Here is a 144,179-nt window from a genome sequence, read left to right as displayed (position 1 = left end):
TAATTATTTTTAATAATAATAATAATAATAATAATAATATTTATAATAATTATAATAATAATAATAATTATAATAATAATAGTAATAAATCAAAAATGGGTAAAAAATTAGTATCTTCAGGAACCATTAAAAAATCCCACAAATAATAAATTAAAAGGAAAACCCTTTCTTCCTCTAACCTTATCTACAATCAGAAGTGTTTGCAAAATTACTGAAAGAGAATTAAGAGAACCCTCATAAAAAAAAGAATTTATACGTCAAATATGAGTTCAAAGCAAAAGAAACTAAATAACGCAGTACATGAATCTACAGAGAGATATGGAAGGTACCATGAAGAGGAGAGCAAGATTTCAATAAGAAGAACAAAGAGGAGTTACCGTTGTCGCAACAATGGGTGATAAAGGGAAGCTTCACAATATGCAGTGCCATTTTTGGCTTCGTTAAGCCTCCAGTAATCAGATATACCTCTTCTTGATACACAATTAGCAATTCACTATACCCAAAAGCTTAAAACGGCTTGTCGTTTCCTGAACGACGTGCGAAAAGCCCATGAAGTCTAAAAGGGCAGTGGGATATTGGGCATGAGCTTGGGTTGACAGCCCATCTTGTATTTGGGAAGCCAGCCCCAATACAATATCATGGGATTTTTTTGGCCCAATACAACATGAGGGTAAAATATTTAGGGTGTTGGGCCTACTCAAACTTTATTTATCAAAATACAGAAAATGCTACAGTCCACACTCCAAGACATATTATTTTTTAATAGTCTACGAGTAGTGGGTCCCACATGGATCATTATTCTAATGACATTATAATGCTCATCACACCGAGGTGACGAGTCCTTTAAAAATAGTTTTTTAAATTTAAAAAGTAAAATTTATAAAATCAAATAAAAAATATATTCGATGGAACTCATCATGCCGAGATAACGAGTTCCTTCGAATTAAAAAAAATTAGTCATCAGCTAGCTGTTGTTCAATAAGCAGACGGGTAGCAACGGTCACTTCGGGGATTTCAAAACACTAGTTGTTTATAGTTGTTTCGGGTTTGAGCTATAAATAGGGATTTGGGGTTTTGGTTTTTACCAAACCTTGAATCCAAAATTTTTGAAAAAAATATATGTTGTGCAAAAATCTCGAAAAATGGAAACCTAAGAATATATATTGCGCCTGGATAACATCCATGTTCTGTCGATCTAACGCGGTCCGGACGACGAATGGAATATTCGTAGTCGGTGGATGACAACTAGAGAGTTGCATCAGCCGATGATGACATGTTTGCATTAATCTTGTCTATTTTCGGCCATATTTTTAAGTGGCTTCAAGGTATACCCAGCATTGATCGAGGCTCTGGTCGAACGTTGATGCCTCGAGACGAACACATTTCATTTCCCGATTGGTGAAGTGACGATAACTTTGTAAGACATCGTTTACCAACTCGATGTTCTTGTGAATGGAGCTCATGTGGTGAGGCAAAACATGTACGACCCCTCGACATTAGTCTACCAAGTTCTGGGAAAATAGCCACCATCCGACGTCATGAGGGGCTATCGGGTAATGATAACATGACAAGAGTCTGAATTCGAAGTGATTGTCGAATCTACCGAGGCAGAGGTTGTTTTTGTGTCCCGAACATTTCTTCTCCAAGTGTTCGGAGGGGTATTATTATTGGATAAATCTGGTAATCTAGTACACACTCAGTATCTACAAATTTTGGAAAACTTCACTATGTGTCGTAATACCAGTTGGGGCTTTGTGATTCTAGCCTTTCTGTACCGGGAGCTTTGCAAGGCTGTAATTGTAACGCCAGGTCAAAAATTCGATGTACCAGGCTGTCTGATACTGCTATAATCCTAGACTTGGTAGTACGTCCCATTTTTTACGCCAATTATATAAGCCTCGGTCGAGTTTCTGGTGGCTGGAATGTAGTTGTTTAACTTCATTTATACAATCCTAGACTTGGTAGTACATCCCATTTTTTTAGTTTCCAGGCCAAATATTTTGATGGAGTCATAAAATATCAGAGACAAAGTTGTTGGGTGCCACTGCACGAGACATACGGATGAGGATCGACATCATCGTTCGATTCGCGGTATGACATATAATTTTTTTTATTTTTTTTAACTTTATATATATACTAACTTTGATGTTTACTATTTAAAGCTCTCTTGGCTTCCGTTTGTCGATGAGGAGATCAAGCATATATTGCGGGGCAATTTCTTGAGGGATCACACCTATGGTGTATCGTGACGTTGTTATTGCACCAAGCAATTATTGAGTGGCACACGATTGATAGAGTGATGCGCCAGTTTGCTGGGCACCAGCCGATTCCTACGCAAATGGAGGTTAATATGGACGCTCTCCATACAATCGATACGCATGGGAAACATAATAAAAATTGGCCGGTACAACATGCTTACTACATCGACCTATGGAATCAGCTTGAACTATCTCTCCCCCATCATTAGGGCATTACACAACTGGACTTAGATTTTGACCATTCTTCTTATCTCTGACTTTACAAAGAAAATGGCAAACCATATGTCACGACACCGAAAGAGAGGACATAATGACAACATCATCAGGCTACATGCACCAATTCCAAGTCCAAGTCCAAGAAGAGTACTATTATGCATCTCAACATCTGTGGCTGAAGAGTACTATTATACATCTCAAGCTAGTTTCGATTTCTATCCTCCATTTCATACTTCAGTCGAGACTCGACCGAATTTAATTAGAGGTTCATGGGATGCACCACAGTACACTCAAGCATCTTCGACAGAACATGCGGTTGCGGATGACTGGGACCATATCCTATATGGTCAACAAAGTAGAAGTCAAGTTGAAGTAGTTACGGCGATACTGGCGTCAAATGTCATAAATTTATCATCGTATTTCGAAGGTGGATCGCAGAGTGTATTGGGTACACCTCCTCGGTAAGACGACGATGACGATCAAGATATATAACCCCGACGTACTTGACGACTCCTGCGGCATTATCATTCGACTACTCTGCCACATGATCATGAACTTAGAAGACATAGATAAATTTTCTTTGTAATTTTCATGTAAAAGTTTATTTTTACAATTAATTTACTTTGTATTTCGTGAAATTTAAATAAATTATTTTTCTTTTAATTTTTTTTATCTATCTCCGACCTAACTCATCACCCTCGAGATGACGAGTTACAAGTGATCGTTACTGCTCGTTGAACAATGGGTAGTTTTTTTTAATTCGAAGGAACTCGTCACCTCGACGTGATGAGTTCCATCGAATATTTTTTATTTGATTTTATAAATTTGATTTTTTTATTTTTTATTTTTTTTAAAGGACTCATCACCTCGGCGCGACGAGTCATTATAATGCCAATAGAATAATGGCCCATGTGAAACCCACTACACGTGGATATTAAAAAATAATATCTCATGGAACCCGTCATCTCGAGGTGACTGTAGCATTTACCGTATTTACTAAATAAAGTTTGAGTAGGCCTAATACCCTAAATATTTTACCCGCCTAGGGTATTGTTAAAAAAAACTATATGTATGTTTAGCTAAATATCACCCTATAAACATTTAATTGTTCAAATTAACACAATTTTCATACCAAAAACTGTAGGAGAAAATTTCCACACATAATATCCCACGAATTATTCATCGATATAGGTAGGGGTGTTCATTCGGTTAAAACGGTGGTCGACCGAACCGAAATACCCTTAACCGAATTAACAAACTTTTTTTTCTTTAACCGTTAACCGAACCAAACTTTTTTTTGAAAGTATTAACCGAACCGAATAAATTTCGGTTAATTTTCGAATTAACCGAATTTTTTTTAGAATTTAATATTTTTTAATTAAAAAAACAATTTACAATTAATTTAAATAATATCTAATTATAAATAATATCTAATTAATTTGATTCAAACATTTGCATTTAGTTTTGATTCAAACATTTGCATTTAGTTTTGATTCACACATTCATTTATCCACTACCCTACAATTCTACAAGATACACAATGAAGAAAGACCTAATGCAACATAGGAATTTCTTTACTTAATCCTAACAAGCTACACTTCCCTGATATCCTATCTAGCGCCAGTAGTTAAGGTTCTTAAATATTCCTCCAGTAACAAAGTGGTGTATTAGGAATTGTAGATAAATAACCACGTAGAAAGTACGAAATACTAGTAATGGTAAGCACTTATTATTGAATATTCTATAAATTGGCATCATCAACCTGACCAGAAAGAAACAAATACTAGTTCATCAAACAACTCGAATCTGATAAATCATTCATCATCCTATGAACCACCACACCAACCCATGACTCGAGAGTCAACACTTGTTTACATCCCTCGTGCTCCTCACTATTTTCACCCTGATTGTATTGCTTAGAAAATTATAAGTATGATGAAACAATAAGAAATGGAAAAAAGGGAACCAATCCACTTATGCGGGCAAGCATTAGAATACAGAAGCAAGATGGGGTTTACGTTTATCACTAAAGCAGTCAGACAATCAGTTAACTTGTGATATATAATATAATACTATTGCCTCACCCATGCTCCACTCCACTATACACTCTTGCCCATGCTCCACATGCCCATCTCGTGCCCATACCTTACACAAATCAAGGCAGAAAATAATTGATAATCGAGGAGCACATAAAGGAAGTGGGGGGCAACATATTATGGGGGTAAAAACAATATTTAAGGGTTAATTCGTTAATTAACCGATTTCGAATCGAATTAACCGTTAACCGAATATCCAAAAAATCATTAACCGTTAACCGACTGAACTAATTCGGTGGTCAACCTAAATAACCGAACTAATTTGGTTCGGTCGGTTAACCGTATTAGTTTGAAAACTTGAACACCCCTAGATATAGGACTATTGTAACACCCCAACCCGTACCCGACCCGGATCCGAGTTTGAGGTGTCACATTGACTTTTCAAACTTTGACTCTTGACAAAATTCAAAGAAAATTTAAAACTTTAATTAAAGTAAAAGCAGTTTATTTACATAACTTGACCACAATAACTAAAATTAACCAGAGCATATTAACTCAATCCTTTAGTACATGCCAATTATATTCAAAATAACCAAAATCATTTAAACCATATATTTTCTGATCTGAAATTTGTAAGGGAGATGCTGACATGTCTTACTCTCTTAGCTTTTCTTCTAGCATTCCGGAACCTACGTGTGAAACACTCACACGCTAAGTTGATGACTTAGTGAGGCAAAAAACCTTATAATGCACTTAATAACATTTAACAATGCATGCATGTTCCATTCTATCATGCTATACTAAATCACCTTATTTCATCATAGCATACAAAATCATATCAGATTACTTAACAAAATATACCTACATACACATAAAACATCATTAACAGTTTATCTTTTAATCATATACTTTTATACTTAAACCCCTTAAGCAAACAATACACACACACAACATCATATCATTTCTACAACATTTATCATATCACAAACATATATTTGTTATTATCTCATGATTAGCCCATGAACATATGTGAGAACTATAGGTATGTGAGTCTATAGAGGTTATGCACTAATGCTGTCACCACAGCTCGTATAATTGCACCGAAGTGCCGCGTAGAATTTGCACCGTAGTGCCATATAAGATTGTCCATAAGGACCACTTATAAATTCCTTAAGAACCATATAGATATACCAAGGATCAAGTAAGTGTCTCAAAAAACCTCATACATGCTCCAAAGAATACATATACGTCCCGAAGGACCACGTAGAAAATTCCTTAAGAATCATATACATATGCTAAGGACCAAATATGTGTCTCAAAAGACCTCATAGATGTTCCATAGGATACCTATATGTCCCGAAGGACTGCGTAGACCATCGACTCTTGGCATGCCAACTATACCCCAAAGCTCTCAAGACACATAACACAGGCACTATCTTTTATATCCTTGCACATATTCATGTAAACATATCACATATTCATATAAGCTCGTAACTTCATTCACACATACATGTAATCACGTAGTTCATGTCAATTCTCATATGATTTCAAATTCATATAATCACGTAATTCACTTACACATAGCACATTTTCATGTAATTCACATATATCCCTTAGCTTATATTTGATCATTTAATCACAACTTCTTATCACATATCTCATAGTCATGTTTTCATATATTTATTTCATCACACAGGCTCATAGTTTCTAGTCATATCATTCACATTCTCTAACTTATCTCTTATGATCTGGTAATCACTACACTTATTTCATATAACTTATTACCGCATAATTCACATATAAACACCTAGATCACTTTCACATATCTTATATAAGTTTTCTGAATCCTTTCATATTACCTGATAACATATATCATATAGGTATATAATAACTTATCTCATTTCGTCTACTTTATGCTTTATTTCTTTGTATTCCCTTAGATTATATAACTTATGTCATTTTTCTAAACATATATATTACACTTAATAGTATTTTATTTATATACTACTTTAATCCATTTAATTAATTAAATTCATATATTCCTTATAACCTTTTCATATAACTTCATAGATCTTTAGCATATAATTTATCCTATATCTATACATATCATCGCTTTATATTCAAGTTCCCTAATTGATATATTATTCACATTTCATTCTATAATTCAATCTTATTTAGTTTCCCCAATTCTCATTAAATCAAATAACTCTATTTTACTAATTCTCATAACCATGTATTCACATAGTCTTATATTTCATTATCATATTACTTATATTTATTCTCCTATGATTCTTCATAAACCTCTATTTCCATTACCCTACATCTCTTGACTTATCTTCTATATTCATATAATTTCATAACTTATTTGATATTCTCTCATTAACACTTAATATTGTTTGTACATAAACCACATAGCACATACAAAACATATCAATTCATATAATCAAGCATGCATACACTCATATTCAACTCATGCCTTTAATCATGAATTCATATGTAACGCTTCAGGAAATAAACTCATCGCAAGTCTTCTTCCCATCACCTATCATATACTATTGAATATGCACTCACCTAGCCTCACTAGTCAATTCCAATCTCTTATCTTTCCCTTTGATCGATCTTACTTGACAATGATTCCGGAACTCGTTTAGGCTCTGAATCTACATAATTATACATTTTCAGGAAATTATTAGATACCTACACCTTGTAATTTGATACTAGAAACTTAACCGAACTCATTAAACCAATAATCACTTTTTCTTTTAGGGGGAATCAGTTCCCTACTGTGGGGGGAATCGGTTCCCTAAAGACATTCTGGAATTTCTTGTTCAGTTGAGGGGGTATCGATTCCCCTTTGAATGGGTACCGATTCCCTCTTGAATAGGTACCGATTCCCATTGAATGGGTACCGATTCCCCTAGCCCAGAAATCATGTTTTGAGCTCGAAAATCGCTTCATTTTCAGCTCCACACTTCCTATTTCACTTTCTTTAATATTCTTAACTCAAATATACATACTTAAACTAATTTATACCCATTAATTTCATCTTAAACCTCAAAATTAGATTCTCCATATAGAAATCAATAATCGTACCAAATTTTTCATGTTACCCAAACTTAATTCTAACACTTCTAGCTTCTTATTCTCATAGATGACAAGTCAAATTCATCCTCTAAATTCATATAAACCTTCTTATTCAAAATTTCACTTAAAAACTCCAATTCTTCAATCTCTTCTAACTCATTTATCTTTTGATTTTAAGATAACTTAAGCTTTCCTTAAGCTTAGTTATCATCTAATGATCAAAACTAACTCATAAAATCAACAATTAATTGATTAACCAGAAAACTCACCTTTACTTTGGAGCCTTCACGGGAGGAGAGGAAGAAGAAGAAAGAAGAAAGAGTTTTCAGATAACTCTTTTCCCCACCCCCACGTGATTCATATTTATTAAGGGGGAAAATATCTTTCTTGTATAATGATCATTTTACCCTTTAATTCCTTTAATAATTACTAACAACTTTAAGGAAATATCTACACATAAATCATTGAACTATTCAACTATCCTATTTTTATCCCCAAATTCTAAAATTTTACAATTTAATCACCAACCTGGTATTAAGGATGTTACAACTATTGTCACAATATCTCCTACAAGATATTGAGAATATAGTGTATGTTTTACAATATGTAACTATCACAACACATCTTCAGCTTTTTCGGAGAGTTGCTTTTATTTTTGTTTCAACCATATATCTTTTGCAGGAGCACTGATGGCATATTATAATCTCCTCGTTATTACTGAAGATGCATTGTACTTCTTGTGTTTTCTATGTCGTACTATAACAATCTTCTTATTTCAACAAATAAATTAGTGGGGGCATTATAGGAAGAATTTATCATATAAACTGATCCAAACAATTAATCTCATTAAAAAATCTTATTGTAGAAATAATTTGCCTAATTATTAGCATAATCACAATAATGTAAATGACATAATAGAAAGAAAAAAAATAAAATGAATAAATAATTTGAATCCGGTGATTTTTTTAGTGAAGGTAGTGTTTTTTTTAAATTAATCACTGGTATCCGATCTATTGATCGACTAATCCAGATCGGGTACTGCAAAGGCCTTCGAAGGCGACCCTCCAAACCCAGTTTACTCCATTCGCAAATTACAATATTCAAACCTCTAACTTTGCTTAAAATACCTAGTGCCTCATTCCACTAGACCAACTAATTGTTGGTGAATAAAATGCTTTTAAACTAAGTTAAAACGCCCTTAATCAAGGACTCAGTCCTAAACCCTCTTCATAGAGGATTAAGCGAATAACTTCTGAAGGTATCGGGAGGGTCCTACGCACAAAGTCTTTCTTTGGAGTCATCTTCACTATTCTATCTGCAAGCCTATTCGCTTTCTCGTCGAATCTGCAATATTGTTATTAACCAGTTTCTACCCAGCAGCTCGCGCATATGTTATAGGATAGAAGGCGTTGTCACTCCTTTTGTAGTATGAGACAATACCCGACATGCATCGACACTATCGATCTTAAGAATCACCTGCTTTGTCCCTAGTCGCCACGCATGCGACGGACCTTCGAACACCCCCTAAAGTTCAGCTTCAAACGCAGAGCAGATTCCCGCAACTTTAGAGAAACGGATAATTCATTTTCCATTACTGTCCCTAATCACTCCCCCACGTGCCACATATCCATCCCGTAATTCTTAAATCCCTTGCCCCATCCGTATTAACCTTTACCCATGCAATCGGTGGAGCCTCATATCGGGATGCTCTTTGCAAGTTCAAGGCTCCAGGGTTACTTGCTTTGGAAGTCGACTCCCAAGCTCGAATAGACGAATACCTTCCATTTGTAGCACTGCAGACTGCTGTAAGACTGCTCTAACTTATCTGAATCAAAGACACAGATTCCGATGTTTTCAGAGGGCCCAAAGGAGTGGACCAAACAGGCAAAGTAGCTCGAATGTTCAAGGTTAATCAATTTCCATTCCTTAGTGTTTATGCCAAGGAATTTCACAATCTTCTCCGGTCGAATCAGCCCCTTCCAAATTGTTAGAGTTGTCAGACACACTTAGAGCAAATGATCATTAGTCTCCTCATTCGAATCATAAACTCAACACTTGGCATATGTATTCATATATCGTCGCACTCGTTCACTATTTGTGAGAAGTTTGTCATTAACAACCAGCCATAAGAAAACTTTCACCATTTGCTAAACGTGATACTTAGCAATGGTTCTCCAAATTTTATCCTTTGATCCGGTCGGAGACTCTATCCGGATGTCGTACGCAGACCGTACGGTGAACATTCAATTCAGGTTTCATTTTCAACCTGGACCATCAACAACCTGCATCTATCTCGGGGTCATCGTGGACATTAATCTGTCAAAAATAGTTTGGGGTAGCACCGACTCAATTAATAGTGCTTTACGTGCTCATCCCCACCATTCCCGTAATGGTTTCAAAGGATAGAGTTGACGCCACATTCTGATCCATGCCTACATTATATATTAGAGGATTAGAGGATCGATGTCGCTCAGTCAAGGATCTTTTTAAAAATTTAAATTTCCGTGAATTCGATGAATTTTAACTTAATTTAAATATATTGAATTAGTTTTGTTAGAAATTAGATCTAATCCAATCTATGTCCATTCCCGACTAGAGTAAATTATGATCAATCTTTGTATCAAATTTCCCTTTTATATAAAAAATTCCAAGTAAATTTCCCAATAAGACGAGAGTTTTGGTCGTCAACGTTCATAGGTCACACCCTACGAAAACAGTTCATCTTTTAATCCCCACGCTCACCTCCATCATGTGTCTTTCACATGCACATTAACTCCCGACCATTCGCCCACGAAAGCGACCTTTCCACTTTTACCGTCGTCTCCTCATTGTTCGAATATTTCACGCGCCATGTAAAATCGGTTACGGTAGTGCACAGTGAAAGAGTTCTAATTTTGGCCTTGTACTTTTGTGCTTAATAATGTTTGTCAACATGGACACCGTTGGATCAAATCCACGCGCATCTTACCTTAGTAACCAGACAAAGAGGCGGATTTCGAAACGGTACCTTCAACATTATCACTTAATCTTTGTTCCTGTTTTCTTTCTCTCTTTTTTTAAGAGATTATCACTTAATCTTTGTTAGTGTCGTATATGTAATTATGCACAGTAGTTTTTTCGTGGGATTGGATTGAAACAATGTTAGAATCTCTTCTTTCTCTCTGAAGAAATTTGCACTCTTTTCACCAACAATTTGTTTTATTTTTTTATTACTATGCAGCCGTTAGTGGGGAAGTAGGCTACTTCCTGCTTCGTTTTAGTGTTTTAGTATGGATTTTGAATGTTTTCTTTCCTGGTTCAAGATTTGGGTTTTGGATCTGGGAATTAGGTTCATAGTTATATTATTCATAAATGCTTTCTGAACTTGTTCTTTTATTTTCTTTTATCTTCTCCTTGAATTGTAAGGTTAGGGTTTGTTTCTGCTCTAAAAGCTTTAGCATATTTTAAGCCCTTGTTTCTGCTTCTATATGTTGATACTCGTTCTAGTTTGGGCTAGGATCTTGGTTAAGAAACATGGAGAAAACGTAAAGACTAGTAAATTTTGGTTTATGTTCCATGTTGTTTTAGTTTTAACAGCAGTGGTAGTTGAATCAACCCTTGATTTGATTACCTTTGATTTATCTTCTTCAAGCTTTTTTATTTAGCAAATTCAGTTGTTCACTGTAGTCTCAATCCTGTAGATTTTTATCATTGGCCATTTCTATTTAGTTTTAAAAAATGGCAACCTTGAATGTTTGACAAATTCTTTGAAACACTTCTTCTTTAGTTCTTAAATTTGTTTATAGCTCATGCCAAGCCTTTATAATATGCTTTGATTACATATAAAAGTCCCCCTTCTAGATCTCGTCAGTGGAGAACCGGAAATTGGGGTGAGTTTTTGGTGAACAACTAGCTGCATTTATAATGAGAAATATAGATTTGATTGTAATTTGTAATGGGCTAAGGGTTTTACAAGAAAAATCTCTTGATCAGCTTATCATTGCTTTGTTTTGTGCTACTAAATTTTTTTTCCGTTTATGATTGCGTAAGAGATTATGTTTTATGGACACATACTATGTATCTTGTTATGAATTATAAGCTGTTGACTATATGTTTTTAATAATCCAATGTACAAATTAATGTGTGTTGAAAGGAACTTCCATCTTCATTCATCTTAGTAGACGATGCCCTTCTACGTCTGCAATACATTAGATCATTCCTTTGTCTTTGGTATTATATTCATATCAATCACAAGTGTTTGAAGAATGTTTTGCTTGGAATGTCGGTGTCATAGTGTATATGGAATTTAAAATATTGGAGACTTCAAAAGAAATCTTATCGGATCTCATATCTGTATGTATAGAGATTTTATGCATTAAGGAGAATGTATAGTGTATATGGAATTAAATATATTGGCATTTATGTTATAGTTCTTGGGATTGTTTCGATTACCATCGTTTTAGAGCATAAGTTTATTTTGCAATATATTACCTAATATGTTTGAATTTTATTTTGTAGATTTCAGTTTCGGGTTTTGCACAACATTTGACAATGAGAGAGAGCACGCCCGTTTCCATTCATGTGAGGCCGTGGATGTGTACAAGCGTGCTCTCTGTCATTGTCATATATATGATTTGTGCAAAGCTGTCATTTCTTGGTATCTATCTTTGTTGTTGCAGCAGATAGCAGGCGAGATTAGGGTACGGGTAAGCAACATCTTTCAGAAATATTTTTGCTTGCATCAAATGGAAAATTCAATACAAGATAAACATTTTCTTTTGTCTTTTCATTTCATTCAAAATTAAATGCAAGGCAAACCTTAAAATTATTTTCTGGTGCAAAGGAGACTGCAGATAGGGGAGGAGTTGCAAATGCTAGGACTCAAACCATAGATCTTCTGATGTCCCATATAAAGGGTGACTATATGAACTGAATTTAGGGTTTTGGGTTCATGATTAAAATCTTTGTTTCATAGGTTATTTAACCTAGACAACGCTATAAAAATTCCATTTCCAGAGTGTATTGAATTTGTCACAAAGAGAGATGGTTTCTATTCCTTTATGATTACCAGGTTGTTCAACATACACTTCTAAGATTGGCACACAAATATGGTAGGCGTGAAGACCAATCTTTTAAGGATATTTTAACATTATTAAATCCTAAAATTGATTTCTGAAATTGTTTTACTGGAATGCTTCAGCATCATAAGTGCATTGAGCAATGGATTGAAGCTGACACTTATTCTCCTATAAAATACTCTAATAAGAAAACCTCATTTGTATTTTATCTGATAAGAAACTTGTAATATTGCAACCAAAGTAACTCTCATCATAATTGGAACCATTGTTGCACCACAAACAACACTTGAATAATATTGTTGTTTTCGTGTCTAAATCAATAGGATGCAGAATGTTTCTGACATTTCATCGTAAAAGTGGAGGAAGAGGAGTAAGACAGTGAAGTGCCAATCCATCTTTTCTCAGGTTTGAACTATACATCTACTCCCTCGGCCCTTTTCAACTTTTCCCTTTTGATATCCGTGTTCGGAATACCCGAATTCTATTGAAACCATTAATCCTCTAGTTTATTTGAGTTGAAGTTGTGATAGTAATTAGAGAGGAAGATGGACAATCGATATGTGGTATAGGTTGAAAGTGGTGGCTAGGATGAAGATGACTGTTGTAGAAGGGTAATTATGACAAAAAGAATGAACTTTAAACAAAACATATTTAAATGTGAACAATTGTGAATGCTTTGTTTCATTTAGGCATGTATGGTGAAATTTGTTTTGTGCTTATTGCTGTCTTCCTCATCTTTTTCTCCGTTTATTCACTACAACATTCACAGATACTGTTTGCACCAAATAACCTTTAAATCTATTATGTTGAATCTTCATTTTTCTTTAAGTATCCATAGCCGAACATTTTCGGGCATGGTAGGGGGATATGGAACCACCAAAAAACTCAAAGGAAAAACATCTAACATACACCCATGATCGAACTTATCTAACATGAATTGATGGGTTGGTTGATTTTACTGTTTTCTCTTAGTTTCTAACATGTTTAAGAGGTTTTTCAAGTGGAGGTTGGTCATTTCACTTTGGTTGGTGTAGGACATGGATAAACTCAATTTTCGAACTCTTTGAAGCGTGTATATTTCGATAATCATACCTGAAACTGGTGTTCAAATATGTCTTGCTGACAGGAAATAGAGTCTGATTATCATAATTTCAACTAGAGAACAAATATGGGGTTTGAACTTGAGCAACTGTTGTGGTTTATTTGTATTTTTAATCTGCCACATTCTAACCAATTCCCACTTCAACGAAACCATCAGATTTAAACCCTAACCCTAATTTATTAATGTTTAAAGTCACCAAAATATGTTTTTCCAAACCTTGATATTGATTTTGTCATGGATTGTACTCGGATGAATTGCATGCACTAAACCTTCAAGTGTGTAAAACCCATTGTAAAAGTGAATGTATTATGAAAGCGGGATTTTGTTGTTGTGTGTTTTTTTATTTTATTTTATAGAAAGTCGTTAGTTTTACTAAAAATAAAAAATATTCAAAATTACAATGAAGATTTATAAGTATAATCGTAAACCTAAAATATAATTTTGATATTTTTCTATTACCATTGAGACAAAAATAAATCATCTAGATCACATAAAGATCAAAGAAGGAAAATGTTAAAAAGCTTGATCAAAAATTCGAATAAAATAAAGATACGAATAAATTTGATTGTATCGGTAAACGAACCACAAAAGAAGATGAAGTTATTGAAAGACTATTGATAAATCGTAAATCAGAGTCAAGCGATGTGAGAAAACTATCCAAGAACGTAAAACGCATATCTAAATCAACCTGAGAGTTCAAAGCATAGAATATCATCATGATAACAATAGCGTCATCTTGATCAGTCGTGGCTATGTTAAATTTAATCCTTAGAAAAAAGATAAATAAAAACGACAAAAAATCGTAAGCTACCAAAAGGCAGAGAAAAACATGTCACAAAAGTAGATAAACGTGTCATAAAAGCAAAGAACATGTCACAAAGACATAATTATTCTTATTAAATAAATTTTAAAAATAAAGAAAAAAGATAATTGGCGGGCATAAACTAACATTAAAATAGGTGATGCCATCGGTTAAACAAAATTAAAGAATAAAAGTTTGATTGATCAATAAAATTGACACGAGTTATTTGATGTATACAAAAAATGGGCGTTTATCCCGAAAAATCACCTTTTCCATTCAATATTCCCAATCAGGCACCGTTCAGACTATATTTCCCGATCTAACACCCTTTGCAGGAAGGCGCCCCCTGCAGCGCGCTTTACGCCACGTGGTCGAAGGCCTCCCCAAATGTGTAAAAAACCGAGAGTTAATTTTGCAAATATTTTTAAACGGGTGCCAAATACGTCATTAATTTTATTATGGTGACAATTGTGTAAAAACTTCAGCATTTTGAATTGTGCATACACTCTCACACGGCACGATTCCAGGTTGTGAACTGGCTGGGGTCTTGTCACAAGTTAATGAAGTGAGCAGTGTGTATAGTGGTTAAGTTTATTAGTATTTTAGTGTCACAATTTTATTTTTTATAATAATAATTTTTTTATAATTTTAAAAATTATAAATTTCATATATTTTGAAAAAAAATATTTTCTTTTAAAATTAATTGTTTAAAAATATAAAAATATTAAAATAAACTTTTAATTACAATTAAGGGATTAAATGAATTATTATTCATTAATTTTTATTTTTTAACAACAGTTAATAATGTTTATTCATTTTTAATAAAATTATTTTGATTTTATCATTAAAATTACACAATATGTATAATCTAGTATAGGAAAACTTTGAGGGTAAGTATTTTTAAAATATGAATACTTTTATAAAAGTTTTATAACTAGTATTTCTTTTATAAAATGATGATGATGATAATAATAATAAATATTTTATAATTTTAAAAATTATAAATTTCATATATTTTTGAAAAAAAAATATTACCTTTTAAAATTAATTGTTTAAAAATATAAAAAATATTAAAATAAACTTTTAATTACAACTGAATGATCAAATGAATTATTATTTATTAATTTTTAATTTTTAACAACAGTTAATAATGTTTATTCATTTTTAATAAATTTATTTAAATTTTTGCATTAAAATTACACAATACATATAATCTAGTATAAAAACTTTGAGGGTAAATATTTTAAAATATGAATACTTTTATAAAAGTTTTATAACTAGTATTTCTTTTACAAAATGATGATGATGATGATAAATATTTATAATTTAAAAAATTATAAATTTCATATATTTTTGAAAAAATTATTGCCTTTTAAAATTAATTGTTTAAAAATATAAAAAAAATATTAAAATAAACTTTTAATTACAATTGAGGGATCAAATGAAATATTATTTAATAATTTTTTCAAAATATATGAAATTTATAATTTTTAAAATTATAAAAAATTTATTATTATAAAAAATAAACTTGTGACACTAAAATAATAAACTCAACCACTACACACACTGCTCACTTCATTAAAACCCCAGCCAGTTCACAACCTGAAACCGTCCGGTGTGGGGTGTCTGCACAATTCAAATACTGATGTTTTTACACAAATGTCACAATAATAGGAATTAATGACGTATTTGTCACCCGTTTAAAAATATTTACAAAAACTAGTATCCGAATTTTTTACACATTTGGTAAGACGCGCCCCCGGGGGAGCGCCTTCGATCACGTCGCGTAAAGCGCGGTGCAGGGGAGCGCCTTCCTGCAAAGGGTGTTAGATCGGTAAATATAATCTGAACGGTATTTGATAGAAAAATATATATGATTAGGGTGATATTTCGAGAGAAACGCCCAAAAAAATGATTAATATGTATTACTTTTGTTTAAATTATATTATATGATTATGTTAGTTTCTACACGTAACTAAATAATACTACTTAACTTTAAAAATTGATTACGTAATATAATAACAATTATATATCAGGAAGAGAAAATCGCCTCAGTGACCAAAAAAAAGTTATAATATACGATTTTAACCAACTTTTTTTGGATTTGCCAAAATGACCAACAAAATCGCAACGCGAAATAAAAATCGCAACGCGATCCCCAGAATCGCAAATCAGTTTCCAAAATCGCAACGCGATTCTTGAAAATCGCAATGCGATAGTACAAATTCGCATTGCGATTTTCCAAAATCGCAACGCGAATATGAAAATCGCAACGCGAACACATAAATCGCAACGCGTATCCGTAAATCGCAACGTGTATCCGTAAATCGCAACGCGTATGGGTAAATCGCAATGCGTATCCGTATATCGCAACGCGTATCCGTAAATCGCAACGATAATACATAAAATCGCAACGCGTATCCGTAAATCGCAACGCGATATTTAAAGCGCCATTATAATCGCTACGCGTATTTTATTTTCAAATTACAAAAGAATATTAAGACAAAATCCCGTAATCGCAACTCATAACCTAAAACCTAAATCACAACTCAGTCCCATCTCCATCTCTCACTCTCTACGGCGAAGAAATCCGTCCCCATCTCCGAAGATTTCCGTCCCCATCTCCGGCGAAATCCCTCACAACCATTCACGGTCAGAAATCCCTCACAATATTCAGAAATGGAAAATCAACCTCCGAGGGTTAGTTTTTTTAATTATTTTTATTTTGAAATGTTTGCATTATTGTAGGTTTTTCATATTGAAACTGATGATAAGTTTACTGGTCATTTCAATAATAGATTAACCATTTCACTTAGATTTCATTTCGCGTTACGATTCTCTCGTTGCGATTTTCATTTCGCGTTGCTATTCTCTCGTTCCGATTTTCAAGTTAGTATTGTCTTTGTCTTTGTTCTGTCTTTTGGTTGAAGTAATGCAATCCATTCAAGTTTCAATTTGCAGAAGAGTCGCAACGAGATAAATGAAATCGCAACGAGAGAATGACTGTCGCAACGAGAGAAATGAAAAGCGCAACGAGAGAATCGCAACGCGAAATGAAAATCGCAACGCGAAACCAAAATCGCATTGCGATTTTCATTTCGCGTTGCGATTCTCTCGTTGCGATTTGCATTTCGCGTTGCGATTCTCTCGTTGCGATTGTCATCTCGCGTTGCGATTCTCTCGTTGCGATTTTCATTTCAACCAAAAGACAAAACAGTGTTGCAAATTTTAGTTTCAAGAATAAACTACTACTTTTTATGTTTATTGTTTTTGGTATATCTTCACAGTGTAGTTTTGGTATATCTAACTTGGTATGTTTATTGTTTTTGTAGAAATTTTTTCGGCTCATTGACCTTGAGAATAAGTCAGCCTGGCCACTACAATTGCAAAGAAGCTTCACCTGCTCAAAGACAATTGTTTGAAACCTGCTTCGGGCCATGGCTGAGAGTACAGCATCCGGGTGGAGATGCTAATTTGACCCATTTGTGGCTCAAAGACAATTGCGATTCTCTCGTTGCGATTGTAATTTCCGTGTTGCGATAGTCAAATGCATGCCTAATAGTGATAACAACTGAATAACAAGAGTTGGTTAAGTCAAAATGGTTGGCCTGAGTCATTAATTCAACTGAAAATGTTAAAAGTTCACACATAAAATCACATAATACAACGTTTGCATTTAAAATCACCTAAGTTAACAGTCCAAAAGGTTGAAGCCAATTGTGATTGGGATTTTGAAGATGGTTGCCTTTTGCTTGACACCATATGAGCTTTGGATTTTGATGAGGATCCATATTTTGGTAGAGGAAAAGATGATTTTGATGGCACTGGTGATCCACATGTCAACCTTGTATGACCACTTTCCTTGCACCGACTACATGTCGATCTCTTCTTCTCTTCACCCTTAGACGGTATACGATCGTGACTTTTTGGTCGGCCAGGTAGCCTTCTGTCCATGGCTGGTGGCAAAACTGTTTGTAATTCATCTGGTATGTCCCACTCAGAAGGATGTAGAATAGGGTAGACAATCTCGGCATAAGTCTGTCGATAAACTTCTATAGTGTAGCAATCCATAGCGTATGCGCTTGAATCATCTTGGTTTAAATGAAGAGCAACTTTTATAACATGGCCACACGGATAACCAGATGTTTGCCATTTCATACAACTACACGTCTTTGCATTTAGATCGACTAGCCCATTTAAGTTATTATCCAGTACTTGAAACAAAGTGTTTGAACATGGTTCAACTCTCCATGACGTTGACTTCACAACACGTTTCGTTATCTTTTTTCAGTCCATGGTGTAAACACGATGTTCCAATGTTCCTGTAAATTAAATAAACAAACTTAGTAAAATATAAAATATGATAAGTTACGAATTCAAAGAAATAATACCTGCATGGTTTCTTTTCTTGTAGTACCACTGTTGAATAGAGGCTCGAAAAAACTCCATTAACATAGTAATGGGTATTTCCGGGAATGACGACTTAGAGCGTTGATTGATTCTGCACTATTAGACGTCATGAAACCATATCTTGCTCCAAGTTGATGTACTCTTGACCATATTTCAAACCGACATCTTCTAGTGTTTGAGCACACTGAGGCAAAAACGTCTTAAACATTTATATGCTTATTGAATCACTTCCGATAAGCTTTTACAGCCTTCCAGTATGTCCATTTGTGCTTTTTTATACCAGCAGACCTGATTTTAGATTTCTATACAAATGAACACCACAAAGTCCATGAAAAGCACTGGAAACACCTTCTAACAGCGTTGTCAATTGAGTTTGCCCTATCGGATATGATTGTCAGGTGCTAATAGGACCTATGCAATCCCTAAGATGCCCATAAAACCATGTCCATGAATCAGAGGTTTCAGATTTGCCAACCCCGTAAGCTATTGGCAATATCCCATGTTAGCACCATGGCTACTGCTAATAAGTTACTCCAAGGTATCGACCTTTCAAATGTGCTCCGTCAACTATAATAACTGGGCGCATGCAAGTAATAAAACGAACGAATCTACAAATAATATACACAAGAAATATAATCATTTAAATGTGAAATGCATGTAACTAACAAAAATGAGTCAACAAAATTATATTGATTTACTAACCGTAGCACCAATGGCGATAAACAGCAACTCAAAGCGTCCATCTCTATCTGTTTTGATATGAGTTACCGACCAGGATTTTTCAGCTTAAATTGTGACAATAAGCCGGCAGTTGGGCAAACGATGCTTCTGGCGACCCCCTCAACAATTCCAAGGCATAACATTTGGCTCTCCAAGCTTGAGAATATGATATACTAATCTTGAACCGAGCATTCATGTCAGTCATAATTTCATGTCCCCGATATACCCTGCCATTCAAAAAACATTAACTCAGCCAAAACCACCAACACCTTTTTGTTTGCCTGTCTATGGTGAGGAAAAACTTGGGTTCTTGAACATGTATGTTTATCAATAAAAGTCCTAACTTGAACATTTTGCAATCTTTTATTCTCTTTGCAATCATACGCCACGTCAGTTTTTGTCAATCATACACCTTGTTTCGAAACGATCTTTGCTTTGTTAACTTTTAGTTGATAGCCATCTTCCACACATTTCGTATACAAAGCTATCTTCAAGTCTTCCTTTGTATCAAAACAATCATCTTTCTTGACACGAATAACTTTGTGTAACAATCTGCTTTCTTTGCCAACTCTCTTCTTCCGGTAACTGAAGTAATTCTGGCATATTCCAGTTATACTCCCGTGGCATTTTCTTTTCTTCGGGGACTTTTTCTTCTTTTTTTCTTCTTCAGGATTATATGAATTACAGAATGGATGTTCAACATGTTCACACAGTCGTAACTTCCTCCTCATTATCATCAACAACATCTTCCTCGGCAACGGGTGTTTCATCATCAAAATTCGGGTATTGACCAATATTAAAATCATTACACACATGTCTGTTTATTCTTCTGAAACATCATCAAAATCCGTGTATTGACATATCAAGCCCGGATATTGACCAAGACCAAATTTCGAATACTGACTAGTACTCACAATTTTTTCTGTTGGCTCATCATCGTCTAACTGGTCAATACGAAAACCGGAATTTGGTGCTGAAAGTTGATTGGGATTTGGATTAGAGAAAGGTTTGGGTTTTGAGAAAAACTTAGTTGATTACTACCCGCTACTGACCCAACAATACTACTTCTAGGTTCAACCAACATACAATGTAACATCATCTTGTGAAACACTAATGTAAGCAATGAATCGTTCAACATCTCATTGTCGGTTAACAATAAACTTTACCATTTCTCTGATAAGATAGCCTAAATCCACTTAGGGGCTCTAATTCAATTTATTGAAACACGTAGCATTAGAGTTTCATAAGTTAACTTTTGTAAAGACAATTTTAGTTGAAGATTCATGGGTAAGGCATATATTGTAAAACACCATGAACATTATCCCATGACCCTCCAAACACAAATCTATCCAAACATGATCAACATTAGATGATTTCATGGTTGTAAATTAATTACTAAACACGAGCTGCGAAACTAAAACCTGTTGCCGGATTGGGAAGGATGTCGTTGGATATAGGAACGGATGTCGCCGGAGAGAGTGATAGATGGAGATGGAATGAGTTGCGATTTAGGGATTTAGTTTATGATTTCAGTGTTATATACCCAAAATTTCAGTGTTGTGATTTATAGATTCTCGTTGCGATTACGGATTATCGTTGCGATTTACAGATTCTCGTTGCGATTTACGATACGCGTTGCGATATACGGATACACGTTGCGATTTATGTGTTCGCGTTGCGATTTTCATATTCGCGTTGCGATTTTGGAAAATCGCAATGCGAATTTGTACTATCGCATTGCGATTTCAAGAATCGCGTTGCGATTTTGGAAACTGATTTGCGATTCTGGGGATCGCGTTGCGATTTTTATTTCGCGTTGCGATTTTGTTGTCATTTTTTCAAGAATCGCGTTGCGATTTTGGAAACTGGATTTGCGATTCTGGGGATCGCGTTGCGATTTTTATTTCGCGTTGCGATTTTGTTGTCATTTTGGCAAATCCAAAAAAAGTTGGTTAAAATCGTATATAACTTTTTTTTGGTCACTGAGGCGATTTTCTCTATCAGGAATCATTTCTAATTCACGCATTGCTGCATCGGAAAATTCTACTGCATTTGACGAGCATCGATGAGCACCATTAATTTAATTTATAAAATTTAAAATTTTAAATGATTCAAAGTATAATTATAATTAGTTAAGAAATTTTTGATAAATTATTTAAAATAAAAGGTAAACTATAATAGGATCGCCATTATTTCACTTTTCACTTTGACCATTATTTTTGAAATTTTATAAATCAAGTCATTTAACTATTTAAATATATTCAATTAAGCCACTTTCTATTAATATTTAACGGAGAAGCTGATGTGACAGTTAAAATATTTGGTATAATTATACATTTGGTCTCTGTTATTTATATATTATCTCAATTTGATCATAATTTTAATAAATTATAATAAACTTAACCTTCAAAACTAGTAATAGCAAAACAAAACAACCAATTTGCAAAATATAATCTTCATCTTGATAATCATTAGATTTTTATTGTTCTAATCCATAACCTTCTAAAACCTAACTAACACATGCGAGAACAAAATCAATCCTGAGTTAAGTTAGGATTTGTTTGTTTCCTTGTATTGGTTTTTCGGAAAATGTTTTCCTCATTTTTCAGTGTTTGGTTGGCGGAAAACAGATAGTCAATGTAATTCATTTTCCTGTTCAACTGAATTTTATTTGCATTTTCTAAAAATGACTTACCATCTGATTTTCTGTAGTCATTTTACGAACTTGTCACTTCAAAGCATAAAAACTCAAAACATTATTATTTTATAAATTATTTAATACATTATTTAATATCATTTTAATAAAAATACCAATTATTAAATTATATTATTGATTTTATTGTTATAATTATTATTAAATATAATATAATATTTTTATTTTAATATATAATATAATAGTCATTAATAAAATTAATATTATTATTTTCATAAAAATATATTATGAATGTAGAATATTTAATATTTATTCCTTAAAATATAATTAATAAAATTTTAATTTTATTATTTATTTTAATAAATAATTAATATATTATTCTAATTTAATAAATAATAATAATTATATTTTTTAATAAAAATATAATAATCGAGATATTTTTATTTAAAAATTATAGATATAATATTCTTATAATAATATTGACATTAATAATGTTAAATAAATTATTTTAATATTTTAAAAATATTATTATTATTTTATTAATAAATAATATTATTTATAATAAAGAATTTAAAAAATATCAGCAAGTGAAAAATGAATTACACAATATCATCCAAACACCGTAAAATGATTTCCTGAAAAGGATTTCCAAAAAATATAATTCATTTTACAGAATTCATTTTTTATGAAACAAATGAACCCTTATTTAATATTTTAAAAGAAGTAGTCTTCTTTCCTAAAAAGAACCTTAATTTTCATATTCGTAACTACCGTAAAAAAGATGTTTTTTTTAAAGTAATTGCTAGTCAATTCTAACGATGATAAAAAATTTATTTAATTAAAAGATTAATATCGAGATTTGAGAAGATTAGAATAAATTAATAGTTTGAAGATCTTTTCAATTAAAGAAATCATTGAACGACAGTAGAAATAATAACGAATGGAAACGACAATCTAATAAAAATTAAAAACTCGGACTTTTTGATCTATCATTATCACTCGTTAGATCAATTTGAAATCAAATTGTGTTATATGTTAGATTCACCATTGTTAATATTGACCAATTATGGTTCCATTAATAGAAAAATCAACTTTTGAAACGACAATCGATTTGAATTTTTTTTTTGAAAATAAGACTTAAACGTAATGTTTTTAAAATTGGATCGGACATTGAACCGATAAAGGTACTAGTTCACTGGTTCACTGGTTTAACAGGATTCAACCGCGGTTGAACCGGATTTTATATAAAATATTTTTTTTAATTTTACATAATATTCAAAGCCATATTAATATATAACCACTTTTTTAAGTTGCAATATTAAAAGGTATAAAAATATCACAAGTCATAACAGTACAAATGAAAAACCATAAAATCAAGTGAAACAAAATTATTCAAATCAACTACAACATAATATTTAAGGTAAAACTTATTAAATAATAAATATAATTATATAACTATAATCAAAAAAATAAAATTGGGGCTTAAAAAAATCATAATAAATGATGTCATTTGGTTTAATTGTTTAAAAAAAAAACAATCCCACATGGTAAAGAAACATAGAAAAGTATCCCAAAAGTTTAAAGAGTAAAAAATGAGAACAAAACAATCCCACATAACTAAGAAACATAGAAGAGCATCCCAACTTATTTCTATAAATAATAGAGGTAATTTGACATTCAAAATCATGTAGTCTTTTGGTGAGCACAAAGCGAACTATTCTTTCGCTTCAATTGAGCTCAAATTTTAGGCTTCAATCAAGCTTTTAATTTTTTTTTGAGTTTGAGCCTTTTCGATTTCAAGTTTTAATATTATATTTCGAGTTGATAATTTTTAGCTCGTGAGTTTTTGAGTCGAGTTGAGCTTACTTTTAAAGTTTTCAAGTTCGAGTCGAGATCAGCAATACTCGAATTTGACTCGGCTCGTTGAACAAACGACGTCGTTTGGTTTAATTTTTTTTTAAAGAAAAAAAGTGAACCGGCGGTTCAAACCGATTTTGTCGGTTTTCAGCCGGTTCACCCCGGTTTTCCCGGTTTTCAGCCGGTTCTTCCGATTCTGTGCTAATCCGGTTTTGGGAGTTAACCGGATCGAACAGGCCACCGGTTCACGGTTCAACCGGTCGAACCGGTCGGTCCGATCCAATTTTAATAACATTGCTTAAACGTGTAAGATAACATTTTCTATTAAACAATAAATAATAATGATAATAATAAAAGTTTAAATATATAAGTAATAGTGATCAAATGTGTAATTACACCAAATATTTTAACTATCACATAAGCTTCTCTATTAAATATTAATGGTAAGTGACTTAATTAAATGCATTTAAATAGTTGAGTGACCTGATTGATAAAATTTTAAAAATAATAATCAAAATGAAAAGGGATAATAATTAGGTGGTCACTTGTATAATTTACCCTTTATTTTAAATAATTTACTTTTAATTTTTTTTAACTAATCTATAATTATACATTAAATCATTTAAAAATTAAACTTTTATAAATTAATTTATCAATATTCATCGTTAACAATGTTGATCATCACTCATGAATCATCCTTGCTGCATCTATACAACTTGGCTGAAGCGGCCAGAAAATATAAGTAATTTGCTTTAGGACAACATTTTAGGTACCCGAAATTAGGCCTTAACGAACGTAAAATTGACCTATGTCTCTGCTTACAACATGCAATAACATCGGGGGCTTTATTGTCATTCCACGTTACTCAAATGATTCATTTTTTTTAAAAAAAAAAGTTGAAACAAACTCACAAGCTTTTTCCCATGTCAAAGTTTCAATCTTTAATCGGAACAAACAATACAGAATCCTATATAAAAATGTGAACAAAACCCTACGATCAAATCGAAGCTGCTCTACTTTTTCCTCTTCTGTACCAGGAAGCATATACCTTGAAGAAACACGATCGAAGCTTGCAAGATTTCACTAATGGATGAGTAAAGTTTCTTTCTTTTTCCCTTTTCTTTAACTGGAAACTTCGGGTTTTTTTCTTTTAAGATCTCTCCCATTGGGAAAAAATATTTATTTCTTTCAGATCTGATCCGTACCCAAAGGACTATGGCACCGGCACCGGCGACCCCAGGAGACTGACATCAACTTTTCATCTTCTTCTTCATCCACAACAAGCGTCACGTGACCGCCTTGGACGGCCTCGTCAACGTGAACTCCCTTTCACCATCGCCGTCTTCGTGGGCCTTTCTTTGACCACTCCCGGCAGCGCAGCCTCGAAATCGAGCACCCTGCGACGCCGGCATCGACGTTGCTAAAAAAGCTCTTGTGTTCGAGGTCGTCTCCTTCAGCTTCTTCCTTTCTCCTCCCTGGTGGCGCAGGCTTGAAGCTGGCCATCAATCTGTGAACAGCAAAGACGTGGATGAAGCTTTCAGAGCACGTTACTCTGGTTTCTTCTGCTCTCTTGGTTTACATTTCCACTGCTGTTATGCTTTCTTGCATTGAATCGTCAAACAAATATTGTTTGGTTGCTTTGCCATGAAACAATATTGTAAATCAAGTCGTGGGTTGGTTGGCCTAAATTAAGAATCCAATATACATTTATTTTCAACATTTATTAGTTGCTTGTTGTTCCTAATGACTTTGGCTTTGATTATTTGATAAGTTCATCGGCTTTGCTGCTTTATAACTTGTTAATTGACGAGTTTATTAAGAATTGTGGTACCCCACTTTGAATCAGAGTGATAATGCATAAGGTGAGGGATGAAATCTGTGAAAAATGATTTAGGAATCAAGAAAATGATATATCTTGTAAGGAATGATTTACTTGCCTTATCAACTAGACTAGTTGCAACTTGCTAATTATTATATACAAGGCTTCCTTATATATATTTGTTCTGATAAATATGTATCAAGTATGAATATATGTCGACTTGTTTTGGTCATTCAAGTGACCACAAATTTGGATAGATATGCTAAAAAATTAGAGTTTATTATTGAAATTTGAATCCTAATATTTTAATAAATAAATAAATCTAAAAGCTTTTTTCGATTTCATTATATATTATCAAAAGTAATTTAAAGTCCAATAAACTGAAAAGTAATTCGCCTTAGTGTCGCAACCGTCTTTCGGTTGGGCCCCGGAATCGGGCTTCGACTTAGGAAAATGTGAATTGGAGTCGCCACCGATCATTTATTTAAAAATAAATGGGTTGACCGGGTACCTTATTTCTTACCTGATCTGCGTCTTACCAAAGATGTGTCGGATTCGGGAGTCGGTTACAGTCAAGGAAGGTTTGCACCCTTGAACTGCCCTTTCGGTACTGTGTAATCTCCAGTTGTCTTTAATTAAGAAAATCGTAATTTTAAATTGGAAGGTAAAATATCGATCCGATTACTTACAATTGATTGACTTGAAAATGAACCTTTTAGGAGCCGAACGTATATTAGAAAAGGTGATGAAAATGAATTAAAATTGAAAGAAAGAAAACGAAACAAAGAACAAAAATAACAATAGATGATACACCAAAAGTAACATAATCGTCATGGAGATATAGAACATGAAGGAAAAAAAATGAAGACAAGTATGACAACATGTGATAAGATAAAAAAATAAAGAAATAAGAAAATAAGACCCAATAAAACGGAAAGGAAAGGAATAAAATAAATAAAACATAAATAAGGTGAAATAAAAATATACAAATGTAAAGTGATAAGAATTAAATAAAATGTACATATGTATATAAAAAATGCAAAATAATAGCGTATAAAGTAAAATTAATAAAAAACATATAATAATATTAATTTCATATATATAATAGCTAAATATGAGAGAGAGGGAAAAATATATAAATAATAGAAAAATTAATAATAATATAGTATACAAAAGTAAGGAAATAATAAGATAAAATAAAACATATATATATATATAATAACGTTTAAACAAGATATTAGTATAAAAAAATACAAAATGAAATGAAATAAACGAAAGAAGTACGAACGATATACGTTTAAACAAGATATTAGTATATAAAAAAAATACAAAATGAAATGAAAATAAACGAAAAGAAGTACGAACGATAATATATCTACGTGTATATAGAAATAATGAAAAATTGTATATATAACATAAATAAATAAACACCAAAAAAAAAAATATATTTTAGTATGTATATATATATAATAAGGATTGAGATGAAACGAAAAGCAAATCAGTGTCCAATTTGAAAGTAAATAGGAATTTAAAATCGGATTAGGGACCAATATAACGAGCCTTTAAGGAAGGAGGGACCGAAAGAGTAGTTTACCCTAATTTAGCTAAACACGGTGTTTAAGCAAAAAATCAAAAAATTTTGGCAAAATAATCATTTCTCTCTTCTCCAAACCGAATCCTCCCCCCTTTCTTTTTCTTTCTCTGCTTGGTTCATGTGTTCTTGATGACACATGAACGCCGCCGTAGTTCCCAGACTCCGCCACCGTATGCCGCCTCGTCGGCCACCGCGAACGGCGCTGGCCGCGGTCCTCGGCGGCGAAAATGAAAAGCTTTTGTTTTTTTTGAAAGGTCTTCTTGCGTAGGTTACAAAAATCCAACTAATTTTTTTTAAACAGGCCTTGGGGTCGCGTAGATCTAGCAAAATAGCTTCGAAAGCAACCCCCTTTGGTCCTCGGCCAAAACGTTTTTTTGTTGTTATTTGTGTGGTTTTGAAGACAAATCTCAAGCAACACTCAACATGCAACAGTGAAAGAGATGAACAGAGGTAAAGATGCTACCTTCTTCTTATTTCCTTTTCGAAAGTGTTACAAAAGACTTCGAAACTGCTTGATATTTCTCTCAATATTTCATATGACTTTTTTCAAGTTCCCCCGTGATCCCCCCAAAAGCTTCTAATTACATGGCTTTATAGTGATAACCTAGGCTATTTTTAGAGTTTTAATCCGAGTAAAACTCGGTTTGTTTGTGGTCACAATCCATGACTCTGACTTGGTTGTTTGTTTTGGGTGTTCTATGTGGTCACGATGCCGAGAAAACCGGATGTGGGAGACGTGCTGCGCGAGGGAGCTTCGACCGGTATTGCGGCGCTGGGCGAGAGTCTTGCTAGGGTTTTCTGGGCAACCCTTGGATACCATTGCTGTGGACCGTTGGATCTCATCTAGATCCAACGGTCACCATGTTGGCGGCTGGATGAAAGGTTGAGAGATTAGGGTTTACACAAACCCTAATCCATACTGGTTTGGGCAGCTGGTCACTTGGGTCATGTGGGATTTGGGCCATTACTGTTGGGCCTGTAACCTGTAAATCAAGTGTAATTATAAAATAATAAATAAAAAAAAAAATAATATGATATGTATACACATAAACCATATATTATAAATAATAACACAAATGCGAATGTAAATGCCATAGAGACGAAAAATATGTGTCGACAGCTCCCCTCTTTGCCCATAGTCGTGTAACGGGTGTAGGACAAAGATTAAAAGACACATTTTTTGTCTAACTGAATATATCAAACACCATCCATAAAGGGGTCTGTCCCCATCGAATATCCTCTGTTGTAGAGTTGAAATCCGATGCTAAGACTGATTTGTCATTTTGAATTGAATCCTGAAGTGACTCCCTCGTCGTGAAGTTGAGTCAATCCGTTTGTGAAGTTGGAATTGTATATGGCTCCTCCGTCGTGAATTTGAGCCTGAGAATTGGAAGTCCTTCGTCGTGAAGTTGAAATCCAAGTATTGTTCAGAGTCCAATATCCTTCGTTGTGAAGTTGAAATTGGTTCTGGAACTGGGAAATTGTTTGTTGACAGTCAGCCGCCCCTTCGTCGTGAAGTTGAGCTTGTGCTGTCTTGAGTCCAATATCCTTCGCTGTGAAGTTGAAATTGGCTCCGAAATTGGGAAATTATTTGTTGACAACCAGCGGTCCCTTCGCCGTGAAGTTGAACTTACGTCGTCTGGAGTCCAATATCCTTCGCTGTGAAGTTGAAATTGGCTCCGAAATTGGGAAATTATTTGTTGACAACCAGCGGTCCCTTCGTCGTGAAGTTGAACTTACGTCGTCTGGAGTCCAATATCCTTCGTGTGAAGTTGAAATTGGCTCTGAAATTGAGAAATGTTCGTTGACAACCAGCGGTCCCTTCGTCGTGAAGTTGAACTTACGTTGTCTGGAGTCCAATATCCTTCGTTGTGAAGTTGAAATTGGCTCTGGGTAAAACGTCTGGAGTCCAATATCCTTCGTTGTGAAGTTGAAATTGGCTCTGAAATTGAGAAATGTTCGTTGACAACCACGGTCCCTTCGTCGTGAAGTTGAACTTACGTTGTCTGGAGTCCAATATCCTTCGTTGTGAAGTTGAAATTGGCTCTGGGTAAAACCTGCAAAGATATGCATATATGTGATGTTATGGATGTCATGCTCTTAGGTATGCCTAAAATGCATATGCAACATGTGTTATTCTGAGCTCTGGAGAGTAATCTCGATCTCCAGTGGCCTGTCGTTGTTGACTCTTGAGCTTGAAGTTCCGATCTCTGATCTTGAATTCTTCAAATATTTGATGATGATTTTTTTTTTTTTTTTTTGAAGATGCTCCTCCATCTCAAGCATGTGCATGAGCCTTGATCGGCTTCTGAGTACCTGTACTTTTCAATGAATCTTTGTACAACAATATGTGATTATCTTTCATAAAAATAAATAAACCATTAGGTTTAAATCTAATTCAAGATGCTCAAAAGGTATTGGAGGAAAGATGGTCTTTATTCATAAGGGAGGAGAAGAACAAATAATACATGGCAAACATTCTAGAAAACGAATACACAGTGATGTGTAAATGAATGTCTTAGATCTCGATAACGTGGGCACTTCTGAGTTGAAAAGCCGTTTGGTGACTTTGAATGCAGCCTTTGCCAAATGATCTTTGAAAATGCGACAATGTTTGGGAGGGTGCAACATTTCTCCGATTTGTTGAGTTCGTAGAAGATTCATGTGCCGGGATGTTTCCACCGTTGATATCCAAATCGCCCTTTCCGGGTTTTCAACTTGGACCCATCCTTAGTTGCAAGACGCCCTTTTGCGGGTTTTCATCTTGAACCCACCTTATCTTCTTTTTCCTCTTTTTCTTTTTTCAATTTAGGGCGCCCTTTCGGGTTTTCACCCCAAACGTTTTTTTTTTTTTTTTTCTTTTTTCAACTTAGGACGCCCTCGGGTTTTCATCCTAAGCGAAGTATTTCTTGACTGCATCCGAGTTAATGGGATGTGGCAGCTCAGGTCCGTCCATTTCAGCCAGGATAAGGGCTCCTCCGGAGAAAGCCTTCTTCACGACATAAGGTCCTTCCCAATTTGGCGTCCATTTCCTCGGAAATCTTTCTGGACTGGCCAAATTCTTTTTAGCACTAGATCCCCTTCACGGAATATTCTCGGGCGTACCTTTTTGTCGTGTGCTCGGATCATTCGTTTTGATAGATTTGACCATGATGAATGGCTTTCAGTCTTTTTTCATCTATCAGATTAAGCTGATCATATCTGGATTGTGCCCACTCTGCATCATCTATTTTGACTTCTGACAAGACCTGAGAGACGGAATCTCGACTTCAATGGGTAGCACTGCTTCCATCCCATAGGCTAGTGAAAATGGAGTTGCCCCAGTCGATGTACGTACCGAGGTTCGATAAGCGAACAAAGCAAAAGGCAACTTCTCATGCCAGTCTTTGTAGGTTTCAGTTGTTTTCTCCACTATCTTCTTAATTCTTATTTGCTGCTTCTACTGCTCCGTTCATCTTTGGTCTGTAAGCAGTGGAATTGTGATGTTTATGTTGAACTGTTCGCAAGCAGCACTCATCATCTTGTTGTTCAAGTTTGTTGCGTTATCGGTGATAATCCTTTCAGGTAGACCATACCGACATATAATTTCTTTCTTCAGAAACTTGCAAATAGTGGATTGAGTGACACTGGCGTATGACGCGGCCTCTACCCATTTCGTGAAATAATCAATTGCTACGAGAATGAAACGGTGACCATTCGAAGCCTTCGGATGGATTTGCCCGATAACGTCCATGCCCCACGCAGAAAAAGGCCATGGTGACGTCATTACATGAAGTGGATGGGGTGGAACATTTATCTTGTCTCCATAAATCTGACATTTATGACATCTCCTAGCATAATTGATGCAATCACTTTCCAGTGTGGACCAAAAATATCCGCATCTCATTATTTGTCTTGACATCATATGCCCATTTGCATGTGCTCCACAAACCCCATCATGTACTTCTTCTACTATCATTTTTGCCTCTTCAGCATCGACGCACCTTAACAGAACTTGATTATGGCTTTTCTTGTAAAACCTCTCTGTCAAGGACGTATCCAGCTGCCAACCTTCTAAGGGTTCTCTTATCGGTTTCGGTGGCTTTCTCTGGATAACTCCGATGCTTGATATACTGCAGAATGTCGAAGTACCAAGGCTTAGTATCTTTCACTTCTTCAATTTGGTAACAATGAGCTGGGTACTCATACGATTGCATGTTGATTGGCATCATTTCAGACTCCCCACCAACCCTGAATGCGGCTACCAATGTAGCTAAAGCGTCAGCCATCTGATTTTCTTCTCTAGGCACGTAGTGGAAAGTGACTTTGTCGAAATCTTCGAGCAGATCCAACACTAGTTTTCGGTACTCTAACAGCTTTATATCCTTAGTTTCCCACTCTCCTCGGAGCTGATAGATTACTAAGGCTGAGTCTCCATACACCCGTAAAGTCTTTATATTTTGCCCCAGTGCAGCCCGAATTCCCAAGACACAGGCTTCGTATTCTGCCATGTTATTGGTACAATCAAAGTTCAGTCTGCTCGTAAATGGGTAGTGACTCCCTTCTGGGGAGACTAGAATTGCCCCAATGCCATGTCCTAGTGCATTTGATACTCCATCGAAGTGCATTCTCCAGGAACCGTCCGTTGAAATGCTTGCTTCCTCTAAAGATATGGCCATTAAGTCCTCGTCGGGAAATCAAAGTCCAGCGGCTCATAGCTCTCATCAGTTCTGCTTGCCAAAAAATCGGATATGGCGCTGCCTTTTACCGCTTTCTGGCTCACGTATTCGATGTCAAATTCAGACAAAAGCATCTGCCATCGAGCTAACCTTCCGGATAGAGCAGGTACACCCATCATGTATTTTAATGGGTCTAACTTGGAAATCAGCCAAGTGGTGTGATACAACATGTATTGTCGAAGTCTTTTTGTAGCCCATATCAGGGCACAACAAACCTTCTCAATAGGAGGATATCGGACCTCGCTCGTCGGTGAACTTCTTGCTTAAGTAGTAGATTGCTCTTTCCTTCTTCCCCGACTCGTCGTGTTGACCCAGAACACACCCCATGGAGTTCTCGAATATGGAGAGATACAAAAACAGAGGTTTTCCTGGGATAGGGGACATCAGGACAGGAGTGTGAGACAAGTACTCTTTTACCTTCTCAAATGCAATCTGACAATTTTTATCCCATGCTCCAGGGTTATTTTTCCGGAGGAGACGAAAGATGGGGTCACATTTGTCGGTTAACTGAGAGATGAACCGAGCTATGTAGTTTAGTCTGCCCAGAAAACCTCGGACTTCTTTTTGGGTTCGTGGTGGAGGTAGATTCTGGATAGCCTTAACCTTATCTGGATCGACCTGTATGCTCTCCTGCTGACTATAAAGCCTAGTAGTTTTCCAGATGTTACCCCGAAGGTACACTTGCTAGGGTTTAGTCTCAGCTGGAACTTTCTCAATCTCTGGAAAAGCTTCCTTAGATTCTTGACATGTTCACTCTCGGTCTGTGCCTTGACAATCATGTCGTCAACATAAACCTCGATTTCTTTGTGCATCATGTCATGGAACAGGGTCACCATAGCTCTCTGATATGTTGCCCCAGCATTCTTTAATCCGAAAGGCATCACTTTGTAACAGAAAGTTCCCCACATTGTGACGAAAGTGGTCTTTTCCATGTCTTCGGGATGCATCTTGATCTGATTGTACCCCGAGAATCCATCCATGAATGAAAAGTAGGCGTTCCCGGCCGTATTGTCTACCAGAGTGTCTATGTGTGGCAGAGGAAAGTTGTCCTTGGGACTGGCCTTATTAAGGTCCCGGTAATCGACACACATGCGTACTTTCCCGTCCTTCTTCGGCACAGGCACTATGTTGGCCACCCATTCAGGGTATTTGGCTACTTGGAGAAAACCGGCATCAAATTGCTTCTTGACTTCCTCCTTGATCTTAAGGAGCATTTCTGGTCGCATTCTTCTCAGTTTTTGCTGCACTGGTTTGAATTCTGGTTTGATTGGCAGTTTGTGAACTACCATATCCGTGTCTAGTCCCGGCATGTCTTGATATGACCAAGCAAACACATCTTCGTACTCCTGAAGTAAGGCTATCAGGTTTTTTCTTGCTTCAGTCGAAAGAGTTGTGCCGATTTTAACCTCTTTTCGATCTTCCTCAGTGCCCAAATTTAAGATTTCGATCGCCTCCTCATGTGGCAATATTTGCTTTTCTTCTTTTCTATCATTCTCAACAATTCGGTAGGCAAGTTGTACTCTTCTTCATTATCGCATTCTTCAAATTCCCCAAGACAAATGGTTGATTCAAAATCCACCTCCGGATCAGGGTCATTAGTGCCCACATTATCGTTATCTGGGAACCTGGAGGAAGATGTGTATGTGAGAGGATAATATCCCACACGGAATGGTCAAGAACTAACTTTGAGAGTAATTGGAAATGAAGTACTGGAATGAGGGAGATAGATAATAAATAAAAGAAAAAATTTGTTTGCCATGGAAAAGAAAATGCATCCTTTATTAAACTTAAACAAAACATTTATTCACCCTTACAAAAGATCACCTATTGCCCGGGTATAGGCAAATAGGGATAGTTCGAATATTACTCTGAAAGATCTTGTAAACCACAGGTAGTTCTTCCACCAACCAACTGCTAGGCACGAACCCATGCGGCAGAGGGTATATCCTGGATCTATCTTCGTTGTCAACATCTTCCGTGGTCACGGCATTAACGTTCAGATCTTCCAGAGCTGTTTGTAACTCGGACATGGTGGTCTCAAACACATAACCACCTGATTTGAATGTTCTGAAGAGCGGCGGGAATGTCATAGGCTTCCATTGGAGTTCGTTTCCAGTCAATCTGGCTAACCTTCTCTCCCGGTTCTTTTGCAGTCAATCTGGCTAACCTTCTCTCCCGGTTCTTTGAATTTCCTTCTTTTCATGATAACCGGGCTGAAAAAACCGAGCCCAAATTGGTCTAATTTGGGATAGACGGACAGAGTTGATCATTCCTTGCAAATATTTCCCAAAACCTCTCCCGGTTCTTGCGCCTCGGCCTAGGGTTTGCTTGATCTCATCCTTGTACATTGGAGAGTCGAGGTCTTGGGATTCTCTTTCCTTCCGCCCGAATGTGGCATTCACAAACTCCAAGGAGCGGAATGAAACATTCTACCGCCTCTTCGTCTACTTCGATGTATGGAGCCTCCGTGGTCACGCTTGCCACGATCTTCCTCAGCTTGATAATTACTAAGGCTCCGTCAATAACAAATTAACCTTCTGGTGCAACGTGGAGGGTATTGCACCTGCTTGATGAATCCACGGCCTTCCAAAACAGCTATAGGACGGATGATATCCATCACAAGGAACTCAACATCATAGGTGGCTGGTCCGATGGTCAATGGTACCTCAATCTTTCCGATTACCTCTCTTTTGGTCCCATCAAATGCTCGGACCACATTCTGACAAGCTCTCATATGAGAGGTATCTATTGGTAGCCTTTTCAATGTAATCAAGGCATCACGTTCAAGGCTGAACCATTTCGATTAAGACACTTGGTAAAGCGTGCCCTTTACAGTAAGTAGTAATGTGTAACGCCTCGTTCGGCCTCTTCCTCCTGATGGAATCTCATCATCTGAAAACGAGATGAGATATCAGCTTGAATATTGTTCACCAGTCGATCCATCTTGCTGACTGGTATGTCTTGTGGTACGAACGTTTGATTAAGGACATTCAACAACGCTTCTCGGTGTGCTTCCGAGCTTAAAAATAGTGCTAGCATTGAAGTACGTGTAGGTAAGTTTGGAGCTGTTCTACAATGTTGTACTCGCTGTGCTTCAAGATCTTGAGGAACTCTTTAGCTTCTCCTCCTTTATGGTTCATTGACAACTAGCACATCTTGAACGGTTCCAGTGGTCTTTGCCCCACTTTACTATTACCTCCTCCGGAAGTACTCACTGACATTCGTACTCATGGCACTTGCCGATTGTCCTTATATTGAAAAGGCCCGCGGTGCGGAGATTACCACCTTGGCTGGTGTTGTCACTGTCTACTTGCCTTAGGGGTAATTATCAAAGGACTACCCCTACCAAATTTTCTATCTGATGATTCTCCGGTGGCACAAACATCTGCTTCCTGAGAATCTTGAATTTCTTCGTAAAATTCCAACTCCTTTCGATCCATCATGAGCTGACTAACAATCTGACTCTGGGCAATCTTGCACTTTATGCTCTTCTTTGTTGTGGTAAACAATGGTTTACCATCTTCGTTTTCTATCGTACTGAATATGGTGCAGAATCCTGCCTTTACCATTTGGCTCCATACCCAAGCCAAAGGAGATTTAACCTCTGAAACACTTAATTAACTTTCCTGCCCCCTTCGGTAGTAACGGCATTGATTCCTGTCTCTTGTGATTGGGCAAGGGATTCTGGGCGACATTTGGTGCTCCGGAGTTGAAAGTGATCCAATTCTTGTTTCTCATCCGTTGCACAAGTCTCTTGAATGCGAGACAACTTTCAATCGAATGCCCCTGCACACCGCCATGATATTCGCAGTGAGCGCTCTCGTCATACCATTTCGGTAAGGGGGATTTATTGGATTCATAGGATAAGGCGACACTGCATGGGTGTCGAAGAGTTGGTATAATTCTTTATACGTCATGGGAATGGGGTCAAACTGCTCCCTTTCCCTTTCTCTTCTCGGTTCTCTCTGGTTCTGTCTAGAAGTACCGGATGGTACAGCTGCTGTGGAATTTGAGCTTGAGATCGTAACCCCCTTGTTGACGTTGTAGGTGTTCACATTGTTGATCTCTCGCTCCTTGTTTTTCGTGGAAGGCTTTTTACTGGAGTCTCCTCCCTCAATCTTTCCTTGTTTAATGGCCAACTCGATCATTTCGCCGGCCATGACTAAATCTGAAAAACTCCCCGACGTGATTGCTACCAAATGCCCGAAGTAAGGTGCCTCAGGGTCTGTACAAACAGCTTTCTAGTTTCCTTTCATCCAAAGGTGGATGAACTTGCACAGATAAATCCTCCATCTCTGTGCGTATTGTCGGAAACTCTCATTGTGTTTCTTCTCCAGGCTTTGTAACATGACCCGGTTGTCTCATATCGTTGATATGTTATACTGCTAGGAAAGACTTGGCTAAGTCTTTCCACGTTTTGATGATGAGTTCGGCTAAGCTGGTTGTACCACCGAATAGCTGAACCGGACAGGCTCTCCTGAAAACAATGGATCAGGAGTTGATCATTCCCTCCATATCCTGTCATCTTTCGACAGAACATAGTGATATGGGCTGAAGGGCAGCTGTTCCCGTCGAACTCAAACTCAGGAATTTTAAACTTTGGTGGAAGCACCAAGTCTGGAACTAGGCTTAGCTCTAATGCGTCCACTCCTAAGAATCATGATCTCCCTGGACCATCTTTTTTTGATCTTTCTAATATTTTTATCTTTTCTTCCATCTTTTGGCTTTATCTTCCTCGTCAAAGTCTGGGACATTATAATCATCCGGATGATCATCAGGGATGATTGTAGAAGTTTGTATCTTCACAGCAGGTGCAACTTTCGCTTTGGTAGCGAATGAGTCCCCGGGTAGTGCTGCTTTCCCTTAGTAGCAGATGCGTCCCGGGTAACATTCCGGGTGAGAGAACCACTTGCGGGGTTGGTGGTATGGCCACCCCCTCGGAAGAGATGCCCCTGACGCACTAGCTTGCTGTAGACCTGACAACTTGGCTACAATTTGGTCGACCAAGGACTCCTGATTTTCTTGATGGACTCAAGAGTACTTTTCACTGTTCTGAGCCATCTTATCTTCTAGCTCCTTTTGAAGTCTTGCATGTGTCTTCGATCTTCTCTATTCTGGCTTCCATTTGTCTTTTTTGCTCGAGTATTGTGGGTGATGTGTATCTGATGCTTGCGGTGGTAAGCTCGGTGTCTGAGACATGTTCTGTTAGTTAATACGAATGTAAAAACATGGAAAGAATATGAAATAACAGACATGAAATATAAAATGCAAGAAATGCAATGCATGATGTATGCAATTGGAGGATTGATCCAGAAAAGTGTTCATTATTATAAATAACCCTTGTTCAGACAAAAATGTCTTATCTTTAAGAGACATAAAAACAGATTAAAGGTACATTGGACTAAGTCCTCTAGACCCCGAACAGCTTCCAGTAGGTTGACAAGTCTTCTGCCTTCCTCTGTCACTGGTAGGATGCCTTGTCGAACACACCAGCTTCCCTTGCTAGGCCGTGAAGATGATGGGCTGCTTTTTGCACTTGATCCAGGAAATCTCTGATGGTTGCGTCTCGGGCCCTCACCTTCGCTGTGCTTGTTCCCAACGGAAACGCCATTGTAATCCTCCGTCGAAAGGCACTATCTGAAGCTCGTTTGCTTGCCTCTTGAACCCATCTATAATAGCTTCTAACTCAGCTATTGTCTTGTCATCTTTCTCATGTCTTTTTCTAAGTCAGCTATCCGAACTCTCAAGCGCTGGTTCTGATATGAACTGCCAAGCGTCTTGGGCAGTCTTCATCTGTTCCTTCCAAGCTTTCATCAGGCCCCTCAAACTTCCTTTTCAGGCTATGAGCTTCGTCTTTCCAGTATTCAGAGGTTACCTTCAACTTGGAGTTATCCTTGACCTTATCTGATACCCCTTTCTCAAGTCTTCGAGCTCAAAACGGACTCTTTTTTGTTCTTTTTCTAGTTTTTTGCCCGATCTTTCTGAGAGTCAGCATCAAGCTTCCACTGATAACGTTCAGCTTCAAGTTCCTTTATTCTTTGCTTCAGCTCATTCACGGCTTCAAACTCGGTCTTGGCTCTCGAGTTCAGAAGGGACATGCCTGAGATGTTCTTCCATGGTCCGGGTGTCATCACAGTCTGGCACCGGGGATATTGTCATTCTTTCTCAATTTTCGCCACCATATAATCTGGAGTGAGCATGCTTCTGGCAGCTACAACATCCATTCGGAATACTTTCCTCCATGAATCGGCTGCTTCTTTGATATCTTCTTATAGCTGTCGCCGTGATACTCAAACTCTGACCTAGCTAAAACCGCATGTTGCTGGGACAAACTGACGTGCTCCATACTGTCTAAGTGCTAATAGCGGAGCTACCCGACTGCTCCCCAAAGTCCAAGTAAGGTCACATGTCGGAGTCACCACACCGAAAAGAACATCACTGAGGAATAACCAAGGGGCTCTCCAGACAATATCTCGGTCTTGAAGATGCGTAAAGACCTTCATCCATTTCTTTTGAAGCGCCTTCATGCCATTTTAAGGTAATAAATTCATAGAGGTGAATAGGTGGTGTGCTGAAACGGCGGTAGGCAACCCCGTCAGTCTTCCAGAAGTGGCTGTGAATCCAGACCTGAAGGAGCTGAATGCACCCGGTGAATCTTCCTCGCCAGTTCTTCGGCAATGGTTGAGCGATCGAAAGGTCTCAGCCAAGATGGCTGGTGCTGGGTTAACTCGTTTAGAAAGTTGCTCAAATAATTCCACCACGGCAGCGTCAATGCACCCCAAAGCCTTCGGAAATATGATTAAACCGTACAGACCCAGTGCAAAAGGTCTATAGTCTTCCACTCAGTGGTTTTCATTAGTTGCTTTATATGGATCCACTCGATTCCTTCCCCGCTACCTTGTGCCGGAGTCGATCAGTCACCCACTTTTCATCAACCCCTGCAATCTTGGCCAGTCCGTTCTTGAAGGGCTGACTCTTGATATGTTTAATATATGCCCTCTCTAGTTTGATGCTTCGCAGTGCAATAGAGTAGTATACTTTCGATAGTAGGCACCATGTCTTCCTGGTTAAAGGTGAAAAAACTATCCGGGTTCCAGAATTGAATTAATGCTCGGAGCAAGGGCTCATCAGTCTTGACATGGAGCAAGAGGGCGATATCACCATATCGTTGGCTGAACTTCTGCTTTCTGTCATTCTTCCAACTGTCCCAAATGTTTCGCAGCTCTTGGACATTATTCTGTTTCAGGCTGACAGCTGTATAACTAACCAGTTCTGACACATAGTTTCCCTGAAGACTGTCTCCCTTCTCCTTCTGAGCCTTCTCGGACCATAGTCGTGCCTCAGCGTTTTCAATCTCTTGTATTACAACACCTTTGTCCATTAATTCGAATTATTTTGTGTATAACAAACGCTTTTTAGGGATCAATAGCCTCTTGTAATGATGCAAATGCTAGAAACAAACACAAAGGCAAAAACGTTAGTAAAATAAGAATAAAATAAAAAATGACGGAAGGAAAAAAAAAAACGCAACAAAACATGGTTAGGGTAAAAAATCCTAAGTTTTGGAACGTGGTTTCGGGGTAGGCTCTAATTCTTCATGGTCTCCCGGTTTAGGTTTTAAAAAACGGTACCCGAGTTTTCCTTGTCGGTGCCCCTTGGGCTTGCCAGACCCTTAGTCCTAAACCCATCACAGGCTTGTATGGACTAAGTTAAACTCGAGGGGACACATTCCCTTATGCCCGCACGGTGAATAATTCACACGAAGACATAAGGTATATGAATCCCGAAGGCTACTTGCTAGGCCCACACGGTGAATAAATCACACGAAGGCGTCGCTTTCACCCCCACTTAAAATAGGGTTCGGAGCTCGGGTTTAGAGCCTTAGATGAAAATGTTTGGAAAGCTGAAATCATTAGAAAACGGTCAGTCCAATTACTCGAAAAAATATAATCAAAAATAAGTAATAAGGATCGAAATATTACCTTAAAATTTAAACTTACCTTTTCGTTAAAAAGACAACTGGAAATTACCTTAGCCTGACTCACTTACCTGTGTCCCCAGCGGAGTCGCCAAGCTGTCGCAACCGTCTTTCGGTTGGGCCCCGGAATCGGGCTTCGACTTAGGAAAATGTGAATTGGAGTCGCCACCGATCATTTATTAAAAATAAATGGGTTGACGGGTACCTTATTTCTTACCTGATCTGCGTCTTACCAAAGATGTGTCGGATTCGGGAGTCGGTTACAGTCAAGGAAGGGTTTGCACCCTTGAACTGCCCTTTCGGTACTGTGTAATCTCCAGTTGTCTTTAATTAAGAAAATCGTAATTTTAAATTGGAAGGTAAAATATCGATCCGATTACTTACAATTGATTGACTTGAAAATGAACCTTTTAGGAGCCGAACGTATATTAGAAAAGTGATGAAATGAATTAAAATTGAAAGATAAAGAAAACGAAACAAAGAAACAAAATAACAATAGATGATACACCAAAAGTAACATAATCGTCATGGAGATATAGAACATGAAGGAAAAAAAATGACAAGTATGACAACATGTGATAAGATAAAAAAAATAAAGAAATAAGAAAATAAGACCCAATAAAACGGAAAAGGAAAGGAATAAATAAATAAATAAACATAAATAAGGTGAAATAAAATAATATACAAATGTAAAGTGATAAGAATTAAATAAAATGTACATATGTATATAAAAAATGCAAATAATAGCGTATAAGTAAAATTAATAAAAAACATATAATAATATTAATTTCATATATAATAGCTAAATATGAGAGAGAGGGAAAAATATATAATAATAATAGAAAAATTAAATAATAATTATAGTAATACAAAAGTAAGGATAATAAGATAAAATATAAAACATATATATATATATAATAAGTTTAAACAAGATATTAGTATAAAAAAATACAAAATGAAATGAAAATAAACGAAAAGAAGTACGAACGATAATACGTTTAAACAAGATATTAGTATATAAAAAAATGAAATGAAATGAAATAAACGAAAAGAAGTACGAACGATAATATATCTACGTGTATATATAAGAAATAATGAAAAATTGTATATAACATAAATAAATAAAACACCAAAAAAAAAAATATTTTAGTATGTATATATATATATAATAAGGATTGAGATGAAACGAAAAGCAAATCAAGTGTCCAATTTGAAAGTAAATAGGAATTTAAAATCGGATTGGGACCAATAACGAGCCTTTAAGGAAGGAGGGACGAAAGAGTAGTTTACCCTAATTTAGCTAGAAACACGCGGATGTTTAAGCATAAAAATCAAAAAATTTTGGCAAATAATCATTTCTCTCTTCTCCAAACCGAATCCTCCCCCTTTCTTTTTTCTTTCTCTGCTTGGTTCATGTGTTCTTGATGAACACATGAACGCCGCCGTAGTTCCCAGACTCCGGCCACCGTATGCGCCTCGTCGGCCACGCGAACGGCGTGGCCGCGGTCCTCGGCGGCGAAAATGAAAAAGCTTTTGTTTTTTTGAAAGGTCTTCTTGCGTAGGTTACAAAAATCCAACTAATTTTTTTAAACAGGCCTTGGGGTCGCGTAGATCTAGCAAATAGCTTCGAAAGCAACCCCCTTTGGTCCTCGGCCAAAACGTTTTTTTGTTATTTGTGTGGTTTTGAAGACAAATCTCAAGCAACACTCAACATGCAACAGTGAAAGACGAATGAACAGAGGTAAAAGATGCACCTTCTTCTTATTTCCTTTTCGAAAGTGTTACAAAGACTTCGAAACTGCTTGATATTTCTCTCAATATTTCATATGACTTTTTTCAAGTCCCCGTGATCCCCCCAAAGCTTCTAATTACATGGCTTTATAGTGATAACCTAGGCTATTTTTAGAGTTTTAATCCGAGTAAAAATCGGTTTGTTGTGGTCACAATCCATGACTCTGACTTGGTTGTTTTGTTTTGGGGTTTCTATGTGGGTCACGATGCCGAGAAAACCGGATGTGGGAGACGTGCTGCGCGAGGGAGCTTCGACCGGTATTGCGGCACTGGGGCGAGAGTCTTGCTAGGGTTTTCTGGGCAACCCTTGGATACCATTTGCTGTGGACCGTTGGATCTCATCTAGATCCAACGGTCACCATTGTTGGCGGCTGGATGAAGGTTGAGAGATTAGGGTTTACACAAACCCTAATCCATACTGGTTTGGGCAGCTGGTCACTTGGGTCATGTGGGATTGGGCCATTACTGTTGGGCCTGTAACCTGTAAATCAAGTGTAATTATAAAATAATAATAAAAAAAAAATAATATGATATGTATACACATAAACCATATATTATAAATAATAACACAAATGCGAATGTAAATGCCATAGAGACGAAAAATATGTGTCGACACTTAGTACAATGTTTTAGATGAGACAACTAGCTATGTAGTAATGACAGAAGAGATGTTCTCAAGTGACTAATTTAATAGTGATGTTGTATAGTTAAACTATCTTGTTTGGTCTTGCTAGACAATGGTTAATATGTGTGGCCTATGGACATTTATGTATGTGACCATGATGTTATATAGCTAATATCCATAATGCTTAGTATGTTGGTATGGTGTCATCGGGTCATTTGTATATTATTGATGGAATTGTGTCGAGGTTTTGATGATATAAACTTTCCTCTCTATGGTCTATACTCGATTACTAAGATGAGATCAAACAACCATTTGTTGTGTTAATCGACTGGTGGGAATTATATCGAGGCGTGTGTGAGATTGGATTCTCCATGTTAATGTGACTGCTTTGTGACTTCGGGTGCTAATATTATATTTGTACATATGATTGATGTATACTGGGAGATCGAGGTTCTGTTTTTTTTTTATTCTCGCAAGGCCTAAAAATAGTATGATACATTGTACGATTCCTTTATGACCCTTGCTTGGATATACAATGGTGATTTCGCTGATGCATAAAAAGTTCATTAGGTCATTCTCTTGCATTTGGTTTAGAAATTGCAAGGCCTTTCTGGGAATTGTAGTGTTAAATGTAAAAAAGAGTGAACATTGGAACTAGTCTTCTGTTGAACCATTTCTCAGATAGCTTAACCGTTGCAATTGTAATCTTGAGTCTATCCATTGTACTTGGACACAAATGTCCCCTTGTTGGCTAGAACTATAGGCAAGCAAAGTGCCCATTAAGGCTCTTTTGGGAGTGTCAAGGGCTTAAACGCAAATCCGCTGAAGAAAGATATTGAGATTAATTTTGTCATACTTGCAATCTTTCAGAAGTATTGAAAACTATTGCAGTCAAGAGTCATAAGCAAGAAGAGGGGCCTATAATCTCCGGCATACAATTGCAGTCTAAAGAATATAGAAGCCAAAGGGTTTATGAAAGCCAGCATACAATCACTTCGGCCTATGAAAGCCAGCATACAGTTGCAGTCGGCAGACTTATAAGCAGCAAGTTAAAGAGCCTATAAAAGCCGGCTTACAGTTGCAGTCAAGCAAGAATGGCAGAATTTGCACGCAAATGTACCTAAAGCTCGTAAATTCATAAAACCCTTGAACGAAAGCATATCAGAGTAGCATTGGTACAATATTGTTGGATATGAGCTTTGACTGAACCCAGATAAGATTAATACACGGACACTTCGTAGGTATGCAATACCGAAGAGCAACTTGAGGTTGAGCAATTTTACATACTTTTACACCTTCTGTCTGCTAGAAAGATGTGTGCACATGGACGTTATATGGATACTTGATAGAGAAGTTACCGGAAACTTGAGCATCACTAAGATGATTCCCAGGAAGTACTGCAACTTACCCCATGCATAAGGGCTCTCTATGCAATCAAGCCTCAACGGAGGAAGTACGAGTAAATAAACATCTACCAAGCTATTTTGAGGATTACATTAATCACAAATCCACCTATCTCTCTTTTCTTTAGGAGTGAAGCAGCAAGAAATATCCGATCTACCTCATCAAAATTGAGTTATTTAACATCCTCAGATGATGTGGGAACTTTTGAGCCCATAGATATTTGGCGTAGGTGCTCCTTAAAATCTTAGGTTCCCCGTCACTTTATTTTGGAAATTTGTCAAATTCATCCAAGAAAAGCCTATGTTCATCTCTCTCCTCTGTCTCAGTGTCGGACTCGGTCTCGAAAATATCTGACAAGTGCTCAGAATCTGAAGCCATAAGCAAATCTGTTTTGGATTCATTTTCAGAAAGTTCCTTGCTCTCATCCAAATTGCCAAAAGCCGAGTTCTTTTCTATGATAAAAACTGCGTTTGCTCCACTGAATTAACACATTGGCTATTCAAACAGAATGAAACTGGAACATAGAGATAACTCTATCGCATTGGGGAAAACGGTGCCAGCAGGAACTCTCAAGGCACCGATCATAGCCAAAGAAAAACGAAGAGATTCATCTCCATCACCAAACAAAACATATAGAAGAACAAATAGAGAAAAAAGGTACCTGGTTTGAGAAGGGACTTATGGGATGGAAATTAATGAATTAACGAGAAGAATATTGAGTCTACGGGACTTTCCTGAAGCTGAAAATAAAACCCTACCCGCCATTTCAATATTTCTCTTCTCCACTCTCTGTCTAGTCTCAGATTTTGGGTTTGCCTTCATAAGCTATGAACGGTTTAATACCGGCCCACGCGCGGCGATTTAATCAAAGAGTCCAAAACCAACCAACCATCGTTGTCTAATAGTGTTATGTAAATTATTACTATTTTTTTAGATTGAATCTTGATAATTATAAGAGAATATATGTTTAAATATAATTTTCAATCATTCATTTAGCATCGCTCACATCTTATCATTCAGGATGCTCGAGTCTAGCACTTAGTGGTAGATTCAGAAATATTTTTTTGACTGTAGACACATATATATTAATAACATAAATTTCGCATAGGGTGGACACAAATAAAATTTAAAGGCGGACAACTTGAATATAATAACTACCAACATAATAAATTTAGATTTCAGAGTGCCACCTAGGCAAAACCTAAATCCGCCACTGCTAAAACTTCAAAGAACAACAATAATTTTTTTACCATCAAAGTTGTTGAGTTATGAAAATTCCTATAGATAAATATTGAAGATTAATGTTGGAAATCAAATTGTTTATGAAAATTCCTTTTGTTTTCTTTTATTTCAAACAGTAGCAAAAATTCTTTTTTTTATCGGTTATTTTTTCGAAAGAATATTGTACATAAAATTTCGATGCCTATTTTACGGTGTAACCACCATAATTATAATTAGATTTTAATAATATTATTTTGGTTTAGTTACATAATTTTAAAACTTAAATATGAATCAATCAAATTCAATTTAATAAAAGGTGAAAATAACTAATGGAATTGATTTATTTAATTTCAATTCAATTGGTTGAATTTATTCCCAAATCAAAATAACTACATACTTATACTGTGATCATATTTTTGTTACCCAAATTGGTTGGTTTAACCTGGTAATAAGAACAATAGAGAAGGTTGAATTGAGTCATGATTAGAAAAATTAGTTTCATGACCATTTAATTAAATAAATTGAATAGAAGAATTTGTGACCAAATTATAAAATGAAACCATTAATAATAATAATAATAATAATAATAATATATAGAGAAAACATAGCAAATTGTCATAATGAGATTTTAGAAGAGAATTCCTAGCAAACTCCTTTTTAACTTAGAATTTAGAAAACATTGTGAATTTGCCCTTAGAATTTTGCTTTCCCCCAACCTATCAACTTAAACTTAATGCTGCAAATCCACCACCTTTCATTTGCTTGAATTCCTTGAAATTAACCATTCCATCTCCATCCACGTCCACTTTCATTATCATTTTCCTGCAGTCTTCGATGGTTCTCCCTTGCTTCAACCCCAACGATGATAGAACCGATCTCAACTCCTCCACCGTGATGAATCCGTCTCCGTTTGATCGAACACGTTAAATGCCTCTTTCATGTCCTCTTCCTCGTCCCTCTCGTCCATTATCGTCTGATACAACGCTCCGAATTCTTCGATGTCTACGAAACCATCTCCGTTCACATCGATCTTATCCACCATCTGATTTAATTCTTTATCCTCGATAAAAATTCCCAAATTTACTAGCGAATCGTGAAGCTCTTTTTGTGATCTGGCCGTCTCCGTTCTTATCGAACATCTGAAACATGCGCCGAAGCTCTGTCGGGTCTGGTCCTTCTTCCATCGACTAATAAATTTTGATTTAACAGGGGAAAATGCAAGTTAAGAGTAAAAATAATTTACTAGCGAATCGTGAAGCTCTTTTTTGTGATCTGGCCGTCTCCGTTCTTATCGAACATCTGAAACATGCGCCGAAGCTCTGTCGGGTCTGGTCCTTCTTCCATCGACTAATAAATTTTGATTTAACAGGGGAAAATGCAAGTTAAGAGTAAAGAAATGAGAGATGGGAGAGTTAATTATTAACAAGGAAAAATCGAAGGGATTAAATGATTGAGAAATAATTCTATGAACAGAAAGAAAATAAGCTGGTAATAGAGGAAATGAAATGGGATTTTAAGCATCCAAATTACAAACTAAAGAATGAAAATCAATTAATGGTTATTAGTACATCTAAAATTAGATTCTTTGTGGAATAAATTCGGGTTATCGGTTAAAATTTAACGGAATATTCTTTAAAATAGGATAAAATAAATGTATTATATTACAACTTAAAAAATAAAATAATGATATAATTGATGATCCAAATTCTAAAATGAAATTATTCAACTTAAAAAACTACAAACATGTACTGTCTTATTTTTTAAATAATAAAATGATATGATTCTTAGAAACAATCCTCTTAATAGAATATTATTTTATCTGTATTCATATTTTATGTTACAAAATATTTAATATATTTACAGCATTAAAATAATATTCATGACAGTTAACTATTTACCATTTAGACGGTGTGATATCACCTGGTAAATAATTGTTAAGTTTATGATTGAAGCTCACATTTATTTAAACCTACTCATACTCATTGACGATTTATGTTGTTCACCCTATTTTTAATAAGTGTTAGATCAATCCATAAAATTCACAAGTACTATAATAATACAAAGAATGATAGTTCAATTACCACATTCAATACTTTGTCCTTATGGGTACTACATTACACATTTTAAAAGTACAAGTATCACATTAGACATTTTAAAAGTACATGCATTAATTATCATATTAAACATTTTATCAAAGTATGAGTACCAAATGTGACATTATACATAATAACAATAATAATAGTAACTGTTTCAAATGTCTCAAAGCCCAATCGAAGTTCTCATAAATTTTTTACAGTATACAAATTTCAATTCCAAACTCAAAACAAATAATATGTATAAGAAAATTAAGTTTATATTTTTACTGAAAAACAATGAAGATTCAAGAATCAAGACTAATCGAGTAAGGCTAGTTAAGTTTTGTCTCAATTAAACTCAAGCTACCGAACACTAAAAGTGACTCGACTGAACTTCTTATAACTAAGGCTCAGCAGGCACACAAGTACTAGTAAGAATATCAAGATTCAGAGCATCAACTAGTGTTGTACACATCAACCAACCCAGTATAAGTTGGGTGAAACAAGGTCAAGGTAACACTGTTCCATATTTTGAAGGAGAAAACAACTCGAAGACAATGTTGTAGGTTTATATCTTCTGTTAATGTAAATTTATCTCCAGCAGAATTAATGACCACAACATGAGAACAACAGAAATCATATGGGTTAACTTGTGGTGGGGTGGTATCACCCAGCCGACAATCTAAATGAGCAATATAGTTACAGAATATAAGAGACAACACGAGGTTATCATGTACAATGAGTGCATGTCAGTGATTTCGTTATTGTAATAAAGCTTTCTAGAACTGAATTATGCTGAGCTACAGAAGTATATGCAGAAATTTCACACTTTTTACTTCTCGTAAAATGCAGCAACCAAGTTATTGAATGAGTGAGAGGCATTCTAATTCCAAACCATTTTTGTCTAAGAAAACATTTTCTTTTCCTAAGAAAACATTTTCTTCTTCCTCCATTATTCTTATCTAGTATAAGATTGAACCATATTGTAGTCCAAGCTAGCACACAGATTATACATACTGAAGATTATGACTAACATGTAATGAAATGCATGTTAAGGTCCACTTGAGAAGAAAGGTACATTCGAAAACCTAAGTCTAATTTGGAGACAAAGTAGTAATAACGTTTAATGCACGTTTGGTTAGTAGGTAATAACATGGAAAACTTAATTATTACTATTAGCTTTAAAATAGTTTCCCATAACATAAAGAAGAACTAATACAAACTAAGCTTGAAATTAGAAAGATGAGTAAAACTCAAGTAAAAAATAATACCTATTCAAAATAAGCAATATTTATTCCTTCTCTTTGTTCAAAGTAAGTCATGTGGTTGGCTAAAATTACCAAATGAAAGTATGTTGCTAACTTATGTACTAAAACATGATGAATACACTCCTACCGAATGTAGCATAAAAGGTTTATTTAGGGACGAAGTATAACATTAAAAGGGAAAAGAATGACTCCCACTAAATGACAACAGAAATTTAACCAAAGCAACTCTAAAAAATCTTTCACTTTAACTGGAACGATCAAGCAATTCAACTTATGTAAGAACTTTGTTTGTTCTAAGCTATACTATCTGAACCCATCAGATAGTTTCATCTCTTCCCCGTATTTATATGGCCTAAATTAATTGCAAACGGCTTAGATCAAAGATAAGGTGAACTGCTTGATGGAGTAGATCATTCGTATGTTCCTCAGAAATCTGATACCCTACCAAGTGAATGACAATGCAATTACTTTGATGTGTTCATCGTGCTAGCTAAAGAAATTCATACCATTGATTGTTAAGCAGTACACGAAATCACTCCCTTCACCATAAATCATCGGACTATGTCAATTATGCATAAAAAAATTGGAAAAGAATTAAAGATCACGCAATGTTGATACCTCAAATTAACAATCAGACACCTTCAAAAGAAACAATCTGCTTTCTTTACTTGCTACAGCTCTAGAAATCTATAGGAGACCTAATATCAATACTTGAAAAAGAACATCTCACAATCATTTGAATCCGTTTTCAGTAATTACCTCGTAACTGGCTCATACGGTTCCAAATTTTCTAGCAATTTAATAAAGCACGACAATGAAGAAATCGCAAAATAGCATAAAAAACCATAAAATATCTTGAATTTAGATTCCAACACACCCTAATAACATTGGGTAGCAATGCACAAATCAGAAATAAATTTGTTTATTTCAAAGTAGCAAAATTATTATTACTTCCAAAAAACAACAGAAATGCACTAAAATTTCCCTCATTCATCTTGATTTTCCCTATAATAATTATGGGATATCCCAGGGCTTCTGCTCGGGACAGCGCGACCATACCTTGGAGCTGAGGCGTAAGCACGACTGACATCCAAGCTGGAATGCTTGTTCAAGATACGACCCCTCGAATTCCTCACCAACACATATTCCTCATCGTAAGTACGCGGCGGAAGCCTCTCGAGCCACTCCTGGGCGATGTTGACCTCACATTCGGCGGAGCAAGCGTCGATCTCCTCGAGGCGGTGAGAGGCGGGGTCGATCAGTCCGCAGTTAGTCAAGGCACGAAGTAAGGTCTGGCCCGCTAGTCCCACAACCTCACGCTTCTGGCCTTCAGGGTCGATGGCGAAGAGCTTGACGATCCGGTCAGCAACTTTCTTGGAGGAGGAAGGAGGGGGAGGTTAAGGTGGCGGAGGATCGGGTGAGGATTTGGGAGGAGAGTGAGGGAGACGGTGGATTTGGGAGGTGAGTTTTTGGAGCGTCGAAATCGCCATTTTTTGGGGGGGGGGGGAAGAGGAATAGAGATTTTGAGAAGAGGTTCAGTGTTCTGTTTTCAGCAATTTGGTTCACTTAATCCCACGGAAATTTGACCAAAAACTCACCCTATTAAAAAAAATAAATATCAAACACATTTTTCTAATTATTTTCTGATCTAGCACATTTTTTTCACTAGAGAGAAAGAGGCACATAACAAGAAAGTCGCCTTAGTCAAGTCCATGAGTTTTATGAATGGCGTATATTAGAGAATGTGTCTCCCTTGAATGACACGTCGTACGAAATATACTTTCTATGTCTGATTTAGGATTTTATGTTAAAACGATTTTAGGGTTTTTTTTTAATGATTTAGAGTGTTATATTTGTATGACTTAAGGGTTTTAAAGAAATTTAAGGTTAAAATTGATTGTTTGTTAGAATGTTTGTGTTTTAAAGTAGGGTAGGGTTAAAATTGATTGTATGTAGATTGTAAGAAAAAACGTTAAACATTTAATTGGAAAATTATATAGATAGTCGAAAGGGTCATCTTGTAAATATAAACAAGTTGAAATCACATTAATTAAAACTAAAAGAAAATCAAATAACATAAGTTAAAACATTAGAAAATATGATTACATGAGTGGTGATCAACGGTTACGTGATGATGAAAGAGATTGATAGTTTCTCCTATTGTGGTCGGGATTTCTGTAATAGCCACATCTTAAGTTTTGTCTTGACGTCTCTCGAATATCCATATCGCAATGAATTCGAGTGAATTTTGGACGATCTAGCTCATTTAATAAGTCTGGATCTGGCATAATTGGAAACCAAGTATAAACCTCATTTGGGTCTTTGACATTACCTATGGGGGAAACTCATATTAATATACCTCGAATACTTGTTAGAGTTGGTACACATGATTCACAAAACGCTTATAGTCTTGACGAGAAAATGAGCAAATTGCTATGACATGGGAGCATTGATACTTCAAAGCTTGAAAAAACTTACAATCACATCATGTATCTCGTAGATTAACTCTAAAAGAGTTAAATTCAATCCCTTGTAGAGGTTATGACATTTTTGTGACCCGAAATAATTTTGGGGTGAGAGAAAAACTTATTACGGACATGTTGTTTGATGCTACAACCTTGTGTTGCAGATCTGCTACTTATCGTGGGTGATAAACATGATTGTTGTACCTAGTAAGAGTTGTCCCCGAGCTTGACAAAATCTGACACAAACGAAATACGTCGTTTTAACCAAAACAGATACTGGTTAAATGACATACCCCTTTTAAGGTTGAATTGATTACCTCAACCAAGTTGGTTGTCATGTCCATATCGATATCCACCATCGTATGCATTGTCCTCTTTCTTTGTTGAATTCACTTATGTAATTGTATCCATGTTCATTTTTTCTCGTAATTCTTGAAGCAAACCTCAAACGTTTGAGGTGAGAGTTTGTAACCTAAGCGAAATGTAGTTAGTATAAAAAATGGCCATAGACAAATGGTCAGATACGCTTGGTGTTTCCATCTTCTTGTTGCGAATAATAACTTTAATATACGATCATTTTCCTAACAATAAATTCTAACCATTAAAATTCGAACTATATGTCAAAATTATTAAATAAATTTAAATAAATAAATTATATAATTTAAATATATAATCGATTTCATATATTCAAATTTACAAAGAATATAGTTTTGTATTCTTACTGTATCGGCAAAATGAATCGAAATATGATCATCATCCAATCGCAACAACACGCCTTCAATTTTAGCCGCAATTAATAAATATTAACTAAATAAGTTTACAATTAATAATCAAATAAAAAAATAAAAATAATAAAATAAAATAAAATAATTAATTACTTAATAATAAAAAAATTAATGAATAAAATAATAAATTATAAAACAATTATATCTTACTAGATTGAAAATAGATAGGAATGAGAGATATTTAGGTGTGATTTATGTGAGTTGAGAGAGGGGTTTATATAGGCAGCTGGTTGTGGAAATAGGAGGGAGAATTGTGCGGAAATTAGGGCGGGAGGGTAAGGCGGGAAATCGGGGCGGAGGGGAATTCACGCCCCATGGGATCGCCTTCCAGGGTTTCCCTGTGAATACACCTTCCAGTGGTATCTGTAATTTTATCGGGTGTCAACGGTTTTTGGCTATCATGCTACGTGATTTTTTTTGTTAGATCGAGCAATATTTTAAAAAAATAGTGACTGACATATAATATTTTATTTATACGGTGATTTTTTTGTCGATTTGCCTAATCCCAGCCCTCCTTTGCTATCATTCTACGTGAGCCCCCATTTCCCAGCCTGCCTTTGCATTTTTTCTGCCAAAAAGATAATAGGGTAAACTACGTGTCTAGTCACCATATTCTGCTTGTTTTGTTCCGGCCACTTAACTATTCTTTCTTAAAATTATATCTAACATTACGTTCTAGATTTATTTTGGTCATTCGTCGTTAAAAATAAACAGAATTGTTTAGGTGACAAAACTGATGAATTGTTCAATCTCTTTAGTTTAATTTCAAATACAATTGTATATCATAGTTTATATATGCTATAATACTATTGATATGTGTTCTCTTATTTGGTAAGGAGGGATGTTGATTACGTAGACACTATATCTTAATAAAAAGGAAGAATATTTATTGTTGTTGTTAATGATATTAATTAGGATTAAAAAAATCCGAGTATTTATAATTTTCTAATAAATTATTAGACTAAATAATAAATTAGCTATTTAAATTATCAAGTATATGAAACTATGCATCTTTATATTATTGAGAAATTATGTTATCAACGTACCTATATTTTGGTTACATTTTTTTTTTAATTTAATGACTCATTGAGTAATTTTGTTATATTTTAGTTTGTGCATCGATTTTTTTTTAATTTAATGATATTTAATGACTCATTGAGTAAGACATTACATTCGCTAAGGCACGAAGCTAAAAGAGGTATTAATCCTTTTCAATCACTCCATAATATAGAATTACAATATAAGGGTGTGTTTGATTCATGGAATGTAACATTACCTCCGGAAATAGGATTATCGGAGTGTAACATTACCTAATACATTACTGTTGCATTGTGTTTGGTTCGTTTAGCAGAATTAAGATTACAATGTTTGATTAAAGGAATAAAGATTATTAGAATGTATATTTTACCAATTGTCCTTATATATTTGATTTTTTTAACAAGTTGAATTGTAAATATTCAAATAAAAATATTTGTATAAAGATCATAGAAAATATATATTTTTACTATTTTTAATTTATATATTTTCTTTAAAAATTTTAAATCATAAAATTTATATATATTTTTACAAATTTAAAAGAAATAGTTTAATGAAAGGGTTTAATTTTGTTTTAACCTCTGAACTTCATATAAATTCTAATTATGATTTTTTTTAAATCTAAAATAGTTTAAGGATGAATTTGCAATTTAATCTTCGTAGAATTTTTTTTATTCAACGACAGAAGAAGGCTATTTTTGGGGGAAAAAATATGTTAAGGACATTTTAGTCCAAAACGCCGGGAATGTAACAATACCTAAGGGATTGGGGGGAATCACATTACCGGTAATAAGCCCCCAAAAATACCATTGTTAATGACTTATTACCGGGGGTTGAGAATCTTTGCAATCCAAACGGGAGAATCACATTTGGGAAAAAAAATTTCTCCCCGGTAATCTCACAACCCATCCAAACTTACCCTTAAAAGGTAAACTTCGACTATATCATAACAATATCCCCCCAAAAAAACTATATATTACCCTTTTCCAGTGCAGTTAGAGGTGTTCATTCGGTTAAAACAGTGGCCGACCGAACCGAAATACCCTTAACCGAATTAATCAAACTTTTTTTCTTTAACCGCTAACCGAACCAAATTTCGGTTAATTCAATTAATTTTTGAATTAACCGAATTTTTTTAGAATTTTCTAATTTAATATTTTTTAATTAAAAAAGTTTATAATTAATTTAATAATATCTAATTATAAATAATATCTAATTAATTTGATTCAAACATTATATTAAATTAGTTTAAAAAACCAACAAATTTGAAATTCTAAAAAATAAATGGGTTTTAAACCGAATTAACCGTTAGCCGAATTCCAAAAAAATCATTAACCGTTCCCGACCGAATTAATTGAACTAATTCGGTTCGGTCGGTTAATGTGGTTAAAACCGAATTTTGAACACCCCTAAGTGCAGTTCCATCTCTTGGTTGTTTCAGTATAAATTTCATCAATAGTCCCCGAGGTTTTGTTTTAATGCAATCATTTACGTAAAATTAATCACTTTAAAATCCAAATGAAATGGTTTATAGATTAAAATCAATGCATAACCAAGTGTTATATATATATATATTTGAAACTATGAACAAAAGGTATCCCGCTAATTATTGATGAATGTACACTGTCATTGTATAAGCGGGTGCGAGGGAACACATATATATGGAACTTTCCTTTCGTCCAACGTCGAACTTGGGAACATAGGTGTTCAGTTTCAAAGCTGAAGAAAAACTGGGTTTCCTCCCTCCAAAATTGTAACTTTCATTATCTAAGCCTCAAAAGAAAAACATGCATTTGATTTCAAATATGATACGTGTTAGCATAGCATACAAGGAAAACAATACCAAATATTGGACAATCTGGCTCCGGATATACCGCGGCAATCCAGGCTAGTGGTCTACAAGAAGAATTTGTCTTCTTCAAATAACGGCATCGCATACAATCAATGATCACGCCTTGAAGGTTCGCATCAGATTTGTAGCAAGGTTAATATCAACTCTAAGCCTACTACTCAGCTGCTGCAAATACAAATATCATCCCGAGCACTGAAACCTCATAAATCGTCCAAATTAATAATCAAGTCCTTGCACCAGAAAATCTCCGATGGCTTGTTTTGGACCACTCTGAGAAAAGTGATCAGGCATTGCGGAGGCTTTGTCTAAGGAACTTGCCAAATCTGTCTCCCATAAACCCAACCTACAGGTCCTCTTGTATGTCTCATAATCTGCTGCCCTTAAGCCTTCTGAGACCAATTCCCTTAACGATCCACTGATTCCTTCGCTGCTCATTACATCCAGGAAAGCTTGAGATAAATTAGGTTGCATGAAAACCAATACGGCACAGCTCTTATCAATTAAACAGACATCAAATTCTCCAGAGAAAACATCATGCGATCCTTGAAGCAGGCTCTTAAGCTTCGGGCAGACAACCTATCCCTAAATCCCCACAAGAAAACTAAATCCTTGCAGTCTACTTTTCTTGGACTATTTGTCTGAATTCTGATACCTCCATCAAGTGATTCTTCGCAGCTTCCAGAAGATGATCTGAAGTCGATCGCATACCCATCAAGGAGAGAAGTAACATTTCCATCACTAGCACCGGGAGTGACCTTCAGTACAGAGCACAATTTTGCAAACAAATAACATTCTCACGACAGTTTTCCCGTAAATCTTGCTTTCATCTGACAAAGCTAAAAAACACAACATGATGTACAAAAGACATAAATGTGAAGCATGGACAATAATATGGTGATACATAACCAAGTAGACAATAATGAAAGTAGAAATTTATGAAAATCAGCTTCATAACATAACTAGGGAGAAACTAACCTCCATGGGAAAGTTCCATTTCAATGGGAGCAAAGAAACGATTCTTGAGGTAAGATATGGCAGCAGGTATGCTGGTCACGTTTTCTAGAGGACCAATTTTCTTCATCATATGGTTAATATCAAATATATGGGGAAAAACTGATCGTAAAGAATGCAGAAACTCATCCATATTGAGAGGAAGTGGAGATATGAATTTTGAATGAATAACTGAAAAATCTGCAGGACCAAGTTATTGTTTAGGCCAACATTAATCTAAAACATAAATATGCATGAAATGATTTAAAAGTAGTGGAATTTTTACCATTAATGGTATTGTGAGAGACAACAGGTTTCTGCGAAGCGGATATCAATTCAATCACCTCTCGAAATCCTCTCATTTTCTTGTTTTGTTCCTCTTCAATGTTCTGAAGCTCTTTCTGTTAATCAAGATCCTCATTTACAGAGTTTAGAAAGAATCAAGCCACTCATTGTGATCAAGGATTAAGAGTTATTTGCTACCTCAAAAAGACTCTTGTCTTCTTTTGAACTTGTTAAAACAACACGAATTGCCTGGGTACCTCCACCCTTTGTTGGGATTTTTAAAGCAACAAGGTCATCGGAGAACTCTCTTAACATCTACTAAGTATTAAGAAATTCCAGGATTTTAATCACAAAAGAAAAGCCCAAAATTTGCAATTTCCCATAACTGCATAACATGAGATATTAGGCAAATCTACCTCTGATACAAGTTGAACTTGACGTTCACTGCAAACATCTATTGTCATGCTCGGCCTAGAGCCATATAGTTCACCCCTGAGACAAGTTTTCTCAGAGATTTTATAAGAGTATCTGCCATCAAAAAAGTAAACAATCTGAGCAAATAGGAAATGGTGAAAAAGATATTAAGTAAGCCAACATCTGATACAGCATCATTTACCATCTATCTTTATGTTTGAGGAGTCCTTGCAGGCTTTTTTCCAATGCTTAATACGAGATCTAACCCTTTCTACAAATACTGTATCAGCAACAGTTGGCGGGGAAGAAGAAGGTTCATGATTTACAGCAACCAATTCGAATTTTTGCTACCAACTCTTGTGCTATGGATAAGTATGATACACCTACAAAAAACGAAGAAACTCTTTTGTCTTAGCTCAAAATTCCACAGAGAATTTATATCCTAAATATAATTCCTTTGAAATTATGTGGTAATGCACAATTGCACATAATACACAAGTTCTTCACAGAGTTTTGTCAATTCTCACCATGTTCCAAATAACATATCAGTAATGGAAGTGTTCAAAAAGCAAAGAAAATAATATCTTACCATCATATATGCAGGCATTAAAATCGAAACCTTGCCCAGCCATAGCTGTCAAATAAGAAGTTTGACATGAAAAACTGTAGGAAGGCATCCCAATTTTTAATTCATCTCTTGGGAACAAATGGAAATTATATCTGCAATGACAATTAAAAAAAATAAGAGCTAAAATGGAAGGAACAAAAGCAAAAACTTAATAAAGATCAAGTAAAAGCTAATTCTTCGAACCTGAAATTTCACCCCGTAAGGTAATTCTGAAATTTCTCATAGCTAAAACTTCAACTTCTAGTTATCACCTTCAATTTACCGGAAACTTAAAAGGCATTTCTTTTCAAGAACAAAATGAATCATCATATAAATAAAAGAGAAAATAACCTCAGTGACCGAAAATGCCTTATAATATACGATTTTAACCAACTTTTTTTGGATTTACTAAAATGACCAACAAATTCACAACGCGAACTCCAATTTCGTAACCCAGTTTCCAATTTTACAACGCGAATATGTAAATCGCAACACAGAAGTCAAATTCGCAACGCGATAGTCAAATTCGCAACGCAAAATTTCAAATTCGCAACTGAATTTCAAATTCACAACTAGATTTTCGAATTCGCAACACGAATTTAATTTCGCAACAGGTTTTAGTTTCGCAACGCAAATGTTTTGGGTATATAACAACGCAGCAGCAGCAACTCATAACCTAAATCCCTAAATCGCAACTCATTCCATCTCCATCTATCACTCTCTCCGGCGACATCCGTTCCTATATCCAACGACATCCTTCCCCATCTCTAATTTTTTTTACATAATTTTATTTCTATATAATTTTTCAATGATTTCTCTCCCAAATTATCAACTATCAACTTAATAAAGGTATGTTTTTCTCTAAGTTAGTGATGATATCTAGTTTATAGCTCGTTTGTTTAGTAAATTAATTTACAATTTGTAGAATGAAATCATCTAATGTTGATGATGTTTGGATAGATTTGTGTTTTTGGAGGGTCATGGGAGAATGTTCATGGTGTTTTACAATATGTGCCTTTACCCATGAATCTTCAACTAAAACTGTCATTAAAAAAGTTAACTTATGAAACTCTAATGTTACGTGTTGCAAAGAAATTGAATTTAGAGCCTCTAAGTAGATTTAGGCTATCTTATCAGAGAAAATGTAAAGTTTATTTGTTAACCGACAATGGAGATGTTGAACGATTCATTGCTTATATTAGTGTTTCGCAAGAAGATGATGTTACATTGTATGTTGTTGAACCTAGAAGTAGTGAAGTTGGGTCAGTAGCGGGTAGTAATCAACTAAGTTCTTCAACCCCAGTTTATGGTGCTCACAATGTACAACGTTGTTATCAACTTCAAAATTTAATGGTTCCACCACAATTTCATCACCAAGAAAATTTTATTTCACCACATTTCCAATGCCAAACACAATGTCAAACACAATCTCAAAAACCCACAACCTTTTCCTAATCCAAATCCCAATCAACTTTCAGCACCAAATTCCGATTTTCTTATTGACCTGTTAGACGATTATGAGCCAACAGAAAAAATTGTGAGTACTAGTCAGTATTTGAAATTTGATCTTGGTCAATACCCAGACTTTGATCTTGGTCAATACTCAGATTTTGATGATGTGATGGAAGAAGAAACAGACCCTGCATGTAATGATTTTGATATTGGTCAATACCCAAATTTTGATGATGAAACAACCGCTGTCGAGGAAGATGTTGTTGATGATAATTAGGAGGAAGTTACGACTGTGAATGAACATGTTGAACATCCATTCTGTAATTCATATAACCCTGAAGAAGAAGAAAAAGAAGAAGAAGTCATTGAAGAAAAGAAAAAGAAGAAAAATGCCACGGGAGTATAACTGGAATATGCCAGAATTACTTCAGATACCGGAAGAAGAGTTGATAAAGATAGCAGATGATTGTTACACAAAAGTTATTCGTATCAAGAAAGATGATTGTTTTGATACAAAGGAAGACTTGAAGATAGCTTTGTATATGAAATGTGTGGAAGATGACTATCAACTAAAAGTTAACAAATCAAGCAAAGATCGTTTCGAAACAAGGCGTATGATTGACAAAAACTGTACGTGGCGTATGATTGCAAAGAGGATAAAAGATTGTGAAATGTTTCAAGTTAGGACTTTTATTGATAAACATACATGTTCAAGAACCCAAGTTTTTCCTTACCATAGACAGGTAAACAAAAAGGTGTTGGGTGGTTTTCTGGCTGAGTTAATGTGTTTGAATGGAAGGGTATATCTGGGACATGAAATTATGAGCGACATGAATGCTCGGTTCAAGATTAGTATCTCATATTCTCAAGCTTAGAGAGCCAAATGTTATGCCTTGGAATTGTTTATGGGGTCGCCAGAAGCATCGTTTTCCCAACTGTCGGCTTATTGTCACAATTTAAAGCTGAAAAATCCTGGGTCGGTAACTCATATCAAAACAGATAGAGATGAACACTTTGAGTTGCTGTTTATCGCCATTGGTGCTGCGGTTAGTAAATAATTATAATTTTGTTGACTCATTTTTGTTAGTTGCATGCATTTCACATTTAAATGATTATATTTCTTGTGTATATGATTTTGTAGATTCGTTCGTTTATTACTTGCATGCGCCCAGTTATTATAGTTGACAGAGCACATTTGAAAGGTCAATACCTTGAAGTAAACTTATTAGCAGTAGCCATGGATGCTAACAATGGGATACTGCCAATAGCTTACGGGGTTGGCAAATATGAAACATCTGATTCATGGACATGGTTTATAGGGCATCTTAGGGATTGTATAGGTCCTATTAGCAATCTGAAAATCATATCCGATAGGGCAAACTCAATTGACAACGGTGTTAGAAGGTGTTTCCCAAATGCTTTTCATGGACTTTGTGGTGTTCATTTGTACAGAAATCTAAAATCAAGGTCTGCTGGTATAAAAAATCACAAATGGACATACTGGAAGGCTGTAAAAGCTTATCGGGAAGTGGATTTTAATAAGCATATAAATTGTTTAAGACGTGTTTTGCCTCAATATGCTCAAACACTAGAAGATGTCGGGTTTGAAAAATGGTCAAGAATACATCAACTTGGAGCAAAATATGGTTTCATGACGCCTAATAGTGCATAATCAATCAACGCTCTAAGTCGTCATTCCCAGAAATTACCCATTACTATGTTAATGGAGTTTTTTCGAGCCTCTATTCAACAATGGTACTACAAGAAAAGAAACCATGCAAGTATTATTTTCTTTAAATTCGTAACTTATCATATATTTTACTAAGTATTATTTATTTAAATTTACAGGAACATTGGAACGTGGTGTTACACCATGGACTGAAAAAAAGATAACGAAACGTGTTGTGAACTCAACGTCATATAGAGTTGAACCATGTTCAAACACTTTGTTTGAAGTATTGGATAATAACTTAAATGGGCTTGTCGATCTAAATGCAAAGACGTGTAGTTGTAAGAAATGGTAAACATCTGGTTATCCGTGTGGCCATGCTATAAAAGTTGCTCTTCATCTAAACCAAGATGATTCAAGCGCATACGCTATGGATTGTTACACTATAGAAGTATATCGACAGACTTATGCCGAGATTGTCTACCCATGTCCACATCCTTCTGAGTGGGACATACCAGATGACTTACAAACAGTTTTTCCACCAGTCATGGACAGCAGGCTACCTGGCCGACCAAAAAATCATGATCGTATACCATCTAAGGGTGAAGAGAAGAGGATATCGACATGTAGTCGGTGCAAGGAAAGTGGTCATACAAGGTTGACTTGTGGATCACCAGAGCCATCACAATCATCTTTTCCTCTACCAAAAAATGGATCCTCATCAAAATCCAAAGCTCATATGGTGCCAAGCAAAAGGAAATCAAAATCGTAATCAAAATCAAAATCCCAATCACAACCGGCTTCACCTTTTGGGACTTATTAACTTAGGTGATTTTTAAATACAAACGTTGTATTATGTGTATTTTATGTGTGAATGCATACATTTTCAGTTAGACATTCATTAGTAACTTGAGTTTGAACATTGCTATGATCTGTTCAGTTGTTATCATGTTGGGATTTTCTCTTGTGTTTGATTGCTTGGATAGTTGTTCTCTTGCTTCTTCAAGTGTCCTTAGCTTGTATTTATAGCTTGGAATGTGTTTGATGTTGTATATAACTTGATGTTGTATGTTGCGATCAACGCGAAATAAGCATTGCGATAATCAAATTCGCAACGCGAAAGTCAAATTCACAACGTGAAATCGCAAACCGAAAATCGCAACGCGAATTTGACTTTCGCGTTGCGAATTTGTCTTTCGCGTTGCGAATTTGATTTTCGCGTTGCAAATTGTACATTCAACAGGTCTTTTTTGCCTTCAACATAATGCAGATTGAATTTAAAACAACAAATCAATTAAACAAGCAAAAAAATAATTCTTATTTACACATCAAATTAAACAAATCAACTTTTACAAATCAATTAAACAAGCAACAAATAATTCTTATTTCCTCATCAATAAAACAAATCAACTTTCATTGTAAAATTCAATTAAACAAGCAAAAAAAGTGTACCCCAGACTGTTGTTTATGCACAAATACATCAATTTCACGCAGCTCACGTCAGGAATAACATGCATAAACCAAACATTTGCTCAAATAACACTTTCTACACATCTAAAACCAACAAACAACAAATTATTGAATTCTAGGTACTTAACCAAACATTTTCAAACCAACAAAGAGTATATATGTTAACAACACTTGCTCAAACTTACCAATTGTTTATGCAAACTTTCAGCACACGGATGTAGGTATGCAAACTTTATGCACCTCTATCTCTATTTATGGGAGGTAGAAGGTGTTTACTTCCTGTCGTCAAACGCTCCAAGCACATGCATATAAGAGGACCACAATCCCCTTTGGCTCCCTCCGTTTGTTGTGGCGCGGTATCATCTCTGATCATTGTAACTTTGAACTTTTTTGGCTTCTTGTTTCCAGAATTAGTCCAATAATCAATCGCGTCCAAGTATTTCACCAAATTAGTGCTCCATCCCTTACAAATAATATCTCTCAAATCAGACAATGATATGTAATTCAACATGTTGTCATATACCATTATCTTCAGGGATGGGAGCTGAATCTCGAGGAAAAGCCAATGACAACGTTCCAAAACAGGGATAAACACCTGCAATCATAAATAAATACGCACATCAAATAAAATTTATGAAAACCTTTAAAATATTCAAAAAATAAATATTAACCTTATCGACCTCCCACCACGCAGGATCAAGTTTAGCTTTTCCATTACCCAACGTATATTAAGCATCTCTCGGATCCTTCAAGTGAGCTACGTGAAAAGACGTCGGCATAATAGTCCATCGAGTATTTCTTACTTTCCTCAATTTCCTTATTATTAGAAGACGTGACACTCATGCATCAATATGCTGTTTTATAAAAAAAATACATATATTAGTGAATTTATTAATAATTAAAAAAAATTAATCAAAATGCAATATAAGAAGAATATAAGACTTATCACCCCTTCGAGATAGCCATTATCTTCAACCCCTAATAAAATACCCCACCAAGACCGATCAAGAAACAAATGAATAACATCGTCGAGTTGGCGTAGGTCAGAATAACACTCCTTGCTCTGCTCATGTAGATAAAAATCAACTGCGGTCTTAGCCCAAAGGGTATTATCCGTAATTGTGTCTGGTAGTGTTTCCCTCTCCTGCTGAGGAATGGTACTGGCCGGTAACACATACGAAAGTCAACTCACATCTATCATATCGGGCACGGGAGGGGGTTTATCAATATGTCGATATATGACGCCATGTAAATCAGGCTCTTGAACGGCGAGCGGGACCTCTTGAACGATGATAGGGGCCTCTTGAATTGTGGGAGGGGCTTCTTCGATGATGAGAGGGGCCTCTTAAACGATAGGAGGCGCCTCTTGAATAATGATAGGTGCATCGGGCTTCTTCTTACGGAGTCTTGGCACTAGTGGGGTGAACGGAGACGTAATGGCACGTGCACGACGTCTGATGCGTGAACCCCGTCGTTTAAGAAAAACCCAACGTAAAGTATCTACCTTATCGGGCCGCTAAAAATAAATTAATACATAAATCAGTAAATAAATAAATAAATAAATAATGCCGAAAAAAAGGTTATTTGCATTTTTAGTATAGTATTAAACAAATTTGCCTTATTGTGTAGAGTATGAACATCATTCTGCAATGATGAAACAATCTCGCGTAGAGCGACAACCTCATCACGTAAAGTAGATACCTCACCACGTAGCTTACCATTGTCATCACGTAAAAAATCCACCTCACCACGTAAAGACCGAACCTCATCACGCCATGCACCATTATCTTCATGTAAAGTACCGACCTCATGACGCAAAGCACCGACCTCATCACGTAATTCCCCTAACTCATCCCATAGAGGTGGAGAACATGGAGATAAATGTCGTGGCCTCTTTGTCGGTCGTCTATCATGAGGTGATGGTGGAGAAGAGGCTCGATGATGTGATGGAATAGGTGATGGTGGAGGTGGAGAAGAGGCTCGATCAGGTGATGGCTCTCGAAGTGGGGGGGTGCTCATCATCCGTCCCATCAAAAAACCGCTTACTAGCTTGCCACCAATCAGTGGCAAGCTCAGCCTCTATGGGTGTCAGCCTCTGTAATGGATAGTTGGCCTCCTAACAATATAAAAGTTCAAACAAAGTTAAACTTGTACTAGTAATAACTTGTTTATATATGATATTATTTGTGTGTTAACTTACATCATTCATCGTCGTATATGGGAGTAACTCTTCCCAATCCAACATGCAGATCCTCTTCCAGGTAATAGCCCTAGGAATATCATTTGATCTTTTTATTGCATATGTCCTCATACTGGGGAAAGCCTCAAATATCCAAATCTACAAAACAATATATACACAAACATTAGTAATTGTTAAATAATTAATTATAATTTTGGAAACATTATATAGAAATTCTTACCTTAAAGGCCCAAGTAAAGCCTGTGTATTTAGAACCATCGCCCCACAAACTTTTTCGGTCCTCAAAGGCAGATGACAACTTCTTCCAAGTAGCTTTCCATAGATATGAACCCCACAAAAATAAGTTCCATGCATTTAGGTCCTCTACCAATAATATTAGGTCCTCAGAGATAGGTTGTCTACCCTCTTTGCCTAAAAAACTAGCATGCAAAAGTAATAAATTGCATACTCGGACAACATCAAGGTCATCCATCCGAGTAAAACCATCTTTAACAAATAATCTCTTCATGTCGTCGACGTGTAAACTCGGCTTTGACTTTGCCAGCTCAGGAAAAACCTAAGATAACCATGATGGGCGGGAGATATGACTAGTGTAGCGGGTTACTTCATCGTGTCCGAAGCGTAGACCAGTGATTAAGCAAAACTCCTCCCGCCCAAAACAAGTATATTCCGGTGCCGAAGGAAAATGAAACCATATCTCTTCATCACCACGTTGTATCCTCTCGGGTAAATCGTTAGTCATGGTCTGAAGAAACAAATGTGTCAACATAGCATCTCTACCCATATGTTGTACTTTCAGCCATGGCCCGAAGCAAGTATCCTCAAACAATTTTCTTTGTAGAGGTGTAAGCGTCGACGCAATTTTAGTGGCTAGGCTTAATTTATTCCTTAAGGTCAATGCAGCCGAAAAAAATTTCTACAAAAATAATAAACATACCAAATTAGATATACCAAAAACTACAAATTATACACTATAAACAGACATGATATTAAACAGTGAAAACAAAGCCAAATATGTTTCAAACTAGCACAGTATTCACATGCTGTCATTATTTCATCATAGTTCACAAAATGCATCAAATAACATTCCAGAAGTAAGCACTTATATAAACATTTAAAAAGACAACATATAGGTTTAGTGCAGGTTCAAGGACAACTTAAAGAGTAGTAGTTTATTCTTGAAACTTAAATTAGCAACACTGTGAAGTTAGTATTTGTCTTTGTTTTGTCTTTTTGTTGAAGTAATGCAATTCATTTAAGTTTCAATTTGCAGAATAAGAGCAGTTTCTGAAACTTAAATTCGCGACGCGAAAATGAAAATCACAACGCGAAACTAAAATCGCGTTGCGATTTTGGTGTTGCGATTTTCATTTTTGTGTTACGAATTTAAGTTTCAAAAACTGTTCTTCTGCAAATTGAAACTTGAATGAATTGCATTTCTTCAACAAAAAGACAAAATAAAGACAAATACTAACTTCACATGGTTAAAGACTAAACAATTTAGCAGTATTGGCAGCAACCGAATGAATTTACTAAGCAATCTCAGTAAAATGGTTAATCTTTATATATATTGAAATTACCAGTAAATTTATCATCAATATAAGAAAAATCTAATAATAATACAAAAATTTCAAAATAAAAATAAGAGATTAAAAAACTAACCCTCGGTGGTTGATTTTCCATTTCTGATCGTGAATGGTTGTGAGGGTTGCTCTGAGAGATGGAGATAGATGGATTTTGTCGGAGATGGGGACGAAAATCGCCGTAGAGAGTGAGAGATGGAGATGAGACTGAGTTATAATTTAGGGTTTTAGGTTATGATTTGCGATAATATTGTTTACATTTGTGTTGCAAAATTAATATTGTATTTCGCGTTACGAATTTGACTTTTGTGTTACAAATTTGACTATCGCGTTGCGAATTTGACTTCTGTGTTGCGATTTACAAATTCGCGTTGCGATTTATATATTCGCGTTGCGAAATTGGAGTTCGCGTTGCGAATTTGTTGGTCATTTTGGCAAATCCAAAAAAAGTTGGTTAAAATCGTATATTATAAGGCATTTTCGGTCACTGACTTTATTTTCTCTAAATAAAAAGGTGGAGAACTCACGGGTGGGCAGTGACTTTGGAGCTAGATATTGTAAAGGGGCAGATGGAGAACTGGAGGAGTTGGAAGCGTTCGCCGGCGCGTCGAGCCTTGAGGTAAGCAGTTTCGGCGTGTCATAGGAGGAAACTCGATTCTTGATTCCAAGAGGAGGAGAAAGAGCCGGTGTTCTGAAGGGAAACGGTGACGAAGTCGGAAGAGGAGAGATGGGATTTGAACTCCTGGAGTGAGTCGTTAAAGTTGGATTTTGTAACCTGCTTTACGCTCCATTGGCGATGGCTGTTTTGGGTCATCTTGGTGCAAAATAGGCGTCTCCGTATTAAAACCACCATTTTCCCCGTCAGTATTCGCTTTGATTCGTAGGGGTTTTGGAGCGGTTTTAGTTTCGAAGTTGTTGAATAGATTTTTCGTCGGGTCGGGTAACCAGTAACATAGCCCATATTGGAGTAGGTTTTTCTTTTGGGTTAATTACCCCATTCATACATAAACTATACCCGATTCTTATTTTCATCAAAAATTTTAAAAATTCTCGATTAACTACATAATGTTTTATGCCGTTAATGGGTATACCCATGTCTGTCACGGAATATGATATGGAACTCTATGACCTATTACAATATGATACGTGGAGAATTAAAAAATATTTTTTAAAGATTTTATTCTTTGGCTATGTACGACCGAAAAAAATTTGATTCAGTTAATGGTTAAAGAGAAAAAAATTCGGTTAATAAAAATTTGAAAATTCGGTTCGACCGGTTAATCAAACTGACCAATTGAACACCCTAGAGGAGAGTTTTGGGAGATAATTATTATTATTACTATTTTCAAATATTTGGTGCACTAACCTAAATATTTGGTGTACTAGGAATGGTAGGGTTATAAACGTTTAATATCAAATGATTAAGAATTTTATTTGAACGTATATTATTTTATATTTATCTCAGATTAATAAAAAAAATAGGGTAAACTACACCAATAGTCACTAATTTTATCGATTTGTAATAAAATGGTCACTAATGTTATCGACTTGTGATAAAATAATCACTCCACTCTCGTCCCATTAAATTAATGATGTGATAACATTAAAAAAGGTTAATATTTAGTTTTTATTTAGTTTTACCCCTGAACTAATGTTAAAACATCAAATAAATACTTGAACAGTGGTTTTGTATTTAATTTACCTTAAAAGTTTTCTAATTTCTTTTTTCCCGAACACCTCACCACCCCACCCCACCATATTCGAGTCACCTTCCTTACAAAATAAAAATCACACTTAAACAAACCCTCGCCATACATGTTCTAATGAAATTTTGAACTCCTATGTCCGCTTTAGGCCAAATTCAACTCACCCAGATGTCAACAACTTCGTTTGATAAAAAGTGTGCGATTATAGGATACTGTCAACATAATCATCATCTTTTTCTTACAACTTGGATCTTTGTTTGAATTTTGTAGATATTTGAAATTACATCGTTCGTTATTCTATTCTCTATCTGTTTGCTATCAGTTTTCTAGCATTGTAGACATTCTCATGGGCACGGATATTCAAGGTTAGTGATTCTTCTTCTCCTGTCTGACCTCTTCAAGATTTCATACAGTTATGGTGCGTTACATTTTATAGATTTTTTCCTCAGCAGTTATCGTTAATTCCTGATGCATGGAGGTGTGGCCCAAGTAAGATTCAAACCAAGACTTGGACATTTGCTGACAGCAGCATCAGATAAAATAGTGTCCATCTTTGATGTAGGAACTGATAAGAAAACATTAACATTTGAGGTATGGTTGTGTATTCTTATCACTCTAGTAATTAGCTTGATGACCACTCGCAGATGTAGGTTGAACTCAGGGTGGGCAATGCAACTTGGAACCTGAATTTCTATGTTAATTGTTCATTTTATTAAAGGTGTCCATCTTAGAATCTGAATTTCTTTATGTTAGTCTTCATTTTACTGAAGGTGACCACCCTGAAATTTTATTTGTGTCCACCCCATATAAAGAAATTTTGTTATTAATTCCTGTGTCCACCCCGAAAAACATTTATAGATTCACTGCTATTGATGACATATCTTCCGATCTTTGAAATGTCCCTAATATCGAAGACTAAACGCCAAGGTTCATCATAATTAATAGATTCACTAGTACATAAACATATTCGTATTTTTTTTGTTCTTTTTGAAAATCATAAAGTATTTACGTTGGGACGCAAATGGAGACTGCTTGGCATCTGTAATAACCATCAAAATTTCAGGAAGGAAAGAAAAGGTCTTAACAATTGTGGTGAGGGTTTGTTTAAGCGTGGTTTAACAGTAGTTTATGGATAAAATTAAATATTAACCTTTTTGTTAATGTTGTCACGTCATCGATTTAACAGAGATTGCGGTAAAATGACTATTTTGTTACAAGTCTATAACGTTAGTGATCATTTTGTTACAAGTCGATAACGTTAATAATTATTTTGTTACTTTTGAAATATTAGTGAGAAAAATAGAAACTTATTCAAACATTAGTGATCATTGATGTAGTTCATCCGAAAAATATTTGGTGTTATAATTAATTTATAATTGAATTACACGTTTCAGGTATGGATTTGAGTTTGGGGTTAAAAAGTGAAGATTGTGTGTGGGGCTGGACTGGCCGGCCAACTACCATATGAACGCACATCTATTATTCTCACTTGGACCGTGGGGTCTATTCTTCTTTGGGAAGGGATTCATTTTGTCTTTCCACTCTAATTGTGAGTGCGATTCGTTCACGGAATGTAAGATTATCAGTAGAAATATAAGATTATTAGGGAATAAGATTATTAGAAATGTTGTATTTTGTGTTTTGGTTGGTTTAGCAGAAATGTAAGATTATCGTATTTGATTAAAGGAATAAAAGATTATTGAAATATATATTTGACCAAATTATCCTTATTATATATTTGTTTTTTAACAAGTTGGAAAATATTTATATATTTTCTTTAAAAAATTTAAATTCATAAAATTTATAATTTTTTTACAAAATTGAAGATATAAAAAGGTTTAATGAAAGGGTAAATTTTATTTTAACCTCTGAACTTCATATAAAACTTTAATTATAGATTTTTTTTTGTAAATCTAAAATAATTTAAGGATAAATTTGTATTTTAGCCTTCGTAGAATTTTTATTATTCAATGACAGAAGAAGATATTTTTGAAAAAAAAATTAAGGGCATTTTAGTCCAAAACGTCGGTAATCCAAAAAATACCTAAGGAAAGGGAGGTAATGATATTCCCAGTAATATACCTCAAAAAATCTACTATTGATAATAAAAATTACCGGGAATGAGATTCCCGGCCAACCAAATATGGGAATGTGAATTCCATTTCCATTGGAATCCCACTGATCCAAACACCTCCTAAAAAATTCAATTAAAAGACGTCATCATAAAATATTATTATTTTTTATTAAATAATTATTTTAGATTTTTTTATTTTTAGGAGTATTTTAATTTGAACATTATATTTTTCAAGTAATATAAATTTTGATTAGATGAAAATTATTAGTTAACCATTAATATTGTTCATTAATGTAGCCGGACATATATGTCCAAAGTTTTAAAGTAGCACATGTCATATATATATATATATATATATATATATATGAGTGAAGATGTGACACATATTATGTATCTAAATAATGGTGTTACATATATTATGTGTACATAAATGATAATATGACATGTTTTTAAAGTGATGATATGACATATTTTTAAAAATGATGATAAATATATATATCATATGTACACGAGTGATACATAATATGTATCATATATTTAAAGTAATGATGTGATAAATATATTTAAAATGATGATGTGATATGTATTATATTTTAGAGAAAATAACCTCATTGACCAAAAATGCCTTATAATATACGATTTTAACCAATTTTTTTTGGATTTGCCAAAATGACCAACTAAATCGTAATGCGATCGATAATTCGCAACGCGATCTCCGGTATCGCAAATCAGTTTCCAGATTCGCAATGCGAACTTGGACTATCGCAATGCGAACTTGGACTATCGCAATGCGAATATGTAAATCGCAATGCGATAGTCGACTATCGCAATGCGAACTTGGACTATCGCAATGCGATCGATAATTCTCAACGCGATCTCCGGTATCGCAAATCAGTTTCCAGATTCGAAATGCGAACTTGGACTATCGCAATGCGAACTTGGACTATCGCATTGCGATTTACATATTCGCATTGCGATAGTCCAAGTTCGCATTGCGATAGTCCAAAATCGCAACGACTGGTGGTATTGCATTTGTTTCTTAAAAATTTTCTCTAAAAAGATAGTATTCGCGCGGACGTGTCGAAGACACGTATTACCACGACCACGACCACGACCCGACCACGACCCGACCCGAGACGAGACGGACAGCGGCGACGGCAGCGCGCGAGAGTCCCCCTTGTTCTCTATCACTCAATAAGGAAGTGGGAAAGCCAAGCCTTAAATACCATTCCCAATAGTGTTTCCAATACTATGTGGGATTGAGAATTACCAACACTTGTTTCCAATACAATGTGATTATTCAGGAAACAATTAACAATCATGCACCTTAAAACAACTGAATCAGCAACCAATTGCATTAGTATTATACGATTAAATATGTCATAATTAAATGTCAATCTACAATCAATCGCGATTATTGCAATTTTAAGCAAAACATTCAAAAATAATATCACTATTTAAGGCTCAATCCCACATAGTATTGGGAACAAGTGTTGGTAATGCTCAATCCCATATAGTATTGGAAACACTATTGGGAATGATATTTAAGGCTTGGCTTTCCCACTTCCTTGTTGAGTGATAGAGAACAAGGGAGACTCTCGCGCGCCGCCGCCGCCGTCCGTCATGTCTCGTCTCGTCTTGTCTCGGGTCGGGTCGTGGTCGTGGTCGTGGTAATACGTGTATTCGACACGTCCACGCGAATACTATCTTTTTAGAGAAAATTCTTAAGAAATAAATGCAATACCGTCGTTGCGATTTTGGACTATCGCAACGAACTTGGACTATCGCAACGCGAACTTGGACTAAATCGCAACGAATTTAAAATAAATCGCAACGCGAACTTGGAATAAATCGCAACGAATTTGGAATAAATCGCAACGCGAACTTCGACTATCGCAACGAACTTGGAATAAATCGCAACGCGAACTTCGACTATCGCAACGAATCTGGAAACTGATTTGCGATACCGGAGATCGCGTTACGAATTATCGATCGCATTGCGATTTAGTTTGTCATTTTGACAAATCAAAAAAACGTTGGTTAAAATCGTATATTATAAGGCATTTTGGTCACTGAGATTATTTTCTCTATATTTTTTTTGTTCATTAATTTTTTTTATTTATAGTTAGTTAAACAAAAAATCACAAGTCAATTTAGGATAGATTTATGAATCCTAAAATAAATAAAAATACACAATAAAAATAATAGAAAAATAATACATAGATATATTATGCATCGAAGGATTTTGACAATAAAATTTGAGAACGTCTCTTTAAAAATTCTTTAAAAAATTAAGTCTTTCAATAAAAATCGAGACATAATATTTTTTTTTTGAAAATTTGAAAAGAATACTTAATTAAAATTGTTAAAAAATGTAAAACATAATAAGAATTTGTAAACTTTTTGAAGGAAAAAATAAAATTTTAAAACTGAGTTTGGTGAAGGGAGTTGGTCTAGGTTTTAACTAACACTAGTTTTGATGTAGAATTATTAATTAAAATACTTGAAAGCGGAGCAATTTATCCACTTAATTTCATGCCGTACTTTTTGCCTTTATTTTTTCCTTCACAAATAAATTTCCAGGGAAGGGGACAGAATCATTAGGTTTGCCCATCGTTTCATTATATTATAAAACATTCTAGTTTTTATGATGCTAATTAAGATGGTATTTAAAACTTAGGGTAAAGAACGTAAATAGTCACTCGATTATAAGATATTATTTTATTAATTTTTGATTATTAAAAGTTATAAAATGATCTTTTAACTATGGAGTGTTGTTTTATTGAGTTTATTGACTATTAAAAGTTACATAATGGTCACCGACTATTCATTATATTCCAAACTTGTTATTTTTCGTCAAAAATATATGATATTCTGAGCTAAACGTTAACTTATTGATTATGATATGATAAATTTGATCGTAAAATCTCAAACGAATATCATATCCTAGTTATCATGTTAAAATTCAGCTTAAACAACTACCAATTTTTGACAAAAAAGGACCATTATGGAACATAACAAATAGTCGGGTGACCATTTTGTAGCTTTTAATAGTCGAGGGACTCAACAAAGCAAAACTCCATAGCCGAAGGACCATTTTATAACTTTTAATAGTCGAAGGACTTAAAAAGTAGTACACTATAGTCGAGAGACCATTTGCGTTCTTTACCCTAAAAATTAATCCTCTTTAATTTTATTTTTTTATTAATTTGAGTAAGTACAATTTAATATATGTTCAAAAAAAAATTTAACCGTTAATAATGTATATTCATCTTGCAAAAGTAATTGCTCGAATACAAGATCTCAAGAGAGAGCAATACTTCCTTTAATCACCGAGACTATTTAATTTAATTTTTAGATTATAATAAAAAAAATAAGTATAAATATCAACATAGGCAGAGCCAACATGATATGAAGAGTGTCAATTGACACCCTAAAAGTTTTTAAAATATTTCCCCCTAAATAAATTATATAAATATAAGATAATATAAAAGAATGACATCGCTTTTAAAAGAAATTCAAAAACTTCTAAAAAAAGAAGTTGACCTACTTTTTTTAAAAAAATATTTTTTTAAATATATATATATAAAATGTGGCTAAATTATATTTTTTTCTATAAAAAATTTTAATTTTTTTTCGATTAATATAGGTGTCTGACGTTATAAATATTATTATTATAAGTATCTCACATGTAACGATTGTAAAAAAAATATTAAACGACACATTGTATTTAATTTTTTTAAAATTAGTGTCTAATTTCTCTAAAATTACAAAAAAAAAACTTAAATCTCTAAAATCATGTTATCCATGTCTCTCTGTTTATATATATAAAGCTTTTTATTTTATAGGGTTTGGCTCACCTTCCCATCTAATAAAAACTCATCAAGAGACATCTTAAAAAATACATGTATTCGACACTAATCCAAATTTGGATAAACGTAGTCGGACAGAAAGGATAGAATATTGGGAGAAATAAGAAAGATGAAGGGAAGTATTTAAGACGGAAATGCTATTCACATATGCATTTGCTGTTGCAAAATTTGCTTGAAACTCCCCGATTCCTGCAATGTCATACAACAATCTTCAAAATCAAATACGATCCGAAACCTGAGAATTTATGTGGAGAAACACTTAAAAAGGAAAAAAGAGAATGAAACGAAGCTTCGGGTCTTACACTCTTACTTATAATTCTACTCTACTGATGACTCGGATGCCGAATCGTCGGTCGTTGAATTAGAGGAAGTTTCAGCTGGCGTCCATTTTCACTATCTGATGTTGCAGATGGTTTCCCCTCAACAGGTTATTTCAAAAACCAATACACGATGCTTGTCGTCAGTGTGAGGATCATCTTCTGGTTTACCTGAAATGGTGTCCCATCGTGTTAAAAATAAAAGGAAATAAATTATCGAATGTCGTGTTCCATTACAGGTGACGGTAGAAATCGGCTCATGTCAACTTCCATAGATATCTCATGAATGATTTTAGTTGCACATGTATGCAAGCAGTTTCACTATATAACTGGGAAATACAATGAACGATGTCTAATTTTTAACACCATGCAGAAAATCGAAATCCGTTCAAGTCTCATGGCAACATCATGTGTGTTTGCTGTAGAAAAATAAAAGAAGTTTGCACTGACAGGAAAAAGATACCTCGGTTATGTCTTCGAGAAGCAAAAATATTAAGCTTCTTTGCTTCTTTGCAATACTAATGATGTAGGTAGCATTCATCTTTTTCTGGTCATCCGCAATGCTCCCAGGCAGAAGGAAACATGAGAAAAATTGTAAGGGATAATGAGCTTCTATAGCATAGCTAGATTCATCAAACTTTGAATATGTACCTTGCATCGAAAGTGCAAGGAACCAAATCAATTAAAAAAAATGGGGCACCGAAATTTTGGAAAAAATTTAGCTTGATATTGTTAAATTTTTTAAATGGTAAAAATGTAACTTTTAGTCATTGTACTTTAGGATATTTATAAGATTAATCCTTAAGCTTCAACTATAAATATCCTAACTCATTTAGCTTCAAAACCATCCCAAATCATTCTAGCTTTCTCTCAATACTAGAGAATTTAGAGAGTTTCTTGATAGTTGTTTTCTCTTTTTTATTAAGAGAGAATTATCATTGTTTTCTCCTTGATAGATCGAGAGAGGTTGTAATTCTTATTTTATCATAGTAAAATTCTTCTACCGTTGCCCGTGATTTTTACCTTATATTATTTAGGGTTTTTCACGTAAATTTTATGTCTTCTTTATCTTTATTTTTTATTTTCTCAAATTATCAGTTGCGATTTTGCTCTATCCGGTATCCGTCTTCCGTAACAAATAGTATCAGAGCTAGATTAGAGTGTGTAATATTTGCTTATTGTCTTTGTGGTTGCCACCAAAATGTGGATCCTCTAACATAAGAAAGTAAGAAGGTATTACCAATTCTTTGAAGGTTCCAGAGAACTATTCACGATAGTGAAATAGTGAGAGCTATCCGTAATAAAAGCTATGACAACGAAATTTGATATTGAAAAGTTTAATGAGAGAAATTTCTCATTATGGAAATTAAAGATGAAGGTCATCTTGAGGAAAGATGGTTGTCTAGTAGCTATCAGTGAAAGGCCGATAGATTTCACAGATGAGAACAAATGGATCGAAATGGACGGGAATGTTATGGTAAACTTTCATCTAGCATTAGCAGATTAAGTATTGTCAAGCATCGATGAGAAGAATAAAGCTAAGGAGATATGGGACCATCTCACCAAATTGTTCGAGTGCACATCGTTGCACAATAAAATTTTCCTTAATAGGAAATTGTACATTCTTCGTATGCCAGAATCTACTTCAGTGATGGAGCACTTAAACACACTGAACACGTTATTTTCTCGGCTTACATCCTTAAGATGTACAATAGGAGAACAAGAACATGATGAACTTCTACTTCAAAGTCTACCTGATTCGTATGATCAACCCATCATCAACTTGACAAATAGTAATGTCACCAGTCTAGTCTTCGATGACGTTGCAGCTGTTGTTCTCCAAGAAGAAAATCGGCGCAAGAACAAGGAAGACAGACAAGTAAATCTGCAACAAGCAGAAGCGTTAACAACGATGAGAGGGAGATCAACATAACGTGGCCAAAGCAACAGTCACAAACATGGTAGATCGATGTCTAGAAACAAGAAGAATTTAAAGTGCTACAACTGTGGAAAGAAGGGTCATTTGAAGAAGGATTATTGGAGTCTAAATAAAAACTCCAATCCACGAGGCAATACCGCAAACACTTCAGATGATGGAGATGTTCTATGTTGTGAAGCATCAACCACCGTGGAAGGTAGAAAGAGATATGTAGATATATGACTCATTGATTCGGGAGCAACATATCACATGACCTCAAGAAGAGAATGGTTCTATCATTATGAACCTGTCTTAGGAGAATTTATGTATAGTTGCAATGATCATGCCTTAGAGATCGTTGGCGTGAGAACCATCAAATTGAAGATGTATGATGGAACAATTAAAGTTGTTCGAGATATGCGGCACGTGAAAGGCCTGAAGAAAAATTTATTATCCTACGGATTGTTAGATAATAATGCAAGCAAGATTGAAACACGGAAAGGAATCATGAAGGTGTTCTATGGAGCGCTTGTGGTGTTAAAAGGCGAAAAGATAGCAGCAAACTTGTATATGCTGAACGGAGAAACTTTACTAGAAGCAAAAGCCTCTGTTGCCTCATGTAGTTCAGATTCTGTAATGCTATGGCATCAGAAACTTAGACACATGTCAAAACAAGGAATGAAAGTCCTTGTGAAGCAAAAGCTACTTCCAGGCTTAACAAAGGTATCACTTACTTTGTGTGAGCATTGCATAACAAGTAAGCAACACCGGTTGAAATTCAACACATCAAATTCTAGAGGCAAAAGTATTATAGAATTGGTTTACTATGACGTATGGAAAGCACCAGTTACATCCCTAGGCGGAGTAAAGTACTTTGTCTCATTTATTTATGATTACTTCAGGAGATGTTGGGTGTACCCTATTAAGAAGAAGTCATATGTTTTCCACTTTCAAAAACTTCAAAGCAGGGGTGGAACTTGATTATGGAAATAAGATCAAGTGTTTCAGAATAGATAATGGAGGAGAATACACAAGTGAAGAATTTGATGACTTTTGTAGAAAAGAAGACATCAAAAGACAGTTCACAGTAGCGAACACTCCTCAACAAAATGGAGTGGTAGAGCGGATGAACAAAACCTTGTTAGAAAGAACAAGAGCAATGTTGAGGGATGCAGGCCTAGAAAAATCATTCTGGGCAGAAGCAGTCATTACTGCCTGTTATTTGGTGAATCGAGCTCCATTAACTGCAATAGAGCTGAAGACACCAATGGAGACGTGGTCTGGTAAACTAGCTGATTATTCAAACCTCAATGTATTTAGAAGTATTGTGTACGTGATGTACAACTCCCAAGAAATTTCAAAGCTGAATCCAAAATCTAGGAAATGCAAATTCTTGGGGTATGTTGATGGTGTAAAGGGGTATCGCTTGTGGGATCTCACTGTCCGCAAAGTGATAATCAGCAGGGATGTTATCTTTGTAGAAGATAAACTACAAAGAAAATAAGACGATGATAGCACTAAAAAGTCAGAGACTACACAGATACATATGGAAAAAGAGGTTGAACAAAGAGATTCTTCTGAAGTAGAACCAGCACATGATGAACAAGAACCAGAGAGTTCTGAAGCTCCAACAACTCGTCAATCAGATCGTGTGAGAAGACGTCCCAATTGGCACTCAGATTATGTTATAGAAGGTAATATTACATACTACCTTTTAACAGAGGACGGTGAGCCATCAACATACCAGGAGGTAATAAACAACTCAGATGCTTCACTGTGGATAATGGAGATGCAATAAGAAATCGAAGCCCTTCATAAAAATAATACATGGGACCTTGTGCCACCACCACAAGGAAAGAAGCCAATTGGTAACAAATGGGTCTTCAAAATCAAGTGAAATGGTGACGATCAAGTGGAGAGGTATCGTGCAAGACTGGTGGTCAAACGATATGCTCAAAAAAAAGGTATTGATTTTAATGAATCTTTTCTCCTGTGGTTCGACTAACAACAGTTTGAGTAGTCTTGGCAATGTGTGCTACATTGAATTTATATCTAGAGCAACTAGATGGTAAAACAGTTTTTCTTCATGGAAATCTTGAAGAAGAGATTTACATGCTCCAGCTTGAAGGTTTTGAAGAAGACAAAAAGAAGAACTTGGTTTGCAGGTTGAAAAAATCTATGTACGGTCTAAAACATGTGTCGAGGTGTTGGTATAATAGATTTGATTCATTCATTATGTGTCTTTGATACAACAAACTTAATGCAGACTCTTGTGCTTATTTCAAGAGGTCTGGTGATAACGATTTTGTTATATTGTTGTTGTATGTGGATGACATATTGGTTGCAGGACCCAACAAAGATCATATTGAAGAATTAAAGGCACAACTGGCTAGGGAATTTGAAATGAAGGACTTGGGATCAGCAAACAAGATTCTAGGGATGCAAATTCACTGAGACAGAAGTAATAGGAAGATTTGGCTTTCACAAAAGAATTACTTGAAGAAGATCTTGTCACGATTCATCATGCAAGATTGTAAGCCAATTTCTACCCCTCTTCCTATTAACTTCAAATTATCCTCCAGTATGAGTCCTAGCAGTGAAGAAGAGAGGATGAAGATGTCTCGAGTACCGTATGCATCGGCAGTTGGAAGTTTAATGTTCGCTATGATATGCACAACACCAGACATTGCACAAGCAGTGGGAGTGGTTAATCGGTACATGACAAATCCAGGTAAAGAGCATTAGAATATAGTAAAGAGGATCCTGAGATACATCAAAGGGACCTCAAATATTGCATTATATCACGGAGGATCAAACTTACTAATCAATGGGTATGTAGATTCTGACTATGCAGGGGATTTGGATAAAAGCAAATCTACTACATGATATGTGTTCAAAGTTGCTGGTGGAGCTGTAAGCTGGGTTTCAAAATTGCAGTCAGTTGTGGCTACATCTACAACAGAGATAGAATATGTAGTAGCTACACAAGCTAGTAAATAAGCAATTTGGTTGAAGATGCTATTGGAGGAGTTTGGGTACAATCAAGATTAAGTCTCTCTATTTTGTGACAGTCAAAACGCCTTGCATCTAGCAAGGAATCCAACATTTCATTCAAGGACAAAACACATACGAGTTCAGTACCATTTCATTTGTGAAAAGGTGGAAGAATAGACGATAGATATGCAGAAAATCCATACCAAAGACAACATAGCAGATTTCATGACGAAGGCAATCAATGCTAATAAATTTACTTGGTGTCGATCCTCTTGTGGCCTGTCAGAAACGTAAGCAACATGAAGGTACAATGAAGAAAGAATGGTATGAAGATATGATTGTTCCAATCTAATCTTCAAGTGGGAGATTATTGAATATTGACCTTGCACCAAAAGTGCAAGGAACCAAATCAATTAAAAAATAGGGCATCGAAATTTTGGGAAAAAATTCAGCATGATATTGTTGAATTTTTTAAATGGTAAAAATATAACTTCTAGTCATTGTACTTTAGGGTATTTATAAGATTAGTCCTTAAGCTTCAACTATAAATACCCTAGCTCATTTAGCTTCAAAACCATCCCAAATTATTCTAGCTTTCTCCCAATACTAGAGAATTTAGAGAGTTTCTTGAGAGTTATTTTTTCTTTTTTATCAAGAGAGAATTATCATTGTTTTCTTCTTGGTAGATCGAGAGATGTTGTAATCCCTATTTTCTCATAGTGAAATTCTTCTACTGTTGTCCGTGGTTTTTACCCTATATTATTTAGGGTTTTCCACGTAAATTTTGTCTTTTTTATCTTTATTTTTTATTTTCTCAAATTATCAGTTGCGATTTTGCTCTATCCGATAGCCGTCTTCCGCAACACAAACTAATCTCGAACTAGTGTTGCCTAAAAGTTGCTTGTGTCGAAAGTATTAGCATCGATAGAAATCAAGTGGATTGTTTCTGTAAACAATTTACACTGATGAAGTTTGAAAATACCAAGAACTTACAACGATAGGAACATATACCGGTTACTCCTTTAGTAACAAGACTCCAATTTACAGATCTAGTCTGAACAGCACTTAGAAGCTCAAGGAAAAATATGCCATCTAACAAGCTCTTGTCCTGTAAAATGGAAATCAATGAGAAAAACAATATCATAGAACCATTTCACTGAGCCCAGTTGAAGTCAATCATGCCCCACTTGACAATAAGCAATGGCATTAAAGCTACCCTCAAAGTCATTTTGACTCGTTAACAACAGATAAGATCCTCCTGACTGAATTTTTTTTCTGGCTAGTGGCTAACAACAATGATCATGAGGAAATTCAAAAATGGCCTTCTAAAATAATATAAGCTGATGTGCAAACAATTTAAAATGTCATGTACAGAAAGGGCTTATTTAAGAAGCATCAAATGTGGTCTCTACTTGGGCATAAATTCAAACCGAGGCTAAAATCACATATAGTCAAGGGAGACTACCAAGTAAAGCCTATAGAAAGCATACCTTGAAGCTATCTATGTGACTCTGGCTTCCCGAACTGCTTACTTTTGCATTAGCCCACCTAAGAATATCAACATCAGTAATTTCTTTTCCATGGGAATGGAATCTTAGGTTCTTCAGGAGTTGAAGAATGTTGTATCTCATCAATTGCCGCAAATATGCTGAACAGAAAAACCACATTTAGTCTGTCATGACAGGATTAAACTAATTCCAATCCGTGCTCAAGAATGCCAAAGAAGAATGTGAAATGCTTTCACAACAGTAATGAAAGTTCAGATTCTCATGGTAGATAACGTACCCAAGATTAGTTTTTTATTTCCTTGCACAAAGTCATTTCCAGCAATATTAACCAGGGAAAACTTTAATTGTTTCCCTATTTTAACAACCTGGTTGCAATTCTCTACTTTCTTAAATGGAAACTTAATAGGAGGCTTGTTAGCAATCTTCCAATTAACAATGCCAGGCGACACCTTGTCAAGTGTCTCCAGAAGTATCCACCTGCAGGGGGAAAATTAGTCACATCATTTGAGCATCAAGATTGAAATGAAAACTTGAAAAGTGCAAGATTTACTATTTTCACATATAGGAGACAAACATATTTGTAAACCGTCATAAGGTTTTAGATAGAATATTTATAGATATTTCAATCAGCTATATATCACATAGTTTATTGAAGCGTTGGAATTTGAAACAAACAACAGTATAATTTTCTGCTCCTTACCAGTCCTCGAACCTTCTTGAGATTACATTGTTATAGAGCATAAACACCACTTAACCAACAATGTCCATAAGGGACCTTAACAATTTAAATTATTGAATAGAGGATCTGAAGTTTTTGCCATTTGCAAGGAAAAGGAAAAAGATAAGAAATGCAGAATGCAAAAGCACCAGAACCATGAAGCCTTATTCCTTTCAAGATCTCAGGATAAGACACCATGAAAATATCTAGTATGATTTCTCTAATACTTACCCATTTCTGACATCTTCAAAGACATTGACGATGTAGGTTGAATTTCCAAGACTATTGATCCAGAAGCGAAATACTCTTTCCTCTCTAGAAACTTGGGCATCATCTGGTAGAGTTTCCAGAAAAGATATTTGTTTTGTTTCGGTTGAAAGGCCATTCCAGCAATTAACATATGCCAGCATTTGGCTTTTATATCTTGATTCTTAAAGTCATTAGCAGTTGTACTTATTGAACATAAACATCATAAGCCAACAGTTTGTATTCTTCTGCGCTTGTGAAGTATTCAAATTGTCTTTTGACGATTCCTATTTATGTCAATTGATGCCACATAACAGAGTTGACATGTTCTACCAGAACCGGAGGAAGAAGATGAATGCATAAGCACAGAGAAAAAACTAACTTCATAAATTTGAAATAAAAAAAGGCCTGTTAAGTACAAAATCAAACCTCATCCATGATTTTTGTGACGTGTATGGAAATACCATATAACACAATATAATTGCTCTATAAGCGTTTTAATGAGTGAAATTTTACAGTCCAAATTCAAATAATTTAAAAGTTCCAAATTATAGAACTTGTATTAGAAACAATGTCTTGGAAGAAAGTAATATAGCTTTCCTATGCTGCCAAACAGATCATATAGCATATGTGAAGGATGATAAAAGTTAACATACAGCCAAAAAAATCAAAAATACAAAAGAAATTCAATTTATATTTAAATTATCATTGCTGGAAAAATAACGAGGCCATCAAGTCTCACCTGTGCTGGAAAATATGAGCAACAAAAGCAAGATTAAGATTTGGGGAACCATCCACAATATCCATTGCAGTTAGGTATCTCTTACATCCCATCCCATCTGCATGTTCAAGAACCAACTTTGTTCTCTGAAATGGATCTTTGATGGCCAATGTAGAGGGATTACTATGCTCAGGTGCAAGAACATTAAGAAGATGCGCATAAGCATCTGAATCCTGTGGATTGAATATTATATAATCAAAGGTGGAAAGAAATAAAAAAAATTTGTGATTTTTTTTGGGGGGGGGGGGGGGGAAGGTCTCCATATCTTATTGCAGCTTGTGACTAAACCCAAATCACTTCTTTCATCTACTGTTAGCATATAGACAAATTGAGAAAGCAAAAGACATATATTGTTATAAACCTCATTTTAAGAATTTAGTTTTTCACACTAGATTTGTTATGGTGTTTTTATGACGTTTGAACTAATGTTAGATGCTACCTAACGAAGAACATGGGAAAAACTGAATGGGTTAAACAAACATCTAACTTGCACTGTTAATGCAGTGCAAAAGGGAAGATATTTGATGAAAAATTTAATATGCTAAAACGAATTTCTTCTTTACCTTTACATCAGTAGAAAAATTTGAGACTATTTTTCTTGTATGGGGATTTCTTCAGTTGAAAATTCATCCACCTCAGTAAGATCTTCTCTAGAGGTAAACTCATCAACTCTTCCACATCCTGTTGGTTAAAGTACAGACAAATATTATCAGAAACCTAGAAAAAAAGATCAGATAGTTCATTTTCCTAAAATTTGTGTATGAAAATGAAATGCAAATTTATGACACATTGGGATATTAACCAGAATTCATCATACGAAAGAGCAGATAGTTCATCTTCCTAAAAATTGTACTTTTTCTTAAAATGTTACCCAAACCAACCTTACTGTCATCAACAAGCTCCACCAACTGCGGTGTTTTCTTCAAGTTGAGGTCTGCCAATAGTTGAATCTAAAATAGCATAAACATTGGAACCAGAGATGATATTATTGTCAACAATCACTGGCTAAATCCAAACTCTAAGTAATCGTTCATAAGTGGTGAGCTCAGAACTAGGGTATCGATGAAATCCTCTACCTAGTCCAAGCCAAGTCTGAGAAGCAATGAGCATTAGGAGCAGTTTAGAAGCACAGAAATAGCTTTTAAGATGGCCACATTGGGTAAAGCTGTGGACATTGCTAATACAACAATAGCAATGAAGCATGCTTTAAACTAAACTGCTTATATCCAAAGTCTTTCTTAAACTTAAGTGGGAACCAACCATCAAATAAACTATTTCAATAATGGAACAACCAACATTATAGTATATGCATACCCTTCCTTCAATGAAATCTTGTGTCCCTATATTGACTACACTGCAGCCAATAGCCTTAGCAGAGTTGAGACATAGCGTGTGGTTTTCATTTCTTTCCCATGGATTGCACAATCTCTTAGTATTAATAGCCCTTTCATAAATTGTACCAGGAACTGCTAAATTTATAAGCTTGATGCATTTGTTTTGCATAAAAGCTTAAAAAAAATTGCATCACATAAGCACAAATTCAACAGCTTGAGAAAATATGATATTTATCATCACCTTGTCAAAAAATTAATAACCTTTAATAAATGACCTCTAATAAAATGATATTTATTATCACCTTGTCAATAAAAATTAGAGAAAATATGTATTACTAAAACCCTTTTATATAATGATAGTGATTAAAAATATGGCAGTGAAATTCCATATATTTTTCCAAAGTAACAAAATACAAACCCTTTTATATAAAATGAAAATGGAAATTGAAATTTTATTGATGAAATAATAATAATAATTAGAGTAAAGTATAGTAATGGCCACTGAACTTTTATAAAGTTTTCATTTAGGTCCGCCAACTTTTAAAAATTACAATACAATCCTCCAACATTTAGTCCATTTGCAATATGGTCCCCGACGTAACCGGACGTTTGATGTCGTTACACTGTCGTTAGTACATTTGCAATATGGTCACTGAACTTTTCAAACGCTTGCATTTAGGTCCTCCAACTTTTAAAACTTGCAACATAGTCCTCAATTTCATTTTAAATTACAAATTCCTTTTCTATCTCAAATTTCCTTTTTCGCTTATCTCTTCTCATTTCTAGCGTAACTTTTCAGTCGGGGATACATGGGAAATTCTAATCTAACTTTGAATTATGTGGATGTATTGACTTGAATAAGGGTCCATTGAGAGAAGACCAGACCAATGGACTATCGGGACCATTAACGATTCAAGGTGTAATGTTAGATACAAGTCATCTCAGTTAAAGCATAGATGTTCGATGAAATGCTTGTGAGAAAAAAATGGGGTTATAAATGCAGAGTTGACAAATACTACTAAGATGAAGTAAGTATCATTGTTGAAAGTCACCCACAAAGCTGGAATTATTTTGTATAAATGGCATATAATAATTTCTTCATTTAATCCTTGTGGCTAAAGATTTTCCAATAGATGATCAAATATAATGAAATCCAAAACAGTGCATTCACCTCTCAGTCTCTTTCGCTCACATGCACTCTCGTTAGGTTTTTGTTCTTCAATTTTCCGCCATGTAAAATTGTAAACCCAAGCAGTGCTCAGTCTTTCAGCTTTTTATTTACATAGAAAAATGGAGGAAGAATTTTTGGAATGCAACACCGACTGCGTTTATTTCTTAGCCTCTCCCCTCACTTGCAAGAAGATATTTATTTTCTCTTTTGGGCTATCCGGAAGTAAGCTTTTCCTCTTTCGCACTTTCCCATTTTCAGCTCGCATTGTGTGTGGTTTTTTGTTGAAATTTTATGTTTCTTGAACCGCATGTCAAGGATCTGGATATTCAGTGTTAGTTTTGAACCAAAACCATCTAATTTTCTTTAATTCTTCTTAATTAAAACTTTTAGTACTCCTTATGTAAGATATTCAATCCATCAGAATAGAAGTGAAAAAGGGTCCTAGGCTAATTTTTTTGATCTTATTGTTTGGTTTTTCTTTAAATTAGGGAATTGGTTGTGAGTATCAACATAGTGAAATCGCCAGGCTCAATCCGAGAGACTGCATGCTCAAGTTCCATCCAAACCTATTAGATTGTCATACCAAAGTGCGGCAACTACGAACAAGACAAATTAACCTTGTTATTTTTACTTCAACGGTTTATGCAATAAACGTGATAGGTGCACTTTTCATGTTCAAAGTACGACAACCATTGGATGTGCATGCAACAAACCTCAAATTTATATTGAAGTAAACACTGTCAAATAGCAAATTCATGTTCAAAATTCCAAAACACTTCAATTACATTCTAAACCCTAAATTCCAAAATACTTCAATTATATTCTAATCCCTAAATTGAATTATTTTAGAATTTGGTATTTAAAATATAATTGAATTATTTTGGAATTTAGGGTTTAGAATGAAATTGAGGATTGTGTTGTAAGTTTTAAAAGTTGGGGGACCTAAATGCAAGCACCTGAAAAGTTCAATGACCATATTACAAACGTACTAACGACAGTGTAACAGAAACAACCAGTTATGTCGGGGACCATAATGCAAACAGATTAAATATTGGAGGACTATATTGCAAGTTTTAAAAGTTAGGAACCTAAATGAAAGCTTTATAAAAATTCAGTGGCCATTACTATGCTTTACCCTAATAATTAATATTGTTATAGCTACGTGAACTACAAAGTAGCCGATTTTAAATTTAATTTTCAGTTTGAATTGTCGAAGTCATTGCTTAAGCTTTTTTCAATATGATTTACAGGGTAGGGACCAGTTGATGAAAATGTCCTAGGTCGATCTTATATATAAGTAAACTATGCATTTATTACCTACACTGTCAATTTTAATCGTTTTAATACTTAATCTTTCAATTTTTCTTAAAACTGCACCTAAGGTTTAGTTTTTATTTCATTTTAGTATCTCATTGTTAAAAACTTAAAGTGATTAGTATTAAACTATCTGTTTTTTGTCCGTTTTAGTACCTAAACTTTCAATTTTTTAAAACTTAACTTTAAATTTTGAATAATGTACTAAAATGAAACAAAAACTAAACTTCAGGTAAGGTTTTGAAGAAAATTGAAAGTTTAAATACTAAAATAGACTAAAACTAATAATTTAAGTACTAAACACATAATTTACCGTATATTTAAAAGTTAAATTGTTTATTGAGCATAGTGGCGAATGTAAAGCATCCTCAGGATAGGCATATACCCACCTTGAAATCCGAGTTTCTTTATATTATATGTTTATTTTATTATAGGTGGTCATCCTAAAATTTTACTTGTACATACCTCATACGAAAAATTTCAATAATGTATACACCCTAAAAAAATTTCTGAATCCACTACTGATTGACCGGTTACTTAAAACTCTAATAAACCCATCCAATAGGGAAGGTTAAGTAGGGCTTTAGTTTAAACTTCAATCTCATCTTGTCTTATCCCTGATTGAAGCAGTACATATTTTGTTATCTTAGAACTAAACAAAATTATTTGTGAATTGCTCTCTTTTTTATCTCCGTATAATTAAATTTCTAATCAAACTCCAACTGTATTTCTTTCTTTAATAAAAAAAAGTTCCAAAAAATAATATAGATTTAATTTTAGAGAAAATAACCTCAGTGACCAAAAATGCCTTATAATATACGATTTTAACCAACTTTTTTTGGATTTGCCAAAATGACCAACTAAATCGCAGATCGATAATTCGCAACGCGATCTCCGATATCGCAAATCAGTTTCCAGATTCGCAACGCGATTCTGACTATTGCATTGCGATTTCCCAAATTCGCGTTGCGATTTTTCTAATTCGCAATGCGAATACGTAAATCGCAACGAGATTCTGACTATCGCAATATTGAATTTCAAATTCGCAACTCGATTTCTGAATTCACAACAGGTTTTAATTTTGCAACACAAATGTTTTGGGTATATAAATAAGCAGCAGCAGTAACTCATAACCTAAATCCCTAAATCGCAACTCATTCCATCTCCATCTATCACTCTCTCCGACGACATCCGTTCCTATATCCAACGACATCCTTCCCCATCCGGCAACATGTTTTAGTTTCGCAATTCGTTTGTTTAGTAAATTAATTTACAATAATGAAATCATCTAATGTTGATCATGTTTGGATAGATTTGTGTTTTGGAGGGTCATGGGAGAATGTTCATGGTGTTTTACAATATATGCCTTTACCCCATGAATCTTCAACTAAAAATGTCATTAAAAAAGTTAACTTATGAAACTCTAATGTTACGTGTTACAAATAAATTGAATTTAGAGCCCCTAAGTGGATTTAGGCTATCTTATCAGAGAAATGGTAAAGTTTATTTGTTAACCGACAATGAAGATGTTGAACGATTCATTGCTTACATTAGTGTTTCAAGTGATGATGTTACATTGTATGTTGTTGAACCTAGAAGTAGTGAAGTTGGGTCAGTAGCGGGTAGTAATCAACTAAGTTTTTCAACCCCAGTTTATGGTGCTCAAAATTTAATGGTTCCACCACAATTTCATCACCAAGCAAATATTGTTTCACCACATTTCCAATACCAAACACAATCTCAATACCCACAACCTTTCCCTAATCCAAATCCCAATCAACTTTCAGCACCAAATTCCGGTTTTTCGTATTGACCAGTTAGACGATGATGAGCCAACAAAAAAAATGTGAGTACTAATCAGTATTCGAAATTTGATCTTGGTCAATACCCGGACTTTGATCTTGGTCAATACTCGGATTTTGATGATTTTTCAGAAGAAGAAACAGACCCTGCGTGTAATGATTTTGATATTGGTCAATACCCAAATTTTGATGATGAAACAGCCGTTGCCGAGGAAGATGTTGTTGATGATAATGAGGAGGAAGTTACGACTGTAAATGAACATGTTGAACATCCATTCTGTAATTCATATAACACTGAAGAAGAAAAAGAAGAAGAATAAATCCCCAAAGAAAAGTCCCCGAAGAAAATGCCACGGGAGTATAACTGGAATATGCCAGAATTACTTCAGATACCGGAAGAAGAGTTGGTAAAGATAGCAGTTGATTGTCACACAAAAAATATTCGTATAAAGAAAGATGATTGTTTTGATACAAAGGAATACTTGAAGATAGCTTTGTATACGAAATGTGTGGAAGATGGCTATCAACTAAAAGTTAACAAATCAAGCAAATATCATTTCGAAACAAGGTGTATGATTGATAAAAACTATATGTGGCGTATGATTGCAAAGAGGATAAAAGATTGCGAAATATTTCAAGTTAGGACTTTTATTGATAAACATACATGTTCAAGAACCCAAGTTTTTCCTCACCATAGACAGACAAACAAAAAGGTGTTGGGTGGTTTTCTGGCTGAGTTAATGTTTTTGAATGGTAGGGTATATCGGGGACATGAAATTATGACTGACATGAATGCTCGGTTCAAGATTAGTATCTCATATTCTCAAGCTTGGAGAGCCAAATGTTATGCCTTGGAATTGTTGAGGGGGTCGCCAGAAGCATCGTTTGCCCAACTGCCGGCTTATTATCACAATTTAAAGCTGAAAAATCCTGGGTCGGTAACTCATATCAAAACAGATAGAGATGGACGCTTTGAGTTGCTGTTTATCGCCATTGGTGCTACGGTTAGTAAATCAATATAATTTTGTTGACTTATTTTTGTTAGTTACATGCATTTCACATTTAAATGATTATATTTCTTGTGTATATGATTTTGTAGATTCGTTCGTTTATTAATTGCATACGCCCAGTTATTATAGTTGACGGAGCACATTTAAAAGATCGATACCTTGGAGTAAACTTATTAGCAGTAGCCATGGATGCTAACAATGGGATACTGCCAATAGGTGACGGGGTTGGAAAATCTGAAACCTCTGATTCATGGACATGGTTTATGGGGTATCTTAGGGATTGCATAGATCCTATTAGCAATCTGACAATCATATCCGATAGGGCAAACTCAATTGACAACGTTGTTAGAAGGTGTTTCCTAGATGTTTTTCATGGACTTTGTGGTGCTCATTTGTATAGAAATTTAAAATCAAGGTCTGCTGGTATAAAAAATCACAAATGGACATACTGGAATGCTGTAAAAGCTTATCGAGAAGTGGATTTTAATAAGCATATAAAGTGTTTAAGACGTGTTTTGCCTCAGTGTGCTCAAACACTAGAAGATGTCGGGTTTGAAAGATGGTCAAGAGTACATCAACTTGGAGCAAGATATGGTTTCATGACGTCTAATAGTGCAGAATCAATCAACGCTCTAAGTCGTCATTCCCGGAAATTACCCATTACTATGTTAATGGAGTTTTTTCGAGCCTCTATTCAACAGTGGTACTACAAGAAAAGAAATCATGCAGGTATTATTTCTTTAAATTCGTAACTTATCATATATTTTACTAAGTATTATTTATTTAAATTTACAGGAACATTGGAACATCGTGTTACACCATGGACAGAAAAAAAAATAACGAAACGTGTTGTGAAGTCAACATCATGGAGAGTTGAACCATGTTCAAACACTTTGTTTGAAGTACTGTATAATAACTTAAATGGGCTTGTCGATCTAAATGCAAAGACGTGTAGTTGTATGAAATGGCAAACATCTGGTTATCCGTGTGGCCATGTTATAAAAGTTTCTCTTCATCTAAACCAAGATGATTCAAGCGCATACGCTATGGATTGCTACACTACAGAAGTATATCGACAGACTTATGGCGAGATTATCTACCCTATTCCACATCCTTCTGAGTGGGACATACCAGATGACTTACAAACAGTTTTTCCACCAGCCATGGACAGAAGGCTACCTGGCCGACCAAAAAGTCACGATCGTATACCGTCTAAGGGTGAAGAGAAGAAGAGATCGACATGTAGTCGGTTCAAGGAAAGTGGTCAAACAAGGTTGACATGTGGATCACCAATGCCATCACAATCATCTTTTCCTCTACCAAAATATGGATCCTCATCAAAATCCAAAGCTCATATGGTGTCAAGCAAAAGGCAATCAAAATCACAATCATCTTTAAAATCCCAATCACAACCGACTTCACCTTTTGGGACTGTTAACTTAGGTGATTTTTAAATGCAAACGTTGTATTATGTGGATTTTATGTGTGAACTTTTAACATTTTCAGTTAGGCATGTATTAGTAACTTGAGTTTGAAAATTGCTATGATCTGTTCAGTTGTTATCACTTATTAGGCATTCATTTGACTATCGCAACACAGAAATGACGTTCGTAATCATCTTAATGTCTATCGCAACGCGAAAATGACTATCGCAATGCGAAATGAAAATCGCAACGAGAGAATCGCAATGCGAAATGAAAATCGCAACGAGAGAATCGCAATGCGAAATGAAAATCGCAACAAGGGAATCGCAAAGCGAAATGAAAACGCAACGCGAATTTAGTTTCGCGTTGCGATTTTAGTTTCGCGTTGCGATTTTCATTTCGCGTTGCGATTTTTATTTCGCATTGCGATAGTCATTTTTGCCTTCAACATAAACCAGATTGAAATCAACAAAATCAGCCATTACATTTCAATCAATTAAACAAGCACAAATAAGAATTATGTTCACATCAATTAAACAAATCAACTTTTACAAATCATCTTTTACAAATCAATTAAACAATCAAAAAATAAGCAATAATTCTTATTTCCTCATCTACTATTGAATCAACTTTTGCAGCCATACATCATTTTCACGCAGCTCACTTCTGAGATTAACCTGCAGAAACCAAACATTTGCTCAAACAACACTTTCTACACATCTAAAACCTACAAACAACAAATTATTGAATTCTAGGTACTTAACCAAACATTTTCAAACCACAAGCCTATAAACTTACAAATTGTTTATGGATATTTTTATAACGTGGATGCAGGTAGGCAGCGTCTCGTATATATCGATCTAGCCATATATTGCCGAAACCACAAGCCTACTGCAGCTCTATCTCTATCGGTGGGAGGTAGATACTTTATACTTCCTGTGATCAAACGCTCCAACGCCAAGCATATGAGATGACCACAATCCCCTCTGGGTCCTTTCGTTTGTTGTGGTGTGGTCTCGTCTCTGCTAACTGTAATATTGAGCTTCTTTGGCTTCTTGTTTCTAGAACGAGTCCAATAATTTATCGCATCCAAGAATTTAGCCAAATGAGAGCTCCATCCCTTAATAATATCTCTTAAATCAGCCAATGATATGTAATTTATCATGTTGTTATATACTATTGCCTTAAGGGATGGGAGCTGAAGCTCGACGAGAAGCCAATGTTTACGTTCTAAAACAGGGATAAACACCTGCAATCATAAGTAATAATTAATTCATTTGCGCACTTATTTATGAATACCTTTAAACTCAATCTAAAATAAATACTAACCTTATCGACCTCCCACCATGCAGGATAAAGTTTAACTTGTCCATTGCCCAACGCAAATGATTCATCTCGTTGATTCTTCAAGTGAACGGCGTTAAAAGACGTCAGCATAATTGTATATCGTGTATTTCTTTTATTTTCCTTAAGTTTCCTAATTATTAGAAGACGTGACACCCACGCATCGATATGCTGTTTACAAAAAAGACTATATTAGTAACTTACATAAATTTAAAAAAAAATAATCAAATTGAAATATAAGAAAAATATAAGACTTGCCCCTCCATCGAAATAGCCATTGTCTTCGACCCCTAATAATACGCCCCACCAAGACCGATCAAGCAACAAATAGATATCATCGTTGAGCTTACATATGTCAGTGAAACACCCCTGGCTCCGCTCATATAGATAAAAATCAACTGCGGTCTTAGCCCAAAGGGTGTTATCCAGAATTGTGTCCGGTAGTTGTCTCCTCTCCACTTCAGATACCGGTATGGTACTGGCCGGTAACTCATACGAGAGCCAACTTGAATCCATCATGTCCGGCACGTCAGAGGGTTTCTCAAGAATCTTACATATGACGCCATATGAATCGGGCTCTTGAATGGTGGGAGGGACCTCTTCAACGATGACAGTGGCCTCTTGAACGGTGGGAGGGGACTCTCGAGGAATGATAGGGGCCTCTTCAACGATAGGAGTGGACTCTTGAGGGATGACAGGCGAGTCGGGCTTCTTCTTGCGGTGTCTTAGCACTATTGGGGTGTACGGAGACTTAATAGCACGTGCACGCTGTCTGATGCGTGAACTCTGTCATGCAAGGAAAACCCGACGTAAAGCATCCACCTTATCGGGCCGCTAAATAATTATACAAAAATTAGTAAATAAACAGACATGATATTCAAACAGTGAAAACAAAGACAAATATGTTTCAAACTTGCATTGAATTCACCCAAGTCATTATTCTATCATAGGTCACAAAATGCATCAGATAACAAAGGCAAATATGTTTCAAACTTGCAACACTGTCAACTTAGTATTTGTCTTTGTCTATTGGTTGAAGTAATGCAATTCATTCAAGTTTCAATTTGCAGAAGAAGAATAGTTTCTGGAACTTAAAATCGCAACGTGAAAAATGACTATCGCAACGCGAAATAAAAATCGCAACGAGAGAATCGCAATGCGAAATTAAAATCGCAACGCGATTATAGTTTCGCGTTGCGATTTTTGGTTTCGCGTTGTGATTTTCGTTTCGCGTTGCGATTTTCATTTCAACCAAAAGACAAAACAGTGTTACTAAAATATAGTTTCAAGAATAAACTATTTCTTCTTCTTCTGTAAATTGAAACTTGAATGGATTGCATTACTTCAACCAAAAGACAAAACAAAGACAAATATTAACTTCAGAGTATTAAAGAATATACAGTTTAGCAGAATTGGCAGCAAACGAACAAATTTACTTTCAACCAAAAGACAAAACAAAGACAAATAATAACTTCACTGTGTTAAAGAATACACAGTTTAACAGAATTGGCAGCAACCAAACAAATTTACTTTCAACCAAAAGACAAAACAAAGATAAATACTAACTTCACAGTGTTAAAGAATACACAATTTAGCAGAATTGGCATCAACCGAATAAATTTACTTCAACCAAAAGACAAAACAAAAGACAAATACTAACTTCACAGTGTTAATAAACAGTTTAGCAGTATTGGCAGCAACCGATTAAATTTACTAAGCAATCTAAGTGAAATGGTTAATCTAAGTGAAATTACGAGTAAATTTATCATCAAGTTAAATATGGAAAATCTTAAACTTATCTCGTTGCGTAGAGTATGAACCTCATTCTGCAACGATACTACCATCTCACGTAGAGCGGCAACCTCACCACGTAAAGTAGACACCTCAACACGCCATGCACCATCATTATCGCGTAGAGTACCGATCTCCTCACGCAAGGCATTGACCTCATCACGTAACTCTCTTGACTCATCCCGTGGAGGTGGAGGTGGAGGTGGAAAACAGGGAGATAGAAGTCGTGGCATCTTTGCTGGTCGCCTATCATGAGGTGATGGTGGAGAAGAGGCTTGATGATATGACGGGATAGGTGATGGCTCTCGTTGTAGAGGTGTATAGTCGGGTCGATCAAGTGATGGCTCTGGGTGAGGTGATGGCTCTCGAAGTGGAGGAAGTGGAGGCTGCTCATCATTCATGCCATCAAGAAAATGCTGACTAGCTTGCCATCAATCAGTGGCAAGCTCAGCCTCCGTGGATGTCAGTCTCATTAATGGAGTGTTGGCCTCTTAAAAATATAAAAACTCAAACAAAGTTAAACGTCTACTATTAATAACTTGTTTATATATGATAGTATTTGTGTTAACTTACATTATTTATATTCGCATATGGTATTAAGTCTTCCCAATCCAACAGACGTTTCATCTTCCAGGAAATAGCCCTAGGAATATCATTTGAAGTTTTTAATGCATATGTCCGCATGCTGGGGAAAACCTCGAATATCCAAATCTACAAACAATATAATAACAAACATTAGTAATTGTTAAATAATTAATTATAATTTTAAAAACATTATATAGAAATTCTTGCCTTAAAGGCCCAAACAAAGCCTGACAAAGTGTATTTCGACCCATCGCCACGCAAACTTTTGCGGTCATCAAAGGCAGACGACAACTTAGTCCATGTAGCTTTCCATATATACGAACCCCACGGAAACAGATTCCATGCATTTAGGTCCTCTACCAATAATATTAGCTCCTGAGGAATAGGTTGTCTGGCCTCTCTGCCTAAAAAGCCGGCATGCAAAAGTAGTAGAAGGCATACTCGGACAACATCGACGTCATTCATCCGAGTAAAACCATCTTTCTTATTAAACAATTTCTTCAGGTCGTCGACGTGTAAGTTCGGCTTCTCTATTGACTCATCAGGAAAAACCCTGGATAACCATGATGGGCGGGTGATATGACGAGTGTACCGGCCTACATCATCGTGTCCGAATCGTAGACCAGTGATTAAGCAAAAACTCCTTCCGCCCAAAACAAGTATACACCGGTGGAAAATGAAACCATATCTCTTCCTCACCACGTTGTATACTGTCGGGTAGATCGCTAGTCATGGTCTGAAGCCACAAATTGGTCAAATTAGCATCTCCACCCGGATGTTGTACTCTCAGCCATGGCCCGAAGCAGGTTTCCTCAAACAATTTTCTTTGTGCAGGTGAAAGCTTCGAAGCAATTGTAGTGTCTAGGCTAACTTTATTCCTTAATGTCAATGAAGCCGAAAAAAATTTCTACAAAAACAATAAACATACCAAGTTAGATATACCAAAAACTACACTGTGAAGATATACCAAAAACAATAAACATAAATAGTAGTTTATTCTTGAAACTAAAATTTGCAACACTGTTTTGTCTTTTGGTTGAAATGAAAATCGCAACGAGAGAATGAAAATCGCAACGCGGAAATGACTATCGCAACGAGAGAATCGCAACGCGAAATGAAAATCGCAACGCGAAATGAAAATCGCAACGAGAGAATCGCAACGCGAAATGAAAATCGCAATGCGATTTTGGTTTCTCGTTGCGATTTTCATTTCGCGTTGCGATTCCCTCGTTGTGATTTTCATTTTGCGTTGCGATTCTCTCGTTGCGATTTTCATTTCTCGTTGCAAATAGTCATTTCCGCGTTGCGATTTTTATTCTCGAAACTATTCTTCTTCTGCATTACTTCAACCAAAAGACAAAACAAAGACAAATACTAACTTCACAGGGTTAAAGACTAAACAATTTAGCAGTATTGGCAGCAATCGAATGAATTTAATAAGAAATCTAAGTGAAATGGTTAATCTATTATTGAAATTACCAGTAAATGTATCATCAATTTCAATATGAAAAACCTAAAATAATGCAAAAATTTCAAAATAAAAATAATTAAAAAAACTAACCCTCGGAGGTTGATTTTCCATTTCTGAATGATTGTGAGGGATTTCTGACCGTGAATGGTTGTGAGGGATTTCGCCGGCGATGGGGACGGAAATCTTCGGAGATGGGGACGGATTTCGCCGTAGAGAGTGAGAGATGGAGATGGGACTGAGTGTTGTGATTTTAGGTTTGAGGTTATGAGTTGTGATTACTGTGGACGGTTCAGTTTCCGATATATTAAGAAATTCGTGTTTGGAATTTGAAAAAAAAAATACGCGTTAATACGAATGACACTATGTAAATCGCATTGCGATAGTCAGATTCGCATTGCGATTTACGTATTCGCATTGCGATTTTCCTAATTCGCGTTGCGATTTACGTAATCGCGTTGCGATTTACGTATTCGCATTGCGAATTAGGAAAATCGCAACGCGAATTTGGGAAATCGCAATGAGATAGTCAAAATCGTGTTGGGAATCTGGAAACTGATTTGCGATACCGGAGATCGCGTTGCGAATTATCGATCGCATTGCGATTTAGTTGGTCATTTTGGCAAATCCAAAAAAAGTTGGTTAAAATCGTATATTATAAGGCATTTTTGGTCACTGAGGTTATTTTCTCTTAATTTTATCTGTTTTAATAAAGTTAATTGTACCATACATCGATAAATTATCATCTTTATTTTAAATTACTCATGTTTTCAGTATTTTAATTTAATCTCTAAATTATAACTTTTATTCTTTAATTTTTTTAATCTTCTAAATTCATGCTCAAACTATGATCATTATTCTAAATTGATTTCTAAACTTTTGAACATTCCAATAATGTACCCCAAAATCACACAAAAGTTTGAGATGAAATTAGAATATTCAAGAATTTAGAAATCATATAGAATATTGGTCCTACTTTGAGGATGAATTGAAAATATTCAAAATTTTGAGGATTAATTTAGGATGAAAGTTTGAAATAGTATATAAACCTTTGGTATATTTAAACTTTTATCTAAAAGTACAATGACAAACAAAATTTAAAAATATTTTTAGAGGGTTTAAACTGCATACTAAACAAAGTTTATTATTTATTTATAAAAGATGTGACTGACTGGACATAATTTTACCTACGTGATTGTTCCAATCAATGAAAAGATGGAGTATTCTAAAAATTAGTGTGAAACGAATACTAAATTGATAAATATTTTTTATGGTGATATTTAGACAAAAATACCCCAAATTTAGTCTCCCGCATGTGTCATGGATGTTTTAAATTAGTAACAATTCTTAATATTTAAAGAAAGAAAACTAGTACAAGTCAAGCACTGACAATAAATTTGAACAAACTGCTCACTTTGGGGTTAATTTCAACTCTGCTTCCTTTATCTAATTGGTCGATGAAAAGAGAGGTTAGGGAAGAAGAACAAGGGTGGCACGAGGAAGACAGCCTAGGTAGGCCAATGTGGGGGCGACCCTAAAGAGGGTGGCTCACCCATCCCTTGAGAAAGGCATAGTGCCCAAATAGTATATGGTTGGAGTTTCATTCATACACTATATTTATATTTGCTTTACAAAGACAAAAAAAATGATGGTTTAGTGGGGGGAAAAAGGAATGTGGAGCAATCCTTGTTGTGTTTGCTTCTGCTTCTCACAACATTGAAATCATTACCAAAGTTCTTGGCTGATCCTTCCATATGAACTTCTGGTCTGAAAGACTTATGAGACAACGAACAAACTTGTTTCATGATGAACTTTGTTTGAAGACAAAGCAAACTATAAATCTTTTAGATGTGGGAATCGTGGGACTAATAGTGACGTTTTTTTTGGATAATAGTAACGTTTTTTTGGATAACAGTAACCAACTTTTACACCAAGTTCTCAATCAAGTACTAAACACCATGAGGCCTGAGGGCTATCCACAAAGATAAAGAAAAGACAACAGAAGAAGATAACGATTTAGGTAGTCGAGTCAAACACAGGGATTCATTTTACCAAGGCAAACAGATGACATGCTACAAACATTTCAAAATATGCAGAATTATCCGATTGTGGATCAATCAAGCAACGAGGAAATGGCAAAAGAGAGTGAAGAGTGACCGTCATCTGTGGGAATCGAACCCACAACCACATGGTTAAAAGCCATGCGCTCTACCAGCTGAGCTAAGACGACTTCGTTAAGTGGTCTAACATAGTGAATATTGGCACTACAAATATGTCCACGACGTTGGGATTCCATCTTTATTTAATGGTTTCTTGTTGAAATAGTTATTTTTCCAAACTTGAGCCAAGTTTGGCAAAATCAGAGTTTCCCCCAAAAGCCCAAACGAAGTTGACGACCCTAAACGCCACGAACTTTTGTTACTGTGGAAAGTAAAAGGTGTGCTCAATGCCCAATAATATTCAATAAATAAATCTAAGAATGAGCTTGAGTAAATGACACGCCAAGGGCCTTTTCGTCTTCAAAAATTCTGAACAATGAACAACAGGACAAAATCGGAATTTCAAATATTATAGAAAATACCAATCTTATCCTTAAACGGTTCCTGATCCCCGCTTCTATAACTACACCCAATGATAAAGAAACGACAACAGAAGAAGTTAACGATTTAGGTAGTCGAGTCAAACACAGGGATCCATTTTACCAAGGCAAACAGATGACATGCTACAAACATTTCAAAATATGCAAAATTATCCGATTGTGGAACAATCAAGCAACGAGGAAATGGCAAAAGAGAGTGAAGAGAGACCGCCGACTGTGGGAATCGAACCCACGACCACATAGTTAAAAGCCATGCGCTCTACCAGCTGAGCTAAGACGGATTCGTTAAGTGGTCTAACATAGTGAATATTGGCACTACAAATATGTCCACGACGTTGGGATTCCATCTTTATTTAATGGTTTCTTGTTGAAATAGTTATTTTTCCAAATATGAGCCAAGTTTGGCAAAATCAGAGTTTCCCCCAAAAGCCCTAACGAAGTTGACGACCCTAAACGCCACGAACTTTTGATACCGTGGAAAGTAAAAGGTGTGCTCATTGCCCAATAATATTCAATAAATCTAAGAATGAGCTTGAGTAAATGACATGCCAAGGGCCTTTTCATCTTCAAAAATTATGAACAATGAACAACAGGACAAAATCGGAATCTCAAATATTATAGAAAATACCAATCTTATCCTTAAACGGTTCCTGATCCCCGCTTCTATAACTACACCCAACGATAAAGAAAAGACAACATAAGAAGTTAATGATTTAGGTAGTCGAGTCAAACACAGGGATCTATTTTACCAAGGCAAACATATGACATGCAACAAACATTTCAAAATATGCAGAATTATCAGATCGTGGAACAATCGAGCAACGAGGAAATGGCAAAAGAGAGTGAAGAGTAACCGCCGACTGTGGGAATTGAACCCACGACCACATGGTTAAAAGCCATGCGCTCTACCAGCTAAGCTAAGACGGCTTCGTTAAGTGGTCTAACATAGTGAATATTGGCACTACAAATACGTCCACGACGTTGGTATTCCATCTTTATTTAATGGTTTCTTGTTGAAATATTTATTTTTCCAAACTTGAGCCAAGTTTGGCAAAATCAGAGTTTCCCCCAAAAGCCCAAACGAAGTTGACGACCCTAAACGCCACGAACTTTTGTTACTGTGGAAAGTAAAATGTGTGCTCATTGCCCAATAATATTCAATAAATAATCTAAGAATGAGCTTAAGTAAATGACACGCCAAGGGCCTTTTCGTCTTCAAAAATTCTGAACAATGAACAACAGGAAAAAATTAGAATCTCAAATATTATAGAAAATACCAATCTTATCCTTAAACGGTTCCTGATCCCCGCTTCTATAATTATACCCAACGATAAAGAAAAGATAACATAAGAAGTTAATGATTTTGGTAGTCGAGTCAAACACAGAGATCCATTTTACCAAGGCAAACAGATGACATGCTACAAACATTTCAAAATATGCAGAATTATCCGATTGTGGAACAATCAAGCAACGAGGAAATGGCAAAAGAGAGTGAAGAGTGATTGCCGGCTGTGGGAATCGTACCCACGACCTCATGGTTAAAAGCCATGCGCTCTACCAGTTGAGCTAAGACGGCTTCGATAAGTGGTCTAACATAGTGAATATTGGAACTACAAATATGTCCACGACGTTGGGATTCCATCTTTATTTAATGGTTTCTTGTAGAAATAGTTATTTTTCCAAACTTGAGCCAAGTTTGGCAAGATCAGAGTTTCCCCCAAAAGCCCAAACGAAGTTGACGACCCTAAACACCATGAACTTTTATTACTGTGGAAAGTAAAAGGTGTGCCCATTGCCCAATAATATTCAATAAATAAATCTAAGAATGAGCTTGAGTAAATGACACGCCAAAGGCCTTTTCGTCTTCAAAAATTCTGAACAATGAACAACAGGACAAAATCGGAATCTCAAATATTATAGAAAATACCAATCTTATCCTTAAATGGTTCCTGATCCCCGCTTCTATGACTACACCCAACGATAAAGAAAAAACAACAGAAGAAGTTAATGATTTAAGTAGTCGAGTCAAACACAGGGATCCATTTTACCAAGGCAATCAGATGACATGCTACAAATATTTCAAAATATGCAGAATTATCCGATTGTGGAATAATCAAGCAACGAGGAAATGGCAAAAGAGAGTGAAGAGTGACCGCCGACTGTGGGAATCGAACCCACGACCATATGGTTAAAAGCCATGCGCTCTACCAGGTGAGCTAAGACGGCTTCGTTAAGTGGTCTAACATAGTGAATATTGGCACTACAAATATGTCAACGACGTTGGGATTCCATCTTTATTTAATGGTTTCCTGTTGAAATAGTTATTTTTCCAAACTTGAGCCAAGTTTGGCAAAATCAGAGTTTCCCCCAAAAGCCCAAACGAAGTTGACGACCTTAAACGCTACGAACTTTTGTTACTGTTGTAACATCCCAAACTACGGGTTAGTGACTTTATTGTAAAGTTTTAGAATTTGTTGATTTAAATAGGAATATTTCAGTTGGATTAAGTGGTGAATATGAAAGAATTAAAAGGATAGTATGGTAATTTAGATTAAAAGATATTGTCATATCTCTATTTAGAGAGATACACGTGGAAGAGGAGATAATTCTCCAGAGTTATCTACTCCTCTTTGTTCTTAATACGTGAGGCTTGAAGCATGAGGTGAGTTTTCTGATTTGTTGGTTATTTGTTAAATTAAAAGTTAGGTTTTGATCATTAGAAGATAACTAAGCTTAATGAAAGCTTTTATTGTCTTATAATCAAAAGATGAAGAAGTTATAAGAAATTAAAGAAAACGAGTTTTTATATGAAATTATGGAAAAGAGTTGATAAGTTGAATTTGAAGTTAAATTTGACTTGTCATCATGCTAATTAAGAAATATGAAGTGTTAGAATTGTGTTTAGAACATATTGAAATTTGAGTATGATTCTTGATTTACATATGAGGGATAGGATTTTGAGGTTATGGATGGTTTTCATGGATATAAATTGGTTTAAGTAATGGTGGTTAGGTTTAATGACATGGTAGGGGTTTAAAATAGAAGAATTGAATGAAGAATTGATGATTTTCGGGCTTAAAATACAATTTATGGGTAGAGGGAACCAATACCCTATGAATGGGTATCAATTCCCCCCTCTTGAAGAAAAAATTCCAGTATATTCAGGGGGTATCGATTCCCCCTAAATGAAAAATAGAATTTGGTTCTTTAATTTGGTTTAAGTTGTTAACATCAAGTTTAAGGTTTAGGCTTCTGATAGTTGTTTTGAAATGTTATATTTATGTAGATATTGAGTCTAAACAAGTTTCGGAATAATCAAAGGATTAGGATCGAATCAAAGTAAATAAGGCTAAGGTGAGTGCAATTTTAATTGTACTTATATTATTTAACGAACATTGGCTTGCGATGAGCTAGTGATGGAGTTACTATGGTAAGAAGTGACTCCTAAAATGTTATTTAATTTGTGATTCTTATATGTGCATGAATACATGAAATGGGTATAGGTTATTATATATGTTATATGATATTATATATGTTATATGATATGCATAGACATAAGAGCATAAAACATAAGATATATGATATGATATACATGATTATATGCATATGTGATATATGCTATGAGACATGACCAATGTGAAATGAGATAAGCTATGTGATATGATATGAAATACATGGTTACACATACATGTGGTATGTGACAGAAAAGAAAGAACAGATGATGAGAAATGTATTCATCGTAAATGCCCATAGTATATGATACGAGAGCTATAGGTATAGTTGGCATGCCAAGAGTCGAGGGTATTGTAGTCCTTCGGGATTTAGTCCTTCGGGACGTAGTGGTCCTACGAGACATATATAGCAGTCCTTCGGGACGAATACTGAACAAATGTTCGGTGCCCATGAGGGAATTTATACGAGATGTGGTGATAGCATTAGTGCACAACCTCAATGTACTCACATACCTTTGTTCTCAATAACAATATACATGGGCAATTGAAATATAAATTAAAGTGAAAGTGAAAGTGATGCAAAAAGGTAAGTTTCATGTGTGCATAACTTGATTATATATGTCATATGAAATATATACATGCATATTGAAATATCATGATCAAATGGTAAGAATGCATATTCATGAATCTACTGTTACATGTTTATTTATTGCCTCACTAAGTCTATGACGTAGCGTGTAAGTGATTTACACGTAGGTACCAAGAAACGAGAAGAGCAAGAATAGAAGTAGCAAGGATAGTATTATTACTAGAAGACCAGATCAGAAGTAATCGACAAAGTAGGTATTTTGTTGTGTATAAAGTGTTGGCATGTAATAAGTCGTTAATTATGAGCACTCTGATCGAGTTTGTATTTTGTGGTCTCTTTTATGTAAATTAATCTATTTTGTTTTAAACAAAGTTTTAAATTCCCGGGGTTTTTCGTTATTAGTCAAAGTATTGAAAAGTCAAAGTGACACATCGGACTCGTATTCAAGTCGGGTACGGGTTGGGGTGTTACAACTGTGGAAAGTAAAACGTGCGCTCATTGACCAATAATATTCAATAAATAAATCTAAGAATGAGCTTGAGTAAATGACACGCCAACGGACATTTCGTCTTCAAAAATTCTGAACAATGAACAACAGGACAATATCGAAATCTCAAATATTATAGAAAATACCAATATTATCCTTAAACGGTTCCTGATTCCCGCTTCTATAACTACACCCAGCGATAAAGAAAAGACAACAGAAGAAGTTAATGATTTAGGTAGTCGAGTCAAACACATGGATCCATTTTACCAAGGCAAACAGATGACATGCTACAAACATTTCAAAATATGCAGAATTATCCGATTGTGGAACAATCAAGCAACGAGGAAATGGCAAAAGAGAGTGAAGAGTGACCGCCGACTGTGGGAATCGAACCCACGACCACATGGTTAAAAGCTATGCGCTCTACCAGCTGAGCTAAGATGGCTTCGTTAAGTGGTCTAACATAGTAAATATTGACACTACAAATATGTCCACGACGTTGGGATTCCATCTTTATTTAATGGTTTCTTGTTGAAATAGTTATTTTTCCAAACTTGAGCCAAGTTTGGCAAACTCAGAGTTTCCCCCAAAAGCCCAAACAAAGTTGACAACCCTAAATGCCACAAACTTTTATTACTATGGAAAGTAAAAGGTGTGCTCATTGCCCAATAATAATTAATAAATAAATCTAAGAATGAGCTTGAGTAAATGACACGCCAAGGGCCTTTTCGTCTTCAAAAATTCTGAACAATGAACAACAGGACAAAATCGTAATCTAAAATATTATAGAAAATACCAATCTTCTCCTTAAACTTTTCCTGATCCCCGCTTCTATAACTACACCCAACGATAAAGAAAAGACAATAGAAGAAGTTAATGATTTAGGTAGTCGAGTCAAACACATGGATCCATTTTACCCAGGCAAACAGATGACATGCTACAAACATTTCAAAATATGCATAATTATCCGATTGTGGAACAATCAAGCAACGAGGAAATGGCAAAAGAGAGTGAAGAGTGACCGCCGACTGTGGGAATCGAACCCACGACCACATAGTTAAAAGCCATGCGCTCTACCAGCTGAGCTAAAACGGCTTCATTAAGTGGTCTAACATAATAAATATTAGCACTACAAATATGTCCACGACGTTGGGATTCCATCTTTATTTAATGGTTTCTTGTTGAAATAGTTATTTTTCCAAACTTGAGCAAAGTTTGGCAAAATCAGAGTTTCCCCCAAAAGCCCAAACGAAGTTGACGACCCTAAATTCCACGAACTTTTATTACTATGGAAAGTAAAAGGTGTGCTCATTGCCCAATAATATTCAATAAATAAATCTAAGAATGAGCTTGAGTAAATGACACGCCAAGGGCCTTTTCATCTTCAAAAATTCTGAACAATGAACAATGAACAATAAGACAAAATCGTAATCTAAAATATTATGGAAAATACCAATCTTATCCTTAAACGGTTCCTGATCCCCGCTTCTATAACTACACCCAACGATAAAGAAAAGACAACATAATAAGTTAATGATTTAGGTAGTCGAGTCAAACACAGGGATCCATTTTACCAAGGTAAACAGATGACATGCTACAAACATTTCAAAATATGCTGAATTATCCGATTGTGGAACAATCAAGCAACGAGGAAATGGCAAAAGAGAGTAACGAGTGACCGTCGATTGTGGGAATCGAACCCACGACCACATGGTTAAAAGCCATGCGCTCTACCAGCTGAGCTAAGACGACTTCGTTAAGTGGACTAACATAGTGAATATTAGCACTACAAATATGTCCACGACGTTGGGATTCCATATTTATTTAATGGTTTCTTGTTGAAATAGTTATTTTCCAAACATGAGCCAAGTTTGGCAAAATTAGAGTTTCCCCCAAAAGCCCAAACGAAGTTGACGACCCTAAACACCACGAACTTTTGTTACTGTGGAAAGTAAAAGGTGTGCTCATTGCCCAATAATATTCAATAAATAAATCTAAGAATGAGCTTGAGTAAATGACACGCCAACGGACTTTTCGATTTCAAAAATTCTGAAAATGAACAACACGACAAAATCGGAATCTCAAATATTATAGAAAATACCAATCTTATCCTTAAACGGTTCTTGATCCCCGCTTCTATAACTAAACCCAACGATAAAGAAAAGACACCAGAAGAAGTTAATGATTTTGGTAGTCGAGTCAAACATAGGGATCTATTTTACCAAGGCAAACAGATGACATGCTACAAACATTTCAAAATATGCATAATTATCCGATTGTGGAACAATCAAGCAACGAGGAAATGGAAAAAGAGAGTGAAGAGTGACCACAGACTGTGGGAATCGAACCCACGACCACATGGTTAAAAGCCATGCGCTCTACCAGCTGAGCTAAGACGGCTTCGTTAAGTGATCTAACATAGTGAATATTGGCACTACAAATATGTCCACGACGTTGGGATTCCATCTTTATTTAATGGTTTCTTATTGAAATAGTTATTTTTCCAAACTTGAGCAAAGTTTGGAAAAATCAGAGTTTCCCCCAAAAGCAAAAACGAAGTTGACGACCCTAAATGCCACGAACTTTTATTACTGTGGAAAGTAAAAGGTGTGCTCATTGCCCAATAATATTCAATAAATAAATCTATGAATGAGCTTGAGTAAATGACACGCCAAGGGCCTTTTCGTCTTCAAAAGTTCTGAACAATGAACAACAAGACAAAATCGTAATCTAAAATATTATAGAAAATACCAATCTTATCATTAAACGGTTCCTAATCCCCGCTTCTATAACTACACCCAAGGATAAAGAAAAGACAATTGAAGAAGTTAATGATTTAGGTAGTCGAGTCAAACACAGGGATCCTGTAACACCCCCAACTCGTATCCGACCAGGATACGAGTCTAAAGTGTCACATTGACTTTTCAAAAATTTATTCGTATAAAATAGTGAGTAATTTAAAAACTTTTATAACATTTAAATTATTCAAAACATTTACAAAATTATTCAGAGCTTATACAATATATTCTTTTGATTACATGCCAACTAGAACTTTATATACAAAAATACATATTATTCACCTCTCTTCTGATCTGACATTCGGTAAGGAGAACTGGCCTGTCTTGCTCCTCTTAGCTCTTTACTCTTCTCACTTCTGTAACCTACGTGTGAAACAATCACACGCTAAGTCGTTGATTTAGTGAGGCATAAAACATATAATAAAACTCTAATTAATCACACATACACGAACATACAATCTTATAATACCATATCAAAACGATATAACATTATATATATATAGCATATACATATCACACATTATTTTGAATCTCTACCCTTTGTTCACTATCAATATTCTTAACATTGATCACCAATCAAATAACATTTTAGGAGTTACTTCTTACCATAGTAACTCCATCACTGGCTCATCGCAAGCCAAATGTTTTATTCAATAATATAAGTACAAATAAAATTGCACTTAACATCTAGACATAGACATATACTCATGTACACATAAACATCATAACAAATACATACTTCTATGAATTCATGTTTTTCACTATTGGAAATAGACTTATCACAAGTCTTATTTTCCTCATATACTAGAGAATGTGCACTCACCTTAGCTTTGCTTTGATTTGATTATAATCCTTCAATTGATCCGGAACGGGATCACGTTCTATATCTACATCATCATACATAGATCTATATTAGTATTATAACTAATATATACTCTAATGGTTCACTCTTTAGACTAAGATAAAAGGCAATTTCATCTTTTAATGAAGGTATGCATCGATGCACTACTGATGCATCGGTGCATAAAATGTATTCGATGTTGTATTATTACTGGGATGCATCGATGCATGCCTTATGCATCGATGCACTAATTGCATTCGATGTTTCCTTATTAATGGGATGCATCGATGCACTACTTATGCATTGATGCACGAATTACATTCGATGTATTTATTTTAAAAGAGTGCATCGATGCACTACCAATGCATCGATACACCTTCAAATAATTTCTGGGTTTTAACATCGATGCATCGGTGCACAATGAATGTGCATCGATGCACATTGCCCAGAACTGACATTTTAGCACGAAAATCATCAACTATTCCCTTAATTCTTCTATTTTAAGCCCCTCTTATGACATTAAACTCAACTACCATTACTTGAACCAACTTATATCCATGTAAATCATCTTTAACCTCAAAATCCTATCCTTCATATGTAATTCAAGAATCATACTCAAATTTCAATATGTTCTAAATACAATTCTAACACTTCTATCTTCTTATTCTCATAGATGACAAGTCAAATTCAACTTAAAATTCAACTTATCAACTTTATTCCATGATTTCATATAAAAACTCGTTTTCTTAAATCTCTTATAACTTCTTTATCTTTTGACTATATGACAACTTAAGCTTTCCTTAAGCTTAGTTATCATCTAGTAATCATAACCCAACTTTTAAAACAACAAATAATTAACAAAATAGCAAACTCACCTTTGATGTCTCTCTCTCTCGTATGGAAGAACAAAGGAGATGAAGTGGAGAAAATATCTCCTCATCCTTATCCCACATGCCTATATATCATTTAATTATAATTTCCAAGTCAAATGACTATTTTGCCCTTTAATTCTTTTAATAATTACTAACAACTTTCAGGAAATATCTCCATATAAATCATTAAACTATTCAACTATTCTACTTTAATCACCATATTCTAAAATTTTACAATTTTGGTCACTAACCCATATTTTGGGATGTTACAAATCTCTCCCCCTTAAGAAAAATTCGTCCTCGAATTTTCATTGTACAAATAGATGGGTAATTGTATACCCATATCTTATTTGCACTCACTTACACACTACTTTATTATCCAACTTATTTCTTTCCATCAAAACATAAATCTTCATCAAACTATCCATATATATATATTCTTTCAGTCAAAATAATTCATTAGCTATTTCCTTCACTTATCAAACCTTCATTCTCACTCATCCCTAATACAAATTCTTTGGTTCGAATTCAACCATTCCATTACCTTTGTCTTATAACTGGTCACTAATATTCATATTCCTATTCTTAAACCCTTCCTTGGTCTTTTAATATTCTCCAATTAACATTTATCTCTTTCACTTTATTTTGTCCATGTTGTAAAGAAACTATTCTATTTCAGAACGATAAAGTTCATTTAATACTATAATTTTCAATCCGTCTGAACGGATTGGCTCTATTCTCTAGCGGGGAATACAACTAATTCATATATGGTTTAAAGGTGAAAACCAGTATCTCTATCTTTCTTTGATGGTGCTAAAATTCTATGAAGCACTAATTTTCTTAATCATCTGAGATTTTTGTTCTCTAATCCTTTCATTATGAGCTCTTTCTAGAGCTTTAACATGATTTACCATTTCTTGAAATAAGAACAAATTTAAAACAGTAACACTATTTTGATTTAAAGCGTAAGCCTTAAACAACCAATCACATATATTCTTCTTAATCGAAATCATTTCAGCAATAAATCTACTTAACTTATTAAACTTATACACATACACATGCACGTATAATTTCCTTTCTTCAAGCTCATATATTCGAGCTTCATTTGTCTTATGAACTTATTATCGATTTACTTATTCTTGAACTGTTTTATAAACCATAACCACGTCACTTGATCTTTCAATATTCTTATGGTGACTTTCATTCACCATATTTTATCTTATCTACGTAGTAACGAAACTTCTCAATTTAATTTCTCATCTTTGGAGAAATGAACACCTTCTAGTAATATCATTTATCCAAAGGTCTGTAACAACATAACCTTTCTCAAATTCACCCTTGAACTCGGGTGCACTTAACTTTATTCGATACATTCATTCTATGAGTTAACAAAGTATACAATTTAAAACACATCGGAATATCATTCAACATCATGAATCATTCTCTAATCTTATACAGGCATTCCCTGAGGTTTTCGCTCTTCTCCCTGCCTGGCCAGGGCAGGTGAATGTTATTACCTTCAGGTCTATCGCCTTGTACTTCACTTTGGAAACTCTCATATATTCATGTGCTCATATCCTTACTTCTATCACATATCACGTGTACATATGATCATCCAATTCATATCATATAACATATGTCATTTGTATATATTCACATATCATCTATCATATTATCTAAACATATATATATCTCATAACTCATTCTCAGTATTCACTTATTTATATAACATAACAATTTAACTCTATTAACAAGACAGCACACTCCTTACCCTATCAGATCAGAAAATTTTTCACTTTGTGTTGGCATGTACACTTTTTAAAACACTTTCGACTTCGTTTTTAGCCTAGAATCGGCTAAACCGTAGCTCTGATACCATTAAATGTAACACCCCCAACCCGTATCCGACCAGGATACGAGTCCGAAGTGTCACATTAACTTTTCAAAAATTTATTCGTATAAAATAATGACTAATTTAAAAACTTTTATAACATTTAAATTATTCAAAACATTTACAAAATTATTCAGAGCTTATACAATATATTCTTTTGATTACATGCCAACTAGAACTTTATATACAAAAATACATATTATTCACCTCTCTTCTGATCTGACATTCGGTAAGGAGAACTGACCTGTCTTGCTCCTCTTAGCTCTTTACTCTTCTCACTTCTGTAACCTACGGTGAAACAATCACCGCTAAGTCGTTGACTTAGTGAGGCATAAAACATATAATAAAACTCTAACTAATCACATGCACGAACATACAATCTTATAATACCATATCAAAACGATATAACATATATATATATATATATAATATATATATATATATATATATATATATATATAACATATACATATCACACATTATTTTGAATCTCTACCCTTTGTTCACTATCAATATTCTTAACATTGATCACCAATCAAATAACATTTTAGGAGTTACTTCTTACCATAGTAACTCCATCACTGGCTCATCGCAAGCCAATGTTTATTCAATAATATAAGTACAAATAAAATTGCACTTAACATCTAGACATAGGCATATACTCATGTACACATAACATCATAACAATACATACTTCTATGAATTCATGTTTTTCACTATTGGAAATAGACTTATCACAAGTCTTATTTTCCTCATATACTAGAGAATGTGCACTCACCTTAGCTTTGCTTTGATTTGATTATACTCCTTCAATTGATCCGGAACGGGATCACGTTCTATATCTGGATCATCATACATAGATCTATATTAGTATTATAACTAATATACCCTAATGGTTCACTCTTTAGACTAAGATAAAGGCAATTTCATCTTTTAATGAAGGTATGCATCGATGCACTACTGATGCATCGGTGCATAAATATATTCGATGTTGTATATTATTGGGATGCATCGATGCACTAATTGCATTCGATGTTTCCTTATTAATGGGATGCATCGATGCACTACTTATGCATCGATGCACGAATTGCATTCGATGTATTTATTTTAAAAGAGTGCATCGATGCACTACCAATGCATCGATACACCTTCAAACAATTTTTGGGTTTTAACATCGATGCATCGGTGCACAATGAATGTGTATCGATGCACATTGCCCAGAACTGACATTTTAGCACGAAAATCATCAACTCTTCCCTTAATTCTTCTATTTTAAGCCCCTATCATTAAACTCAACTACCATTACTTGAACCAACTTATATCCATGTAAATCATCTTTAACCTCAAAATTCTATCCTTCATATGTAATTCAAGAATCATACTCAAATTTCAATATGTTCTAAATACAATTCTAACACTTCTATCTTCTTATTCGCATAGATGACAAGTCAAATTCAACTTAAAATTCAACTTATAAACTCTATTCCATGATTTCATATAAAACTCGTTTTCTTAAATCTCTTATAACTTCTTTATTTTTGACTATAAGACAACTAAGCTTTCCTTAAGCTTAGTTATCATCTAGTAATCATAACCCAACTTTTAAAACAACAATAATTAACAAAATAGCAAACTCACCTTTGATGTCTCTCTCTCGTATCGAAGAACAAAGGAGATGAAGTGGAGAAAATATCTCCTCATCCTTATCCCACATGCCTATATATCATTTAATTATAATTTCCAAGTCAAATGACCATTTTGCCCTTTAATTGTTTTAATAATTACTAACAAATTTCAGGAAATATCTCCACATAAATCATTAAACTATTCAACTATTCTACTTTAATCACCATATTCTAAAATTTTACAATTTTGGTCACTAACCCGTATTTTGGGATGTTACAGATCCATTTTACCAAGGCAAACAGATGACATGCTACAAACATTTCAAAATATGCAGAATTATCCGATTGTGGAACAATCAAGCAACGAGGAAATGGAAAAAGAGAGTGAAGAGTGACCGCCGACTGTGGGAATCGATCCCACGACCACATGGTTAAAAGCCATGCGTTCTACCAGCTGAGCAAAGACGGATTCGTTAAGTGGTCTAACATAGTGAATATTGGCACTACAAATATATCCACGACGTTGGGATTCCATCTTTATTTAATGGTTTCTTGTTGAAATAGTTATTTTTCCAAACTTGAGCCAAGTTTGGCAAAATCAGAGTTTCCACCAAAGGCCCAAACGAAGTTGACTACCCTAAACACCACGAACTTTTGTTACTGTGGAAAGTAAAAGGTGTGCTCATTACCCAATAATATTCAATAAATAAATCTAAGAATGAGCTTGAGTAAATGACACGCCAAGGGCCTTTTCATCTTCAAAAATTCTGAACAATGAACAACAAGACAAAATCGGAATCTAAAATATTATAGAAAATACCAATCTTATCCTTAAACGGTTCCTGATCCCCGTTTCTATAACTACACCAACCGATAAAGAAAATACAACAGAAGAAGTTAATGATTTAGGTAGTCGTGTCAAACGCATGGATCCATTTTACTAAGGAAAACAGATGACATGCTATGAACATTTCAAAATATGCAGAATTATCTGATTGTGGAACAATCAAGCAAAGAGGAAATGGCAAATGAAAGTGAAGAGTGACCGCCGACTGTGGGAATCGAACCCACGACCACATGGTTAAAAGGCATGCGCTCTACCAACTGAGCGAAGACGGCTTCGTTAAGTGGTCTAACATAGTGAATATTAGCACTACAAATATGTCCACGACGTTGGGATTCCATCTTTATTTAATGGTTTCTTGTTGAAATAGTTATTTTTCCAAACATGAGCAACGTTTGGCAAAATCAGAGTTTCCCCCAAAAGCTCAAACGAAGTTGACGACCCTAAACGCCACGAACTTTTATTACTGTGGAAAGTAAAAGGTGTGCTCATTTCCCAATAATATTCAATAAATAAATCTAATAATGAGCTTGAGTAAATGACACGCCAAGGGCCATTTCATCTTCAAAAATTCTGAACAATGAACAACAAGACAAAATTGGAATCTAAAATATTATAGAAAATACCAATCTTATCCTTAAACGGTTCCTGATCCCCGCTTCTATAACTACACCCAACGATAAAGAAAAGATAATATAAGAAGTTAATGATTTAGGTAGTCGAGTCAAACACAGGGATCAATTTTACCAAGGCAAACAGATGACATGCTACAAACATTTCAAAATATGCAGAATTATCCGATTATAGAACAATCATGCAACGAGGAAATGGAAAAAGAGAGTGAAGAGTGCCCGCCGACTGTGGGAATCGAACCCACGACCACATGGTTAAAAGCCATGCGCTCTACCAGCTGAGCTAGATGGCTTCGTTAAGTGGTCTAACATAGTGAATATTGGCACTACAAATATGTCAACGACGTTGGGATTATATCTTTATTTAATGGTTTCTTGTTGAAATAGTTATTTTTCCAAACTTGAGCCAAGTTTGGCAAAATCAGAGTTTCCCCCAAAAGCCCAAATGATGTTGACAACCCTAAACACCACGAACTTTTGTTACTGCGGAAAGTAAAAGGTGTGCTCATTACCCAATAATATTCAATAAATAAATCTAAGAATAAGCTTGAGTAAATGACACGCCAAGGGCCTTTTTGTCTTCAAAAATTCTGAACAATAAACAACAAGACAAAATAGGAATCTAAAATATTATAGAAAATACCAATCTTATCCTTAAACGGTTCCTAATCCCCGTTTCTATAACTACACCCAACGATAAAGAAAAGACAACAGAAGAAGTTAATGATTTCGGAAGTCGTGTCAAACACAGGGATCCATTTTACCAAGGCAAACAGATGACATGCTATAAACATTTCAAAATATGCAGAATTATCCGATTGTGGAATAATCAAACAAAGAGGAAATGGCAAAAGGGAGTGAAGAGTGACTGCCGACTGTGGGAATCGAACCCACGACCACATGGTTAAAAGCCATGCGCTCTACCAGCTGAGCTAAGACGGCTTCATTTAGAGGTCTAACATAGTGAATATTGGCACTACAAATATGTCCACGACGTTGGGATTCCATCTTTATTTAATGGTTTCTTGTTGAAATAGTTATTTTTCCAAACTTGAGCCAAGTTTTTCAAAATCATAGTTTCCCCCAAAAGCCCAAAAGATATTGACGACCCTAAATGCCACGAACTTTTGTTACTATGGAAAGTAAAAGGTGTGCTCATTGCCCAATAATATTCAATAAATAAATCTAAGAATGAGCTTGAGTAAATGACACGCCAAGTTCGTCTTCAAAAATTCAGAACAATGAACAACAGGAAAAAATTAGAATCTAAAATATTATAGAAAATACCAATTTTATCCTTAAACGGTTCCTGATCCCCGCTTCTATAACTACACCCAACGATAAAGAAAAGTCAACAGAAGAAGTTAATGATTTAGGTAGTCGAGTCAAACACAGGGATCCATTTTACCAAGGCAAACAGATGACATGCTATAAACATTTCAAAATATGCAGAATTATCCGATTGTGGAATAATCAAACAAAGAGGAAATGGCAAAAGGGAGTGAAGAGTGACTGCCGACTGTGGGAATCGAACCCACGACCACATGGTTAAAAGCCATGCGCTCTACCAGCTGAGCTAAGACGGCTTCATTTAGAGGTCTAACATAGTGAATATTGGCACTACAAATATGTCCACGACGTTGGGATTCCATCTTTATTTAATGGTTTCTTGTTGAAATAGTTATTTTTCCAAACTTGAGCCAAGTTTGGCAAAATCATAGTTTCCCCCAAAAGCCCAAACAATATTGACGACCCTAAATGCCACGAACTTTTGTTACTATGAAAAGTAAAAGGTGTGCTCATTGCCCAATAATATTCAATAAATAAATCTAAGAATGAGCTTGAGTAAATGACACGCCAAGGGCCTTTTCGTCTCAAAAAATTCTGAACAATGAACAACAGGAAAAAATTAGAATCTAAAATATTATAGAAAATACCAATTTTATCCTTAAACGGTTCCTGATCCCTGCTTTTATAACTACACCCAACGATAAAGAAAAGTCAACAGAAGAAGTTAATGATTTAGGTAGTCGAGTCAAACACAGGGATCCATTTTACCAAGGCAAACAGATGACATGCTACAAACATTTCAAAATATGCAGAATTATCCGATTGTGTAACAATCAAGCAACGAGGAAATGGCAAAAGAGAGTAAAGAGTGACCGCCAACTGTGGGAATCGAACACTCGACCACATGGTTAAAAGCCATGCGCTCTACCAACTGAGCTATGACGGCTTTGTTTAGTGGTCTAACTTAGTGAATATTGGCACTACAAATATGTCCACGACGTTGGAATTCCATCTTTATTTAATGGTTTCTTGTTGAAATAGTTATTTTTCCAAACTTGAGCCAAGTTTGGCAAAATCAGAGTTTTCCCCAAAAGCCCAAATGAAGTTGACGACCCTAAACGCCACGAACTTTAGTTTCTGTGGAAAGTAAAAGGTGTGCTCATTGCCCAATAATATTCAATAAATAAATCTAAGAATGAGCTTGAGTAAATCACACGCCAAGGGCCTTTTCGACTTTAAAAATTCTGAACAATGAACAACATGACAAAATCGGAATTCAAATATTATAGAAAATACCAATCTTATCCTTAAACGGTTCCTGATCCCCGCTTCTATAACTACACCCAACGATAAAGAAAAGACAATAGAACAAATTAATGATTTAGGTAGTCGAGTCAAACATAGGGATCCATTTTACTAAGGCAAACAGATGACATGCTACAAATATTTCAAAATATGCAGAATTATCTGATTTTGGAACAATCAAGTAACGAGGAATTCGAAAAAGAGAGTGAAGAGTGATCGCCGACTGTGGGAATCGAACCCACGACCACATGGTTAAAAGCCATGCGCTCTACCAACTGATCTAAGACGGCTTCGTTAAATGGTCTAACATAGTGAATATTGTCACTACAAATATGTCCACGACGTTGGGATTCTATCTTTATTTAATAGTTTCTTGTTGAAATAGTTATTTTTCCAAACTTGAGCCAAGTTTGGCAAAATCAGAGTTTCCCCCAAAAGCCCAAACGAAGTTGACGACCTTAAACACCACGAACTTTTGTTACTGCGGAAAGTAAAAGGTGTGCTCATTACCCAATAATATTCAATAAATAAATCTAAGAATGAGCTTGAGTAAATGACACGCCAAGGGCCTTTTCGTCTTCAAAAATTCTGAACAATGAACAACAAGACAAAATAGGAATCTAAAATATTATAGAAAATACAAATCTTATCCTTAAACGGTTCTTGATCCCTGTTTCTATAACTACACCCAACGATAAAGAAAAGACAACAGAAGAAGTTAATGATTTAGGTAGTCGTGTCAAACACAGAGATCCATTTTTCCAAGGAAAACAGATGACATGCTACAAACATTTCAAAATATACAGAATTATCCGATTGTGGAACAATCAAGCAACCAGGAAATAGCAAAAGAGAGTGAAGAGTGATTGCAGACTGTGGAATCAAACCCACGACCACATGGTTAAAAGCCATGCGCTCTACCAGCTGAGCTAAGACGGCTTCGTTAAGTGGTCTAACATAGCGAATATTGGAACTACAAATATGTCCACGACGTTGGGATTCCATCTTTATTTAATGGTTTCTTGTTGAAATAGTTATTTTTCCAAACATGAGTAAAGTTTGGTAAAATCAGTGTCTCCCCAAAAAGCCCAAACAAAGTTGATGACCCTAAATGCCACGAACTTTTATTACTGCGGAAAGTAAAAGGTGTGCACATTGCCCAATAATATTCAATAAATAAATCTAAGAATGAGCTTGAGTAAATGACACACCAAGGGCCTTTTCGTCTCCAAAAATTCTGAACAATGAACAACAGGAAAAAATTAGAATCTAAAATATTATAGAAAATACCAATTTTATCCTTAAACGGTTCCTGATCCCTGCTTCTATAACTACACCCAATGATAAAGAAAAGACAATAGAATAAGTTAATGATTTAGGTAGTCGAGTCAAACACAGGGATCCATTTTACCAAGGGAAACATATGACATGCTAAAAACATTTCAAAATATGCAGAATTATCCGATTAAAGAACAATCAAGCAACGAGGAAATGGCAAAAGAGATTGAAGATTGCCCGCCGACTGTGGGAATCGAACCCACGACCACATGGTTAAAAGCCATGCGCTCTACCAGCTGAGCTAAGATGGCTTCGTTAAGTGGTCTAACATAGTGAATATTAGCACTTCAAATATGTCCTCGACGTTGGGATTCCATCTTTATTTAATGGTTTCTTGTTGAAATAGTTATTTTTCCATACATGAGCCAAGTTTGGCAAAATTAGAGTTTCCCCCAAAAGCCCAAACGAAGTTGACGTCCCTAAACACCACGAACTTTTATTACTGTGGAAAGTAAAAGGTGTGCTCATTGCCCAATAATATTCAATAAATAAATCTAAGAATGAGCTTGAGTGAATGACACGCCAACGGACTTTTCAATTTCAAAAATTCTGAAAATGAACAACAAGACAAAATCGGAATCTCAAATATTATAGAAAATACCAATCTTATCCTTAAACGGTTCCTGATCCCCGCTTCTATAACTACACCCAACGATAAAGAAAAGACAACAGAAGAAGTTAATAATTTAGGTAGTCGAGTCAAACACAGGGATCCATTTTACCAAGGCAAACGGATGACATGCTACAAACTTTTCAAAATATGCATAATTATCCGATTAAAGAACAATCAAGCAACGAGGAAATGGCAAAAGAGAGTGAAGAGTGTCTGCCAACTGTGGGAATCGAACCCACGACCACATGGTTAAAAGCCATGCGCTCTACCAGCTGAGCTAAGACGGCTTCGTTAAGTGGTCTAACATAGTGAATATTGGCACTACAAATATGTCCACGACGTTGGGATTCCATCTTTATTTAATGGTTTCTTTTTGAAATAGTTATTTTTCCAAACTTGAGCCAAGTTTGGCAAAATCAGAGTTTCCCCCAAAAGCCCAAACGAAGTTGACTACCCTAAACACCACAAACTTTTGTTTCTGTGGAAAGTAATAGGTGTGCTCATTACCAGATAATATTCAATAAATAAATCTAAGAATGAGCTTGAGTAAATGACACGCCAAGGGCCTTTTCATCTTCAAAAATTCTTAACAATGAACAACAAGAAAAAATCAGAATCTAAAATATTATAGAAAATACCAATCTTATCCTTAAACGGTTCATGATCCCCGTTTCTATAACTATACCAACCGATAAAGAAAAGACAATAGAAGAAGTTAATGATTTAGGTAGTCGTGTCAAACGCAGGGATCCATTTTACCAAGGCAAATAGATGACATGCTATAAACATTTCAAAAGAAGAAATGGCAAAAGAAAGTAAAGAGTGACCGCCGACTGTGGGAATCAAACCCACGACCACATGGTTAAAAGCCATGCGCTCTACCAGCTGAGCTAAGACAGCTTCATTAAGTGGTCTAACATAGTTAATATTAGCACTACAAATATGTCCACGACGTTGGGATTCCATCTTTATTTAATGGTTTCTTGTTGAAATAGTTATTTTTCCAAACTTGAGCAAAGTTTGGCAAAATCAGAGTTTCCCCCAAAAGCCCAAACGATATTGACGACCCTAAACACCACGAACTTTTATTACTATGGAAAGTAAAAGGTGTGCTCATTGCCCAATAATATTCAATAAATAAATCTAAGAATGAGCTTGAGTAAATGACACGCCAAGGGCCTTTTCGTCTCCAAAAATTCTGAACAATGAACAACAGGAAAAAATTAGAATCTAAAATATTATAGAAAATACCAATTTTATCCTTAAACGGTTCCTGATCCCCGTTTCTATAACTACACCCAACGATAAAGAAAAGACAACAAAAGAAGTTAATGATTTAGGTAGTCGTGTCAAACACAGGGATCCATTTTACCAAGGCAAATAGATGACATGCTATAAACATTTCAAAATATGCAGAATTATCCGATTGTGGAATAATCAAGCAAAGAGGAAATAGCAAAAGAGAGTGCAGAGTGACCGCCCACTATAAGAATCGAACCCATGACCACATGGTTAAAAGCCATGCGCTCTACCAGCTGAGCTAAGACTGTCTCATTAAGTGGTCTAACATAGTGAATATTGGCACTACAAATATGTCCACGAAGTTGGGATTCCATCTTTATTTAATGGTTTCTTGTTGAAATAGTTATTTTTCCTAACTTGAGCCAAGTTTGGAAAATTCAGAGTTTCCCCCAAACGATGTTGACGACCCTAAACGCCACGAACTTTTATTACTATGGAAAGTAAAAGGTGTGCTCATTGCCCAATAATATTCAATAAATAAATCTAAGAATGAGCTTGAGTAAATGACACGCCAAGGGCATTTTCGTCTTCAAAAATTCTGAACAATGAACAACAGGAAAAAATTGGAATCTAAAATATTATAGAAAATACCAATTTTATCCTTAAACGGTTCCTGATCCCCGTTTCTATAACTACACCCAACGATAAAGAAAAGACAACAGAAGATGTTAATGATTTAGGTAGTCGAGTCAAACACAAGGATCCATTTTACCAAGGCAAACAGATGACATGCTACAAACATTTCAAAATATACAGAATTATCCGATTGTGGAACAATAAAGCAACGAGGAAATGGAAAAAGAGAGTGAAGAGTAACCGCCGACTGTGGGAATCGAACCCACGACCACATGGTTAAAATCCATGCGCTCTACCAGTTGAGCTATGACGGCTTCGTTAAGTGGTCTAACTTAGTGAATATTGGCACTACAAATATGTCCACGACGTTGAAATTCAACCTTTATTTAATGGTTTCTTGTAGAAATAGTTATTTTTCCAAACTTGTGCCAAGTTTCGCAAAATAAGTTTTTCCAAAAGCCCAAAAAGTTGAAGACCCTAAACGCCACAAACTTTGGTTTCTATGGAAAGTAAAAGGTGTGCTCATTGCCCAATAATTTATAATAAATAAATCTAAGAATGAGCTTGAATAAATGACACGCCAAGGGCCTTTTCGTCTTTAAAAATTCTGAACAATGAACAACAGGACAAAATCGAATTTCAAAAATTATAGAAATACCAATCTTATCCTTAAACGGTTCCTGATCCCCGCTTCTATAACTACACCCAACGATAAAGAAAAACAACAGAGAAATTAATGATTAGGTAGTCGAGTCAAACATCTTATCCTTAAACGGTTCCTGATCCCCGCTTCTATAACTACACCCAACGATAAGAAAAGACAACAGAAGAATTAATGATTTAGGTAGTCGAGTCAAACACAGGATCCATTTTACCAAGGCAAACAGATGACATGCTAAATCGAACCCACGACCCATGGTTAAAAGCCATGCGCTCTACCAGCTGAGCTATGACGGCTTCGTTAAGTGGTCTTAACTTAGTGAATATTGGCACTACAAATATGTCCACGACGTTGAAATTCCACCTATTTAATGGTTTCTTGTTGAAATAGTTATTTTTCCAAACTTGACCAAGTTTGGCAAAATAAGAGTTTTCCCCAAAAGCCCAAACGAAGTTGAAGACCCTAAATGCCACGAACTTTGGTTTCTATGGAAAGTAAAGGTATCATTGCCCAACAATATTCAATAAATAAATCTAAGAATGAGCTTGAGTAAATGACACGCCAAGGGCCTTTTCGTCTTTTAAAAATTCTTAACAATGAACAACAGGACAAAATTGGAATTCAAATTATAGAAAATACCAATCTTATCCTTAAACGGTTCCTGATCCCCGCTTCTATAACTACACCCAACGATAAAGAAAAGACAACAGAAGAAATTAATGATTTAGGTGGTCGAGTCAAACACAGGGATCTATTTTACCAAGGCAAATAGATGACATGCTACAAACATTTCAAAATATGCAGAATTATCTATTGTGGAACAATCAAGTAACGAGGAAATGGCAAGAGAGTGAAGAGTGATCGTCGACTGTGGGAATCCCATGACCACATAGTTAAAAGCCATGTGCTCTACCAGCTGATCTAAGACGGACTTCGTTAATGGTCTAACATAGTGAATATTGTCATACAAATATGTCCACGACGTTGGGATTACATCTTTATTTAATGGTTTCTTTTGAAATAGTTATTTTTCCAAACTTGAGCCAAGTTTAGCGACATCAGAGTTTCCCCCAAAATCCCAAACGAAGTGACGAACCTAAACGCCATAAACTTTTATTTCTGTGGAAAGTAAAAGGGTGCTCATTGCCCAATATTCAATAAATAATCTAAGAATGAGCTTCAGTAAATGACACGCAAGGGCCTTTTCGTCTTCAAAAATCTTAACAATGACAACAAGACAAAATCGAAATCTCAAATATTATAGAAAATACCAATCTATCCTTAACGTTCCTGACCCCGTTCATAAACTACACCCAATGATAAAGAAAAGACACAGAAAAAGTTAATGATTTAGGTAGTCGAGTCAAACACAGGGATCCATTTACCAAGGCAAGCAGATGACATTCTACAAACATTTCAAAATTCAAAATTTTCCAAGCAACGAGGAAATGGCAAAAGGGAGTGAAGAGTGACCGTCGATGTGGGAATCGAACCACGACCACATAGTTAAAAGCCATGCGCTATACCAACTGAGCTAAGACGGCTTCATTAAGGTGTAATATAGTGAATATTGGAACTACAAATATGTCCACTACGTTGGGATTTCATCTTTATTAATGGTTTCTTGTTTGAATAGTTATTTTTCCAAACTTGAGCCAAGTTTGGCAAAATAAGAGTTTCCCCAAAAGCCCAAATGAAGTTGACGCCTTATACGCCATGAACTTTTATTACTATGGAAAGTAAAAGGTGTGCTCATAACCCAATACTATTCAATAAATAAATCTAATAATGAGCTTGAGTAAATGACACGCCAAGGGCCTCTTTGTCTTCAAAAATTCTGAAACAATAAACAACAGACAAAATCAGAATCTAAAATATTATAGAAAATACCAATCTTATCTTAAACGGTTCCTGATCCCGCTTCTAACTACACCCAACAATAAAGAAAAGACAACAGAAGAAGTTAATGATTTAGGTAGTCGAGTCAAACACAGTGATCATTTTACCAAGGCAAACAGATGACATGCTACAAACATTCAAAAATATGCATAATTATCCGATTGTGGAACAATCAAGCAACGAGGAAAGGCAAAAGAGAGTGAAGAGTGACCGCGACTGTGGGATTCGAACCCACGACCACATGGTTAAAAGTCATGCGCTCTACCAGCTAAGCTAAGACGCTTCGTTAAGTGGTCTAACATAGTGAATATTGGCACTACAAATATGTCCACGACATTGGGATTCCATCTTTATTTAATGGTTTCTTGTTGAAATAGTTATTTTTCAAACTTGAGCCAAGTTTGGCAAAATCAGAGTTTCCCCAAAAGCCAACGAAGTTGACGACCCTAAACGCCACAAACTTTTATACTGTGGAAAGTAAAAGGTGTGCTCATTGCCAATAATATTCAATAATAAATCTGAATGAGCTTGGTAAATAACACGCCAAGGCCTTTCGTCTTCAAAAATTATGAACAATGAACAACAAGACAAAATCGTAATCTAAAATATTATAGAAAATATCAATTATCCTTAAACGGTTCTTGATCCCCGCTTCTATAACTACACCCAAGGATAAAGAAAAGACAACAGAAGAAGTTAATGATTTAGGTAGTCGAGTTAAACACAGGGATCCATTTTACCAAGGAGAACAGATGACATGCTACAAACATTTCAAAATATGCATAATTATCCGATTGTGGAACAATCAAGCAACGAGGAAATGGCAAAAGAGAGTGAAGAGTGACCGCCGACTGTGGGATTCGAACCCACGACCACATGGTTAAAAGTCATGCGCTCTACCAGCTAAGCTAAGACGGCTTCGTTAAGTGGTCTAACATAGTGAATATTGGCACTACAAATATGTCCACGACGTTGGGATTCTATCTTTATTTAATGGTTTCTTGTTGAAATAGTTATTTTTCCAAACTTGAGCCAAGTTTGGCAAAATCAGAGTTTCCCCCAAAAGCCCAAACGAAGTTGACGACCCTAAACACCACGAACTTTTGTTACTGCAGAAAGTAAAAGGTGTGCTCATTACCCAATAATATTCAATAAATAAATCTAAGAATGAGCTTAAGTAAATGACATGCCAAGGTCTTTTTCGTCTTCAAAAATTCTGAACAATGAACAACAAGACAAAATAGGAATCTAAAATATTATAGAAAATACCAATCTTATCCTTAAACGGTTCATGATCCCCGTTTCTATAACTACACCCAACGATAAAGAAAAGACAACAAAAGAAGTTAATGATTTAGGTAGTCGTGTCAAACACAGGGATCCATTTTACCAAGGCAAACAGATGACATGCTATAAACATTTCAAAATATGCAGAATTATCCGATTGTGGAATAATCAAGCAAAGAGGAAATGGCAAAAGAGAGTGCAAAGTGACCGCCCACTATGAGAATCGAACCCACAACCACATGGTTAAAAGCCATGCGCTCTACCAGCTGAGCTAAGACGGTCTCATTAAGTGGTTTGACGACCCTAAACGCCACAAACTTTTGTTACTATGGAAAGTAAAAGGTGTGCTCATTGCCCAATATATTCAATAAAAATCTAAGAATGAGCTTGAGTAAATGACACGCCAAGGGCCTTTTCGTCTTCAAAAATTCTGAACAATGAACAACATGAAAAAATTGGAATCTAAAATATTATAGAAAATACCAATTTTATCCTTAAACGGTTCCTGATCCCCGCTTCTATAACTACACCCAATGATAAAGAAAAGACAATAGAAGAAGTTAATGATTTAGGTAGTCGAGTCAAACACATGGATCCATTTTACCAAGGCAAACAGATGACATGCTACAAACATTTCAAAATATAACGAATTATCCGATTATGGAACAATCAAGCAACGAGGAAATGGAAAAAGAGAGTGAAGAATGACCGTAAATCTAAGAATGAGCTTCAGTAAATGACACGCCAAGGGCCTTTTCGTCTTCAAAAATTCTTAACAATGAACAACAAGACAAAATCGAAATCTCAAATATTATAGAAAATACCAATCTTATCCTTAAACGGTTCCTGACCCCCGTTTCTATAACTACACCCAATGATAAAGAAAAGACAACAGAAAAAGTTAATGATTTAGGTAGTCGAGTCAAACACAGGGATCCATTTTACCAAGGCAAACAGATGACATTCTACAAACATTTCAAAATATTCAAAATTTTCCAAGCAACGAGGAAATGGCAAAAGGGAGTGAAGAGTGACCGTCGACTGTGGGAATCGAACCCACGACCACATAGTTAAAAGCCATGCGCTCTACCAACTGAGCTAAGACGGCTTCATTAAGTGGTGTAATATAGTGAATATTGGAACTACAAATATGTCCACTACGTTGGGATTTCATCTTTATTTAATGGTTTCTTGTTTGAATAGTTATTTTTCCAAACTTGAGCCAAGTTTGGCAAAATAAGAGTTTCCCCAAAAGCCCAAATGAAGTTGACGACCTATACGCCATGAACTTTTATACTATGGAAAGTAAAAGGTGTCATATCCCATAATTCAATAAATAAATCTAAGAATGAGCTTGAGTAAATGACCGCCAAGGGCCTCTTTGTCTTCAAAATTCTGAACAATAAACAACAAGACAAAATCGGAATCTAAATATTATAGAAAATACCAATCTTATCCTTAAACGGTTCCTGATCCCTGCTTCTATAACTACACCCAACGATAAATAAAAGACAACAGAAGAAGTTAATGATTTAGGTAGTCGAGTCAAACACAGTGATCCATTTTACCAAGGCAAACATATGACATGCTACAAACATTTCAAAATATAACGAATTATCCGATTATGGAACAATCAAGCAACGAGGAAATGGAAAAAGAGAGTGAAGAATGACCGCCGACTGTGGGAATCGAACCCACGACCACATGGTTAAAAGCCATGCGCTCTACCAGCTGAGCTATGACGGCTTCGTTAAGTGGTCTAACTTAGTGAATATTGGCACTACAAATATGTCCACGACGTTGAAATTCCACCTTTATTTAATGGTTTCTTGTTGAAATAGTTATTTTTCCAAACTTGAACCAAGTTTGGCAAAATAAGAGTTTTCCCCAAAAGCCCAAACGAAGTTGAAGACCCTAAATGCCACGAACTTTGGTTTCTATGGAAAGTAAAAGGTGTGCTCATTGCCCAACAATATTCAATAAATAAATCTAAGAATGAGCTTGAGTAAATGACACGCCAAGGCCTTTTCGTCTTTTAAAAATTCTTAACAATGAACAACAGGACAAAATTGGAATTTCAAATATTATAGAAAATACCAATCTTATCCTTAAACGGTTCCTGATCCCCGCTTCTATAACTACACCCAACGATAAAGAAAAGACAACAGAAGAAATTAATGATTTAGGTAGTCGAGTCAAACACAGGGATCTATTTTACCAAGGCAAATAGATGACATGCTACAAACATTTCAAAATATGCAGAATTATCCTATTGTGGAACAATCAAGTAACGAGGAAATGGCAAAAGAGAGTGAAGAGTGATCGTCGACTGTGGGAATCGAACCCATGACCACATAGTTAAAAGCCATGTGCTCTACCAGCTGATCTAAGACGACTTCGTTAAATGGTCTAACATAGTGAATATTGTCACTACAAATATGTCCACGACGTTGGGATTACATCTTTATTTAATGGTTTCTTGTTGAAATAGTTATTTTTCCAAACTTGAGCCAAGTTTAGCGACATCAGAGTTTCCCCCAAAATCCCAAACGAAGTTGACGAACCTAAACGCCATAAACTTTTATTTCTGTGGAAAGTAAAAGGTGTGCTCATTGCCCAATAATATTCAATAAATAAATCTAAGAATGAGCTTCAGTAAATGACACGCCAAGGGCCTTTTCGTCTTCAAAAATTCTTAACAATGAACAACAAGACAAAATCGAAATCTCAAATATTATAGAAAATACCAATCTTATCCTTAAACGGTTCCTGACCCCCGTTTCTATAACTACACCCAATGATAAAGAAAAGACAACAGAAAAAGTTAATGATTTAGGTAGTCGAGTCAAACACAGGGATCCATTTTACCAAGGCAAGCAGATGACATTCTACAAACATTTCAAAATATTCAAAATTTTCCAAGCAACGAGGAAATGGCAAAAGGGAGTGAAGAGTGACCGTCGACTGATGGAATCGAACCCACGACCACATAGTTAAAAGCCATGCGCTCTACCAACTGAGCTAAGACGGCTTCATTAAGTGGTGTAATATAGTGAATATTGGAACTACAAATATGTCCACTACGTTGGGATTTCATCTTTATTTAATGGTTTCTTGTTTGAATAGTTATTTTTCCAAACTTGAGCCAAGTTTGGCAAAATAAGAGTTTCCCCCAAAAGCCCAAATGAAGTTGACGACCTTATACGCCATGAACTTTTATTACTATGGAAAGTAAAAGGTGTGCTCATATCCCAATACTATTCAATAAATAAATCTAATAATGAGCTTGAGTAAATGACACGCCAAGGGCCTCTTTGTCTTCAAAAATTCTGAACAATAAACAATAAGACAAAATCGGAATCTAAAATATTATAGAAAATACCAATCTTATCCTTAAACGGTTCCTGATCCCCGCTTCTATAACTACACCCAACGATAAAGAAAAGACAACAGAAGAAGTTAATGATTTAGGTAGTCGAGTCAAACACAGTGATCCATTTTACCAAGGCAAACAGATGACATGCTACAAACATTTCAAAATATAACGAATTATCCGATTATGGAACAATCAAGCAACGAGGAAATGGAAAAAGAAAGTGAAGAATGACCGCCGACTGTGGGAATCGAACCCACGACCACATGGTTAAAAGCCATGCGCTCTACCAGCTGAGCTATGACGGCTTCGTTAAGTGGTCTAACTTAGTGAATATTGGCACTACAAATATGTCCACGACGTTGAAATTCCACCTTTATTTAATGGTTTCTTGTTGAAATAGTTATTTTTCCAAACTTGAACCAAGTTTGGCAAAATAAGAGTTTTCCCCAAAAGCCCAAACGAAGTTGAAGACCCTAAATGCCACGAACTTTGGTTTCTATGGAAAGTAAAAGGTGTGCTCATTGCCCAACAATATTCAATAAATAAATCTAAGAATGAGCTTGAGTAAATGACACGCCAAGGGCCTTTTCGTCTTTTAAAAATTCTTAACAATGAACAACAGGACAAAATTGGAATTTCAAATATTATAGAAAATACCAATCTTATCCTTAAACGGTTCCTGATCCCCGCTTCTATAACTACACCCAACGATAAAGAAAAGACAACAGAAGAAATTAATGATTTAGGTGGTCGAGTCAAACACAGGGATCTATTTTACCAAGGCAAATAGATGACATGCTACAAACATTTCAAAATATGCAGAATTATCCTATTGTGGAACAATCAAGTAACGAGGAAATGGCAAAAGAGAGTGAAGAGTGATCGTCGACTGTGGGAATCGAACCCATGACCACATAGTTAAAAGCCATGTGCTCTACCAGCTGATCTAAGACGACTTCGTTAAATGGTCTAACATAGTGAATATTGTCACTACAAATATGTCCACGACGTTGGGATTACATCTTTATTTAATGGTTTCTTGTTGAAATAGTTATTTTTCCAAACTTGAGCCAAGTTTAGCGACATCAGAGTTTCCCCCAAAATCCCAAACGAAGTTGACGAACCTAAACGCCATAAACTTTTATTTCTGTGGAAAGTAAAAGGTGTGCTCATTGCCCAATAATATTCAATAAATAAATCTAAGAATGAGCTTCAGTAAATGACACGCCAAGGGCCTTTTCGTCTTCAAAAATTCTTAACAATGAACAACAAGACAAAATCGAAATCTCAAATATTATAGAAAATACCAATCTTATCCTTAAACGGTTCCTGACCCCCGTTTCTATAACTACACCCAATGATAAAGAAAAGACAACAGAAAAAGTTAATGATTTAGATAGTCGACTCAAACACAGGGATCCATTTTACCAAGGCAAGCAGATGACATTCTACAAACATTTCAAAATATTCAAAATTTTCCAAGCAACGAGGAAATGGCAAAAGGGAGTGAAGAATGACCGTCGACTGTGGGAATCGAACCCACGACCACATAGTTAAAAGCCATGCGCTCTACCAACTGAGCTAAGACGGCTTCATTAAGTGGTGTAATATAGTGAATATTGGAACTACAAATATGTCCACTACGTTGGGATTTCATCTTTATTTAATGGTTTCTTGTTTGAATAGTTATTTTTCCAAACTTGAGCCAAGTTTGGCAAAATAAGAGTTTCCCCCAAAAGCCCAAATGAAGTTGACGACCTTATACGCCATGAACTTTTATTACTATGGAAAGTAAAAGGTGTGCTCATATCCCAATACTATTCAATAAATAAATCTAATAATGAGCTTGAGTAAATGACACGCCAAGGGCCTCTTTGTCTTCAAAAATTCTGAACAATAAACAACAAGACAAAATCGGAATCTAAAATATTATAGAAAATACCAATCTTATCCTTAAACGGTTCCTGATCCCCGCTTCTATAACTACACCCAACGATAAAGAAAAGACAACAGAAGAAGTTAATGATTTAGGTAGTCGAGTCAAACACAGTGATCCATTTTACCAAGGCAAACAGATGACATGCTACAAACATTTCAAAATATGCATAATTATCCGATTGTGGAACAATCAAGCAACGAGGAAATGGAAAAAGAGAGTGAAGAGTGACCGCCGACTGTGGGATTCGAACCCACGACCACATGGTTAAAAGTCATGCGCTCTACCAGCTAAGCTAAGACGGCTTCGTTAAGTGGTCTAACATAGTGAATATTGGCACTACAAATATGTCCACGACATTGGGATTCCATCTTTATTTAATGGTTTCTTGTTGAAATAGTTATTTTTTCAAACTTGAGCCAAGTTTGGCAAAATCAGAGTTTCCCCCAAAAGCCCAAACGAAGTTGACGACCCTAAACGCCACAAACTTTTATTACTGTGGAAAGTAAAAGGTGTGCTCATTGCCCAATAATATTCAATAAATAAATCTATGAATGAGCTTGTGTAAATAACACGCCAAGGGCCTTTTCGTCTTCAAAAATTATGAACAATGAACAACAAGACAAAATCGTAATCTAAAATATTATAGAAAATATCAATCTTATCCTTAAACGGTTCTTGATCCCCGCTTCTGTAACTACACCCAAGGATAAAGAAAAGACAACAGAAGAAGTTAATGATTTAGGTAGTCGAGTTAAACACAGGGATCCATTTTACCAAGGAGAACAGATGACATGCTACAAACATTTTAAAATATGCAGAATTATCCGATTGTGGAACAATCAAGCAACGAGGAAATGGCAAAAGAGAGTGAAGAGTGACCGCCGACTGTGGGAATCGAACCCACGACCACATGGTTAAAAGCCATGCGCTCTACCAGCTGAGCTAAGACGACTTCGTTAAGTGGTCTAACATAGTGAATATTAGCACTACAAATATGTCCACGACGTTGGGATTCCATCTTTATTTAATGGTTTCTTGTTGAAATAGTTATTTTTCCAAACATGAGCCAAGTTTGGCAAAATTAGAGTTTCCCCCAAAAGCCCAAACGAAGTTGACGTCCCTAAACACCACGAACTTTTGTTACTGTGGAAAGTAAAAGGTGTGCTCATTGCCCAATAATATTCAATAAATAAATCTAAGAATGAGCTTGAGTAAATGACACGCCAACGGACTTTTCGTCTTCAAAAATTCTGAACAATGAATAACATGACAAAATCGGAATCTATAATATTATAGAAAATACCAATCTTATCCTTAAACGGTTCCTGATCCCCGCTTCTATAACTACACCCAACGATAAAGAAAAGAAAACAGAAGAAGTTAATGATTTAGGTAGTCGAGTCAAACACAGGGATCAATTTTACCAAGGCAAACAGATGACATGCTACAAACATTTCAAAATATGCAGAATTATCTGATTGTGGAACAATCAAGCAACGAGAAAATGGCAAAAGAGAGTGAAAAGTGACCGCCGATTGTGGGAATCGAACCCACGACCACATGGTTAAAAGCCATGCGCTCTACCAGCTGAGCTAAGACGTCTTCGTTAAGTGGTCTAACATAGTGAATATTGGCACTACAAATATGTCCACGACGTTGGGATTCCATCTTTATTTAATGGTTTCTTGTTGAAATAGTTATTTTTCCAAACTTGAGCCAAGTTTGGCAAAATCAGAGTTTCCTCCAAAAGCCCAAACGAAGTTGATGACCCTAAACACCACAAACTTTTGTTACTGTGGAAAGTAAAAGTTGTGCTCATTGCCCAATAATATTCAATAAATAAATCTAAGAATGAGCTTGAGTAAATGACACGCCAAGGGACTTTTCGTCTTCAAAAATTCTGAACAATGAACAAGAGGACAAAATCGGAATCTCAAATATTATAGAAAATACCAATCTTATCCTTAAACGGTGCCTGATCCCCGCTTCTATAACTACACCCAACGATAAAGAAAAGACAACAGAAGAAGTTAATGTTTTAGGTAGTCGAGTCAAACACAGGGATCCATTTTACCAAGGCAAACAGATGACATGCTACAAACATTTCAAAATATGCAGAATTATTCGATTGTGGAACAATCAAGCAACGAGGAAATGGCAAAAGAGAGTGAAGAGTAACCGCCGATTGTGGGAATCGAACCCACGACCACATGGTTAAAATCCATGCGCTCTACCAGCTGAGCTAAGACGGCTTCGTTAAGTGGTCTAACATAATGAATATTGGCACTAAAAATATGTCCACGACGTTGGGATTCCATCTTTATTTAACGGTTTCTTGTTGAAATAGTTATTTTTCCAAACTTGAGCCAAGTTTGGCAAAATCAAAGTTTCCCCCAAAAGCCCAAACGAAGTTGACGACCTTAAACGCCACAAACTTTTGTTACTGTAAAAAGTAGAAGGTGTGATCATTGCAAAATAATATTCAATAAATAAATCTAAGAATGAGCTTGAGTAAATGACACGGGCTTTTTGTCTTTAAAATTTCTGAACAGTAAACAACAATACAGAATCGGAATCTCAATTATTATTGAAAATACCAATCTTATCCTTAAACGGTTACTGATCCCGCTTCTATAACTACGCTTCTATAACTACACCCAACGCCCGTGACTTCACGTCCTCCTTTGCTCTTTCTACCTTGTTGTTTTGAGTTTCTGTTGTCGTTTTCTCTTTCCTAGGTTTTTGGTTTTCTCTACGAAAGGCTTTTTTGTTCCAGCTTCATCAATGGCACAGGAAGAGGTTGAGAACGGAGGAGCCGAGAAGGTGGCGGCCTTGAAGTTCACGGCGTTGAAACCTCAGCTGATGGTGGAGGCACCCAAGGCTGTTGATGCGGTGCAGTTCTACAAATCCGCTTTCGGCGCCTTTGAGGTTGGCCGCACTGTTCACCCTAAGCGCAAGGCCAAGCAGGTGCTCCCTCACATCCTCTCCGCTCAACTTGAGCTAGCTGGCTCTACCATTATCGTTTCTGATATTGTTGAAAACTCTGCTCCGTACGATCATCCCTCCTTTCTATTTTTAATATTTGATGGTTTCTTAACTTCTATACATTTTCGTTTACTGTAATCTTCGATTATGAAAGCCTATAGATACTGGTTTGCTTTAAGATCTCTTTTCTTTTCGGCTATTTTTCCATTGCGACTGTTTACATTCTTTACATTCAGTCATTGTTGAATAATAACCTCTTTGTTAGGTTTAGTTTATGCTGTGAATATGGTAGAGCAACTCCAACTGTTTTCTTTCTTATTTATTTCTCCAAAACAATGTCATGACTCGTTTGGCTTTTGGCGTGTCTTCAAATAAGCAGGATGAAAACCGAGGGAGGCGGATGTGTGCTCTGCCTCGAGACTGACGACATCGAAGCTGTTGTTGCCAAGGCCGTGAGCGCTGGAGGAGTTGCAAAGAGTGAGATAGCTGAGGACGACGGCGCGTGCTACGGTGGTCGCGTGGGCAAGGTGAAGGATCCATATGGCTACGTTTGGCTTATCTGCTGGGGTTTTTACATAACTGACACCGTTTGATTTTAATTTTACTTTTCTGACACCGTTTGATCAATATTTCCAGAACTAGCACCCTTTCTGCTGAGTTGGCAAAGGCGCATCCCCGGGGCGCGCTTTACCCGTGTTTTTCGCTGAGTTGGATGCCACGTGTGAAAGGCGCGTCCCCGGGGACGCGCCTTTGCCAACTCAGCAGACACGTATTTTGTTTTATAATAAATAGTTTATTTTTATTATTATTATAAATTAATAATATATTATGTAAAATGTTTCGATTATAATGTAAGAATTATCAAGTTTCGAGTATTTTTTATTTTGATTATCGATCTATTAATTTTATCAGTTAATTATTTAAATGTTATCAATCTAGTCATCTCATATCAATATTTAACGAAAATATTGATGCATAAGTTAATAAATTAGTATAATTACATATTTAATCTTCAAGACTTACATATTTTATAAAATTAGTCTTATTGAAAATTTAATTTAATAAATTTAATCTTCCAATCAGAACATGAAATGTGTCATTGTATATAAATGCAAATTATTTAGGTGTACATACATTGACAAATTATATAAATGCAATAACATTAAATTATTAGAAATAAAAACATTCATTTAAATACAATATTAATTACATAAGAGTTAACGGTTATATGATGATAACAGAGCTGGACATTTCGTGGAGGATTTCTTCGTGGAACTTGTTCTTCAGTCTCCTCATCTTCACTATCATCATCAGCAGCATTTTCTTCATTTGGTGTAGATGACGCTGAAGGGGCTGAAGGGCCTGTATAAAATAACGACCCTGGAGGAGTGCTAGTAACAATCCCACCGCTCCCCGGGAACTGTGGAAACATTGGCATCGATGTATGTGATCCAGATGAAGATTGAGGTGTCTGCGGAGAAGCACCACCAGCCAAATAAGATGCATATGAACCATATGCTGGATCATTAAACATAGTCGTATATGCACCTCCATATGGTATAAAACCCTGCGGGCTAGGCATGTAACCTGGCGGGCTAGGCATGTAACCTGGCGGGCTAGGAATGTAACCCTGCGGGCTCGGAATGTAACCCTGCGGAGATGGCATATAAACTGGTGGGCTTGGCATATGAAGTGGAGGGCTGGGCATGTACCCCTGCGGCATCGACGAATAAGGATGTTGTGGTGGGACTGATGCAGAACCGGTAGCGCCTTCTCTCCGTCCACGCGTCGGGGGACGATGATATTGAGACGGTTGACGTCTTTCTCGCGCCTAGGAATGTTAACCCCTCGTGCTTCCGCCGAAAGTAGAAACGGCTTCCCATTTTCATTAAACCAGTCCATATAGTTATCTGTAACCATATGACCAGTTTCAGCGTAATATTGTCGAGGGGCCAACAGTGTATATCGGTTCTCCCGAAGCGCAATCCAATCTCTGTGTCTCACCACCCAGTTAACATCTTTCTTTCCCCGTCTATCTATGTTATGCACGTCGTCTAAATTTCTAGGAGCTCCAGGAATATATTGCGTACAACCATACTGGCGGAGCACGCGATCAACTGGATGCCACTCAATAATAGCATAACATATAAGAGGTATAATCGATATCCATACCTCTAATGACCCACTAAGGTGGGGTGGGATGCAAGCTTTCACTTCATCGCTCGCATAAGGTGTCCACTGAAACTGAAATATAAATATACAATTCAAATAAATAAAATATTCTAATTATATCTAACATTTTAAATTAAAATATTAATAATTAAACAAATTTAAAAACATACCTCAGACCCAGCTTTCGTATCAATAAGTAAACGAATTTCCTCTAACCCAGTAGGTATACTTTTATGGTCCTTTCTTTTCATCGACCACCTATGAATATAATATAACTAAATATCACCCTATTTAATTGAAAATATTTAAATCAAATTTAGTTCGAAAATTACCTCAACAATAAGGGGAATACGTATGGTTCATTCACGATCGGGCATAAGAAAGGCATGCAGAACCACGCCCATGATTGTAGAAGCAGAAGACATCCACCGATAGCAGTTTTCTTATAATTCGTCGCCCGACACATTTCTCTAAAGAGAAATGCCAAAACTGTAGCACCCCAACTATATCTTCCAGCTTCATCAAAATCGATCAGATGCCGCAACCACATACAATGCACCTGGTTGCGAGATTTGTCGGGCATCAATATTCCTCCAATTATTCGTATAATATATGCCCGAGCACATGCCTTTGCTTGATCCTCTGAAGCATTTTCATTTAAAACCTCAAAATTAGCTTTCAACCAAGATAAAGCTATTCTACCTCCATTAACTCTGGCGGAGCAGCTCCAAGATAATCAATGCACATTGATTGCCAATCACCATCCGCCATACCACACATCATATTTCCGTCGACGGGAAGCCCCAGATGCATAGAGACATCCTCCAATGTAATTGTTGCCTCTCCACATGGAAGGTGAAAAGTGTGTGTCTCGGGCCTCCACCTCTCAATCAGTGCAGAAATTAGGACAGGTTCGAGTTTGCAACCGCCTATAATTGTTGCAATATACCCGAACCCGGCAGAAGCCAATATGGCAAAATACGTTCCGGTGTCGGTATACGTGGATTTTTAATAAAAGTTTCTAAAATACGATCAGCATCCTAATAATATTATAAAAAATAAAAATTAATATAAATTCATAATAACTTTAAAATAAAAATAAATTTAAATATTAACATTAATTATAAAAAATATTACCATATCGCTAAAATGTCTGGAGATATGATCAATATCCAATCGCAACAGCATTTCGTTTTCCATTATAACTGTAGACAAAACATATAATTAGCAAAAAAAATTAATAATTCTAAATAAATAATAATAATAATATTATTTTAATAAAAAATAATATTTACATAAATATATTAATAAAAATAATAACTATTTAAAAAAATACTAACATAAAATAAATTTCTTACCACTAATAACAAATTTAAAACTCAAATAGTTTGAGAATTTGAGTTATATAAGACAGGAGAAGATGATTTTGGTGTGAAGAATGAGTGAGGGTTGAGGGGGTTTATATAGGGGATGAGGAGGGGTAATTAGGAAAAACGGATGGGGCATTTATGACATTTAATGGAAGGCGCGTCCCCGGGGATGCGCTTTCCACACGTGTATGCTGATATGGCAAAGGCGCGTCCCCGGGACGCGCCTTTCACACGTGGCATCCAACTCAGCGAAAACACGGTAAAGCGCGTCCCCGGGGACGCGCCTTTGCCAACTCAGCAGAAAGGGTGCTAGTTTTGGAAATATTGGTCAAACGATGTTAGAAATGTAAAATTAAAAACAAACGGTGTCATTTATGTAATTTAGCCTTATCTGCTCCCATGTCGTACGATCTTTTGATATAATTTCCTCAGCTTTAATTTCTCTGTGACGGGTGGGTATTTTGATACTGTTCTTCATGAACCTCCAGGTGTCAGTTGCTCTTAAATGAAATTCACCAGCCTGTTTTTAATCTCTTAAATTTTAGTAAATAATTTGTTAGCAGTAACCCGAGTGATATTTGATTCGGATAAAATTCTACCATCGCACACTGAAATATACCATTAAATAGATGTATTAGAATATATCACTAATTAAATTATCTTTATTAATTAAATATTAAAAGGTAATTTATATGTTTGCAGCTACATTATCATTTTTATTTTGTTATGATATCTAAATTTTAATTTTTTAAAAAATAATTAACTACAATTTTGATATAACATGTCAATTTTTTATTTTTAATTATCATAACACTTTTTTTCTTTATTTGTTGATATTTTTAATTAATTTTATACAATTAATTAGGTGGTGACACTTGTCACAATTGTATCACCACCTATGGAAATAAAAAGTCAGAAATCACTCTTGTTAGTATGAAATGAACTTAGGTCTTTTACATGAGAAATAAAACACTTAACCAATGAACTAAGTTAGTCATTTAGTTAAATTTCATCACATTTTGTATTTAACTTGTATAACGATATCATTATTAAATTAAAAGACTAATTTTTCACTTTATATAAAAATACATACTTATTTTGTTTAAAAATACTTACTTATTAATTATTAAATTAAAAGATTAATTTTTCACTTTATATATAAACAAAAAATAATTAAATAATTTATATATTTTATAAAAAAGTATATGAAATAATTATATATATAATATTATAAAAATATTCATTTAATTTAAAATCAAATTAATCATTCAAAATAATATTATTTTAAAAATTATCTATTTAATTTTAAATAATTTAAGTGTAAGGTAAATTATATGTTTAGTATCCAACTATTACTTTGGTTACAATATTATTTAAAATTAAATAAATAATTTATAAATAATATTATTTAAAATAAATAAAATTATTTCAAATGAATAAATAATATGATTTTGAAAATTAAATAAATATTTTAAAATAATTTCATAATATTATAAAAATAATTTTATAAATAATAATATAAATTTTATAAATATATATAAATAATTATTTAATTATTTTTTATTTCTAAAAAATGATATAAGTATTAAGTTTGATATAATAAAAATATATTTGTATTATAATTGAATGACTAAACTTTTGGTCGTTAATTTAAAGTGTCACGTATTCAAATTTTATAATTATCTGAAAATATTAATTTTGTGATGATACTATTATATAGGTTAAATAAAAAAATGTGATAAAAGTAAACTTATATTACTAGTTTAACTCTATGGTTGAGTGGTGTGTATTTCATGTAAAAAGCCTAGGTTCAATTCATGTTAAGAGCAATAATATTTTATTTTATTTTATCCACATAGTTATTGACACTTGTTACCATTTAACTGGTTGAATAAAAATCATTAAAAATGTCGACATATAAATAAAAAGGTGATATGAAAATTTAAAAAATATAAAATCAACATGTCTTGCCATATCAATATTATCGTTAACTCATGTCAATATTATCGTTAATTGTTTTTGAAAATAAATAAAGTTAAGATAATAAAAATAAAAATAATAGTGTAAGTATTAAATGTATAATTTATCCTTTAATATTTACTTAATAAAAATAATTTAATTAGCGATGTGTGTCGGTACATCGTTTTAGTGGTGTGTTGTGGTATGCGCGTGCGTCGTATACTTATCCTTGAACAAGACAATGGGGGTGTTTGTCAAACAATTGATAGTTGATAGCTGATTCCAGTAGTTGGTTTGATCAACTAATTTGATTAGCTGATTTGAGAAATTAATTTGAGTAATTGTTTATATAGAAGTGTTTGATAAAATTTAGCTGATAGTTTATATGGGTAAAATGACAAATAAGGGTATGATACATTTAGTTGTTAATTACATATATGTTTTATAATACTTTAGATTTTATTGGGCTGAAATTATTCGGATAAAATACTTTTGACAATGAATTAAAAATTCCTTAAGAAAATTAGTGAATATTTTTTAAAATTTTGAATATATTTTTAAAATTTAAATTTTACAAACATTAACCTTGTGAGATTGATACATATTATTAACCTTATATATAATATCAACACTATATATTTTTTTATTTTCATGTTTTGCTATATTTTCTTAACTAAAATATATTTGAGAATCAACACCTACAAAATAGAATAATAAAATAAAATTTCACTAATTCATCATTAGATCAAGTGGATTAGGATGGAAACTATTTCATTAGATTATGTTTTATGTCAATGATATAATTATAGAAATAATAAGGTCAAATATGTCGTTTAACATCTTATTTTGCAATCAACTCTCTCAAACCATTGAATTTTTTCAACGTTTTCATTTTCAGCTTATTTTGAACAATAAACTCTTTCAAAAAGGTATTTGTCAAACACTAAAAATAAAAAATTTAACTACTAACTAACTATTTATGCTCAAATAAACTAATATCTCTTCGAAAAGTTATATACCAAACATCCCAATAAAATTTTTGCTCTCTGGTTTACCTTTGGTTCTGACTCGGTCAACAAGATTGGTACTATGTTATTTAATGGTTGTTCTAGATGGGTAGAATAAAGGTGGAAGCATGGGTAGGAGCGTAAATAAAATGGTTTGGAGACTATAAGGTGGTATTTGTTTTTACTGTACAAGCTCTTCAAACTACTTATGTCTGCATTGCGCAGACCACGTGCAGATATTAGGCTTCGCAGACTGTTTGTTTTTTAGAATACAGAAGCTCTTTAAACGTCTGCGCGAACTCTTCTTGATGCAGACTTGGTTTTATGTCTTCAAAAGTCTTCAAACCTCTTCAAGAATAATTATAAAATATAATTATTTATTAAAATAATTTTAAATAATTTAATAAGGTTATTTATTTTAAAATAATTTATTTTAAAATAATTTATTATAAAATAATTTATTTTAAAATAATTTATTATAAAATAATTTATTTTAAAATAAATTATTATAAAATATGGATTGATTTATTTTAAAATAATTTATTTTAAATAATTTATTAGTATGGATTGATTTATTTTAAAATATGGATTGATTTATTTTAAATAATTTATTAGTATGGATTGATTTATTTTAAAATATGGATTGATTTATTTTAAATAATTTATTAGTATGGATTGATTTATTATTGTAGTTGTATGGATTGATTTATTTTAAAATATGGATTGATTTATTTTAAATAATTTATTAGTATGGATTGATTTATTTTAAAATATGGATTGATTTATTATTGTAGTTGTAATTTTAAATAATTTATTGGTATGGATTGATTTATTTTAAAATATGGATTGATTTATTTTAAATAATTTATTAGTATAGATTGATTTATTTTAAAATATGGATTGATTTATTTTAAATTTATTAGTATTGATTGATTTATTTTAAAATATGGATTGATTTATTATTGTAGTTGTATGTATTGATTTATTTTAAATAATTTATTAGTATGGATTGATTTATTTTAAAATATGGATTGATTTATTTTAAATAATTTATTAGTATAGATTGATTTATTTTAAATCATTTATTTGTATGGATTGATTTATTTTAAAATATGGATTGATTTATTATTGTAGTTGTATGGATTGATTTATTTTAAATAATTTATTAGTATGGATTGATTTATTTTAAAATATGGATTGATTTATTTTAAATAATTTATTATTGTAGTTGTATGGATTATTTAAATTTCAGTAAAACTAAAATTATTTAAATCTCAGTATTGCAAAACTCTTTTAAGTTTAAAAAATCAGTTTATTTATATTTCAGTTCATTTTAGCAGTCTGCAGACGTTAAAAAACAAACAGTCTTCTTCTTGCAGACTGTAGACTTTTGGTCCACCTCTTCTATTGTAGATACTTGCAGATGTGGTCCGCAGACTGCAGACTTTTTACCTCTGCAAAAACAAACACCACCTAAGTGAATTTTTAAAATTTTATGAAAATATAAATTTACGAAATTCAAGAAGAGATAAAAATATAAATAAAATATTTAAAGCATTTGATAATTTGACATTTTTAGCTGATCTCCGTCCACCCCAGTGGGAAGGAATAGTATTAAGGAATGGAACAGAAGGGCAGGCGTCAATGTAGTATAAGGGTGTGTTTGTTTGCCGTAAAATTAATTACAGAATTGGTTTTTCACGAAATTTTGTGTTTGTTTTATGTAATTCGTTTTTCGAAAAATATTTTTTCGTGTTTGTTTCACGTAATTCGTTTTACAGAAAATATTTTCCAGTATTTGTTTCACGTAATTCGTTTTCCGGAATGTAATTCATTTTCCTAGTAATAAAATTTACTTTATGTTTTCTGTAAAATGACTTACGGAAAATGAATCCGTAAGTCATTTTCTGAACTTTTCACTTCAAAGCAAAAATACTTAAAATAATGTTATTTTATGAATTTAATATTAATAAAATATTTTAATATCATTTTCATCAAAATATTTTTATTAAAATTTTAAAATATTTTTATTAATATTTATAATAATATAATATTATATTTTTAATATTATATAAAATAATCAATTATATTATATAATATAAGATATATATTTTTATTTTAATAATATATAATAAATTTTTTATATATTTAATAATGAATAATATTATTTATATATTTAAATAATATTTTAGTAAAGATATTTAAAATATACTAATTAATATTTTTAAAATATAATATAACACTATTACTTTAATAAATAATTAATATAATTTATAATATTTTATTTCACTAAAATATACCAATATTTTTATTTTTATTAATACAATTATAAAAATAATATTTAATAATAAATAAATTATTTTAATATTTTAAAATAATAATATTAAGTTTTATGATAAATAATATTATTTATTATATTTAATATTTGTAATAAATAATTTTTAAAAAACTATTCAACTAGTGAAAAAAATGTTTAAATAACATCTTCCAAACATCATAAAACGTTTTCCAAATGTTTTTTAGAAATGTAATTCATTTTTCAGAAATGTAATTCATTTTCAAAAAATGTAATTCATTTTTTTAAAATATAATTCATTTTTCAGAATTCAAATTTCATTAATTTATTTTCCAGTAATTTATTTTCTGAAAAATCAATTACAGTCAAACAAACAAACCCTAAATCATGGTAAATAGACAGGGGGTGGGGTCAGCTGTTGTGTGGTCCCAAACGAGGATGGGGTGGTAGGGAATATGTGGGGTTCTCGTGATTATTTAAGTTGCATCAAGTTATTAAAGTTCAATTACATATGAAATTTTTGAAATACAAATTAATTGAAAGGGGGAGGTGAGAAGTGGTTTCTGAAATCTTGTGGGTATGAGATATGGACAATTGGGGAAAAAGAAAAAGCGTGCCCTGACTCAGCCCAATATGAGAGAAGTTTCCTCTCTTATATAGGGGTATAACACCCGAAACTAATACGACACATAGTTGATCGATCAGAATGTCACAAGAAATCATAAGAGTAGCTAACACTTTTTTTAAAAATTTTCTTAAATAAAACGATTACTTGAAAATAGTCATGATACAATAAATCAACCACATTTATATAAAATACTTTACATCAGGAGCTCCAAAAATAATTAAATCAAAATATACTGATCAACTTTTAAAAATGAAGTTACGACTCGAATATACAAAAAAGGGGTCTACAAATATACATCCCCTATACTTTGCTCTGAATCTTGGTCTGGATCTTATTTACTCAAAAAGCTTATTGACTGCTCCTCCTACTAACCTGCTTAAGGAAACAAATTCCAAACACTGAACTTACTAGATCAGTGCTTACTAGATCAGTGCCACACTAACAATTAATCCATACTAAATGTGTTCTTTAAATGCTCAAGCTATTAGGGAACATGCAATAGTGAGTATACTCGTATACTACACTCTCTACTCTATGATAGACATCACGGTGCGGTTGAGGGTTCTGCATCTCGGAGCTCACTTATCCCTCTAGTTTACCGAGGATGAGGCCTGCAATCTCTACATCAGACACGACTAACCCACCCCTCGTGAGTGTTGGGCCTCTGCCCTAGTTAGTCAGTTTAAAGTACTTTGTGCACTACCTAAGGATATCATGACTGATTCTATTGCTCAATACTAGTACATTTACTAAAGCAACTCAGGTGTCCTAATCGTTTCCCGAGTATTAAATCAATGCTAGTTTTATGTCGCCCTAATTTATCTCGTTTCTAATTGTAATTAATCATTATTATTCTCACTTGTAGTCTTATTTGATAGCAAATTATAGAGTTCTTTGAAACCTCATCACATCTTAGCATCCCTTTGAATTAAAGGCCCAAAAATGCTAGTATCGATACCTAGCACCTCGGTATCGGTACTTACCATAGAGTATCGATACTCATCATTGGGTATCGATACTCCAAAGCAAATTTATGCTAAGAAACTAAGGGGTAGTATCTATACTCCCGAGTTATAGTATCGATACCGATTAGGGTATCAATACCAAAATAGCATTCTGGAATTTGATTTGTGATCCCGATATCGATACCACCCATGAGTATCGATACCAACCCTGTAGTATCGATACTCTATTAATTTAATGAGTATCGATACTCCCTTCTGAACCTAGGCAAATTTTACTTTGATTTAAAAATAGTACCGGTACTGTTCTTACAATATCGATGCCCTACTTGGGCTTGAAAATTACACTCAAATTCACTCATATTTCTAATTTGAGGTTTCCAAACATTATTAGTGTTTATGTGATCACAAATGGTCATAAATAAGGCTTTAAAACATGTTAAAAAACCTAAAACATGGAATCTACCATGAAAATGCTCAACATGATTTACACTCGATTTAAATAAGGCATTTTCATACGTGATTTTCAAAATTTAAATGTATATTACGTATGAAAAAAAATGTATAATGAAAAAATATATATGTATTATATATAGCTATAAAAAATTTAAATTGAAATCAAATAATATCGTATTATTATAAATATTTCCAATTAGATTTAAATAAAAACTCAAAAATCCAACTCAACTCGATTCGACTCGAATTTTATAAACTCCAAACTCTACTTGAAAAAAATTTCAAGTTAACTCCGAGTTATAAAATATGACTCGTCAACTCGAATAACTAAATATTTTTTCACTCGAATTGGTCGAATGCTCAAGAGCGATGGACCTAGGGGGAGTGCCTAAAAATCTAAAATTATCATATATTTTAGATTTTTTCTATGTATTTTCTATTAAAAATTTGTTTTTGCCACCCATAAAATTTTATAAGTTCAAGTTCATCCCCTCTAAAATTTTATAAGTTCAAGTTCACCCCCTAACTTAAAATCATGCGTCCGTCCCTGATGCTCACTCCTACTTTGAACTGTATTTCTTACAGGGTAAATTACATAAATGATCAATAAAATATGGTTAAATTTCTCTTTTCCCTATTAAATTTTAAAAAAATAACACAACAATCACTAATGTTATTGAAAAGTAATAAAAAGATCATTGTATCATTAAGTATGGTTATCCCTGTCACATAAAGCTGACTTGGTACATTTGGGGCGATGGTTGGTTCGTTTGACTCGTATACAACTCTTCATTTACCAAGTTGACTCGGTTGAGCGAGTTGGCTCAGTAGATTATCATTTAAACCCAGCTACCCTCCCCATCCTAATGCTAAATCGTATGCCTGTTTAGACTCTACAACCCTTGAATGGATAACCTCTTCTTGACATTCATAATTAAGTGTGGACGAAACAAAGATCAGAAGATGAAATAACGGGAAGAAACAAAACGACGCAGTAGCCAATTCCCCATTACTGCCAGCGAATACATTGATTCGATGACGATGGGGAGCGCATTTTATCTACGCCTTATAACATTTATGGATAAACCACTGGTTTGGTTTGGTGGGGGTCATGGATGGTCGGAAGCAGCTACCAAATCAAGGCAAACTCTGAATGTTGGGATCAAAGTTTGAAACTTTGTATAAAGAAAGCCGTGTTATTACAATTGAATAAATGTCAGTCCCCATTAAAACAGGATTGAGGTTCTAAATCAATAAACAATAATATATTTTTAACCGTTGGAGGTTCGAGTAGGTAAGAGTAAAGATCCCTGGATAATGTGGAAAAAAATAACAGTTTTTCTTCTCCCCATGGGGGCCTCCGGTGGCTTAGGGTATGACTAAAGAAGCCCGTCAATTAGATGAATCAAATCCGGACCTCTATGTAGCTATTTCTATTTAGGAGGCTTTCTCGAGTCGGTGCAGACTTGGATTATCTGAACCTTTAGTGACTTGGTTTTTGGAATCCAAGACGACTCCTTTGTTTTATATCTGATTTGGAATTTAAGTTAAACGAGTATTTGTATGTCATCCAAACGTTTTTTCCCCTTTAAAAAGGGCACTTTATTTCACCCCCTGTTTGATAATACACAAATCAACTCAGGCTAGGAAATTGATACTAAACTAAATACACTGCCAGATTTCAGGCTAACAAAGTGATTGCAGGACATTAGTTCATGAGGTGTGTGGTCAAATTGTCGAGACTTTCCGTGTAATAATCTTTAATTTGCTCGTAGATCCATCATCAAGATGTATGATAATAGGGATCTTCATATTAAATGCACCAAAATCACCCCACCAACACCTATGATATATGAACCAAATTTAATACATATTCCTTAACAAAAACTAAACATTTAAATAGACATAAATGATGATCAACCACTCTCTGCAATGCCATTCTTGGTGTTTGAAGCCGGGTACTTGATTGCATTCAGTTCAACTTTGCGCAGAGCAGCTTTCCCAAGATCAATGCCGCAGATATCGGACAGCCTTACGAGGTACAGCAGAACATCAGATAGTTCTTCACCCAGGTGAACTTTCTCTTCTTCTTTCCAATCGGGTAACCCTTTTGGGACCTCCCCTTTCCACTGAAATATCTCCGATAATTCTCCCACTTCTCCCACCTACATGAAATCATGAGTTTAATCCATTAATGTGAAACAAGAATCATTCATCTTTTAAACCTTTGTCCCCCACTTTACAGGGACAGTTTGTTTAAGTTTGACTCTGCAAGTTGATCTTTAAAAAAAATGACTCTGCAAGTTGAAAAAAGGCTTTCATACCCTAACTTGGAAATCAAGGAAAGTGCTAACGTGGTAAGAGAAGAACAGAAATAGAGTATCTTGCAGAGGCGCAAACCATGTCTTGCGATTTAGGGAAGAATCACAATGATTAATGATAAAGCAATTATCATATATATAAATATATGATAATCCAACTGGTTTAAGCTGTACTTTTGTTGGTCAAATCGTTATCTTCCCATATAGAAAACCAAAGAAACGAGTACAACAAACAATAATATATACACGTAGAAATGGAAACTATATATCTACTATTCAAAGACAAACTTAAAAGCCCAGAAATAGAAGGGCAGTCTTCTTCATGAAACTTCGTTTAAAGTACCCTAGACAAGCATACCAGGGCCAAGAGGAGATTTCTAGGGCTGTGGAACTGATCCCAGTCCCTTTCCTTGGCAAAGTTGGCCATTTTCAGCTTAAGAAGATCAAGGCTAACACTTTGATCACCTCCCTGAATCCCCCCAGCCATCTTTTTTTTATGAAAAAAAAAAGAGAAAGAAAAAGAAAACACGGATGCTGGAAAAAAGAAGGTAGAAGGAAAGAAGCAAAAGACGGATTTGATAAAGGGATAAAATTGAGAGAGACAAGAGCAAGTGCAGTTTTCTTGGAAAAGGGCTACAAAGCTTAATATATATAAAGGGAAAAAAAAGGACAGTGTGGGGGTGGGGAAGAAACCAAAGAACAAATGGATGTTTCACTGTGTAAAGGAGTTTGTGCATTTAATTCGCAACTTGTCTTTTTTTGCCCTTAATTTATAAATGTATACCTTTGCGTATGTAGAATGTATATTTTATGCTTGTACAATGTATAAAATACAGGACAACTTTAGTGGAGGGAGGGGGGAGGTGCAATGCTATATACCTATCTACGTACACCTACAGCCTATAAAATTCAACCTTGACATTTATGATACCACG

General features: G+C 34.9%; 2 protein-coding genes, 1 long non-coding RNA gene, 28 other non-coding genes and 4 pseudogenes across 31 annotated transcripts; 2 read left to right on the top strand and 33 right to left on the bottom strand.

Moving 5' to 3' along the window:
- Nucleotides 1-10,642: 10,642 nt before the first annotated feature.
- On the top strand, nt 10,643-13,444 carry LOC120165916. Its single transcript, XR_005519871.1, has 3 exons — nt 10,643-11,463; nt 12,092-12,279; nt 12,975-13,444. It is a non-coding gene; the product is annotated as an uncharacterized LOC120165916 (long non-coding RNA).
- A 32,620-nt stretch (nt 13,445-46,064) lies between these two features.
- On the bottom strand, nt 46,065-46,689 carry LOC120166080 (annotated as a pseudogene).
- A 2,830-nt stretch (nt 46,690-49,519) lies between these two features.
- Nucleotides 49,520-50,085, bottom strand: LOC120165880 (annotated as a pseudogene).
- Nucleotides 50,086-55,025: 4,940 nt separating this feature from the next.
- LOC120165907 lies at nt 55,026-66,412 on the bottom strand (annotated as a pseudogene).
- A 7,163-nt stretch (nt 66,413-73,575) lies between these two features.
- LOC120166079 lies at nt 73,576-83,132 on the bottom strand (annotated as a pseudogene).
- Nucleotides 83,133-97,029: 13,897 nt separating this feature from the next.
- TRNAK-UUU lies at nt 97,030-97,102 on the bottom strand. Its single transcript has one exon. It is a non-coding gene; the product is annotated as a tRNA-Lys (tRNA).
- A 577-nt stretch (nt 97,103-97,679) lies between these two features.
- Nucleotides 97,680-97,752, bottom strand: TRNAK-UUU. The gene has a single exon. It is a non-coding gene; the product is annotated as a tRNA-Lys (tRNA).
- A 573-nt stretch (nt 97,753-98,325) lies between these two features.
- TRNAK-UUU lies at nt 98,326-98,398 on the bottom strand. The gene has a single exon. It is a non-coding gene; the product is annotated as a tRNA-Lys (tRNA).
- A 576-nt stretch (nt 98,399-98,974) lies between these two features.
- On the bottom strand, nt 98,975-99,047 carry TRNAK-UUU. The gene has a single exon. It is a non-coding gene; the product is annotated as a tRNA-Lys (tRNA).
- A 577-nt stretch (nt 99,048-99,624) lies between these two features.
- TRNAK-UUU lies at nt 99,625-99,697 on the bottom strand. Its single transcript has one exon. It is a non-coding gene; the product is annotated as a tRNA-Lys (tRNA).
- Nucleotides 99,698-102,371: 2,674 nt separating this feature from the next.
- On the bottom strand, nt 102,372-102,444 carry TRNAK-UUU. Its single transcript has one exon. It is a non-coding gene; the product is annotated as a tRNA-Lys (tRNA).
- A 577-nt stretch (nt 102,445-103,021) lies between these two features.
- TRNAK-UUU lies at nt 103,022-103,094 on the bottom strand. Its single transcript has one exon. It is a non-coding gene; the product is annotated as a tRNA-Lys (tRNA).
- Nucleotides 103,095-103,678: 584 nt separating this feature from the next.
- Nucleotides 103,679-103,751, bottom strand: TRNAK-UUU. Its single transcript has one exon. It is a non-coding gene; the product is annotated as a tRNA-Lys (tRNA).
- Nucleotides 103,752-104,326: 575 nt separating this feature from the next.
- Nucleotides 104,327-104,399, bottom strand: TRNAK-UUU. Its single transcript has one exon. It is a non-coding gene; the product is annotated as a tRNA-Lys (tRNA).
- A 6,673-nt stretch (nt 104,400-111,072) lies between these two features.
- Nucleotides 111,073-111,145, bottom strand: TRNAK-UUU. The gene has a single exon. It is a non-coding gene; the product is annotated as a tRNA-Lys (tRNA).
- Nucleotides 111,146-111,722: 577 nt separating this feature from the next.
- TRNAK-UUU lies at nt 111,723-111,794 on the bottom strand. Its single transcript has one exon. It is a non-coding gene; the product is annotated as a tRNA-Lys (tRNA).
- A 577-nt stretch (nt 111,795-112,371) lies between these two features.
- On the bottom strand, nt 112,372-112,444 carry TRNAK-UUU. The gene has a single exon. It is a non-coding gene; the product is annotated as a tRNA-Lys (tRNA).
- A 571-nt stretch (nt 112,445-113,015) lies between these two features.
- TRNAK-UUU lies at nt 113,016-113,088 on the bottom strand. The gene has a single exon. It is a non-coding gene; the product is annotated as a tRNA-Lys (tRNA).
- Nucleotides 113,089-114,314: 1,226 nt separating this feature from the next.
- On the bottom strand, nt 114,315-114,387 carry TRNAK-UUU. Its single transcript has one exon. It is a non-coding gene; the product is annotated as a tRNA-Lys (tRNA).
- Nucleotides 114,388-115,613: 1,226 nt separating this feature from the next.
- TRNAK-UUU lies at nt 115,614-115,686 on the bottom strand. The gene has a single exon. It is a non-coding gene; the product is annotated as a tRNA-Lys (tRNA).
- Nucleotides 115,687-116,262: 576 nt separating this feature from the next.
- TRNAK-UUU lies at nt 116,263-116,335 on the bottom strand. The gene has a single exon. It is a non-coding gene; the product is annotated as a tRNA-Lys (tRNA).
- Nucleotides 116,336-116,875: 540 nt separating this feature from the next.
- TRNAK-UUU lies at nt 116,876-116,948 on the bottom strand. Its single transcript has one exon. It is a non-coding gene; the product is annotated as a tRNA-Lys (tRNA).
- Nucleotides 116,949-118,167: 1,219 nt separating this feature from the next.
- TRNAK-UUU lies at nt 118,168-118,240 on the bottom strand. Its single transcript has one exon. It is a non-coding gene; the product is annotated as a tRNA-Lys (tRNA).
- Nucleotides 118,241-120,696: 2,456 nt separating this feature from the next.
- On the bottom strand, nt 120,697-120,769 carry TRNAK-UUU. The gene has a single exon. It is a non-coding gene; the product is annotated as a tRNA-Lys (tRNA).
- Nucleotides 120,770-121,331: 562 nt separating this feature from the next.
- Nucleotides 121,332-121,404, bottom strand: TRNAK-UUU. The gene has a single exon. It is a non-coding gene; the product is annotated as a tRNA-Lys (tRNA).
- Nucleotides 121,405-122,808: 1,404 nt separating this feature from the next.
- On the bottom strand, nt 122,809-122,881 carry TRNAK-UUU. Its single transcript has one exon. It is a non-coding gene; the product is annotated as a tRNA-Lys (tRNA).
- Nucleotides 122,882-123,446: 565 nt separating this feature from the next.
- TRNAK-UUU lies at nt 123,447-123,519 on the bottom strand. Its single transcript has one exon. It is a non-coding gene; the product is annotated as a tRNA-Lys (tRNA).
- A 1,862-nt stretch (nt 123,520-125,381) lies between these two features.
- On the bottom strand, nt 125,382-125,454 carry TRNAK-UUU. The gene has a single exon. It is a non-coding gene; the product is annotated as a tRNA-Lys (tRNA).
- A 1,213-nt stretch (nt 125,455-126,667) lies between these two features.
- On the bottom strand, nt 126,668-126,740 carry TRNAK-UUU. The gene has a single exon. It is a non-coding gene; the product is annotated as a tRNA-Lys (tRNA).
- Nucleotides 126,741-127,317: 577 nt separating this feature from the next.
- TRNAK-UUU lies at nt 127,318-127,390 on the bottom strand. Its single transcript has one exon. It is a non-coding gene; the product is annotated as a tRNA-Lys (tRNA).
- A 577-nt stretch (nt 127,391-127,967) lies between these two features.
- TRNAK-UUU lies at nt 127,968-128,040 on the bottom strand. Its single transcript has one exon. It is a non-coding gene; the product is annotated as a tRNA-Lys (tRNA).
- A 577-nt stretch (nt 128,041-128,617) lies between these two features.
- TRNAK-UUU lies at nt 128,618-128,687 on the bottom strand. Its single transcript has one exon. It is a non-coding gene; the product is annotated as a tRNA-Lys (tRNA).
- Nucleotides 128,688-129,267: 580 nt separating this feature from the next.
- Nucleotides 129,268-129,340, bottom strand: TRNAK-UUU. Its single transcript has one exon. It is a non-coding gene; the product is annotated as a tRNA-Lys (tRNA).
- A 426-nt stretch (nt 129,341-129,766) lies between these two features.
- Nucleotides 129,767-130,681, top strand: LOC120165903 (uncharacterized protein At5g48480-like). Its single transcript, XM_039175335.1, has 2 exons — nt 129,767-130,138; nt 130,453-130,681. Exons 1-2 carry the CDS (start codon nt 129,873-129,875, stop codon nt 130,664-130,666), a joined length of 480 nt encoding a protein of 159 aa, XP_039031266.1. The 5' UTR covers nt 129,767-129,872; the 3' UTR covers nt 130,667-130,681.
- Nucleotides 130,682-142,824: 12,143 nt separating this feature from the next.
- On the bottom strand, nt 142,825-143,761 carry LOC120165932 (dCTP pyrophosphatase 1-like). The gene is made up of 2 exons (XM_039175364.1): nt 143,603-143,761; nt 142,825-143,088 (listed from the first exon to the last, which is right to left on the bottom strand). The coding sequence occupies exons 1-2, from the start codon at nt 143,729-143,731 to the stop codon at nt 142,840-142,842; spliced, it is 378 nt and encodes a 125-aa protein (XP_039031295.1). The 5' UTR covers nt 143,732-143,761; the 3' UTR covers nt 142,825-142,839.
- Nucleotides 143,762-144,179: the final 418 nt, after the last annotated feature.

This window comes from Hibiscus syriacus, unplaced genomic scaffold, assembly GCF_006381635.1.
Source record: "Hibiscus syriacus cultivar Baekdansim isolate YM2019G1 unplaced genomic scaffold, ASM638163v2 tig00111621_pilon, whole genome shotgun sequence".
Taxonomy (NCBI): Eukaryota; Viridiplantae; Streptophyta; class Magnoliopsida; order Malvales; family Malvaceae; genus Hibiscus; species Hibiscus syriacus.
Note: the sequence above shows the minus strand (reverse complement) of the source record. Positions and strands in the feature narration are given on the sequence as shown.

Coding starts and splice junctions, on each gene's coding strand:
- LOC120165932 (XM_039175364.1), bottom strand. CDS start 143,731: ATGGCTGGGGGGATTCAGGGAGGTGATCAAAGTGTTAGCCTTGATCTT. Junction 143,089..143,602: donor GAAATCTCCTCTTGGCCCTG/GTATGCTTGTCT, acceptor GATTTCATGTAG/GTGGGAGAAGTGGGAGAATT.
- LOC120165903 (XM_039175335.1), top strand. CDS start 129,873: ATGGCACAGGAAGAGGTTGAGAACGGAGGAGCCGAGAAGGTGGCGGCC. Junction 130,139..130,452: donor ATTGTTGAAAACTCTGCTCC/GTACGATCATCC, acceptor TCAAATAAGCAG/GATGAAAACCGAGGGAGGCG.